The 134,646-nt window shown below is 57.8% G+C and overlaps 7 protein-coding genes and 1 long non-coding RNA gene across 21 annotated transcripts in view; 6 read left to right on the top strand and 2 right to left on the bottom strand.

Moving 5' to 3' along the window:
• NHSL2 (NHS like 2) overlaps positions 1–50,459 on the top strand; it is a 52,268-nt gene extending 1,809 nt beyond the window's left edge. Inside the window, exons 1-8 of one of the 4 annotated variants that reach the window (XM_026107800.2) lie at positions 13,830–14,011; positions 36,490–36,642; positions 38,404–38,540; positions 38,801–39,002; positions 40,526–40,657; positions 42,600–44,822; positions 44,971–45,103; positions 45,675–50,459. In XM_026107800.2, coding sequence (XP_025963585.2) covers positions 13,984–14,011; positions 36,490–36,642; positions 38,404–38,540; positions 38,801–39,002; positions 40,526–40,657; positions 42,600–44,822; positions 44,971–45,103; positions 45,675–45,987 — 3,321 coding nt within the window. In that variant the 5' untranslated portion in view covers positions 13,830–13,983 and the 3' untranslated portion in view covers positions 45,988–50,459. Of the gene's footprint in view, positions 1–13,829; positions 14,012–18,919; positions 19,038–28,500; positions 28,935–36,489; positions 36,643–38,403; positions 38,541–38,800; positions 39,003–40,525; positions 40,658–42,599; positions 44,823–44,970; positions 45,104–45,674 lie in introns of those variants that run through there. The other 3 variants (XM_064517996.1, XM_026107799.2, XM_064517995.1) reach the window with 3 other exon arrangements.
• Positions 50,460–50,989: 530 nt separating this feature from the next.
• Positions 50,990–52,466, top strand: PIN4 (peptidylprolyl cis/trans isomerase, NIMA-interacting 4). 2 transcript variants are annotated; one of them, XR_010390960.1, is made up of 5 exons: positions 50,990–51,136; positions 51,287–51,348; positions 51,494–51,613; positions 51,982–52,194; positions 52,289–52,466. XR_010390960.1 is itself a non-coding variant. In XM_026107804.2 (4 exons), the coding sequence occupies exons 1-4, from the start codon at positions 51,097–51,099 to the stop codon at positions 52,445–52,447; spliced, it is 381 nt and encodes a 126-aa protein (XP_025963589.1). In that variant the 5' UTR covers positions 51,002–51,096; the 3' UTR covers positions 52,448–52,466. The 2 variants fall into 2 exon arrangements, 1 of the variants encoding a protein (XP_025963589.1); XM_026107804.2 differs by lacking the exon at positions 51,982–52,194 and having other exon boundaries at positions 51,002–51,136.
• Positions 52,467–54,925: 2,459 nt separating this feature from the next.
• On the bottom strand, positions 54,926–59,739 carry ERCC6L (ERCC excision repair 6 like, spindle assembly checkpoint helicase). The gene is made up of 2 exons (XM_064517993.1): positions 59,604–59,739; positions 54,926–59,053 (listed from the first exon to the last, which is right to left on the bottom strand). The coding sequence occupies exons 1-2, from the start codon at positions 59,648–59,650 to the stop codon at positions 55,231–55,233; spliced, it is 3,870 nt and encodes a 1,289-aa protein (XP_064374063.1). The 5' UTR covers positions 59,651–59,739; the 3' UTR covers positions 54,926–55,230.
• A 1,168-nt stretch (positions 59,740–60,907) lies between these two features.
• On the top strand, positions 60,908–83,669 carry OCRL (OCRL inositol polyphosphate-5-phosphatase). 6 transcript variants are annotated; one of them, XM_064517988.1, is made up of 24 exons: positions 60,908–61,196; positions 61,933–62,012; positions 62,850–62,888; positions 63,601–63,708; positions 63,787–63,879; positions 64,290–64,410; positions 64,499–64,660; positions 65,242–65,343; positions 65,816–65,930; positions 67,796–67,912; positions 68,064–68,251; positions 69,764–69,875; positions 70,958–71,067; positions 72,057–72,192; positions 73,146–73,256; positions 73,391–73,474; positions 73,554–73,719; positions 73,947–74,182; positions 77,569–77,592; positions 79,836–79,955; positions 80,185–80,269; positions 80,815–80,942; positions 81,787–81,898; positions 82,016–83,669. In XM_064517988.1, exons 1-24 carry the CDS (start codon positions 61,000–61,002, stop codon positions 82,138–82,140), a joined length of 2,871 nt encoding a protein of 956 aa, XP_064374058.1. In that variant the 5' UTR covers positions 60,908–60,999; the 3' UTR covers positions 82,141–83,669. The 6 variants fall into 6 exon arrangements, with proteins under 6 accessions (XP_064374058.1, XP_064374057.1, XP_064374060.1 ...); XM_064517987.1 differs by having other exon boundaries at positions 63,598–63,708; XM_064517990.1 differs by lacking the exon at positions 62,850–62,888 and having other exon boundaries at positions 63,598–63,708.
• Positions 83,670–89,474: 5,805 nt separating this feature from the next.
• Positions 89,475–92,929, top strand: LOC135329527 (uncharacterized). The gene is made up of 2 exons (XR_010390959.1): positions 89,475–89,687; positions 92,608–92,929. It is a non-coding gene; the product is annotated as an uncharacterized LOC135329527 (long non-coding RNA).
• A 6,930-nt stretch (positions 92,930–99,859) lies between these two features.
• Positions 99,860–108,642, top strand: XPNPEP2 (X-prolyl aminopeptidase 2). 2 transcript variants are annotated; one of them, XM_026112914.2, is made up of 23 exons: positions 99,860–99,937; positions 100,117–100,148; positions 100,296–100,386; positions 102,091–102,164; positions 102,367–102,477; positions 102,549–102,630; positions 102,891–102,995; positions 103,159–103,245; positions 103,400–103,546; positions 103,675–103,776; positions 103,944–104,025; positions 104,423–104,618; positions 104,844–104,933; positions 105,029–105,138; positions 105,418–105,495; positions 105,626–105,697; positions 105,880–105,940; positions 106,097–106,166; positions 106,294–106,398; positions 106,682–106,741; positions 106,922–106,998; positions 107,797–107,895; positions 108,321–108,642. In XM_026112914.2, exons 3-23 carry the CDS (start codon positions 100,341–100,343, stop codon positions 108,525–108,527), a joined length of 2,061 nt encoding a protein of 686 aa, XP_025968699.2. In that variant the 5' UTR covers positions 99,860–99,937; positions 100,117–100,148; positions 100,296–100,340; the 3' UTR covers positions 108,528–108,642. The 2 variants fall into 2 exon arrangements, with proteins under 2 accessions (XP_025968699.2, XP_025968700.2); XM_026112915.2 differs by lacking the exons at positions 99,860–99,937; positions 100,117–100,148 and having other exon boundaries at positions 100,167–100,386; positions 102,567–102,630.
• Positions 108,643–109,323: 681 nt separating this feature from the next.
• SASH3 (SAM and SH3 domain containing 3) lies at positions 109,324–117,588 on the top strand. 3 transcript variants are annotated; one of them, XM_026112918.2, is made up of 8 exons: positions 109,324–109,478; positions 113,755–113,850; positions 114,113–114,262; positions 114,352–114,496; positions 114,577–114,743; positions 114,932–115,138; positions 115,617–115,767; positions 115,885–117,588. In XM_026112918.2, exons 1-8 carry the CDS (start codon positions 109,425–109,427, stop codon positions 116,067–116,069), a joined length of 1,155 nt encoding a protein of 384 aa, XP_025968703.2. In that variant the 5' UTR covers positions 109,324–109,424; the 3' UTR covers positions 116,070–117,588. The 3 variants fall into 3 exon arrangements, with proteins under 3 accessions (XP_025968703.2, XP_025968702.2, XP_025968706.2); XM_026112917.2 differs by having other exon boundaries at positions 109,326–109,478; positions 114,355–114,496; positions 115,882–117,588; XM_026112921.2 differs by having other exon boundaries at positions 109,326–109,478; positions 115,882–117,588.
• Positions 117,589–117,921: 333 nt separating this feature from the next.
• Positions 117,922–134,406, bottom strand: ZDHHC9 (zinc finger DHHC-type palmitoyltransferase 9). 2 transcript variants are annotated; one of them, XM_064517984.1, is made up of 10 exons: positions 134,307–134,406; positions 133,725–133,993; positions 124,685–124,845; positions 123,954–124,112; positions 122,838–122,975; positions 122,644–122,690; positions 122,242–122,346; positions 121,823–121,926; positions 121,116–121,284; positions 117,922–120,338 (listed from the first exon to the last, which is right to left on the bottom strand). In XM_064517984.1, the coding sequence occupies exons 2-10, from the start codon at positions 133,889–133,891 to the stop codon at positions 120,234–120,236; spliced, it is 1,155 nt and encodes a 384-aa protein (XP_064374054.1). In that variant the 5' UTR covers positions 133,892–133,993; positions 134,307–134,406; the 3' UTR covers positions 117,922–120,233. The 2 variants fall into 2 exon arrangements, with proteins under 2 accessions (XP_064374054.1, XP_064374055.1); XM_064517985.1 differs by lacking the exon at positions 134,307–134,406 and adding an exon at positions 131,829–131,940 and having other exon boundaries at positions 133,725–133,858.
• Between the last annotated feature and the right edge of the window lie 240 nt (positions 134,407–134,646).

Below are 134,646 nucleotides of genomic sequence, written 5' to 3'. Positions count from 1 at the left end.
GCAGTCCCAGTGCAGATGGTTTCCCAGACCTTGCAGTGATGTCACCGTCACCATACATGCTGGACCCGTGTCTCTTGGAGGAGGAGCCAACTGTGACGGTGACCAGATGGCCTCTCGCCATCCACGCGCGTCTGGCCGGCAGGTTGGGAACGTGTGCTGCGGACGCGGGAGCTTGGCGCCGCCGAGCCAGACGCTGCCGCTGGGGTTGCTGCAGGACTCTCAAGGTGGGACTGCCTGGGGTTCGGCAGCGACGGTGCTACCGACAACCCGGGCTGCAAGACGCTGCTCAGTCACGGCAGGGTAGCGAGTGAACGGATGGAGCCGCTGCTCTGGGCAGGTTTGTTTTGTAGCCCGTGGGTTGTGTTTTTATATGTCTGTCAGCAAGCCTTGTGCCTGGAGTTTCTCTTGGACCAACATCACCGTCTAATTTTAAGTGGTATGTGTAACTGAAGGGGCAAAGAGTCTTCCCATGCTGCAGCTCCTCATTAGAGCCGTGTGAATATGCATGTATGCAGATGTGCACAGAGGGCTCTCTGAGCTGGCAGTCCAGATGGGGGTTGGAGGTGCACGCTGATAAAAAAGCTTTGCTTTTTTCCTAAGAAAAAGGCTCAGGCTTCAAGAAGCAAGCAGCGCACAGCAGCTGGCATGCTTCCCCTTCTGCTCCCTGCTCCAGTGGTGCAGAGAGAAAGTTTATTTTTTGCATTTCTCCCCACTCCGACAGGGAAGCACAGCTAGTCCACACTCCTGCCTGTTCCTTTTCCATCTGACACTGCTGTTTTCTGCAGCCTGGCGGGGTGCGGGAGTGTCTGGGTTTTACTGAAGTCTTTATTTAAGGGAAGAACAAAATTCCAGTTGCTGTTTCTACTGCTATTTGTTTTTTTAAAAGCGCCAGCATTAGGCTGTCTCTGGGGGATCATTTCACATGTCTAGAGTATGGGAACTCTCTTTACAAGCCCACGGCGTCCTGTCATTGCAGGGAGATTAGGAGACAGCCCAAGGCTGCACTAGAATGTTTTGCACCGACTTGTGGCACCATAGTTGAGTCCCTTGAGTGAGGAGCAAATGCTTAAGAATATGCTGCTTGTTTTTTTCCCCATTTCCCTTTCTTGAAGAGGATCCAAAGGGAAAAATCATGTCTCTCCTCTCAAAGCAGAGTAAATAGAAAATGTCTTGTCCCCAAGGGACGCAGGAGAAGATCACCCTGGACTAAACATATCCCTGAGTAACCCACTCCCAGGCCTTACTCACCGGCAAGACAGAGGGCTGGGTTTCTAGCTCTGCATATTTATCACTCACATGCTCCCACTCACCCTGTGGGCCGTGTCTGAAAGGAAGGCTGCTCAGAGAGGTTTTTTGGGGAGCTCCTGTGCATGCCTTGAAGGGAGCAGGGGAACAGCTTGCTGTGCCCTGCCCAGCCTGCCCGCGTGGGGACACGTCCTTTCGGCAGGAGCACACGGAGCTGGCAGGATCTGGGCGCCGTATCACAGCCGTGCCTCGCCAGGAGGAGGTAGCCCTCCACCACATCGCGACTGAGTGGGTGCAATCTGTCCTCAGCGGCGCTGGGTTCAAAGGCGGTCCAGAGCAGCTCGGGCTGCAGCACCTGCTTGCTGAAATCTCCCCCCGGGCTGCTTTAGTCACATCCTCTGGCTCTTAGCTGACACCGTATGGTGGTAATTAGAGACTTCTTTGGGGTTTTGCAGCGAGTGGGAGTGCTCTAGACATTGCCAAACTCCAGCGAGGAAACCACAATCACTATGTGTGTGTGGGAAAAGGCAGGGCACTCAATCAGCCGTGCAACAGTTTCACAGCACAGCTCCCTCTTCCCGTATGTGGTTGGTTTTGCGTTCAGCTGTATCTGGTCTGCCCTTCCCGAGGACACGCTCTGTGGTCACTTCAGCTCCCTGGTTTCTGCCTCCTGAATTTTGTCACGATCCTTTTGCTGGCTTCATTTCTTTCTAGGCAGATTAAAGAGATCTTAAACTTCAGGAGGAGTCGGGCTCCTCACTGCACCTCCCGTGGCCTGCAAGGGACGTCTCCGGCTGGGGAGCATAGGTTACCATTGCACACCTGGATGTGTCCATGCCTTTCTTCCACCTAGGGAGTGCAGAGGCTCTGAGCTGGCAGGAACTGTCTAGTCTTCTGGATTAGGAGACAGAGATGATGGTATAGCTACAATGCTGCCAAATGAAGGAATCAGACTGCAAAAGGTCAAGGGAAATTTTAATCTGAACCAAAGGCTGAAGAGGCAGCATGGTTATTTCCACTGTGAGACGGCAGCCAAAGGCTGTTGGATTCCTCCGCTCTTATTCATGGGAAGTCTCGTGAGAGCAGGGAGGGTGCATGCACCTTTGCCCAGGGAGCCCAGAGCATCCTGTGCATGGGCAGCCTCTCAGCAGCTCCAGGATGTTGTCTCCATCAGCACGGTGGAAGTGAAGGCACCTGTGGGAGTGAGCCGCGGGGGTCACCCCCACTTGGGGCACACACATCTTGCAGGTGCCGGACCTCGTGCCAGCTGCCCACCCCTGCCCTGGCCGCCCTTAGCCCTGAAGGAGGAAGCTGTTTTGCAGCCCAGGAGAGCCCCAGGGTGTTCTGCCTTGCCATCCGCCCACGCTGATCCCCAAACAGCTGCAGTCCTGCTCAGGAGCAGAAATGCAGCCCCATGGGTGCCGGCTGGCTGACACAAACCAGAGCTCACGGCTCAGCCCTCTCCCCTCAGTACCCAGCCGTTCTAGAAACAAGTCCCAGCAAAGAACAGGATGGGCCCAGGAGCTGAGAGCTATTTAAACCATCCTCCCTGAAGAGCTGCGGAGAAGGTCCTCTGGAAGAAACCCTGGGCCGTGCTGGCAGGAGGAGCTGCTTACTGCTCTTGCCAAAATATGCAGTGTTCGCCGTCCCCTGACCTCCCAGCCTGGGTCTTGAAACAAACCACTGAGAACTGCAGAGCAGTTATCTGGGCTCAGCACAGAGCCCCACAAGCCTGGGGCTGCTGGGCCCACAGCTCCCTCTGCCCAGCTTTCACCTCACCGGATAGGTAGGGGTTGTCACAGACACTTCCCCCCAGATCTTGTTGCCAGTTTCTCTTTAGTTTAAAAAGAAAAAAAAAGCTTTTCTGGGGTGCTCTAGTGCTTTGAGCTTGCACAGCATCTTCTGCTGGGCAGGGGCCAGTGGGTCCTACCAGCCTGGAGTGATGTGGGATGAGCAGCCCCCATTAGCCCGGTGCCTTTGGGATGAGCCTCATCCAGCCACCTGCACTTGCTCTGTCTTCTTCTAAGGGAACGGTCTGTCCAGCACTGGCCAGGACAGGCTGTCTGTGGCTCTGAGCCTTGTGAGGAGCCATGTCTCAGCCTGGAGGCAGAGCATGTGTTGGAGATGGGGACTACAGCCACGGCTGGACTCACACAGCCCCAGAGGTGCACCCACGGGAACCTCCTCCCACCCGTGGGCCCTACCGAAGCCCTGAGGCTCCACATTGGGGTGCTGGGAGCTGGTTAGCTCAGCTCCACTACCCCTGGCCTGGAGGTCCTCTTTGTGGGGTCAGTGCCCGCCAAGGCAGAGTGGAGATGATGGGCACCTCTCAGCGCTCTTGTGATGCAGATAAACAGGGCCTGGGGAGAGGACATTCTGACCATCATGGGCAAGAACAGTTGGCCAGCAACCAGTGAAGATCTGGGTTCAGCTCCCATCTGCATCACAGACACTACTTGCCATTCACACGTGCAGAGAGCACAGTGCTTTATTCCCAGGCCAATCTGGACCTGCTGCAGCCACAAGCAGTTGCTGGGAAGGTGGTCTTGTTATAGGGCAGCAAGAGCTGCTCTGTTTCTCATTGATGGTCAGAGCACTTTATTGAAAGCGCCTGAATAAGGCCTGCTAACACACGTTCAGAGATCGGGGGCAGAGGTTTTGCCTTATTATCACTGAGATGCCAAAGCCGTTTTCAGAGGTCCCCACTCTGGGATCTCGGTGCAACTCAGCCCCACCACAACCCACCGCAGCCTCCTCTCAAAGGAGCTCCCAAAAACCTTCCAAACCTCCCGAAAGTGCCAAGATATTTTCTGTGCCTATTTTTGTTTTCAAACCAGTGATGATTTCAGCATTAGCAGGGAGAGCACAACTCCCCCCAAACATTGCATTGGCGCAAATGGGAGGAGGGGAGCTAACCAAGACTGGGATGGATGGGTTTTGCTGCCAGAAGAGTCGGAGCAGGGAACCACACCCTTGCTCTTAACAGGAACCGTCTGAAGGGAGTGGCTCAAAGAAAAAGCAGATAAATGAATAATGTGCGTCTCACATCCAGACTGGCTCCAGTTGGTAGCTGTCTTCCGTGGTGGGACAATACCTGCTTTCCAGGAAGGCACACTGCAGACAATGAGATGTTTAAAAGGAGACACCATCGCCACCTTACAGCAGCTTCCATGATTATGTTGAGGCTACTGCAAGGAAAGACCAGCCTCAGCAGGGCTCTGTAAACCTCTGTGATTTCAGCAGGGTGGAAGCAATCACCTCCGCTGTACTCCGGTCTTTCACGGGACAGGGCAGTGTTAGCCCTTCCCATGGATACACAGTCTGTGTGATTTTTGGCCCTGCTGCTCTAGGCTTTGGGTAGGAAACACTCTGGCTGCCTCTGAAGTTGGAGTCTTCAGGGTGTTTTCTCCAGTTCATGTCCTGAGATCTTTCTCCCTCCCCGCTGGAATTTTGCCATGGCTAGTATTCCTCTTCAGATGGACCCAAATGCTCCTGTTTCCTATAGAAAGTGCTTATGTGCTTTTAATTGAGAGCCACTCTGCAAACCAGAGAATTGATCTGGCTGACGGTCCTTCTCTGGGCGCCGGGCTGCAGAGCTGCAGTCCTCGCGTGCAGCACGTCCTGTGGTGCAGCACAGTCCTCAGGGCCCCCATCAGCCAGCGGGGGGGGGGGGGGGGGCACAGTGGCATGGGTGAAGGTGCCTGCCACTGTCCCCTGGAAGTCTTGCACATCCCTGGCATTTGTGTTTCCTCCTGCCCAGGACAGTGACCTGCAGTGTGAGATGAGAAGAGAGGCCTCATTTGGTACCAATATTGCTATTGCTATTGCTTTATCTTGAGAAACACCTACAGCATCAAATTGGCTGTGAATATGGCAGCAGTTACATTGCACAGACATGTAGATTAGCATCAGAAAAATGTGTCTCCAAAGAAGCTTGCATCGTCTTAAGCAGTTTAAAGTACATATTCATCTTCATGTGGAAACAGGATTTGGAGCTTACTTTTGCAACCCGTTTTCTAAGTCTGAAGATCATCTTAGCACTTAGAGAATTAAAGGGTTTGAGGGTGCACACAGGACTGTTCCTGTTCAAATAGTTTGTGCAGGTCGTCACTGCAGTGAGGAGGGGAAGTAGGTTCAGTTTGCTGGCTTGACTTCTGATGATGCCAAACGGGGCATCCTGGATGCAGAACAGCTTCACGCTCTTTCCCTCAGCCAGTTCCTTTTTAAAGTGCAGATAGCTGGTGGAGTTTGTGTTTTGGAGAGCAATAATCCTCTGTGCCAGGCTGTGGGCCTCTGTCCTGCTTTGAGACAATGCTCTCAGTAGCTTTTCAATGGTGCCAGGTGCTAGACCAAGCTGTCATGGGCATTGGATTGGGCATCAGGACAGGCTCCTTCCCCAGAAAGGTGGCAAGGCCCTGGGACAGGTCCCTGGAGAGGCTGAGGGCTCCATCCCTGGAGTCAGAAGAACAACAGCTCATTACCTGCAGGCCTTGCCTTGCTGTTTCACGAAAGGTTGTTTCCATCTCTCTGTGTGTGCAGCCCCTTGCTTGGCGGGGAAGTGCTGCCACCGAGGCCCAGGCAGTGACTTCTCCCAGAGGCCATTGGTGTTTGGGAAGATTCACAGGTTGGGGCCTTTCTAGTTTGCAGGACTAGACTCCACCCTACAAGGGAACTTCTGCCTTGCAAGCTCACCCTACATCATCTGCTTAACAAAACTTCAGAGCTGTGCCGTTTCAGACACAACTGGTGCAAAACTGATGCATTTGGAGAAAGCCACCACCAAAACCACTTGCTTTTAGCCAAAAGTCAGTGTTGTAATGGAAAGTGCATCTTGTCCTGCCACCCCACTGCCTCAGTCCAGGGCCGATTTTCCTCATCCATTGACTGGAAAGGCAGGGCCTTCCCCCTTGTGCCAGGAGAGAGGAGAGGGGACCAGCAGCCGGTCCTGCTCCCGTGGCAGGGTGGCTCAGGGTGGTGCTCTGGGAGGCATCTCCCCGTGGGGAGCCCAGGAAGTGGGACACTGCCAGGGCTGCCTCTGTGCTGCAAGATATACCAGGCTGGAGAAATGATGCCAGCAAGCGTGGCACAGCGCAGCTCACCTCCGTGTGGCTGAATGCTGTGGTATTTACTAACAAGCGTGCTATTTACTAGCTGACTTCCAGTGAGGAAGTACGGGGCAGGCTCAGGCACTCAGAGCCCTTCCCTTCCTGTCTCGCCACTCTTTGGTCCCAGGACCACCTCCAGGAGAGATATTAGCTATGCTGGAGGCTAAATGGCGCCACAGAGGATGATGGCAGGAGGGCTCGAGTGTTAGATCCTCCCCCCATGCTGGCCCCAGAGCATGTCACATCCTGCCCAGCAAAGTCAGGCTCTCACTCCTGAGGAACAGGGCTGCAATTTCACAGCTGAGCATGCAGAGCTAAGCCAGGGCTGCAGGGTCCCACCTCTCTGGTCTAAGGGACGGCTCAAGGGGTTGTTCCTTAGGTGTGCATTGTGGCCAGGTGGACCGAGCAAGGCGAGCGTGCCGAGCAAGGGGGACACATGCAACCCCGAGCTGATCTCTCCAGTCATCTTGAGCATGGGGCCGGAGATGCGCCGTGACCTGTGGCATTCAGGGTGCCCCAGAGCCCTTCTCCCACATCCCCAGCCCAGCCCATGGCCTCTGACCCCAGCTGCTAGTGAGTGGCCGTTTCGGGAGTGCTGGCAGCACCGAGTTGCCATGGCACCCAGGCTCTGGCACCGCGCTGCGGCTGGCAAAGCAAACAGGGAGCCCAGCTGGAAGCGCTCCAGCACCCGCGGGCGCCGCGGCCCGCGCCTTCCCAGCTCCGTGCCAGCCACCCGCTGAGCCCCGGGCCAGCAGCAGGCTCACCAGGGCACGGGTGCAGGTGGGAGCATGGGAAGGGAATGCTCACACCAGCTGCCAGCAAGGTGTCCCGTCCCCAGAGCTAGCAGCACGCCAGCAACCAGCAGTCCTAACCCACAGCACCACTTGTCTCAGCTACCCCCCTGCCCTTCACCCCAGCCCCTCTCTGGGCTCCCTGCAGTCCCCATAGCCCTGTTGATACCGCTGTGTCCCTTCCCCCACAGCTCCAGGGCCAAATGCAGAAGATGCCACCCTCTTCCTCCCATCCCAGGTGCTAGTCTCCCCAGCATCCTGGTTGGATGCCAGGGACTGTGGCTCGTGCATCCCCCTCACCCACTTCTCTGCGCCGCTCCTCCCCTGGGTGCCTGCAGTTTGCACTGAACGGCGCTAAGGAAACACAGCATGTGTCTGCAAGGGGCTCCAGCAGCAACATCCTCCCCCTCCACCACCCCCGGCCCTCCTGTCTCGCCTCCCCCGCATCTCCTCTTCACGCACAGAGCTGGGCTGGCTCGGCTGTGCCGCAAGCAGCAGGTGAACAGAGTTGCAGCTTGGAGCCAAGCGCCTTCCTCTGCCTCCTGAGCAGCACTGTGGACCCGCCGGTGGGATCCATGCACCGTGCCAGAGGTAATGCTGTGGGCACGGGGAGGATGGGGAGACGTGTTGCTTGAGGTACTGCCAGCCCTCTCTCTCCCTTGCTCTCAGAGTCCTGGGCTGCTGGGGTTCGCAGACAGCATGCTGGAGGACACTTGCCCTCCCAGCACCCTGTCTCTGCAGGCACCCGCCAAGCTTTTGCAGAGAAGGGGCCAACCAGCATCCTCTAGGCCTGGCTGGGCCAGCATGTGAAAGGCTCTTTCCAGCCTTTCCCAGGAGCTGGATATGAGATGCAGCCCACTCCTCACAGTGGGGTCCAGGGCACCCCAAGTTTTCTTGCTGGGGGTGATGCCCACCAGCCCCAGTCAGCCCGGGCACAAAGAGCAAGGCTGGCACATCCCACAGCCCAGCAGGGAAGAGTGGACAATGCCGTGAGCAGAAACAGACTGCTGGGCACATGAGGCTGCTGACTTCTAGCAGGGCAGCATCATCCTTGAGCTATAAAATCCCAACCCAGTGTTCCTGTTGTGGGCCCTCCCCATGGTTCGGCAGCTGGGGTCAGGCGCTGGCTGGTCTCCTGCATCTGTACAACTTGCATCAGGCGCATACAGCACCGGGGCATACTGTCCCCACAATGTGGGGAGTGGGCGAGACAAGGGAAGTGCTGGTGAGTCCTGGCTCCATGGGTAGAGTGGACAAGGATGCCTTTTCCAGCATCAGAGGTGTCTGTATATGACAGATTGATGGTTTAGAGTGGCTGTGTCCTACCAAAAAAGTGCCGAGTGTCTCCCACACTGTGCATGTCTTGCACGAGTCCCCAGAGGGGACAGCCTCCTGGAGGGCATTTCCCACCGTACCAGACCTGAGCTTTTTGCTCTGTGCTGCCTGACCGGTAGGTTTGCAGCCAAAAGGGCTGGGCTGCAAGGAACCAGCAGCCAAGGTGTTTCCTGGGCCGCCTAGGTCGGTGGTTTCCCTCTTGGGAAGGGAATCACCTGGTTGCCATCCACATGACCTTGCCTGTCCAGGGACAACGCCCTGGTGAGGTTGGGCCCTGCCCCATTTCTCCCCATACCTCCCACCCCAAGCAGATCGAGCTGTGTCAGTAGCTCTCACGCTGCAGCATTTTCCAAAGCGTTTCCCTCGGCAACACTGCCACCCGTGAGGGATGTGGCTATGCCTGGCACTACTCAGCATGGCACAAATGTGAGCAGTGCCTGAAAACTGCCAACTTCAGTGCACACCCTTGTTGCCTGATCCCACCAGCTCACTCCCAACAAGTGCCTGGGGTCCCACCAGGGATGTGGAGCAAAAGAGGGTGTTGCAGCTGTGGTCCCCTCTGGTGACTCACTGCCCCACTGTCTTCACCCAGCAACAGTCCTGCCTGTTCAACCCCTGGCACAGGGCTCCCTTCACTCTGTGGATTCGTACCCAGCTCCAAGCATGGCAAGGCCCATGGGGAGGTGGAGCATTCCCAGCTCCCGTGGCTCCATGCTCTCTGGGTAACTGGTGCCCACAACCATGCCCGCCTGACATACCCAGCACCACATGCCCACTGGCACAGGGCCGGGCAGCCCGCCTGGCCATGGCGGGTGCACAGAAGCCGTTCGTTGGCAGCACAAAGCCTGAATTTAGCAAGAGCTGGCACCGTGCTGAATGGCCGAGTATGTTCAGGGGGAGAATTGGCTCTTCTTCTCACGCGTGCGAGTCGGCTTCGCGTCCCTCCTCCTCAGTGGGCTGTGCCTGGCAGCGAGGACAGCACCCGCCAGGGGCACGGCTGCGTGGAGGAGCAGCACACCGGGTGATGGAGGCACGCTGGCCTCCAGCGACCCACTGGGCTTGCATCCTGCTTGGCCGAGACCAGCGAGGCAGAGATGCCTCTGTCGGGGGAGCAGGCAGGCGGTTCGGGCGCCAGCACGACCGGCAGTGCTGCGTGCACGTCTCTGGGTGAGTACCTGCCGGCACACTCGGGGGTACCGACCGCTGCAGGAGCCCTGAACCCCAGCATCTGCTGCAGACCCCAGCCTGGCACGTTGCGATAGCTGGTGGCTGTTTGCAGCACCGGGAGCATTAGCAGAGCTGCCCAGCAGCCAGGGAAAGCTGGTCATGGTGGGCAGCGCAGAGATGTCAGGAGTGGGGTTGTTAGCCCCCTAATCCAATCTAATGAATGTAGATGAAAGCCACTGGGGTGAGTGAGCTAATTCCCCCAGTTAACCGGGCAATGGTTTGTAGCAGCAGTTCTCTCTTCCCTGTGCCTCGAGCTGCCTGTGGCATCCGTGCTGAGCAGCACGGCTCCGTCAGGAGCAGGCCTCCTGCCTGGGTGTCCCCACGGGCGGGCGGGAGGGTGGGGATGGCTGTGAACGTGGCAAGGGCACCCTACACCCCTGGTTCAGCGCAAATGCCATTCGCACACACGCGCTCACATGCTTGTGTGTGCACACACATGTCTGAGCAAGTGTGCGTGTGCGTGTTGCAGAGGCGAGGAGGCCCCGGGGCTGGCTATGCCGTGGGTGCCGGGGTGGTCTGCCACCAGCACCTCCCGCCTGTTTCCCTCTGGGGGCTGCTCTCCTTCGCGCAGGCTCAGGGCAGGGGGCACCGCGGCCGGGTCGCGCCTGTCCCATTCTCTGCCATGGCCGTGAAATCCCATAGGAAATGTGTTGCTGCAGCTCACAGCAGGCACTGACCAGCCGTGTAGCCGTTGTGCTCGGAGCTGTTCATGGGGAGCAAGTGGAGCCTGCTGGAGAGAGGAGAGTGTCCAAAGGGGACTAAGGGGCCCACTTGGCTCCAACAGGGGCAAAGCACTGGGCCCCCAGGGGATGGGATGGAACAAGTTCTGGGGGGGCATTTGGCTATAGGGTCTCGCTCCGGGGCTGTATCCAGCCCAACAGGCCAGAGCAGAGCTGGGGAAGGGGGAGCCCCGGGGCTGCACGAAGCATGCCGGAGTGTGGCCGTCCCCCAGGCTCACCGCTGTGACCGGGGCTGTGCAGACAGCCACATCAGCTCTGCAGGCCAGGGGACAGCTGCTATCCATAGGGCAGGCTGCAAAGTGTGGGATTTTCACTGGGGTGCTCTGTGTCTGGTGTCTCCAGCACCCACTGGTATCTCCTCATGTGTCCGGGCTCACCTTGCTCTGTCGGAAGGGCCCTCATGAGGCCACATCCCTTCTGCTGCCAAGCTGAGGGAGCAGATCTCTCCCGTGGAGTTGGGGATCTGTGGGTCTGTTCCCCAAATAAGCTTTGACCAGTCTGTACCCATGGTGCAAGGCTGGGCTTCCCTGCAGCACCCTTGTGTGGCATGCAGAGGGGCTGCCCAGGGTCCTACTCTGCTGTCGCCCAGCGGCATTTCCCCCTCCTCATGTCTGTGGCCAGGGAGCCGGCAGCCTCCCAGGTGGTCCCGGCCGTCAGGCTGCGCGTGGGCTGCCGGGGCCACCTGCAAGGGGCTGCTTGTGCGGGACCAGCTCTGGTCCTACCTGTACCGGGAGACTGGCCAAAGCTGGGGGAGGCCTGGATGGCTGCCTCCCGAAAGGCCATCCCGGCGGTGGGACACAGCCAGCCTTGGGGAGGGAGGGCGAGGGGGGGCTGTGGGGCCAGCCCGGGCTGGCTGCAGAAGGCAAAACACTGCCAGCATGGTCTGCAAGCGCTGTGCGTGCCGTCCCCTCCCTCGCCAGCCGCGGCGGATGTGGCGAGCATGCTGGTACGCGGGGCCGCACGAGGCTCGCAGCAGCCTCGGGTGAGGGGTGAAGGCAAGTCAGTGTCAGGGTTTATAACTGTGGTGCCTCCTTTTTTGGTGACAACAGGCAGTGCAGAAGGGGCAGGCAGGGTGTGCGAGGTTAATAGTTGCTGGCCGCCGAGGCTCGGCCTGTCCCAGCGCAGGACACTGAGCGCAGGGGGGATTACACGCACGCAGCAGATGGGAGCAGCAATGGTTATAAGCATCTGCTCATTTATTAGACTTGTGACTCAGCTTTTCTAAAAGCAAGGGGACTTGTGGAAGGCAGAACAAGTCCTTCCTCTTTTGCAAATCGGTGCTGCCCTGCCACAGCTTGCTCTGTTCTGGGAGGCTGAGATGCTCCGACACAGCACAACCCATGCAAAGAGCAAAGCCCACTGAGCTGGAGTTTTGCCCCACTGGAGCTGAAAGGAAGCCAGATTTGGGCAGTAGCTGAACAAGACAGAAGGCCTCGAGAACTGACGGATACCTGAATAAGCCAGAGTAGAGGGAGGGTCTCTGGGCTTTTCCAGAGCAGCCAGGATGTTGCTAATGGGAAGGGACGGCATCTGGCCATAGGAAAGCATGTGTGGTGGTGGAGAGGGAGCTGGGTTTTGTCCCATAAAATTTTCCAGATCTGCTTTCACTGTCCAGCCTGGAAATGGCAGATCCTATGCATCCTCTGACACATATTTGAAACACACATGGTCGATCTGTACATGCACATCAGCTCAGACGCAGCAAGCTCAGTGCAGCATTTCAGACCCATCTGATTCATCTGCGCACGAACAGTTAATCTGTACGCGCAGCACATTTTGGCTGTGCCAGGCTTGCCACATGGTATCCCCAACTGCCTGCACACACAGCGTTTCTGACACATCAAGCTCATTTGGCACCTATTGATCCGCTCTTGCCCCATGTTTTGGGCACCGGACACTGCACGCATGCGTGCACAGACTGTCAGATGTGCCCAAATCACTGCCAGGGAGTGACTGGCCCATATGCCCAGGAGTTACTTGCCTGAGCTGGCAGATGGGCAGAAATTGCCTGAAGCGGCAGGAAAAGACTAACAGGGATTTTCTGCCGCAGAAGGCGGAAGGGTAAGTGGGAGCATGAAATAAGGCTAATGCGTACCTATACTGGCAGCCTGCACCTTGGAAAGATCACCAACAGAGGGGTCTGACTTTGCTCCCAGCCTGCCAGCACCAATGCCTTCCCCGCCGCAATCCGTGCTGGCTCTGCATGGACGCACGGCACTATGGACTTTGCAGCCCTTCTTTGCCTGGTTTCTTGGAGCCCCGGGGACAGGCTGTGGATACCTGCGTTGCGTGCATGGAAATTGCTTGTTTCCTGTTTACACGGGTGCTCAGCTCAAGGGCTCCCGGCTGCAGCACAGCTCAGCTCAAAGAAGCGGGGTGTGCGCAGGCGATGGGCTTGGGGGAAGGGATTTGCGCTGTTGAAAACTGCCCTGACAGCTTAGGGTTTCTGCTTGGCAGCAGGACAGGTAAAGCACAGGTAGGAAGAGGAGCAACTTCTCCAGCTCTCCCTGGAAAGCTTGATATGGATACGGCACCTTACTGTCCAGAGATGCCCCCAAAATTTAGAAAGCCCCAAAGAGTTTGGAAAGCCTTTGATACAGGCTTTGCCAGCACTATTTATTGCTCTGCTCCCCCAGGCCATCTCCAGCCCCTGGGGAAGGACCACAGTCAGGAGAAGTTCCCAGGTGGATCCAGGAGCTCTCGGGACACAGCAAGAGGCAGGTTGGTGGATCACGCTGGGCCATCTGGGTGACCACGGTGCAGGCACATGCTGAGACGAACTGTGCATCTGTGCTTTGGAAACTGTCTCCCCAAAGCCTCCTCTCAAAGCCCCCTCCCAGGAGCGTGTCTGAGCCCGGTGCTCTCAGTCCAGGCATGGGGAGCGCGGTGGGTCCCTGCTCTCCCACGGTCACACTGGCACTCAAGCCTGGGTGCTCCTTGCAGGCTGAAGTCCTGACCAAATCCCTTGCTCCAGCTGCCTGATCCTAGCTAATTAAAGGGACTGAGAGAGGGGAGGCTGGCTCTGCCCACGGCATATACTCAGCCAACAGTGCGCGAGCTGGCACGGCACAACCAGACCGTCTGCGCGCAGGCGGTGGCATAACAAGCATCTCTCCAGGGGCCCCACAGATTGGGCCCTTCGCTTCATCTCGGTGAGCTGCCCCCCACCAGCATCTGCCCCCGGGGATCCGCACCGTGGCGGTGCCATGCAGGGCAGGCTGGCAGGACACTCTGTCCTCCGCTCCGTCTCCATGGCTCCACCGTGGCATGCGTCCGTGCTGGAGAAATGTAGCTATATCTTTAAGAAGGGCCTGGGCTGGGGTGGGAGAATCATTTCCATGCAGCTTTTCTCCGAGCAAACCTGGATCGAGTTAGAGCGCAGAGCAGCGGAGTTCGCGCTGCGGCCGCTCCCCCACTCCCGGCCATGGGGAGTAGCCAGCTCGCCTTGTGCGAGGGTGCTGCAAGCTGCCAAGGGTGCCATGGGGGCCCTGGGGAGCCCGTGGGGTGCAGGGCAGCCTTCGCCCTCTGATACCAGGCTCCATGCGGGGAGAGGAAGAGGAAGAGCTGGGTATGTATAAGTTTTATCCTCCTCCCCCGCTTCGCTAGGCTTGCTGTCCTGCTTGGGAAGGGGGTTGGCAGCTGTGCAGGACCAGGGCAGGGAGCACGAGGAGCATGGCACCCTGCCATCGCTGACGGAGGGTGCCAGCGGCGGGGTGCTGGGGCTCGCCCAGGACCTCCTCTGTGTGACCAGGGGCTGTCCCAGCCGCCTACCTGAGTCTCTTCCGATCCCAGGGCTCATACCTGTGCGCGCACTGAGCTATGTGGATGATGGGACGCGGACGGGTGGATCCTCATCGCCTGCCGCTCGGAGGAGGCCACATGAGGGGTTACAGGGCAGGGACGTGCTGATGGGCAGGCGACAGCAGGCAGAGCCTTGTGGCTCTGCTGAGCCACCAGCCCCAACCTTGAGTGGGGCATGCAGCGCCCTCTGCTCCTTGGGCAGCTCTCAGCATTTATGCCCAGCCCTAGGGCTGGATGTGTCCCTCCTCTTCCTCCCCATCAGCTCTGGCTGGAGCAGGGAACATCTCTAGAGACCCCCATGTGGGAGGGAAGGTGCCCAGCATGCCCCTGCACTGCTGCCCACCTCCTGCCTGGTGCTCGATGGTTGCTCTGGGGAGACTCCCGGCAGTGCCGCGTGAGGGCTTTGTGGCTGCAGGCAGAGGTGTGGGGGCTGTTGTGCACCAAGTCCAGGGCACAGGCACTGGCCACGTGGGGGGCCTGGTTGTGGCACTTTCTTTCCCTCGGCAACTTGCCAGCACCATGCCCTGCACCCTGATGCGGTAAATGGCGTCACAGGTACCACGTCTCCCAGGATGGGCTCATAAATCACAGCCTAACTAGCAATGATTTTACGGCATGTGGCAGTAGTCTGGGTCAGCAGTGGAACGTGCTCCTGAGTGGAACGTGGCTTTCGGTGGCTTTAGGAACGTGGGCATGTGGGGTGCAGGCTGCCAGGGTGGTCAGGGCTGGGATGCACGCATCCCCTGGGTGGTCTGTGCAGGCCTGATGGCGGAGGCTTTGCATCTTGTGTGCCGGTGGCACTGTGGCCATCGAAGGACTCTGGTGCTGAGCTGACCGTGTGTTTTCCTTCTCCTGAGAGCCTGTGGGGTCCCAGAGCAGCGGTCTCTGCCAGCAGCTCAGCAGAGCCTGGAGGACAGAGCAGCGTGTCACAGATGTAAGCCAGCTGTGCACCACGATGCTGAGCGCTCAGGCTCAGGCACGTGAGCGCAGCACACTGACGCAGCCCCTTGCTGCTGTAGCTTCTGCAGGACACGCTCCCGCCCGGATGCACAACCTTGATGACTGGCTCCGGCAGGCTGCTCAGGGTATCGCGTGCTCGGTAGGATCCAACAACCAGACAACGAAAACCAGAACCACAGGCTCCTCCAGCCATGGGCAGGGCAAGCAGGGACTACGGAGAGCACTGCATTAGTGCCCCATGTAGCTCCTGGGATGCCGAGTGAGGAAATATGTGCTGTGCTGGAGGAATCCCGTGAATGCAGAACCCAGAGGGGACACGAGGTGGCACGGCAGTTTCAGCGGAGCCTTTCCGTAGGTGCAGGCGGATTCCCTGCCAGGGCTGGGCGAGCGGTGCAGAGGCAGCTCAGGATGTGCAGCAAGGCTGGGTGAGAGAGCGTGGCCTTCAGAGGGGCGAGCGGTGGGCTGCCAGAAGCGGGGCCCACAGCCCCTGGAGCCGTGCCGAGCCTGCCTGCAGGGCGCTGCAAGTGCAGCCATGCTTCCCTGCAGCCCAGGGACTTTTTGAGCTCTGCCGTACCCTTCCATCTTGGCTGGGACCCTGCCAGCGGTAGGGCCCCACCAAGCACCCGCTTGGCCTGCAGCATGGGTGCAGCAGGGGACCCTCTTGAGGCTCCCCTGGAGCCTGTGCCCAGCTCTCACACAGCCCTGGGAACTGGGAAGTCCGCGCAATGCAGCCCATTCCCCTGCAGGAGCGTGCGCCGAACATTGCGGCCCCAGTCCCGTTGTCCGAGCTCTTGGCTTGTGCCCCAAGCCATTGTTCTCCAATGAGCTCATTCGAGTTGCTATTTATTATTTTTTAACGTGGTTTCTTGGCCAGAAAATAATCAGCTTGTCCACTTAGCGAGTGTTTATGGCTTCTTCAAAGAAGCTGCGTTCTCCGCCAGCTGAGGGGCCTGCTTTGGAAGCGGAGAGCCGAGCGGTTCCCCCGCACCCAGGGACAGACAGAGCCAGCGCTGCACCCGCGCTCTCCCACTCCCCTGCCGGCAGCAGGGAAGCGGCAGCGCTGGTGCGCGGGGCCGAGAGCACCACACGCACATCGGGGTGTGCCGGGAGCGCGGCGCAGGGCCTCGCGGGCCCTTGTGCCACATCGCTGCATGCCCCTGCACTGCAGGTAGGAAGGCCCATCCAGGGAGCAGCTCTGCAGAGCCCGGGAAGCTTGTTTGGGCAGCACAGGATGCGCCAGGCGGGAAGCACCAGCAAGCCACACGTCCCCATGGAGGTCAGGGAGCAGGGAGGAGGCCACAGGGCCCAGGACTTCACCCCAAGAGACGATGTGTGAGCTAGGAGCGACCTGTTGCTCTGCTCCCCGGGATCAGGTGGGGAGAGATTGCCAGATCGCCAAATTGCAGCCCCAGCAAGCCCCAGCAGTGCTATTTGCAGACACGCTGCTGTGGTGATGCTGCAGCCTGGTTCAACGCCACATGCCTCATCTTGTTTGGGGGCTTGGGGGAACGGGAGAAAATATTTTCTAGGTCAGCATTTCTACAAATTATCCCGGGCTTGTCTTGATCACTTGTTTTCCTGGAGACTGTGAGAAGGCCAGAGCAAGGTGGGAGTTTGACTGCGCTGCCTGCAGTTCTCTGCCACCAGCTCGGGCACATCCCCATCCACGGGTGCTCCCCGCTCCGTACGGTCCCGCCGCGTGATGTTCACAAATTTGCACAGGAGATCGCTTGCAGGAGGAGCGCGCGCAGGCAGCATTTTATCCGGCCTTGTAGCTAGTTGCTTCTGTCAAGCAGCGGAGCAGTTTGAGCGAGAGCAGGGCTGCGGGCTGGGTGCTGCCCTGGCCCCCAGGTGCCGGGGGCCCTCCTGCACCCCTGGCCCAGCGCAGTGGGGCCAAGGCCGTGGGGCACGGAGCACCGGCACGCCAGCCGCAGGGAGCCGGGGGTGCGCACAGCTGGGGCCCACGCGCAGCTACAGCTGTCACACCCACCTGCTCCCACATCAGTCAGAGAAACGGTGGCTTGCGCCAAGTACTGATCCAATTTGTGGCTGTTTCCATAACAACCTCCCAGTGCTTTCTGGTCCTTTCTGTCACCACACAGATGCCGAGCTTTGGTGTGTAAGCGACGCGCAATACCTCCCTGCTTGGGACAGACCGGCTTGCATGAACAACCGAGAAGTCCCTCGTGCAGTTGGGTGGGTGCAAAGGGCTGGTCGCTTGGCCCTGGCTTGCTGGAGGCCAGCGTACATGCAGTTTGTGCAAGCCTCACCCCACACGGCAAAGCTTTTTCTTCATCGGAGGGATGGGATGCGTTTCAGGTTGGGGGAAGAGGAGCCCAAGGGCGATAGTTGATGCTGGCACACTGCCCTTTGCCACGGGGCATCCCCTCCCGCCGCTCAGCCCCGTGCTGCTCCGGCACTGCCTGTGATGACGGCCTTTCAGAGATGCTGCCCGCTGGGCCCTGCTGTGGCATTTGGGATGCCGGGACACAGGGCCCTGCAAATCCCTTTTCTCCTGCCATAGCCCTAGCCACATGTCCCATCGTCACTGCTGCCCAGAGCCTCCTTCTCCCGCAGGCCTAGCTCTCGCAACATGCGCGGCTCTCCCACGGGCTTTCTCCACAGGGCACCAGCCCCAAAAGCTCCCCCCAAACCCGCCTCACTCCTGCTGCATCGGCACGCAGCTCTAGCTCCTCTCGGGGCTGGCGGAGAGCCCCGGCCTGCGCAGCGCTGGCTGCCAAGGGATGCTTCAGCATGGTCTGGCCCACGGCCCCCAAGACGCATGACCGGATTCCCGGTCGCAATGACCGATTCGGGCACCTCTGCCGGGGTGCTCAGCCTCGGGGCAGCTCCAGCCCATGCCCAGAGGCCCAGAGGCAGGGGAGCTCAGCCCTGTCCCGCTGCCCCCATAGGGCAGGGAGCTGCTGGAGGCCCCCAGAGCAGTGCCTGGCACGTGAGGAAGCAAAGCTGGGGAGAGGACAGCACAGCCTGGCCCTCGGGGCTGGGTAGCCCTGCCTGCCCCAGAGGGAGCTCAGCACCGCAAGGTGCCCCCCATCCCCCCTCCCCCATTCCAGACATGTTACAGAAGCTGCCAAGCCCCCCTGGGGGTCTCCTGTACCCTCTAACCCTCGGAGTCCCCCATGCAGCCCTACTGCCCGAGGGCTCCCTGTACCCCCACCCCCAAAGCACAGACACCCCCCAAGGGCTGCACAGCCCCACTGCTGCCCGGTCCGATGTCCCCATCGGCGCCCTCCTGCAGCTTGCAACCCCCCCAGGGGCTGCTCAGCCCCCGCGGTCCCCCCTCCTCCCCCAGGCTCCCCCGAGCCCGGGAGCCCCGGCCCCGGCCCGGGGGCCGCCGCCGTCCGTCCCCCGCAGCGGCCGCCATTGGGCGCCCGCTCGGCGGCGCGGCGGCTCCGCCGGCACCGGCCGCCGGCGCTGGCTCCGAGGGGGCGGCCGGGCCCGCGCCCGCGATGCCGCGGGGGGGGCGCCGGCGCCGCGGGGTGGAGGCGCTCGGTGCGGCGCGGCCCGGTGCGGCTCGGCGCGGCCCGGTGCAGCGCTGCGCGGCTCGGCCCGGTGCGGCGCGGCTCGGCCCGGTGCGGCGCGGCGCGGCGCGGCTCGGCCCGCGGCGGGGCTCCTCCCCGCTCGGCGCGGCGGGGCGGCGCGGCGCGGCGCGGCGGGCCCGGCGGCGGGGGAGGCATGGAGCCGGCGGGGAGCGGCCCGGGGGCGGTGGCGCTCTGACCACCTGGGCCGGGCGAGCCGCCGCCGGAGGATGGGCAACGCGCAGCGGAAGGCGCCGCGCAGCCAGCGGCGGGGCAGGATGCGCTCAGCAACAGGTACCGGGGGACGGGACGGGGCGGGGCGGGACGGGACGGGCCCCGCTCCCCGCGCTGCCCCCACCGCGCCCGATCCCGCGCTGCGGTGCCCCCCGGGCGCGCAGGCTCCCTCTACCCGGTGCCCCCGCGCTGTCTGGGTCTCTTTGCCGGCCCCACGCCGTGGGGTGGGATGCACCTCGCTATAGCAGCGGGGATGCACCTCGCTATAGCAGCAGGGACGCACCCCGCTATAGGAGCGGGGATGGGGGAGGCTTGTCCTTTGCTGCAGCCCCCCAGCTACTTGGTCCCTTTGGTTCGCTTGGAGGACACAGGGAGAGGTCACCTCCAACGAAGGGCTTTGCCAAGGGCTGGCAGGGCCGAGCGGGGCTCCGTGGGGCTCGCTATGGGGGCCTATCCCTGCCGCCCCGCTCGCTGTCGGTGTGTGGAGTAGGTGTTGACTCGTGCCCCGGGCTGCGGGGAGCCAGCCTGGGTTGTGGGGAGGCCTGCGCTCGCCGGCCCCAGAGCTGCACCCTGCCCAGTCGGGGAACCCATGCTTAGCCTCCAACGCATGTAGCCCCCAGCACACGTAACCCCCTTCTGCCGCAGCTCGTGAGGGAGATGGGTGTCTCCGAGGGATATCGTATAGCTAAATGTCTAAGGAAAGCAGAAACCCTAACAAATCTGCAAGGGGCATTTGGAAAGAGCGTGGCAAGTGGAGGGCTAGCTTGGAGCTGGGAGCGGGCGACTGAGTGCACTCGTGCTCTGAAACAGCCAGGTGGAACAAGCAGGACCTGTCTGGTCACTCCCTTGTCCCCACCTGGGCTGGCCCAGGCAGTTCAGCAACCCTTTCCAGACACTTGGAAGTTCAGCTTTCCTCCCTGAGCCAGCCCCGTCCCTGGAAATGCCCAAAAACCCGGGGCACGCTTGGGTCTGGCATTTCCCTTGGCTCTCAGGCCTGTCTAGGGTCCGTTTCCCCTAGCACCCCAGAGCGCGACCCCTTCCACTCTGCCTGACTTCGCTCTTGGAGACACTGCCCTTTACCTGGCCAGTGGCTCAAGAACAGGGATGTGGCAGTGCGGGGAGCAGCAGGGAACCTGCCAGCTCTGGGAGGGACCTCCAGAAAATTGCTTAGGAGCTGCATTAAAATGTGGAGTGATTGTCATAGCCCAAGTGACTGTTATAGCTTAATAATTAGCGGGCAGAGGGGGTGGAAGTACAGATTGCCTCTGTATAATTTTGCAGCCGCTGTAGTAGCAATTGTCAGAAAGGGCTGAAAGAGAGCAAAGAAAGCTTTGAGTTGCATGGGGGCTCAGGAGGGACTCCCCTGCTCAACTGGTCATGAGGGATGAAGGACGTTGTGCTGCCAGAGGTAGTGTCCAGCACCCAGCAAGTCTCCCTCAGCCCCTGTCTTGCAGGGAGCAGGCCACGGATGGAGCCTGGATTGCAACCTGTGCGCCCTCGGACAGGGCTGGGGTGCCGCAGGGTGCTGGCCTGCTCCCTGCCCACATCTCCTGACCTTGCTGACAGTCGGAGCCGGTGCAGCTCCGAGGGGGAACTGGAGCTAATCGCACTTCTGCATCATCAAAGGGATTCTTAGGAGAGCAAGCTGCAAATCACATTCCCAGCGCTGCTGGGAAGGGCCCAAGGGGGGCTTGCAAGGACAGCCTTCGTGGGGAAAGCTGGCCCGTCTCTCTCCTCGGGCACAGAGCACACGAGCTTCCCACAGTCGCAGGAATCTCATGCAGATAGATCTTCCTCCCTCCCTGCCCACAACCCCAGTTCCTTGCTTTCGCCCAGGCTGACTGCAGAGCAGAGCAGAGCTGCTCCTGGCTCCTGGCAGGGCCTGCCAACAACAGCTCTGCTAAGTCGGGAGAAATGTGATTTGCCCATCTGGCACTGGAGATCTCTAAACTCGTCTCGCGCATGGAGCGAAGAACACTTTGATGCTCCCAGACCGTTTAGGTTTGAGGCTGTTGGGATGTAATAGCTCAGGCATTCCTGAGCAGCTAGATACAGGCTTCCTTGTGGAGAGGCGGCGGAGCGATCCAGACTGGAGCTTATCTGCTGAGAAGAGGTCACTGAAACTTGATAACCCCTTGGGCCTCACATCCCCCAGAGAAACAGCCCTGCGGTGGCTCCCCAGCAGAGTGGGACAACTGCAGGGCCGGGCAGCCAAACCGCTGCAGCCAGCCTTAGGTCTACTGGCTATGTGGAGGAGATGGCTTGGGGAGCAGGGGTAGTTCTTCGTAACTTGGAGGGTTTTGCCATCAGTGTGGGCACAACCGTAGCCGGGCTCCTGGGAGTGGAGGATGGGGTCCCTCATGGAGCAGAGAGAAGGGAGACCTGCAGCTTGCTGGTGGCCACTGAGGCCAGGAGGTCACTTGACTAGGCTTGGGCAGGATTGTTCTTCCGTACGAGCAGAGCCAAACTCACCTGAGCAACTCCTGATGCATGTAGGTTGGTTTTGGTTGCTCTAGCCAGAGCTGCTCCACGCTGCTCTGGTAGAGCCTGTCAGGGAGGTGCCTCCCTCTCGGCTCAATTCTCAGGCTGGAATTTACTGCCTGTTGTCACAGCCCCTGGCTGTCACTCACTGTCGGAGCTGAGAGCTCTGCAGGAACGTGGATGAGCCCAACAGCTTCTGGCAGCAGGTGTCTAGGTCCATGCATACCTCAGTGTGGAGGGCAACACACAGAGGGGCCTTTCTTTCAGCGTCATCCCCGTTACTTAAAATGCACCCTTCCTCATGTGACAGAGGGATGTTGCCGGGTTGTACTTGGACAAGACTGCATGAACTTGGGGCACTCTGACCTTAACTCCAGCCACTGGGCGAAATTGTGTCTTTGATACACGTCTAGCACAGCCTGTTAGACTGGGGCTCTTGCCTCCCTGCGCCTCCTCCTTGCTTGCCCAAAGAGACAAGCAAGATGCTGTTTTCCATAGGCTGCTCCTGAACCCAGGATACCTGTTTACAAGTGGTGGTTTTCAAAAGGGCTGGTCGGAGAAGGCATCGTTGTCACGGGCTGTTGCAATTGCTGTGGCGAATTAGCATGTCTCCGTGCCCAGTGATTTGGCTGGAAGGTATCTCTCAGGTTACTGTGTCTGTCCCTGGCTGTCACGATAATTATGGGACGGGGTCCTGGAGGAGACACCAGTTGTGTGGGTGGGGAGATTAACTGGTGGGTGACTCACGCAAACCTGCTTCAGGTCTCACAAACTGAGGTGGTTTGTGCTGCGAAGTTACATAGCAGACAGTGAAGTGGAAGGGTGGGTGGGTGCCGAGAGCCTGCACATCCTCTGCGGGGCTGGCCCGAGCCTGGGCACACAGGCTTGCTGGTTAAGGGAGCGCGGTCCCGAAGGCAATGCGGTGCAGTGGTGGAGCACCAGCACCTGGCAGCTGCACCTGTTCTCTCCATGGCTCCGTAGTTTTCGCATTTTGGTCTCAGGTGAGCTTGTTTCGGAAAAACATCCTCAATGAATGTCCCTTACCACCACCTCTTTGCGCTTACCCTGTAGATGCCCAGGAGTCATTCTGATACACATCAGATGGGGGCTGGTCCTGAGATGTGGGAGAGCAAGGGAATCCATTGCTGGGTCCTCCTTGGCCTTGGCTGGCCTGCTTTGGGACAGATCTCCTAATTCCCCAATCTGTGAGAAACATGTATAAGTGTTGTTAGTTGCCAGTGTGTGAGTGAAGTGGCTTCTCCCGGCGTTTGGCCATCCTTTGACCACCTCATCCATTGGGTCTGCTGTGTTGCTGGGTACCTGGGAGCCCTGGGAAGGGGATGGATAGCAGCAGTCCTGCTCTGCTCTGTGTTGTGCTAGCAAGCCACAAGGATGGTCTGGGAAGGTGATCTGCTGGGACAGAAGACACGTCTGGTGTCGAGGCAGGTCAGTGAGGGGTCTGCAGAGAAAAAGGGAGCTGAGTGTGGACGAGCTCCCTGGAGGTAAGCGCAGGCTGCCTTGCTGCACGTCCAGAAGCCCATTTCCCAATGTGACCTGAGCGCTTGGGGCTGCATTCCTGTCTCTGCTGGAATTCAGGCTCCCAAGGGCCTCATTCCTCTGGGAAAACCAGGCTTAGATTTAGAAATCACTGGAGCACTTTGAAAGTGCTCCCCGAGGATCCTTTGCTTGTGGCTTTTGGAAGGAACCAAAGCAAGAGGAAGCTTGGGGGGCTCTTGCATCCTCCAGTGCAAAAGTTGGGTGAATTCAGGAACTTTCCGTACTTGCTTTCTTTTTTTCCTTTTTTTAGCTAAAAAATGTTCAGGGTTTGGGGTGAGAAGGCAGCTCCACCCAGCTGGGAGGCTGCAGCAGGCTCTGGGGTCAGGTCACTAGGCATTTATTTCCAGACAAGGATTTAAAGGGCTGCTCCAGCCAGAGTGCGCGGGAACGGCCGTGCTGTGCTGGGGAGGTGGGGGGTGACAGCGGGGAGGAGCAGCGAGCCTGTGCCGGCATCTCTCCGAGTCCTGCGTGGCTTTCGGAAGCTGGCCGGGCCATTTGGTTGCTGTCCCAGGCACGGCTGGGGCATGCTGTGGCTCCATGGGGAGCTCTGCTCAGCCCGTCCTTGCACTGGGACCCCATCCCCATTTGGGGCACTGCGGCGAAGAAGTGTGGAGGGAGGCACGAGCCAAGCAGGGGTCCCCCACACACACACGCATTGCCGCCCCCCGGTCTCGGCCGATGCCGGCGGCATCGTCTGTGCTGCTGGCCGCCGAGCAGGCGGGGTGCGTGGCGGGAGAAGGGGCTGTGCGCAAAGGCGGCCCCCCGCACCCCCCCTCCCCCTGGGCCGGTGGCAGGGGAAGGAAGAGGGGACGGGGCCGTGACAATGGGCTGCGGGGAGCTGACTCAAACAGCCGGTTCCTGGTCATTTCCTTTCTCTCTGGGCTGGAGAAAGGGCTCGGAGGCGGGGAAGGCAGAGGAAGCTCACCCCCATCCGCGTGCTTTTGACGCAAGGGCCGGTGGGCGAGCGGAGCGCGCAGCGGCCCGGTGCAGCCATGGCCAAGGCCGAGTCGCTCCTGCTGGCGCGGCACCGCGGAGGTAAGGCAGGCAGCGGGCAGCCGGGGCAGGGGCCGGCAGCCGGGGCGCCCCTCCGCCAAGAGGTTGCAGGCTTGACCCGGGCCCAGGTTAGCCCCGTTCGGGGCTAACGCGCTGGGGCACGGGGACGCGGAGGCTGGCCTCTGCGGAGGGCTTGCAGGAGGCACCGGGTTGGTGCCGCGTGTCTCTCGTCCCGCCTGGCCCTAACTACCGTGATTTCCCTTCTCTTTTCCATCCTTGCTGCTGTTCCCCAGCCTGCTGGGGTGTCGTTGCCCTGCTGGTGGCCACAACAAAGGCGCAGAGCCCCGCAGCATGCGCCTGCCACCGACCGCTCCTGGGGCCCTGTCCGAACCGCGGTGGGACTGACCCTGCCCAGCCCCGCGGTGCTGCACCCTCCCGGCAGCTCCCGCAGCCCTCGTCCGGGTGCTGGTGCACCCGCTGCCCGGGGCAGCAGGGCGGGCAGCAACGGGCCGACGCTCACGCCGGAGCCGTGCGGGGACCGCGCTGCCCTCGCCGTCACTCCCGCGGCGGCCGAATTCACATCTCGGGCCCCTTTGTCCCAGTTTCTGGCCGCGCTCCTCGCGCAGGCGACTTCCTCGCATTGTCCCGGGGCCTGGAGAGCGTAAAGAGCAGCAGGGCACAGGGGAAACGGCGCTTTCCTGCGAGCTCCCAGGCCCAGCGAGGGGCTGCAGCTCCTCCAGCCATGAGCAGCCCGTGCCCCCGCAAGACGTGGCCGAGGGGCGAGCACAGCCCAGGAGGTCCACGTGTGACCGGACCACCCCAGGCGGGCTGGGGAGATAGCTCCAGGGAGAAGCTAGCAAACAGCTGAGCCGTTTGGGGAACTGGGGGATGGAGCGGGTGCTCGAGCCTTGTGGTCCGGGGTGCAGTCGCCCAGGCTGTGGGAGGCTTGGCCTGGGGGCTTGCCTCGCCGTGGGGGTCCGAGGAAACCACCGCAGGCTGCGCGCCGGCCTGAGGACGGGCGTTGTTGCAGCCTGGGATGCTCAGGAGCATCTCAAGTGGGGGGTTGCAGGAGGGTGCCCTCCTTGCAAGGACTGGCCGGCTGATGCTGGGAATGGCCAGGAGCATCCTTGGCGGTTGCTGCGCCAGGTTTCCTGAGGCTCCAGGGAAAAATTTCTGCCTTTCTTTACCGGGGAAGCATGCGAGCTACAGGACTGCAATAGGCTGGAGGAAGTCGCGTTATCTGCTGGAGAGGGCCAGGCTTGCGGAGAGCAGTGATGGGCTGGCAGAAGGGGAAGGCCTGGAGGGGTCTGATCCTGTGGGCTGCTTTTGGAGGATGCCTCGCGGCAGGTTGGTCGGAGATCTGCAGTCCCTTTGGGCTTCTCCTGGTGCACAGGAGAGCCGAGCGAGGTGAGGAGGTAGGAGGGCCCGCATCCGCGGCCACGTCCAGACTGGCCATGGCAGCGGCGAAGGTTGCCGCGCGCGGGGCCCTTCCTGCTCCGGCCGGGCGCTTGACAGAATGAGGCCACCTCCCCGCGGCTCTTGGACCTTCAGCAAGGAGCAGAGTGAGTTCATCCGATGGCGAGCTGCAGCAGCAGGCCGAGCCCCGCTGAGAGCCCGGCCGCGTCCGCAGGCAGTTCCCGGCCCCGCAGCGGGAGCGGAAGGCGCGCGGCGCCTCGTCCTGGTCCCGCGCACGCGGCGGGGCTCACGGGCCAAGTCCTGCCCGCGTGGCTGCCGCGTCTGTGCCCCCTCCCCCGGCACCGGCTGCCAAGATGCCCCGCGAAGGTCTCACTTTCGTGGCTCCGGAGCCAAACAGAGCGGGCTCAGGTTTTAACTGGTGGCGCTGCCTCCACGTCAGAGCAGCCCCAGCGCTGGGAATGACAGACGCTGCCGGCGGGGTGGGCAGGGGGGGTGGGTGTCCCCACCCACAGCCAGCCGCTCAGCCTCCCACCCTGCAGCCCGCGGGGCTTTTGTGCGCTGCAGCTGCGAGACTCCCACTCAAAAGCACAATTGCAGAAGCCCACGGCGCCCTGGCCCCGGGCACGGCGCCCGGCTCCCGCTCCCGGCCGGCTGGCTCTGAGGATGCCCCTGCTCCCCCATGCATCCTCCCCCCTTCCCAGGTGATGTTTGCTTGAGTCGTTTCCAAAAGCTCTCAGGAAAGGGATCCCACACCCAGGCGGATCGCCTTGCCCCGCCGCTCCGGAGGATTTTCCCACTATCCAGCCTCGGCTTTTCTGCTGTAGGTGGACCTGGTTCCTCGCCATCGCCCTGCTGCTCTCCTTTTTCTGACGACGTCCCAGGAGCCGGTTGCTGCACGCAGCTAAGCAGTCTCCCTCTCCCAGCCGAAGCAGCCCCGTCCCTTCAGCCGTCCATCATCACTCGCGGTTTTGCTGCTCCCCTCCCAGCTATTTTGGTTTCACTTACATACGTCTTGGAGCGTGGGGCCCAAAGCTGAGCTGCTCAGCCTGCCGGACCCGGCCAGGGCCGGGGCCAGGGCGATGCCAGCCCGGGCAGGACTTGGCTTGGCACCTCGCCCGGCTGCGGGAAGTTGGTGCTGGCCCCGTTTATGCGGAGCAATGCAGCACAGAGAGATATAGTCCGGCCAGCAGTGCCACAAGCACGCCTGACCCGGCCGGCTGTGTCCCCCTGGGGACCTCGCTGGGCCGGACTACCTCCCCGGGGAGGACCCAGGCGTCCTGGCCCCCGGCTAGCCCCAAGGTGGTCCGCTGGAGGTTGGGCGGGAGCCGGGTCCCGCGGGGCCGGGGCCCTCGCCGGCGGTCTGACTGACAGCAGCTCTTTCGCTGTCACCGTTTCAAACCTCGCCTGTCTCCACGCGAGTGACAGCGGGCTGGTTGCTGTGGCAACAGCTCCCCGAGCGGCAGAGCACCCCACCGCTCCCCACGGGCCCCGGGAAGCGGGTGCTGAGCTCACACGAGGCCCCCAGGTGCTGGGGACAGCTGCAGGATCACCGGTGTCTGGCTGCCGCCCCGTGGGGGGAGAGGTGGAGGCGATGCATCCCAGAATCACTTGGGATCTAGCTTTTTATTTGTTCAAGGATCTCCTCACAGGCAGGTCTGGCAGGTGGTCTGCCCTGTCTGGGTGACATGTTGTTAACTCTGAGCCCTACTGATGGACTGTGATGTTATTAGTTATTTTGCTGCTGGTGGTTTTAGCAACATCTCGCACAACCCAACTTTCTTCCCACGAGCTGAATGACCCTCCCAGCTGCCAAACCCACCCACCCTTGCCAACAGCTTCTACAATACCATTATCTCCTGTCAGTACAAAAATCAGCTGATTGCCTGTGAAACAGGGAGAATAAGAAGGGTGCCTAGCGCCTGTGGCACATTCAGTACAGCAGGGTGGTGTTAATCTTTAATGAATTAAAGATTTAATTTTAGTTTGAGGCTGCTGCAAAAAACTGACTTGCTGTGCAGCAGTGGTGCTGCGTGCCAGGATTTTGCCATCCCATCCACAGTGGAGTGGATACGGCCTGCGGGCTGACGTAGCCCTGCCCTCCCCTTCCCAGGGATGTTTATGGCTGCAACGATCCTGCCTCATTCAGGTCCAGCTCCGTTTTGCCTGTAAATACTTTTGCACAACAAGTGGCTTGAAATAACCCACTGCCCCTCTCTCCCGTCCCTCGTCCTCCGGGGTTTTGGGAAGTTGCCTTCAGAGCTGGCAGTGTGTCTCCGGGCTCTCAGTGCAGTTTGCAGCCGTGCAGTAGGCAGGGAGATGATGTAGGACTTGGTGTAGCTACTGGGTGAAGCATCAAGCTGGCGGTTGTAGGCCGAGGCCAGATAGATTCAGACTGCTTCGGAGTCTGCTCTTTAGCGGTGGAGATATTTGCCGTTACTTAACGGTATTAAAGTCCAGATCGGTTTGTTGGTGCCCGGGTTCAAGGAGCAGCAGGCAAGCGTCTGCTGGCCGGCGTCGCGCTGGAGTCGGGTTAGCTACTGCATCTCTCCGCCGCAGCACTGCACCGCCGGGCACCGGGGCAGGGCCGGCCCCTGCAGCGAAGCCGCCCCACGGAGGAGCCTCGCCTGCCCGCGTGGGGGGAGACGCGCTGCCTGCCGTAGGGCCGGCACCTCGGCTGTCCCAGGCGAGCAGAGCTCTCCTTTCCGTGGGTGTTGGGGTTGTCAGTGGAGGAGCTGCTTTTTATTTCAAGGTTCGGACCAGGGTCGGTGTGCGGTCCCGGAGGCTGGCCGCCGTGCCTGAGGCGGTTGTGCGCGCGGCGGATTCGTTTGCCGTCAGGCGTCTCGGCGGGGCCGCTGGACCGGCATGCCCGAGTTCAGCGGGAGGTGAGCTTGGGGCAGGAAGCGCTTTCTGCCGTGGCTGCCAACTCCTGCTGCTCGCTATTTTCTGTTCCTCTCCGCCAGTCCCAGACCGGTGTGCGCCTTGGCTCCGTACCACGGGCAGTGTCACCGGGCTGCCTGCACCGAGAGCAGAGGAGCGTCTGTGCCGTCAGCAGGCCGGGCGCTCGCTCGAAGCCGCCGGCGTCCGCTTTTGGCACTGCCGTGTGTTGGCTCCTCCCGGTGGAGTCTGGGCTGCTGTCGGGATCGGTCTCAGCCTCGAAGTTTGCAGTCCTCCTCCGCCGGCGCTGCAGAGCTCGCCGGTGCGTTAGGACGAGCCGCTGTCGCTGGGCTGCCGCTGCACCACTACCCGTTGCCATGGCTGCTCTGCTAATGGTGCATCGCCCGCTGCCGCCGTTACATCATTCTTGTGGTGCCACTGCATCGCCGGCGGGGAGCGGAGCGGCAGGACCTGCGCTGCTGTCGCTTCGTGCTTTCTCGGCGCGCGCTTGAGGAGGAAAAGTTTGGTGGGGAGCCTGAGCAGGAGACGTCTCGCGGTAACTTCACCCTGGGCGGCAGCAGCTCTCGATGGCTCTGTCGAATCTCTCTGTGTGGCTTCGGGATGCGTGGGCAGGAGGTAATGCTGGGACAGTTGCCGGTGCTGAGCGCGCGCGATTCTGGGGCGATGCTGAGGGCACAGGCAGATATGCCGGTCTGTGCTCTGCAGCTGGCGGTCCTGCAGGGATGCCCTGCTCCTGGGAGAGAACGGACTGTGGCTCGAGCAGCAGCTCTGCTCTGGGCCTGAGGTGGGAAGCAAACTCCCTGGTGACTTCAGACCTCATCCTTCTACCACCAAAAAGTGTAATCCCAAGCAGCCGTGCCGTCCCAAAACCAAACGCTTGCTCGTGCTGCGTAAGAGCCTGCAAGATATTAAATTGCTAGTGGCACCCCTTGATGACACCTGCTGTGGCTGATAGTTTGCAAACCCCATAACTTGTGTAAAGGGTTTGGTGCACGCTCCCTGGGGCTGAGCTGGAGAAAGCTGAGTTAGAGGGCAGTGTACCCCGTGCAGCTGTATGCCTGTCCTCATGTGTTTAGAGGTATTTCACGAGACTTTTATGCTGGTTCCCAGCATGAGTTTAAGGATGTAGCACCTAAACCGTGCTGAACGTGGCCTGTGAAGCAAGGGGAAGTTGCATGAAAGGGGCAGGAGGACGTGTGCTGGGACCCAAGGCTGCCCTGGAGCAGAGCCTGCGAGGGCAGGGCTGGTTATTGCTTTTTGGGCTGGCACCCAGCCAGAGTCGCTCGCCCAGCGACAGCTCCGTTAGCGCACTCGTTCCTCAGGGCAGGGTCGGAGGAGGGAAGCGGAAGGGCGCCTGGGCCAGCTCCGTGCAACCACTCATGCCTCAGTTTCCCCCCAGCTCAGGTTGGGAATGCAGGAGAGGGCGCAGGACAGAGCCAGGCATCTGACTGTGCTCTCCAGGCCTCCCATTGCCTCCCGGAGACGTTTGCTATGTTTGCCTCCCCGGGGCACTGCTTATTTTGAGCCCGTCACCGATAAGGGTGACAGCTTGGCCCGGAGGAAGGTCCTGGGCCTTGGAGGTCACTGCGAAGGGCAGCGGGCTCTGCCCTGTCTGCACCGCTCCTCCACCAGCCGCTGTTTCCCTCTGCCGGGCTGCCGTCGGGGCCCTCCTGCTGCCGCCTGGGGATCCTGGGTGCCACCGGACGCCTGGGCAGGGCTTCGCTGGAGAAGCGGCATGGCCCAGCGGGTAGGGTGCTGCTCTGGGCCCCTTCCCGAAGGCCGCGGGAGACACGATGGTGTCTTGTGCCTCCCCGGAGCTCCCTAGAGGGGACATAGCTGGGTTTTCTGCCTTGCGCCTCCACTTTTCATACTCGTCGTCATGTAGAAGTGATGCAGATGTGAGGCCCAGAGTGGCTCGTGGCCCATGGGACTTGGCTCGGACCACGAAGACACCCAGAGCTGGGTGGCCGCAGGAGACAGGCTGGGTGTGCAGCTCCACTTGGAGACCTCCTTGGCCCAAGGTGATCTAGCAGCTCCTCTTCCACGGAGACACTGGGAAAGGTTTCTCGGCATTCCCATGGCAACTGTGGGACTTGCACTAACATCCCAAACTTGCTCTTGGAACGAGCCCGCGCCTGACTGCTTGCAAAAATAGCCTGGCCCTCAGGACAGCATTATCAGCCCTCGAGGCTGGCTGGGGGCCAGGGCTGGGTCGCTGGCTCCTTGTGCCACGTTGCAGAGCCACTGCGGGTGCCGGCCCATGCGAGGCAGCCCTGCTCCGGCAAACGCTGCCGAGGGGACAGCCAGGGCTGTGCCAGGGGCCCAAAACGTGTCCAAGCACCTATTCCCAAGGAGCAAAAGCCAAAAGCGTAAGGGGGTTAAGCTCACCCTCTTGCCCACAGTTAAGAGAGCTGTGCAAGCCCAGGCACAGCCCCTCGTGCCATGGCTTACGGGCACCGGAGCTGGCTGAGGGATGCTCAGCTTGCTGTCTTCCCTTTGCTGACCCCTTCTCCCTCTCTCCTCCTGCCGCTTCTGCCGGGAAGGTGCAACCAGCCCAGCCGGTGCCTCCGAGACAGCATCTCTGCTGCGCGTGTCAGCTCGGGACAGCACCGTCTCACTTGTTTTTTTTCCAAATGAACACGCATCTGCCAAGCTTTCCATGGGCGGGAAGCCCTGCAGGAGCGGTTCTGTTTTCTGTAGGGCATGGATGCCCTCTCCCTGTCCACCCTCACGCTGCAATCGCCCCGGTTGCCCCAGCTTCAGGCGCTGGCTGGTCCGCGCGTGCCCCTGGGGCCATGGGGCGGGAGGGGTGCGGGGGGAGCACGGGCGGTGCCGCGGTCCGCGCGGCAGGGCCCGGCAGAGGGGTGGCGAGCGTAGCCGAGGTCGCGCTTCCCCTTTGCACAAGGGCGGCCCCGGGTTTCAGTGCTGCGGTTTGCTCACGTGGTCCGAGCCCCTAGGGCGGGTGCCGGGGACTGGCGAGGGCGCCGGGGCCGCCCAGAGCGAGCAGGGCTCCGGGCAGCACCCGGGGGTGCCAGGCAGCGGGGATGAAGGCCACCTAGGTAAGCTGCCTGGCTTTGTTATTGCTGCTCTGGGGAAGGCAGCTGAGTGATGCAGGAGGCCAGCGCTGGAGAGGGCTTTGGTGGAGGTGGAGGTGGCACAGGGCCTAGGGGGCTTGGGGCTTCTGGCATGGACACCTCACCCCACCTGGGGAGCTCACCGCCTCCGTCGGCAGCAGTGTGGGGGTCCCGGGCTGTGGTTTGGGAGTGTCTCCAGCTCACCGGCGGTCCGCGGGAGATGCTGCTGGGTCCGTGGGAGATGTTGCGGGCAGCTGTATGAGGGACAGCCCTGGGCCTGGGCAGACAACTGGAGCAGGGAACGAGCCGGCGTGCCCCGTGGGCAGGAGTATCATTGCCTGCTGACCGCGCCATGAGGCCGAAGGCTGGGTCTGCAGCGAGGCAGGTGGAGCGGCGCGGAGAGCCAGGGCACGGTGTGGGTTACTCGCCGTTCTCTGAGGCTCAGCTCTGGGGTCTGGCTGAGTTTTACTTCTCAAAGGTGCTGTCAGGAATGGAGGGGGCTGTGGGCAAGAGGGATGCAGTGGAGCAGAGTGACACCCTCCGACTTGCAGAAGAGAGTAGGTCTGGTGGCCAGAGCCCATGGGGGTGAATGTGTGCCCCAGGGTGGTCCCCGGCTCCCTCAAGGCCTTCACCCATCCATGCCCCCGCCTCGGCCCTGGCTGCCTTCCCGCAGCCACGTAGGCTCATGCTTTTGGGGAGGTGCCCGGGCCCTGCTCCGTGCACGTCCCACACTCCTGGCCCCGTTCTCCACCAGACAGTGACATTGCTGGGACAAGGCAGCGTGGCTCGAGCTGCTGCGTGCCTGGAAGTGGCTGTGAGCTGGGCTCATGCCAGCATGGCACTGCTGCTTCCCAAGCCTGAGCCCTCCAGCCCCGCAGGGCTCGCCATGCCTATTTTACCATGACCCAGACCGCATCATGTCTGAGGCCCCCCCACCAGCCCTCTGGCAGCGCTTTGCTCTTTGGAGTTGGGCGCTCTTATGCAAACCAAAGTTTTATGCTGCTGTCAAGGCAAAGCAGCTCTGCAGAAAGAAATTTCCCTGCACAGCCCCAGTGGAGCACTGGCCTCGGGGAACAGCTCGGCACAGCGGGCGAGCTGCAAGCCAGGCTGCAGGGAGCGAGAGCCCCATGTTAAAGGGTGCCCACTTGAGAGTAAAAGCAGGACATGGCACTTTCTTGTGCCATCCCTTTCTGCCTCCCCGCAAGAGGAGCCCACTGTCTGGGGGTCTCTGCCAGCACCCCCATCCTCTCCAGGCACCACTACATGGCAGGCATCAGACTAGGGGCAGGAGCAGCGAAAACCACATTCCTGCTTGAAAACTTGGCTCTGTGTTCACCCGGAGCGGGGCAAATTTCATCCCCCCTCTGCTCAGGTTGGGGCAGGACAGTGCATCACCAGCTCTGCCCCAGGAGCATCCGCAGCAGCTGCCCTGTAGCGGCCCCCGGGGATGCAGGCCCTCTGCACAGGGGCAAAGACTCAGCATGATCTGCACACACACACAGACACCTCTCGGTTGATATGGAAACAAGTCAAATTATTTAAAGAAAAAAAAAGTCTTGTGTTAAGTCACGTTGTTATGGTAACACAAATTATAAAAGTAACTAGGCTAGGGATGTGGCACGTTGCTTTTGGATGCTGGGCGTTGTGCAAACTCTGCCGCTGGGCTAACCCGGTGCGGAGGGGGAAGGGAGGGCAGGCAGCACGGTCAGGACGGCAGCGGGAGCAGCGCGGGCGATGCTCGGGACGCGGTGCTTGGCGGACCGGAGGAGCAGGGGGAGAGGTGGCCCCGGGGAGCTGGGCTGGCCGCACCAGGCTCCAACGGCAGGGAACCGGATGCGGGAAGAGGGGGGACACGGCAGCGGGGCTGGGAGGAAATCCGCCTGTTGGTGTCTCCTGCAAGTAACAGTGCAGGGGGGTGCTGGGAAGCCAGGACCTGTTATGTGTAGTTGTCCTCTACCAACCCGTCCAGCACAGGCAGAGCTTCCCGGGGGCTGTTCCGTGCACCAGGCACTGCTGCTTTCTTTGCCTCCTCTCGTGCTTCAGGTGGGGGCTGGCATTTACCAGCGCACCCCAGCCCGGAGGCAGCTGCATTTTATCCGCTGGCGCGCAGAAGTGCTCGCCAGGCTGGGGCACCCCGTAGCGCTGCGGGAAGGGGAGAGGGGAAGTCGGTGTCACGCAGGAAATAGGAGTGCCTGGTCTCTGCTGCGGCCGGGGCTGGGGACACGCGCGCAGCCCAGAAAGCCCGCCTGAATCCCTGGCACCACTGGAAAGCCTGCAGGAGGTCTCCAACCCCCCAGGTCCCTACGCTTGGCACTATGTCCCCCCTAAATGCATGTTAAACTTGGGAGATTTACCCCTTTGGCCAGAGGTGCCATAAAAGCTGCTCATCTCTTTGGAGTCAGACCTGCTGCCACAGCCCAGGAAGGGCGGCTGGGTGCAGATCCAATGCTGAGAGCTCTCCGTTCTGGAGGGGATGATGGCTGGGCTGTGTTAGCAACAAGCCAAGCACAGAGTCTGGAAGCGATGGGGGTCGGTCCCCAAATTGCTGTGCACTGGAGCTCCTAGGACTTTGCTTAGCAGTGAGCAAAAAAGGGGAGATGAGGCCCCAAACTCCAACCAGGGTGCAAACTGTGGCCAAGGTGGTCCTGATGCTGCTGGGTGACTGCAATTGATGTTGCAGCCACTTGTCACTTCTGTGGGCCCGGGGAAGACATGTGCGGTGTGATTTGACATGTGCCGGGGACCCTGGGCTGGTGTCAGCATTCGGCCTGACCTCAAACTTCCCCAGAGTTTGAGCGTGTTCAGCACCAAGGCTGGGCTGAGGCAGCCGATAACACTGACCACACACACACAACCTGGGCAAAACAGGGCTGCAGGCTGACGTCTGCCACGCTGGGAGAGGCCGGAGAGCCCGGGCCATGCCCCATCCTCGCCCCACAGCAGATGGACACAGGCTAATTAGTGTCACGGTCCTGGCAGCCAAGCCATGGGCCATGTTGTAAGACAGGCCGAAGGGGGGTCTGCCCCCAGTCCGTGAGCCACGGGGTGACACCAGGCCGGTGTCAAGCCCAGTGGTCCCTCCTGGCATGTGGCCCGCAGCCGGTGTGCTGCTGAGGACACTGCCCAGGGCCAAGAGCTCCCCTCCAGAGGAGCCACAAGCTTGTCAGTGCTTAGCAGCAGGAGGCATGTGGATGCTGCCCTTGAGCTGTAGACCCACAGCCAGGCGACGGGCAGCGGCACAGGACCTCACACAGCGCCCTGTGCCCAAGGCAACCGGAGCACAGTTTGGGCTCTCATGCCAGGCGCAGCTCTGTGTCGGCCATAGCCAAGGCGCCGAAGGCCTACCATGAGCAAGAGCCCAGTCCCAAGTTGTCAGCCGGGCTGCAAAACAGCCTGTCCCTCCTCTGCCTGCACCAGTTCCAGGGGCTGCAGATCCAAGGTTGGAGGAAGATCATCCCTACAACCTGACCATGGATGAGAAACGCCCTGGTCTTCCTCCCAGTGTCCACCAAACGGCTGTTTCAAAGCTCCCATGCAGGAGGCAGAGGCAGAACCAGCTTTGTTTTCTGCTCCCGGAGAGTGGGGGAGGCTCAGGGATGCTCCGATACACTAACCAGGCAGCGTGCGTTTGTGAGATGGTGCAGCACGGGCACCTCGGCGCCAGGTGCCCGCGAGGGCACTCCCTCTGGAAGGAAACCACTCTGAGTAGGAAATCCACCTCCTCTTTTGTGGAGCCTTTCTCTGGAGCGGAGGTGCTGGGGCTGCAGGGCTTCCCCCTGCAGAGCACCCTTTGTTTGCCGTAGCACAGCTCAGCTCCCAGCACACCCAGCTCCCTGCAGAGACCAAGTCCTTCCCCAGGGACTCTCCCCACTGGCAAACACCCGTATGAGTATTTCAGAGGGCCTGGGCCTGACCCAACCCCACAGAATTTTCTTTCCCATGAGACCTTTCTAATGCACCCACCTCTGGGGCACAGCATGTTAAGGAAAGGGAGTGGGAAGGTGGAGGAGGTGCAGGGAGGTACCCCACCGAGCTCAGCACTCTTCTGAGCCGGCGGTCAGGTCTGGGCTGTTCTGGCTGGCCGCTCATCACCCTGTGCCCAGGACTGATGCTCGGGGGAAAAAATGCTGGAAGAAGGTCACGCTCACAGCTGATGTGATTGCCCCTTCTCCAGCCCCTGGAGCTGCAAGACCCTGGAGCCCGTAGTGGGCGAGGGGCTGCAATCCATGTTGGCCATGCAGGCTGCGGGAGCAGGGCCTGCGTGCAGAGCTAGCTGTGCTGGGAAGGACATCATTCTTGCAGTGTGAGGACTGGGGGCCTCACGGCATTGCTCCCCAGGGGAATCTTCCCTGCTCCTGGGGAATAGTGCTCCACCCCACCCCACCCCCACCCCCACAGCAAGGCCCAAGCAGGAGAGGTCCTATGCGCTTTCCAGAGGGCTAACAGCAAAACATCTCCAATGAGGGGGGACACAGGGTGAACCGAGGGCAGGAAGCTGAAACAGTGTGGCAAAATGCCCCTTGTCCTTTTATGCCTTCATTTTAGCTTGCCAGGTCTGCTCTTCTGCAGCAAGGAGGTTGCTTCACTGCTGCAGAGTTGCTTCCTGCTCTTAACCCAAGAACAGCTGTGCAGTTACACAGGGTGATAGGGCTTTCTTCCTTCCCCAATTTCACCTCTCTCCCTTCCTGACCAGTTCTAGCAGCCCATGAGAAGGCCCAACGGCCAGCCAGGGCCCCAGAGAAGTGTGTCCAGGCCCCACTGGCAGTGTTGCTGGTGGGGTCCAGCCCTGCATGGCAGCATGGCCTGCAGAGGAAGCTTTGCCAAGCATGATGCAGGCAAGGCACATCTGAGTCCTTGTATTCCTGGACCTGAGCAAGCAACCAGGGCAGCTTCATGCCAAAGGTCCCTGTGCATGCAGAAGGCACCTCAGGGCCACAGCATGCCGTGGGCTGCCTGTCTGTTGTGATGAGACCTGTGTAGATCCTGCATCCCCAGGTGCCCGGCTTGAGGCAGTTCAGTGTAGGTCACCACCCCATAGCGATGCTTGTGGGAAACCCCCACTGCCTCCCTCTCATTCTGGTCTTTCCTCCCCACAGCCACCTCTAACCTAGACCTCGAGAGCAAGAAAGCTGCCCATGCCAAGCTGCCATGGCAGCAGCCGGTGAACGTGTTCCTGGCCTCCGGCCGCCCGCCAGGCATGGAGCAGCTGCACCAAGAGGCCCAGCTCAACCTCCAGAGCTTGCTGCAAGGTAGAGGGACTAGCGGTGGGCTGGGTTAGGGTGACAAGAACAGGCACAGCTCTGTCCCCTGCTCCTTGGCTCGCCAGCAGGAGCCAGGATACCTACTCGGTTCCTGTGGCAGACAAGGCTCCTACAAGGTTTGTGGCTAGCATGGTAACCCCAGTCTGCTCTTCTGCACAGCCCCACACAAGAATTGCCCAGGATATGCTACAGCCATGACTGTAGGAACCAGCAAGATCATGCTTTAAAAAATCACTGCTGGCAACATAGACCTCAGCACAGCCTGGGTAAATTGTTCTGGGGGAAAATTCTTCCTGTTCCACTGCAGGATCATCAGGCCTCCCCTTCCCATCACCAGCTCATCTGGTATCTATACATGTTAGGGTAATCTCCCCATATGCAGTTGTCCAAGCCACTCATCAGACTTTGCAAAGCCATAAAAGTCAGGCTCCCACATGCTCCTGGGTTGGTCCCAGCCCTTACACCTCTCTCACAGCTCTTTTTGGGACCTTCTGCACTTGCCAGTCTCCTTTCAGTCTCCCTTCACAGCACTCTGGCTGTGGCATCACTCCAGATGCACATCCATCATGGACACAGGAAGAGCCGATGCTCACGCCAGAGGTCCCTCTCTGTTCAGCAAGGCTTGGCTATGCTTTCCCATCACCAGGCTGTCCTGGGCACTCATTTACATGGCACCTCTGCGCACAGCCGACAGCCCAGCTATAAAGCTGAGGTCTAGGTAACCAAGAGATGCAGATCCATTTGCTCCAGCAACCCATCCTCTGATCTTGTTTTCTCCCAGTCACTACTAAAACATCAAAGCAACCAAGGCAAAGAACTGGCCCCTGGGGCCTCCTGGACACCCACCAGCCCCACGGCATTTCTGCCTGTGAGGACCTGGCAGTTGATTTGTTTAATCTAATCAGCATGGCTGTTGATTTTGTTTCCTTCCAATTTCTTAATCAAGATGTCACATGGTCTTAAATCAGATGCTTTACAGGCATCGATTAGATCAGCAGCCTGGCCTTTCTCCAAGTTGTAATCTCATTAAGCTAGTCTGATCAGACCTGGTTTCCATGAGGCCACAATGGCTGGCATTAATTAACTCAACAATTACAGGATGGGGAGACATTGAGTTCCCTCCTGGCCATCCCCGGTTGTATTTGCTTCCCCTTGAGTCCTGGCACTTTCCTAGGCAGCTTTTCTTGGACAAGCAGTGGGGGCTGGCAGGGTCCAAGCTGTGACTTGAGAGTCCCAGCCCTGGACTTCTTCCCCAGGGTTTGCTGGTGGCACGTGTGGGTTTCCATTCTCCACGTCCTGTTCCTCCTGTTCGTTGCCTAAGTCCACCTGCCTGTGGTGATGAGGGACCCAGACAGCCAGTCGGTGTCACACTGGTGTACCCATGAGCACAGCTAGCCCTGCAGCTGGCCCACGACTTCACACTGCATGTCCTGTGTCTTCTGCGGATCTACCAGTGAGCTCCACAGTGGGGCCAGAGCCAGCGGACCCCTGGCAAGCTGGATCTGCCATCATCCTATCCTGCAGACCTATGGCAGACATGGGCTGCGCTCCAGAGTGCCTTCTTGCTCCTCCCTGTCCACCTCTCTTCCCCTGCAAATGTGAGTGCACAAGATCCAGGCAGGATGGCCAGGGCCATTCATAGGCCCTCTTAGCACCCACCTTGTCCCTGGGGGCAAAGCTTTCACCCTGGAGCACGCAGAGGCTGCTCAACCCGCAGGTTAGAGCAACACCCTGCCATTTGTCTTGCAGAAGAGTATGAGGAGCAGTACACAGAGACCAGGGTCACCGGGCAGACCTTCCGCGCCGCCAGCCACCTGCCCCCAGACACCCCCTCTGAGCCGTCACCCCGGCCCCCACCTGCCAAGCGTCTCGAGTTTGTGCTTATGGTGAGTCCCTGGGTCCCCCACTTTGTCCCAGGACACTGGGCAGCCGCTGCGGGTCCCGGTGGGAGAGACGGGCCCCTCTGCCCATGCACATCTGCAAGGGTGGCAGGGCAGGGAGGTACCATTCCAGCATCACCCAGAGAGGAGGGGTTGGTCTGGTGAGCCAGGTAGCAGGGCCAAGAGTGGCCTTTTCTGTCCATCCCTCATCCCTCCTCCTTCCCCCAGGAGTGGCTTTAGTGGTTCAGATTCCTTTTTTCCCACAGCCCCCAAGCCGGCGAGCAAACGAAGATCAGACCACCACTACCACACTTGGTGTGAGGCCTCCCGAGGCCTCCCTGAGCCTCCCCACCACCCCGGACAAGCAGACAGCCTGGACCAGGGCCTTCCCCCTGCCCACCGTGGAGGAGAAGCAGTGGCACCAGTCCTGTTCCATCCAGACCAACATCGTCCCCATCAATGTCTCTGGTAGGGCAGCACCTACATGTTACGGTTGGAAAGAGATGCTAGAGGCAGCCCAGGCCAGGCAGCGACCCCATCATCTTGCTCTCAGCAGGTTGTAGAGCAGTGGGAAGATAGGCTGGAACTGCAAACCTGTGTCCTTGTAGGCTAGGACAGCACCCAGGGCAGGGGGGCAGCAGGGTCTTGCTCATGTGTGTCATTTCCAACCATCTCTTTTGCCATCTCCAACTTTGTGCTTCTGATCCACTGGTCACGCCACAGTCTGATCTTTCATTTCTGCCACGTTAACCAGCCGTCGTGGTCTGTTGTCACCTTGGCTCTCATTGTGCTCAGTACGACCTGCCTGTCTCACCTGTCCATCCATCCGTCCGTCCCTGCAGGGCTGCAACTCCCAAGCTCTAGATCTACCAGGTCCTTCCGGCCTCAAGCACTGCATTTTGTCCCACACACATGCTCTGCCCCGAGGCATCACTTCCATTATGCAAGGGCAAGGTGTGCTTCAAAGCCCTGTGGCCTGCAGCTGAGCAAAATACACCTCCTGAAGGCAGAAGATGTCTTTCTGCCTTTTTAGTTACTCCTCTCTGTGGTGGAGAGATTTTCGGGAATCAGGATGGTTCCTCTCCCAGTCCTGCAGCGATATAGGTCCAAGGGACCCTGCAGCACTCTGTGTCATTGGGGTGCTGGCATGGCTCAGCATCCCTGGCCCTCATCCTGTGACATTAGCAATGGAGCCCAGCCGTACAGAGTCCGGCCTTGCCTGCACAGATCAGAGTCTGTTGCACAGAGCCAGGGTGGTCTCTACGGTTTTCTGTATATCCCATCTCCATCAGCAGGCTTCTCCATGTTCCCGCCATCTGGCACTCCAGCCTCCCAGTGCATCACTCACCATGCCTCCATCTCCCCAGCAGCTCGCGTCTCATCGCTAACCACACTCCTTCCATCACCCTGCCCTCACCACCACCATGCCACCACGGGGGTCTCACCAGTAGAGGGGGTGGTTCCTGACTCCAGAGCACCACTAGCCCTGCTGGTCACACTGTAAGAGAGACACCATGCCAGCAGGGATGGGGTCTGGGGGGGCAGCCCAGGACCATGGCCCTTTGCAAGGCCTGGACGTGGGGCTATGGTGTGCTGAACTGCAACTCCTCAGTGCCAGAGGCAGAGCCCTCCAGACCTGCGTGCACATCCCTGGCCCTGTGCTAGCCTTCTGCGTGGCACTGCACCCATCGCTGGGGCTCTGGAGAGCCAGCACCCTAGAGCCAGCCTACGCTGGGCTTCTCTGAGGCAGGGGGGCTGGTCACAGAGAGGGGTGCCCAGTGCCACACTCCTGCCTGCACGCTTACAGCAGAAACCTGGGGCAGGGGACTCCCGTGAAGTGAGGTGGCCCTGTCCAGCCAGGACATGCCTCAAAGGCACTGGCTAGATGCAGCAACAGAGCTGGGCTCAGCCCCTGCCTGAGCAGCCCCTCTGCCCATGCCTGCATCGCCCTCCCGGCACTGCCGTGTACAGCATGTTTGTTTTGGCTACAGGGCAGCACTTTACTAGGCACGCGAGTGCTCGTCACTCCCTGTTTAACACAGAGACCGCGATGAACCCCAAGTCCACCCTGCGGCGTAGACGGACCATTATCGGATTCCCTAACCTGTCCCTGCGAGACCAAGGTGACAACAACAACCGCGCAGCTGCTTTCGTGCTCCGGGAGTGCCCAGGCTTGGCTGGTGCCTGCCAGAGCTGCCCTGACCATGGGCAGAGCCACCCTGGGGGGGCTGATGCCTAGCGTGGGTGCAGCCAGGCTCCCTGGGGACACCACACTGGGGCTGGCCCTTGGGGACATAAAGGCCACTGCACTAGCTCTGCTCCCTCCTGAGAAGAGGCTGCCTGGGGAGCCGAGGTCCCAGGTGCACTGGTGATGCTGGTCTGACCCTGGGGCTGGGGCACAGGAGTATGGACTCCCCGCTGGGGCCTGCATTTCCCCAGGCTGCTAATTACAGCACCAAGGGGCCACACAACCCTCCCCCTGCCCCCAAGCAGTGGGAGCACGGGGTTGTGTGTCCTGTGTGGAGGGAGGATGGACAGACCATGGGGATTTTGCCCACACAGGCGTGAGCAGAGCTGTTGCCAGGTTGTGAGTGCTCCCATTCCCAGCCCCAACAGCTCCTCTCTCAAACAATAGCATTTGCCAAGCAATTAGGCTGTAATTTGTAAGTTGTGTGAGATGATCCTGGGAAAAGGCAAAGATGGTGCAATGAGAGAGAGAGATTTCTATCTAAGGCAAAAATCTCCCACCTCTTGCTGGGAATTTTGCCTCTCCCCATGCAGCCTGCGCAGGGCCAACACTGCACTCACTCAGCACCCCAAGTCATGGTCCTGCACATTTATGGGGTGGGAAGGCCACTGAGATTTCTCCCAGTGGTCCCAAAGCAACGAGTCACCTGGATTCAGTGCTGGCAACTCCAGCCCAAGTCCTGGCCCCATGCTCACCTATCCCTGGCCTTGGACAGGCCCCTCATGCAGGGCACTGGAAGCATGAGGCACCAGCCCTGCCTCGGTCTTCGCCTGGAGCTGGCGAGGCTGCCCGTGCTGGTATGCTGAGGATGCTCTCATGGCTGAGGATGCTCACGTTGCCCCTGGCTGGCCCCAGAAGGCCACACTGCCATGGACCAATTTTGACCCCCTGTCCAAACAGCATCTGTCATGGCTTGGGGGCCCACCATGCCCTACAGGAGGGTGCAGGGAAACTGGAGCCAGGTTCTTCTCAGAGGTGCACTGGGACAGGACACAAGCTGGAACAAGGGAAACTCTCATGGGTAGAAGGAAGTTTTTCCCCATGCAGGTGGTCAGACACTGTGGTGGGCACCCAGAGAGGTTGTCATGGTTCCTTCCTTGGGGACAGTTGAACCTCAAGTGGACATGGCCTTGAACATCCTGATGTGGCCGCTTGTGGTCTGAGCGGGGGACCAGACCAGACTCCCCAGGTCCCTTCCCAGTTGAGATTTGGTAACACAGATGAGCTGCAGCCTGTGTGGGATCTGTGTGAGCCATCTCGTCCCTCTCTGACCCTACTGGTGGTGGCTTGCTCTGCTCTTTGTGGGCCCCATCCATGCTCCCACCTGCAGGACAGCACCAGGTCAGCACTTTGGTCCCCATGGGGCTGATGTCCCCATGCACAGAGATTTCCACCTCAGCTGCTAAATCATCCATGCAGTCCCTGGCATGTCCCAGACAACAATTCTCAGGCCTACTTCAAGGGTTAACAAAGGCCATGGACTGTCCCCATTTGCAATGTGGCTACTGCAATTTATGAGCTTTAAGAATATCTGATAAGAGGATGAGAACCCTTCCCTGCCAGTCAGCCTGGGCATGTTCCGCTCACTGCTGGAGATGCAGAGATCGGCCATGGACTCGAAATAGTCCTGGCCTCATGGCACCTGGGTCCTGCCAAGCCATGCGCGCAGGACTGTGCCATTGATCCGCTGTTGGAGAGCAGAGCAGGGAGATGCCCAGGGCGGCCCCAGTGCAGGCACTGCTCCCCAGCGCCATGCACACGTGGCAGCCCTGGCCTGTGCAGCTCTGGCTCACTGGAGCTTATGTCTGTCCCCGCAGGCAGCACCAACGGCCCCACGTTCAACACGCACGCGCCCATCGCAGAGTCCGTGTCCTGCAGCTTTGTGCCTGAGACTGCTAATGGGAGAAAGCCACCCCAAGAGATAAGCCCCTGCCAGCCACTTTCTGCCCCACTGAGGAAGACCTTCAGTGACCTTGGGGAGACACTGCAGGCACGGTGCTACCAGCCACCTGCCAAGATGGACAATGCAGCCATGACCTACACTGGCGCCTGCAATGGGCCACAGGGCTCCACCTTCTCCCCGCCATGGAGCGCCAGTTCCTTCAGCTACGCAAGTCCCCCCAGCCCCGCTGCAGTCCAGAGCAAGGGGCCTGCATGTGCTTCACCAGGCAGCTCCAGCGCGTCGCCCAACCTGGGCTCTCCCATGGACACCGACCGGGCAGCCTCTTTCTTCATCGCGAAGGAGGAGCACGTGGGAAGCAATGGGCCCAGCTCCTTCTCCTGTACAGTGCCTGAGTTCCCCCCAGCCACCACAGGCAGCCAGAGGTGTGAGGGCCGAGAAACCAGAGTGAATTTCTTGCCAGGAAGCAAAGAGGAGACAGAGACAGAGAGGGAGCCATCACGCCTGGAGGTGGACCGGGGAGCCTGCCGCTTTCGCGAGCGGTCACTGTCAGTGCCCACTGACTCGGGCTCCCTGTGCTCCATGGACATCACATATGCTGAGAACCGGAGGGGCAGCGCCAACTACACCTTGAACTACCCCAGTGCCAGCTCTGAGGGCAGCACAAGCACTGATAATGTCTCCATGGGGCTGGAACAAGACACTCAGCAGAGGCGACGCTCCAAAAGCATCTCCCTCAAGAAGGCAAAGAAGAAACCTTCACCACCTACACGCAGTGTCTCTCTGATTAAGGATGAGCAAGTCACCTCAGTAGGATCTGGCCCCGCACTGCCAAAGGATCAGAGACCCAAGAGCCTATGCATACTGCTAGACCCTCAGGGCCACCGGCTGGTGCACGCAGATCCACAAGGGAGCGCAGGCAGAGAGCCCAACGGTGTGGCCCTCTCCCATCAGTGGTATCTCACAGACTGGAAGACTGGAGATCCCTACCAGTCGCTTTCTGGCTCCAGCACAGCGACAGGGACCACAGTGATCGAGTGTGTCAAGGCTCGGGGCAGCTCTGAGTCCCTCACATCCCCCTCTATTTCCAGGGCCACAACACCCTCCCAACTCTCCACAGAGGTGGACCTCAAAACCTCTTCCCCGGGTAGGCGCACTGGACTGATGTCCCCATCTAGTGGGTACTCCAGCCAGTCAGAGACCCCAACGCCGACCATCCCCACATCAATGATCCTTGGGCACTCCCCACACCAGGTGCGTGTGAGGCCACTGGTCCCTGAGAGGAAGTCCTCACTGCCCCCCACATCCCCCATGGAGAGGAGCCCCAAGTCCAGGCTGTCCTTTGACCTGCCACTCACACCGCCCGCCCACCTTGACCTCTCGGGGCTGAAGATCTCCCTGAAGGGGAAGACGAAAGTCAGTCGGCACCACTCTGACTCCACCTTTGGCACCAAGCTGGCCCAGAAGACCAGCCCCATCCAGCCCATCATGCCCATGGTCACGCAGTCCGACCTGCAGTCCGTCCGCCTGCGCTCCATCAGCCGGTCAGAGCCAGAGGACAGTGCGGATGGCCCAGACCATGGCGAGGAGCCAGCACACGGCCCCTGCACTGTGCCTGAGAGAAAGATGAAACCACCTGTGGCAGAGAAGCCACCACTGGCCAAACGGCCCCCAAGCATCCTGCCCAAGCCCCTGGTCCTGCGGGAGGAGGGTCCCCTGTCCCCCACGTCCCCACCAAGCATCACTGCCAAGGAGAAGGACAGCTTCATGGTGCTGCGGAAAGGGGAGCTGAGGAGGAGTCCGGCAGAGCCCTTCTCGACCCCAGCCTTGGCAGGGCCACGGCGGCTCTCACAGGGCAGCCTGGAGGATGAGCCGCGGCCAGAGCGCAGTGGTGCCGTTGAGGGGGAGCGGAGGAAGTCGAAGGTGCCCCCGCCAGTGCCCAAGAAGCCCAGTGTGCTTTACCTGCCACTCACACCAGTCCCAGCTCAGCAGGGAGCCAGCACGGGGGACCAGGTACTGACCCCCAGCCCCATCATCACACTGGATGCCGACACCAGCTGCTGCGACCCAGATGCCGATGACCTGCCTCCCCCAGAGGCCCTGGGCACAGCGCAAGGTGGCGAGACCCCCTCCGAGCAAGGTGAGTGCCTCTCCACTCTCTACCTCCCTTCCCTGCACCCATGTCTTGTTTTACCCCAGGGACAACAGGCCCATGGAGGAGGTCCTCTTTGCATCACCCCATGCCCATGCAGGGCATTTCACAGCTGCCTTCTCCTCCCTGTGCACAGGCAGCTCAACAGAGGCCAGCGTGGAGGAGAAGAGCTTCGCAAGCGATAAGACGGCCGACTCCATTGCGGAGGAGGATGATGACGTGTTCGTGGCATCCCGCACGACAGAGGATCTATTCACCGTGATACACAGGTAGGGCCAGGGGCATCAGCAGCTCTGGCATGGTTGCCTCGGCAGTGGTTTGGTGTACGGTGAGGGGCATGGCCAGTCAAGCCAGATGTGCCCATCCATGGTCACACAGCTGGGTACAGCTCTCTGCCCATGCCTCAAATTTTCTGCACCAGGGTTGATGCTCAAGAACAAATTGAGGGTAATCCCCAGGGAGGTTGTTGTAGCCTCATGCACTTCCAATATGGAAGAGTTTCATTTCCTGAGTCTGCCAAGCGGGATCTGTAACCAGGCTCAGTCACCAGCCTGCAAACGGGGTCTGTTCAGCTATCAACTTTGGGGCAAATTGGACCTGTCTACCAGGACAGCACTTGAAGGTAGCTTAGTGCATTACCCAGCCACCAAATGGACTGGTTGTCCTGTTTCCCTGGCGGAGCAGGCACAGCCACAGCCACAGCTGGGCAGACACCATGCCCACCATCTTTTAGGTGCTCCCTCTCCCTGTGGCAGGATAGAGCTGTAGCAACTCATCCCATTTCTAAGAGGTGGCAGCTACTGCCCAGAACTGCTCCCAACACGTCTCTTTGGTGCTTAGGTCGAAGAGGAAGGTGCTTGGGTGGAAGGAACCCGGAGACACGTTTGGCACCCGGCCCAATTCCCACTCACCCGTAAAGACTTCAGGGTCTCCAACCAGTGAGTCGCCTGCATCAGTGGTCAGCACAGGGAAGTCCTCAAGCAGGAATGAAGACTTTAAGGCCCTGCTACAGAAGAAGAGCAGCAAAACCAGCCCTGGTACTCGGCCATCTGCAGCTGAACTGCTCAAGACCACAAACCCGCTGGCTCGGAGGGTCATAACAGAGTTTGCCCCTGAGCTAGATGGTGCAAATAGCCCCAAGAGCCAGCCCTAACCATGCACAGTCCCTTCTGGCTATAAAGGGCTTGAGATGGCTGCAGGGAGAGTACTGCTCCAGGTGGTAGCTTTGTGCACTCAGCTCTCTGCAGATGGGGTGTCTCAGGCTGCCCATGTGAGTCCGTGTGCCCTGCTGGGGTTTTTATTTTTCTTTTGCTTCTTCCTTGGTGAATCTTCTTTTGATGTTCTCCGAGGGGAGAGCAGCTGATGGAGAGGCAGTGTTTTGACCCGAGGACACCATGGCTCTGATGGAGATGGGATATGTCAAGGGGGCAAGAGGCGGGCATGGAGCACCACAAATGGGATCATTCTCTGCTGAACCAGCTCCCTGGACCCTTCCAGCATTTGCCTGGCACCTCCCCTTCCTGCTTCCTGGAAGCCAGAAACGGACTGCAGCCCAGGTGTATTTCAGCATCCACAGTGAAGCTAGCTTGAAACTGTTTGGTCACTTCGGCATGTGGTACTTTAAATGGCTTTTATAATGCACAGTGTTGATGATGTTTTATTCTCTTTCTTTTGACACTGTAACTTGAGTTTCCCAGGCAAAGATCCTAGGTTTGAGTTCAGCTGGATACATGGAGATTCACTTTGGGAAGACATACGGGGCCAGCTGGAAATGAGGTTGCTTTGGAAGAGCCACAAGCAGTTTTCACTCGTCATCCAAAGCATACTCTCCCACCACACTGGTGGACCAGGCGCCCGCAGCCAGTGCGGTGATCTCAGGCCAAAATCCAGTCAATTGAAAGCCCCTGACAATGCTGCATTTCAAAGAGCTCTTTGGCCCCAGCCCAAAAGCGACACCCAGGGATGCTAACGCCATCTCCCGGGGAGCCGTGCTCCATCTTCAGATGCCGTCTGCACAGAGCCCAGCTGAACTGAGCGCAGAGGTGGTCTGTGTGGAGGCACACGGCATTCCTGTGGGATCAGACCCTGCCAGAATGAGCTGGTCCCATAGGAGGCAGTTGATTTCAGTTAAATTAAAATATGAGGTGAGTTTTGGCCTTGCTGATGCGAGAAGGAAGGGGCAGCAACGGACCAGCGCTGCACTGAGGGAGTGAGGAGTTTCCTTCCCTGGCTCTGCCTGTTGCATGGGACTGAAGCACCACGGAAAAGCAGGGTGGACCTGCGTCTCCAGCAAACCTCTGCTGCTTCAGTTGCTGGAGGTCCTCAGTTCCTACTTAGCTGTTGGCCAAACCCAGCCAGGTCCATCTACCTAGATCTGACGTGATCCTGTCCATCTCCTGGTTTATTCCTGGGGTCCCTCCCTACCAACGCAGGCTGTTACCCACTGCCCTGTCTGTGTCCACCGGTGGTGGCAGCGGGGAGCTGCACAAGACTGAGCAGGACATGCATGCATGCGGAGTGCCCTGTTCCACTCACAAAGCGGTGGCTGTGTCCCGCTGGTGTCTGGAGGGTGCTGTTGGCAATGCCATCAACCCGCCAGCACACAGGTCCCCAAGCCAGCCAGACTGCACTTCCCTGAGTGTGCATGGAGCGGGGGCCTTCCCAACACCAGGAGACATTGGCAGTGTCAAGGTCTCCCTAGTGCCAGGAGACATGCACAGGGCCAGGCTCTTGCAAGATCAGGCCTCCGTGGCTCCCTGACAAATGTGGCCCCTTGCTGCCAGGCAGGCCCCCCAGCACCGCGTGTGCACTGCCACAGTGAGACAGGCAGATCAGAGCACCTGGGCTGACGGCCTCCAAGTTCCTAGCAGGAGAGGACAGGGCAGCATCATGCCAGCGATGTGATCAAAGCACTGCTGTCTACCGCACTCCGCATCCTGCTGGGACACTGCTGATTGCTGCCAGCCACCGCAGGAGTTGGTAGCATGGTGGGAATGGCCCTGGGGCCCTGCTGATCAGCCAGGCTGCTGGAGCTCAGCCTCCCCGCAGCAGCTGGAGCTGCAGTTTGGGGCCCCTCAGAGACACAGCAAGGCTGGGCTGGACCTGGCAAGGTGCCCCATATTAGGAGTGGCCAGGACACATTGCTGACGCGTGCAGCAGACCTCGTGCTGTGTGTTCGTGCATGCATGCAAACACATGTGTGTGTTTGTGTGTCTGTGAGCATGTGGGTGTTACAAGGAGGTGGGACGTGCCTTGGCAGGGGGATGCTGAGTAGCAGGCAGCAGGGTTTCTGAGGAACCTCCCCCACCAAGGCATGCCAAAGGGATGGTCTGAACATCTCCCTCTGCGATACCAGCCCATGCCCAGGTGCAAGAATGAGAGAACAAGCTGAGATTCCTCCTGCTCACCCTTCACCCTGAGCTCATTTCAGCAGCTTCTTCCAGGTGGGTACCCACACCCAGCTGGCACCATTGCAGTGCAATGGGTCCCACCGCACAGACTCGCTGGGGGGAGGAGCACCTGCACCATGGCACTTGGCAGGGCAGTGTCTGGCTGCTCTGTCCCATGGCTTCAACTCCACGATGAGGCTTTTTATGTTTGAGGTCCCCCATGGGACTGTCTCTGTGGTGACTCTCCCATCCTCTTAGCCCAGACACCCTTCGTGCCCCTGCAGACCTTAGATGGGCACATGGCTGCAGCAGCTCCAGCTGCATTCAGACACAGGGGCCTGGCTGCAGAAGGAGAAGGGGAGTTTTTAGGAGATAATGACAGAACTTGGCCTAAAACTGAGGGCTAACACCTAGTGCTATGATGGGAGCCCCAGCTCTCAGCAATGTGGGTGCAAGGTCCACAGTGCAGGGAATGAATCGTCCCCTCGTGAGGGATACAGGTGGCAGAGCCAGCCAGCTCCAGGATGGCATCTCAGGCCCTGCCTGGGACCTAAGGCCGTGGAGAGCCTTCCTCCCTCCAGAGCAGCGTTTTGCTCCAAGGTGGCATCTCGTGGGAGGAAGACAGGGCTGAAGAGCATGAGGCAGTGTGAAGGAGAGAACCAGCATGGTCTAGTAATGCCAGTCACCTTCTCTGAGGAACAAGCACGGCTGCAAGCTCATAGCAAGAGAGAAATGGCCAGACAGTGACTACCGGAGAAACAAGGTGTTCAAAAAAATTAGACTATTTCTTTATATATTTCTGTAAGCTCCAGTGTGCTCCAAACCTCCTGTGCCTGGGGAACAGTGAGGCAGCCAGGCCCAGGGTCCCTCCTCCAGGAGCCACAGGGAAAGGGGTGCCTGTCACACAGGATCCTATAGCACAAGGAGGGCCCAGCACTGGAACGGGAGGTGAAGGACAGGACCGCAGCATCCCAGGTCCTGCGTGAGGACTCGTGCTGTTGCTTGGCTGGTGTGGAGGCACTGCAGCACCACGATAGTGATCCCTTGGAAGGGCCAGGGCTGGTTTGGTGCCCACAAGAGGGTCTCTACCCCTCTCAGGAGCTCTGCACATAGATTGTGCCCACATGCCTGCTGTCCTCCTGCTGGTCTGGGCCCCACAGGGAGCAAACACCTCTTGAGGAGCATCCCCTCCCCAGGACTGTGCTGGATTTTACCCTCAAAGAGGCTCAGTTCTCCCTGTCGTCTTTTTTTTTTTCCCTTCCCATTACTTGCACACTGCTCCCCTCCCTCTCGTGGGGTTGCATAATTAAGCCTGTAATTAAGATCCAGGCTGAGAAACTCAGGAAAAAAAAGCTCATACAAATTTCTGTGCTTCATCTGTTTCGGATACTCTGGTGCCCACCCCCCAGCCCTCCTCCTGCTCCTCCCGGGCCCTGCTGCACGAGGCTCTGTGCTGGCATGTGGGGCAGCGAGGGAGCAGTGGGGCATGCCGCACGGCCTTGCCTGTCCTGGCACAGCCTGAGGAGCTGCTGCGGCCGGAGAGGTACTCGCAGGGGAGAAGGAAGCTCTGGGAACAAGTACATTTTGCACATGACTGCTCAGGAAAGCGATAGCGGTGGAGGAGCATGGGCACTGAAGCGTAACCAGCCAGCGGACGGGACTCTGCAAAGCGGGCTGGGGAGAGGAACATCAGTATAAAAAACCTGTTGGCGAAACCAGTCACCTCATATCTAATAAGAAAAGCCTCAAAACCCTAGGCTGTCCCGGCATGAAATCCTGGCTGCTTAGCCAGGATTTGGCCACCTAACAGGAGTCCTGCATCCTCTGTTTCCTCGGTCCTGAGGAAGCAGCTCTTCCCCGCGGAGCTGGCAAGCTCCGGGATGAGAACCGAGCTCTGGCTGTTTGTTTCCTCATCTCCCCACCTAAATGAATGTAGAAACTTTTTTTTTTCCTGCCAGCTGTTTCGTTGCAGCAAAACAAGCTTGCAGCGCCTCGGGGAGCCGTGCCGCAGCCACCAGTACTGTGTCCCCAGGTGCTGCGGGCCAGGCGGGACACGGAGACCTGCTGCTGCTGCTGCTGCTGGCGAGTCCTGCCCGGAGGTCAGCGACCGGCCGAGCCCCAGCCCCGCTCCCAGTCGCAGCCCCGCACGGTGGCAGGGGCTGGGGCGAGCCACGGTTTATTCTCCTGAATGTTGTACTTTTTAATCTCGCAAGCTTGGTAAACTGCTCCCTGCTGACGGCTGGCTGCGTGTGCTGGTTCTTGCGTGGGGGCGGCCGGCGCGTGGGTGAAGCAAGGGGCACCAGGGGAAGTGGGGGGCAGCTCCGGGGTTGCGGGGCGCAGCCCCGACGCCTTGGGGAAGGGCCCGCAGCAGCCCCATTCACCAGAGGTTCCCGCAGCATCCACTGCACGCCTGCCTGCCCCGGGGCACTGGCTGGGCCACCGCAGCGTGCTGGGGACAAGCTGTGGCATGGGTGCCGGGGACAGGCCTGAGGTGCTGGGGTCAGGCACAGTGGGGTGCCGGGGACAGGCCTGAGGTGCTGGGGACAGGCACAGCGGGGTGCTGGGGGCGAGGCTGGAGTGCTGGGGGCAGGCCTGAGACACTGGGGACTGGTGTGGGGTGGGTGCTGGGGACACAACTGGGGTGCCAGGGCCAGCCTGGGTCAGTGCCAGGGCAGCCCGGGGCGCTGTGTGGGTGCTGCACCAAGGCCCCCCCAGCAGCACGGGCTGGCGGCCGCGGTTCCGGTGGGAGGCCGCGCGGCCCCGCTCCGGCGCAGCGCAGACAGCCCAGGGCCTCCCTCCGGCGCGGCGCGGACAGCCTGGGGCCTCCCACGGGCGCGGCGCGCTCCGGTGACGGCGGCGGCTGAGGCGGCAGGATGCCTCCGAAAGGGAAAGGCGGCGGCAAGGGGGGCAAGGGTGAGCGGGGCCCGGGGCGCGGCGGGGGCGCTGGGGCTGCCGGGGGGACACCAGTCCCGGCGGTGGCGGCGGCCCCGGGGCCGGGACGGCAGTAGCAGCAGGGAGACGGGTGCCGCCGGCGCCGCCCGCCTCACAGCGCTGCGTTCACAGGTGGCGATGGCGGCGGCGAGGGCAAGGCCCAGGGCCCGAAGGGCGGCGGCAGCGCCGTGAAGGTGAGGCCTGGCCGGGGCGGCGGGGAGGTGCTGCAGCGGGCCCTGCGCTGCGGCTTGGGTTCGTGCTGCTGCGGCGGCCCGGCCGCGGATGCACCTGCCGAGCAGGGGGCCCGGCGCCGTTTTGTGCTTTACTTGTGTCCTCTAGGTTCGACACATCCTGTGCGAAAAGCACGGCAAAGCCATGGAGGCCATGGAGAAGCTGAAGTCCGGAGTGCGCTTCAGCGAAGTAGCCACACAGTACAGCGAGGATAAAGCCAGACAAGGGGTGTGTGCTGCTCTCTTTCACATCTGTCCCATATTCTGATAAGCAATCATTAAGCGTTTCCGTAAGAACAGTTATCCTACAGTGTAGCTTTGCATCTACTCATTGGCAGCTCCCCCCCCCAGTCCAGTTATTGATGGAAACAGCTCTCAAGCCCTGAGGCTGCCCTGCTCTCAGCACCTGCTTCAAGGCCCACTACCCAGCCCTACACTTCTTTTTCAAGCTAAGGCTGGGGCACCAGCAGCAGGCTCTGGGCATGCAGGATTGAGTTCTGCTTTGGGATGGCAAAGGAGGGACATTGTGTTTGGGGCGAGGAATTTGTTACAACAGAGAACAGTAGAAGCAAGATGAACACTGTTTCCTTCATACAGGCAGTGACAAGAGAGCAGAAAGGCACGGCTGAAGCATACAAGCCCCACAGCAGCAGGAAAGCACTTGTTAAGGGCAGGGTGCTGGCCTGCCTTGGTTCTAGCCAGCCATCACTTGCTGAGAGGCACCACTGAGAGTTCATCCCTGTGCTGTCCTCCCATTTATGAAGTGGTACACCCTGCAGAGACTGAGACTTCCAAACACTGGCTGGAAAGGTCTCCTGTCTCATGAACACATCACCTTCCTGCTGATGAGACACCTTTTGCAGTGAAATTCTGAAAGCTTAACCCTGTTGATTCCTTCTTCCAGGGAGACTTGGGCTGGATGACCAGAGGTTCCATGGTGGGACCTTTCCAGGACGCAGCATTTGCCTTGCCTGTGAGCAGCATGGACAAGCCAGTATATACAGACCCTCCTGTCAAAACAAAGTTTGGGTACCACATTATCATGGTGGAAGGCAGGAAATAAAATATGCATGACCCTTAAATTGTTGACTGCTTGAATTCTGAGAGCTTCCCAGACACTTCCACCTTGCAGCAGAATGGTCATAACCAGCATGTTTTGAAACAGCTAATCTGCTCTGCCATTCTGGCAGGAGGCACAGATTAGAGCCAACAGAGAACAAGGCCATACAGAGAGGTAGAGGACTCCTTGAAAAGGTCAGGCAATAGTTTTCAGCAGTTGAAGTCTTTGTCTTGCTGTCTAGCTCTTGCTGTTCCTGTTGTAAAGATTGATGAGTTGTTCAGCTGAAAAAGAAACTCAGGCTTTTATGTACAAATGCAAATCTTCTGCTGAGAGAAAGAACTCCTCCCTAGAGCACATATCTTCATCTCATCCTCACTAGTGGGAACATGAACAGCTCTCAAACTACCATTCCTGCCCCAGTGCTCTGGAGGTAACCACAGGCTTATCTTGGGAAGACTCCCTTTGGTAAAATTTAGATAATGCCACAGCTAGAACTACTGGTCCCTGCCTTGGGGGGACCCATTGGTGTGCACAGGGTATCAGTTACTAAGTAGAGGTGTGGGATGAATAACCCAAGGCTGGAGGCACCATGACTGTGATCATCACTGGGAGAGGATAGGAGGGTAGATTGGGGAAAGGTGGAAGAGAAGAGGAGGCATGTCTGTTACTGCCTAGAATATAACCTAAATCAAAAGCCACATCTTATCCACTCATAGCTTGGGCAAGAAACTGTGACTTAGGGTTGAATGAGAGGAAAGCTAGAGAAAAAAATCTAATGGGTTGCTTGTTGCCTCCTGCATTCCCCCTCCTGTTAGGCAGGCAGTAATAGCACAGCCTGCTCAGATTTAGACTCTTCTGTCTGGTAAAGCTGGCAAAAAGGATAGCATGTCTCAGTCACATCAGTCAGCCTAGTATGTCTCTTGCCTCTTGGATCTTCGCAATAGATATTTCAGTGCATTGATCCCTTTCCTGCTGAAAGGTGGTTCTCAAACCAGACATAGCTACTGGCAAACTTTGGCTTTGTTTGTAGGTGAACATCCTGCTGTATTGGAGAGAGTTTTGTTCCCATCTCTGAGCCCTTAAATAGAACAAAGTCTTTTCCAAGATTAAATACAAGAAAGTAGTGAGACTGAAACAAGGGCAGGTCTTTTACTCCTCCCCCACTTATTGGGGTGTTTGTTTTGTTTGAAGAACTGCACACTTCCAGAGGGCAACAGCTGTTTGTAAAGCTCTGTTTTTATTGGTATTTTGTTACAAAAGGCAGACAGGCCGTTCATGAGAGCAGCTGTGGCCTCATTTAAGGGATGCTCTATTAATAAACTACTTGTTTACAGGCCACAAAGGCTTTGTTCTACTTATTAGTAGAAGCGTATCAGTGCATCTCCCCATTTTCTCCTGTTCTGACAGGATCATTTGTATTTGGAATGTCTTCTAGTACAGAAGATTTAAATTCAGACCAGTTTCCTTCTCCAGACACTGGAAAAAAGTCAGGAAGGTGTGAAAGTCCCATGCTACACTAATATCTAGCAAGTTTGCCTTCTGTATTAAACATATGTGGCATGAGGAGGCATTAAAATTCTTTTGCTGTCACAAGGAAAGAATATGCTAAAGTTGGTTACAGTTGCGAGTTTCCCCAGCCAAGTTAACCTCATCATAAAAAGTATATATGTCAGAGGGGCAAATTAAACAAGCAGACAGATATAACGGATACTAGGAGTGCTGCTAAGAGCCAGAACAAGGTTCTGCCTATTTTAAACTTGCAGTCCTAAACTAGCAACCCACTTCCTAGTTCCACTGAGCCTGCGGTACCTGGGACAATATTTACCTACTACAGCTAGACTACATGTAGGAGGAACATTGGAGAACTTCCTTGCCAGAGAAAAAGCAGCCCAAAACTGTAAAAACAACATTTTCCCCCCTCCTGTCACCTCAACAGGCAAGAACAGGCTTCACCTGTACTCCCCAGGGGGTAGGAGGGGTACAAGGTCAGATTCTAGACTCCTTTGAAGTCCTTTGCTCCTCCAGCAATACAAAAAGGTTCAAGATGTTCTTGCATCTTGCATCTGTCAAGGCCCAATTGCTATTCCAGTCATTCTGCAGCCCCTCCCACAACTATGTAATACATCTACAACAACCACAGTCTAGCAGGGACTTGAGCAAAAGGGTTTCTGCAATGCCACATTTAGCATTAGACCTGGCACGAGGCAGATGGTGTGCTGGCCTCCATTGCTTGGAGGATTTATAGCAGCAAACTTTTTGCAGCATGCAAAAATGTTACCTGCCTAAACAAGCTGCTATGAAAGTGCATTCTCAGACCAACTTAAATCCAGGATGCAGTGGCTCTGGGAAGAACTACAGCAGCCTAAATTCAGACTGCATTAAGCTGCTATGGAGCCCATACCTGAACACTCATCAAGAGAGCACAGTAACAGAACCCGAAAGGCAGAAACACAAAGCCAAAGCTGCAAGCTTGGAGAAGGATTGAGGCATAGAAGAAACATTTTATTAAGCAAACAGGAACATGAAATGTTTTTGTCTTAGTGAACTGAATCCATAGTGAAGCCCCTTTCTCATCACTTAAAACCTAACAACAGACTGCTTGATCCTCAGACTGCTTCCTTACAGAGGCATGAATGCTGGACTCGGTCAGTCGCCATGACTGCAAGTTTCACAACATGAAAGAAGAAATTCCTGTGGCAGCTATCGGTCCCAAGCTAGTATAAACCTGTGATATAATTTAGACCAACATTTTATGAGAAAAGTGAGACTGCAAAGGCATACATATTTCATTTCTGGGCTAGCTGTCTATACAAGTTTAAGGTCATAAGCATAACTTCAGGATTTCCATTTTTTATGTCAAGAGCTTGCAGAAAACAGTTCAACGCCTCCTGTAGTTTTCCCTCATCCTTCAGTTTCTTCCCACAGTCTATTAAGGTATCATAATTATCTAAGGCAGGAGAGGAACTCTGGCCAGTGTCTTTCTGGGAGACACTTTCCTGGGTGAAGTAGTCTATCTGCTCACCAGACTGAAGTTCAGCATCACCAGTGGATTCCTCCTGAGATGACTCCGTCTCATCTGCTTCAGACTGTTCAGACTGCGTGCAATCTAGATGGAAGGATTCTCCAACTGTGTCAAGTGTTTCTCCAGCAGGTTCTTCTTCAGGTTCAGCAGATTCCCCACTACACTCTTCAGCTTCTTCTTCTACAAGGTCTTCTTGCTCCTCAGTATTTTCTTCATCATCAGTGGTTCCTTCATCAGTGGTTCCCATGATTTCTCCAATATCCTCAACCTGGTCCACCACCATGTTGATTATAGATCTTCTGGAAGCTGTAGACCTGTTCCCACTGTTAGTTACCTGGGGAGAAAAGATGGCTTTTGCTATACTTCTGTCACATTTAGGAGTGGATGCACTGATTCCTTCCAAAAATTGATGTAGAGGGCTGTTCAATGGAGATGACCTTTTATCAAACTTGTTTTCCTTCAAGATCACAATGGAATGGTTTTCATCCTCACTGTCTGAAGCGATTCTTTGTATGCACTTCTTCCTAGTAAAAGCAAAGACGCTACTGCTTTCCTCTGATGCTTCATTCCCTTGCAGCGAGTTATTCAGATCATCTTCAGCTGTGTGACAGGAGTTTCCAGAGTTATCATTCTCACATACCCAACTTTTCATTGGAGATTTACAATCACTTTCTGCTTGTAGTTGAAACTCCTCTGCCTTTTCTGGATTCTCCAGTGATCTTTCCCCATTTGAGACATCTTGCCATCCATCTTCAGACTCTTCCAAGACAAGATTGAAGTCCACTTGATCCTGGAGAGAAGACACAGACATAGCCTCCAAACTGGCTTCCAGCACATGAGAGTTCTGGATCCCAGCAGGGACTTCCGGCATAACATTTGATAATCTCAGCAGTGTGGCAGCCAAAGGTGGCTCAGGAATGTCATTCTCATCTGTCCCCAAGGCAGAAAGTGGTTCAGGTACCCGATCCGACAGTTCTGCAGTGTTAGGATAGTCAGCCATACCAGATTCATCACAGGAGTGCTGAGATTGTTCAGATAGACCATTCCCTGCCTCAGTCAAGCTATTTGAATTTACAGGAGTACGGGAATACTGTTTGTGTTCAAGACTCATACTCTCCCTGTCAAGTGGATGAAGTCCAGGGGATAATGGTATAATGCTGGATTCAAGATCTTGCTCATATTCTTGTATACTGGAGGGTTTCACTACCTCAGCACTAGTATCCATACTGGACACATCTTGTGCCAATTTCTCTTCACCTACATCATCAATAGTCAGACTTGTCATTTTAGAGCTGACATTAACAATCTGAACTTCCTCATCCTCTGTAAGATCTATGGCTTCATCATTTTCAAGTTTAGCAACTACTGGTGGCGAAACAGATTGATAGATGTTGTTCAGTCCTGGAGATTTCTTCTTTGGCTGGGAAGCCAGGTCTGGTGCTCCTGGCCATGTCCCCTCAGAAGCATTTCTGATTCTCTCCATTCTCTGGTCTCTAAGCTGAGACTCTAACTGAACTAGCTCATGGGCTTTCTGTACCCTTTGTTGAATATACTGATGGGCCTCTTCACTCTCAGCCTGCTCCTCGTGAGTTATTTCCCTTGTATATATTAAGTCATGATCAGAAATGCCAAACATTTCCAGAGAGTGCAAATAAGCAATATGTTCATCCAGCTGCACATCAGTCTTTCGTTGGGTGGCATGCAGAGACTGCAGCTGGATCTGAGTTGCAGATGTTCGAGTATCTTCTAATGTGAAAAGCTCCCTTAGTTCCTGTTTGGAAAAATACCTAAATGGGTTCTTTTTGTCACCAGTAGTCTGCCTTATTAAGGAATCCTTGAATACTTGTCGCCTATATATTTTCTCTTCCACAGTACCACAGGTGATCAGTCTGTAAATTACTACATTCTCTTTTTGCCCAATCCTATAAGCTCTGTCCACAGCCTGGGCATCTGTCGCTGGATTCCAGCTGGGATCGAAGATCACCACTCGGCTAGCAGCTGTTAAGGTTATACCAACACCACCAACTTGCGTGGTGAGCAAGAAGACAGAGTAGTCTTTGTCATTCTGAAATGCACTAATGCGCTTCTCCCGTTCCGTTAAGTGTGTTACTGTTCCGTCAATACGCAGGATCTTAAATCGTCTGCGAGACAAGACATGCTCTATGATATCTAGCATCTTCCTCGACTGCGAGAATACCAGTGTTCTGTGTCCCTCATCTCGCAGCCTTTCTAGAAGTCCTACAAGGAACAGCATTTTCCCAGACTCCTGAATCAAAGCCTCTTCAGGTAGATGATCAATTTTGTTAGCTCCTGGAAGGAAACCTGTTTCACTCTTGTAATCCTCCTCAGAGTATTCGTGTCCTTCTAAGCCCAGCTGGATACATGCTCTTGCAGACAGAAGCCTGGGGTGGTCACACAGCTTCTTCAAGACAGTCAGCTCCGCCAAAGGTGATCGGGTTGTCATCAGCACTTCTTTCAGATGATCCAGAGAGAGAAAGTTCCTGTAGATCTCCTCTTGTATTGGTGCTAAATACACCCACACAACAAAGTCATTTTTCCTAGTAAGAGATGGCATAACAGGAGCGCTGTTCTCACTTGGATCCTCAGGAAGAGGAGCATCCGGTTTGTCAGCATTACAATTTTCTTTTATATCTTCTTTAGTCCTTCTGAGGAAATATGGCTTTATAATGGTCATTAGATTCTCAGATATCTTAAGTCCCAGCGCTTTTTCTCCTATAGTTGCATCCTTCTCCCTTGCCCTCGTAATAGGATTCTCATATTCCATTTTAAATGTTTTGGCTGTTCCTAGGAGAGAACCCTGGCATGCAAAGTCAAACAAGGACCACATTTCGCGCAGGTTGTTTTGCACAGGGGTGCCCGTGAGGAGGAGGCGATGCTTTGCAGGGATGGCATACACACACTTTGTCGTTTTGTTTGACGGGCACTTGATTTTATGCGCTTCATCGAGAATGATGTAGTCCCAGACAAACTCCTCTTCACGGCTGCTGGCAAGCTGCTTCCAGTTGTTAATGAGCATCTGGTAGCTCGTGACAACGATGCCACTCCTTCTCTGGACCCTCTCCAGGTTCCTGGTGCGCTCCATCTTCCTGGTGCCGTGGAACTCCTTGACGCGCAGGCCCGGGGTCCAGCGAGCAAACTCTGCCAGCCAGCTGCTGACCAGCGTGGTGGGCATGATGAGCAGCACGTGCCGGACAAGGTCGGCATCAAACATGCCCGAGAGGAAGGCGATGATCTGGATGGTCTTGCCCAGGCCCATGTCATCAGCCAGGATGCCGCCGGGCCTGCCCTCCCGGTGCAGGCGGTACAGGAAGGCGACGCCTTCCCGCTGGTGCTGGAAGAGCTTCCCGTGCATCTCCCCGTAGAGCAGCAGGCCGCTGCCGCACACGTCCACGAAGCCTTCCTCCTCCTCCGCCTCGGCCGCCGCCGCCTCGGCCAGCGCCGCCTCCACCCGCCGCATGCGGCCGCTCAGCTTCTCGCTGGGGCGGATCGCGGCCGCCAGCCGGAACAGGCGCAGCGCCTCCTCCAGGTCCCCCCCGCCCGCCGCCGCCTTCGCCTCGCTCACCAGCCTGCGGGGCGGCAGGGGCACCGCACCGTGAGCACCGCGGCACCCGCCGCTGCTCCCGCGGGGCCCGGCCCGGCCCCGGCCCCCGCCCCTCCCCTCCCCCACCGCCGCCCCCAGGCCCGGCCCGGCCCGACCCAGCCCAGCCCCCGCCCCTCCACCGCCCCCGGGCCCCGCCCGGCCCCCGCCCCTCCTCCTCCTCCTCCTCCACCACCGCCGCCCCCGGGCCCGGGCCCTGCCCCTCCGCCGCCCCCGGCCCTGGGCCCGGGCCCCGCCCCTGCCCCTCCGCCGCCCCCGGGCCCAGCCCGGCCCCCGCCCCTCCTCCTCCTCCTCCACCGCCGCCCCCGGGCCCGGGCCCTGCCCCTCCGCCGCCCCCGGCCCTGGGCCCGGGCCCCGCCCCTGCCCCTCCGCCGCCGCCACCCCCGGGCCCGGCCCCGGCCCCTGCCCCTGCCTCTCCGCTGCCGCCACCCCCGGGCCCGGCCCCGCAGGAGCCGGCTCCCGCCCCGCCTCTCCGCCGCCCCCCCCAGGGGGCCCGGCCCCGCCGCCCCCGCCCTCACCCGCGGTACCGCTCCGCCAAGGCCGGGTCCAGCCCCGCGTCCGCCATGGCGCGCGCGCCCCGCCGCTGCCGCTGCTGCGCTTGAAAGCCCGCGCTCGCCTCTACGCATGCAAATAGAGGGCCGTGCGCCAATCAGCGCCTGGGGGCGGGGCTGCGGCTGCCGAGCCCCGCCGCCACCACGTAGGTCCGGGGGCGGGGCCTGGGACAGGGACAGGGACAGGGACTAGGACTGGGACTGGGAGAGGGACTGGGACTGGGACAGGGACTGGGGCTGAGAATGGGAGAGGGACTGGGACTGGGACTGAGACTGGGACAGGGACTGGGGCTGAGACTGGGAGAGGGACTGGGACAGGGACTGGGACAGGGACAGGGACTGGGACAGGGACAGGGACTGGGACAGGGACTGGGACTGGGGCTGGGGCTGGGACAGGGACTGGGAGAGGGACTGGGGCTGGGACTGGGAGAGGGGCTGGGGCTGGGACTGGGAGAGGGGCTGGGGCTGGGACAGGGACAGGGACTGAGACTGGAACAGGGACTGGGACAGGGACTGGGGTTGGGTCTGGGACAGGGACAGGGACTAGGACAGGGACTGGGACTGGGACTGGGGCTGGGACAGGGACTGGGACAGGGACTGGGAGAGGGGCTGGGGCTGGGACAGGGACAGGGACTGAGACTGAAACAGGGACTGGGACAGGGACTGGGGTTGGGGCTGGGACAGGGACAGGGACTGGGACAGGGACTGGGACTGGGGCTGGGGCTGGGACAGGGACTGGGACTGGGACTGGGACTGGGGCTGGGGCTGGGACAGGGACTGGGACAGGGACTGGGGTTGGGGCTGGGACAGGGACTGGGACTGGGACTGGGACTGGGACTGGGGCTGGGGCTGGGACAGGGACTGGGACTGGGACTGGGGTTGGGGCTGGGACAGGGACTGGGACTGGGACTGGGGCTGGGACAGAGACTGGGAGAGGGACTGGGACTGGGACAGGGACTGGGAGAGGGACTGGGACTGGGACAGGGGCTGGGGCTGGGACAGGGACAGGGACTGCGGCTGGGGCTGGGGCTGCGCCGGGTCAGTTCTCCCCCCGCGGGCAGCGCAGAGCTCCCAGGGCGAGGCCCGGCCGCGCGCGGCTCCGCCGCCTCCCGCTTCCCGGCCCTCCCGCCCTGCCCCCCTCCCGGCGGGGACCGGGCAGCGGCGCTTCCCGCGCGCGTCGCCTGGGCAACGGGACTAGCGCTGCGCGCGGCCCCCCGCGCTGCCCCCCTCGTGCGCGGCGCCGTGCGGCGCGGTCCGCCCGCCTGCAGGGAGCGCTGGCTCTGCCGGCGGGCGCCACTCTGCGCTGCCGTCGCGCCCGGCGCCGAGTCGCCGGGAGACCGAGGGCGCCGCGGGCCTGGCCGCCATGGAGCCGCCGCCCGCCGGGGCCTGGAGCCTCGCCGCAGCCGCCGGGACCGGGCCGCGGGAAGGGCCCGGGCCGGGCCGGGCGCCCGGGCCGGGCCGCGGGGTGGCGGCGGCGCAGAGCGTGGCCGGCGAGGAGCTGCGCGGCGGGCGGCGGGCTCCGTGCGTGCTGAGCCTGGCCCAGCGGCACGGCCGCCACGAGTGAGTACCGCGCCGGGGCCGGGCGGCGGCTCCGCTTTGGGAAAGGGGCCGAAAGAGCGCGGGTCCCTGGCGGCCTTTCTGGCAGCAGGGCCGGTGCCCGGCCGTGCCGCTGCCTCCGGGCGGGTCGCTCTGCCTGGGGGCCGGTTCCCCAGCGCTGCTCCCTCCGGGGCCTTGGGCGGGGGAAGCCCGTGTCTCCGCGCCCTTTCCGGAGCCCCTCAGCTGTCCAGGCCTTTACTGAGCTTGTCTCAGCCCTGGGGAGGGGGGGGGGGGGGAGGTTGTGCCGCTTCGGTATGCCAGAGGGCTTAAAGCTGGGGAGCCTGTGTGTTCAGAGAAGCCCTAGGAACAGAATAGACTCTCTTCTGCTGGAGTTCTCTCTCCTGCCTTGGGGAAGGTGATCTTCAGGCGGGAAGAGGAGAAGTCCTGTTTTCTAGCTGTCAGTTCCCGCTCTGTGCCCCTGCTCCTCCGAGGAGCTAGAGCTGCTGCCACCCTAGAGCTGAACCTGCCCTGTAGCAGTGAAAGTTGAAAAGTGCTTGTTTTCCCACCACATACTCATTTGTTTTCACCCACATCCTGTACAGGTCTGAGCTTTCCTCTCTTTTTCTATTCCAGTAGCATAACACTAATAATCATGCATTACATTTCTCCATAAATACAGCTCTCATTATAATATTAACATTTCTCCATGTACAAACAGGGGGTTACTCTGGTTTTTCACAGGCCTTCTTTCTGTCTCCAGGATAATTATCCATTCACAAGAGAACGAATACGCTGATCCGGATTACATTCCCATCAACAGCCGCTTTAAATGTGTACAAGGTACTGACTCTGTTACAGTGGGCTCTCTCACCCTGTTGTGGCAGAAGTCCACTGCTGTTTATCAGCAAGAATGGCGTGAGGTCGGTGTGGTGCTTCTAGACCTGCCTCTTGAGCATCCGTGTAGATTGAATGCTTCCTTGTGGTACTGAAACTAAAGAGTTTTTGGACTCCTGCTTCTTCCAGGTCTGAGTGGGGAGTCTTTCCATCTCAGCATACACCTGCGATAAACTTGGCTAGTTCAGATGAGCGGTGGGCTTGGCTGGCTCAGTGTAGTAGGCATCACACAGAGCCAGTGCCTTCAGCGCTTGTCTGTAGTGATTGAATGGCTGCTGATAGCTGTCTGTCTTCTCCGTAATGACAAGAGTTGGGAGAAATAAAAGCACCTTTTTTTGGATAAGTTTATGCCCTCTGTATAATTCAGCATAGTTCTGCCCCTAATTTTTGCTGTGTAGACAAGCCATGAAGATCATTGGTAGGATCATATGGGAAGAAACTTTTGTTCGCCTATACCTGGGGACTTTAGAGTACAGAAATGTCAGGTTGGTGCTTTTCAGAGGAACTACACTTATGTGGAACAAAGCTTCCGGAGTACAAGAACTCTGAATGGTAGGAATCTCCCCTGTGATGCTTTGATTGTGGAGAATGTCTGTCTAGGCTGTCCAGATATGACTGTTCTCTCTGCTGGAGCCATTATTAGTGTAGAGAGGTAAATTAAAGCTGTTCGTTCCTTTGTCGGGACTCTTCTGCGGCTAGAAGCAGGCAGCATGCTTTTACTGAGTACTGAATGGCCACAGCATTCAGTGTAAACTCTCTTGATCCTGTTTTTCTCTCTTCCAGAGGCAGAAGAGACTCTACTGATTGATATAGCTACAAACAGTAAGTTGTATAACCAAGACAGTCATGTGGCTGAAGCTTTCAGCAAACACGTTGCATGTTGGTCACAGGTGTATGCTTTTTCCTCTTTTGCCTGCTATCTCATACTCTTCTTCCATGCTCTGCATTTGTCTTTTGGTTAGGTATGGAGTGTATTTTCTGTAATGCCGTGGTCTGGCTCTTTTATGCTTCCTAGTAGGCATTCAGTTGTCATGACAAACATGGTCTAAATGCCTGCATGGAGGAATTGTCGTTTGGTTAAACTTTAACTTCTTAAGTATTTCCCCAGGGTCCTGCCCAGCCTTCCTCAACCTTTCTCATTTCCCTTCCATCTGTTTGCCTTGAACTTGAGCCTAGTTTACTGTCTGCCTTTTTAGATGGGTATTTGGCCGTACTCTGTCTAGGCACTGCTTCAGTCTCTCCTTTAGAGAAATTTTTCTCACCAGCTTTAGAGCTCTTCTCTGCCTGGCAGCAGGGGGAGAGAAGTGTTCTTAAAACCAGGAAAATATGGCTGGTGGTCCTCCAAATGTGGCAGACTCTCAAGAGCACAGGGAGACTAGCTTAGATGCAAATTTGCATAGGAAAACATAGGTGGATGTTCGCTTCCATTGAGGAGCTCAAAGGATACCTAGTAAGCCTGGTCATTGGGAGGGGATAATATCTGTGAACGAGACTTGACTGTGTCTCTACGTGTCTGTTTTTATGCCTGAAGCAGGCTGCAAGATCCGGATACAAGGTGACAAGACAGCTGAACGGCTCTTTGAAATCCCTGATGAGGAGCGTTGCTTGGGCTTTCTTTCAGAAATACAGAGCATACAGGAAGGTAACCAGACCTATAGTTGTGTTTGTTAAATCCTCAGATCACGAGCAGTTTCTGATAGGCCTGTTCTTTTTTTTCCAGCCCACTTGAAAGCTTCTCTTCCTGAAAATAAGGACCCAGCTAGCTGGCATCAGGTGAAGAACCTCGCAGGCCTACCACAGGCCTCTGTTTCAGGTATTGAAGTGATTGTCACCTTTGTATGCTCTGTGGTCAGTAATGGGGTCCTCGGTGGCAGGGAGTTGTGGTTGACGCTGCGCTCAGCAGTCTGGCTAGTACTTCTTCTCCGTTTCCTGACCCCACCTTATCCTGCAGAAAACAAAACATCCTGGTCCTTGGGCTTTGTTGCCCTGGACTGTCTCTTATTGAGTGCTGTCTTCTGTCTAATGCCTTGGTTTGCATATGTTAAGCTCTGTTCTGCTTTGGCCTGTGGTTAATACCCGTTTCTCTCATTCTGTGTCACCAGAGATGGTATATCGCTATTACCATTTGCTCTTTCACTTTCCATGGAATTATATTACTTCGTTCTTGTTTTGAGCTGTTTTAAATTGTGTTTGAGGGTGTTGTGCTTGGCTTCTTCGTTATAGGAGCTCTGGGGTTTGAGGATGACTTCAACACTATAAGCCTGGAGAAGAAAAGAAACGTGCAAAACCACCAAATGGGATCTCGCCGGGAACCTCCACCTCCTCCTGTGCCTCAAAGTAGGCAGTAAGTAGCCTGGTGTATCTGTTCCCTTTTCTTCTCCTCTTCTTAGACAGCAGGACCAGTTTTAGTTCTGCTCTTGCTTCCTTCCTAGATTGCACCGAGAGAAAGAGAGTACATCAAGGGACCAGCCAAAAGTAACCAACACTATGCGCAAAATATTTTTGCCCAGCACCCAGTCAGGACAAAGAGAAGGTCTCATCAAACACGTGCTTGCCAGGAGAGAGAAGGAGTATGTTAACCTTCAGAACTTCAGGTCAGAGTTGCTTCCAGAGCTGTGATTCAGGAACAGTGTGCTGCATAGATGGACAAAGCTTTTTTATCTCTTCTGTGAGCTCATATCTAGTCCAGGTTTAAAATCTGACTGCTACTGAGGGGTGGTCAGCTTGGATGGCTAAGCAGGGGTCCGTGCACATTCAAAGTGAAAAGATGTCTACAGTGCAGCTTCTCCTTTTGCATCGTTGCCCCTATGTTTGTCAGATCTCTGGACCCTCAAGTAAGACTGAAGCAGCTGGGCAGAAAGAGGATAAAGGCAGCTTTGGCTACTATGCTGTCTTAGTGTCGCCATACATGAATTTTAAGAGCCAGAAGTTATTTGCTGTCCCCAGTGAAATGTCTTCTGTTTTTCAGCATTCAGTAAAATCCCTCAGATTAGCATCACTGAAAATGAGCGAAACCTAGGAGTATTTTCAGTTAACCCCTAGTTTGCCTGCTGCACTGACAGTTCACACGTTGCATCTGCTCCCAGCCTGGATGCTGCTGTATTTGCACTGGAGGGACTGAGCTGATGCAGTATTTATTTTGCTTTCTGACAGTTCAGCTGCTTCTGTGTTGCAGATTTTTTGTGGGGACATGGAATGTGAACGGGCAGTCTCCAGACTGCAGCTTGGAGTCCTGGCTTGTGTGTGACATGGAGCCTCCAGACTTCTATTGCGTCGGGTGAGGAGTGATGACCTCATATTTACTTACAGTACTTGGCTTCTTGTTGCTCTTGCTTGGGCACTGGTGGATTGTATTTATTTTAAGTTCCTGTCTTGCTCTCAAAGGTTCCACAGAGCGGAGCTATGCCTCGGAAGAGCAGTCTTAGGGAAAATAGTCATTTGGATGAGGCAGAACCTCAGATTAAACAGGAGGCTGGTATGACATAACAAAGCAGATTTTCCTTGAGGCATCCCCTGAGCCTTTTGGTTGTCCTCAGACTAAAAGGAATACCTCTCAGGGAGATGCTTTCTAGAGTGTCTTTCAGTAAGGTCTCTAAGGCACTGTGGTGAAATTCTGATGCTTTATTTAGCAAGTGGGAATGAGTTTTTCTTCCAAAAAGAGATACTCGTAGAGTTTCACATTGGACCCTCTTGTAAAAAGAGGCTGATTTGTAGGAGAGATGGGATGTGCTAAGTTGGCTTGGTTTTAGGTTCCAGGAACTGGACCTCAGCACAGAGGCGTTTTTCTACTTTGACTCTGCAAAGGAGCAGGAATGGCTGGCTGCTGTGGAGAAGTCCTTGCACCCTCAGGCTAAGTATAAGAAAGTGAGTCCTATTCAGTTATGTGGGATTGTTGTCACAGAGCTAGCCCAATTGTAAAGAAAACAGAAATGGGCTTCCTCTTTCTTCACCTAACCTGAAGAGCAGAGAACAGAGGAATCAAGGGTGTGTACCTGGCATGTGTGTACCTGTGTATCGTATACACTGGAATAAATCTAGAGAGTCTATTTCCGTCTCACAATCACAGGGGAATACTTTACTTTGAAGTAAAAGTTTATAAAGACAGAGATCAGAATAACTCTACAGTAAAAGAGGCGGGTGTGAGGAACGTAATGTGCTCAATAAAATCTCGGTAGTGGGTTCAAATTCTGTGTTACTCTTGCACCTTCGTACTATAGAAACAAGATGTGTCTTGAGCTGTAAATTAAATGAATAGCTTTTCTGTAAAGGAATGGAAGAATTTGTCTCAAGAGCAATCTTCCAGAGGAGGCTACCTTGGGACAGAGTTATTTCAGTTGTGATAGCTGGACTTTATTCTGGCTGATTTGGGGTAAACAGTTGGTTTTCTGCTCTGCTGTAGCGAATTTGCCTTTTTGCTGTAGGTAGCAGCCCTAAGTACGTTAACCAGTTTCCCCTTCTTCCTTAGCCTGTGCTTTCTGTCACACGCCTGTGCTTGCTTTGTGTTGAGTTCAGTGGCACGTGATACAGATGATCAAAAGGAGGAACAGAACACCTTGCTGGACTAAGATTCAAAAAGAGGAAGCTAGGGGTCCTGACCTGAAGTGAAGAGAGGCTGATCTTCCTGTGCCTTTGCTTTACTGGATTTTTTCAGGCAAATTTTTCTCACCCTGTAAAAAAGAGAGAGCACAGTAAGGCTGCAGGCAGGGGGAAGTGACCAAAACTGTAGATAAGACTCCTGGTTGCATGCAAATTTCAGTCCTGCAGAGTATACTGAATGCTCTGGCTCTTCCAGTATAGTGCTGTGGGGATGGTTTAGGCTTCTTCCTTCACTGCACAGGCTTAATCCCAATGCATTTTAATATTTTTACACTTCCAAAGTGAGCCAGTAGAATGTGTGCTCAAGCTGATTAGGCCTTCTACTTGGCTTTGGAGGTGGGGACCCCAGCCTTGGTTTTGAAGGAAGCTCATGGACAGAAGTGCAGTGGCATAGCATGTGTCAGAGAATCAGTGGCAGACCTGAGATCCATGGTGGAACAATGTATATTGGCACTGTGTTAACATATGTTGGTTGAGGCCTGCGGAGTAACCTCATTTCCAGAAAGAGATGCTTTCCATTAGAGAATAAATGTTTTCCGAAAAGCAGACAGTTCATATAACATGGGGATGCTGCCTTTTGATACCCTGTATGTCAGGCATGTTTGATCTCAGGAAAAATGTCCTTTTCTGGCCATTTCTCTCTGATGCATCCCACTGGTTTTGCCGTAGCTCTGAGTAAGCAAAGATGAGCACCTACTCTCAGCTGAATCCACAGCCCTCAGTGACAGTTATAACCGGAAGCCTTCTGTAACATGTGTAACTAGCCTGCTCAACTTCTGGTCGTTTTGCTGATTAGAGTAGTACTTAGTATAAAAGGCTGCGACTTAAGGAACAGACTCCGCATATTCGTTACCTCACAAGAGAGCATTGTCTGTAGAGAAACACCAAAGAGTTGGGGATTAACTGAGCTCGGCACCACTAATGGCCAGCTGCTGTTGGAGGATGATAGATTGTCTTCCAAAAACTAGCTTTGGGAAAGGAGGTCCTTTGGGTAGTGTTGCAAGCAGGATTGAGTACAAAACACGATGGGGGACTGGGAGGCTCAGAGAAGCAGAGCATCAGGTGGAACAGGCAAATCAGAAGTGCATTTCCACTGCTTCTCTGGGAGTTCAAGGTATGTTTTATTTTTGCAGGTGCAAATGGTCCGTCTAGTTGGGATGATGCTGCTTGTATTTGCTAAGAAGGATCAACTGAGTAATATCAGAGATGTCATGATAGAGTCTGTGGGCACTGGAATCATAGGAAAGATGGTGAGTCACCTAGGCCAATTTGTTGCTCCAGTGTATCCATGTGAGAAATGGCACAGTCTGATTTTGTTCATGTTTCTGTTCCATCCCCCTACTCTCCCTGGTGCCTCTTGTGTGTTCTTGTCTAACAACTGTCGACACCTGCTCTTCCCAGGGTAACAAGGGTGGTGTGGCTGTGAGGTTTGTGTTCCACAACACGACGTTCTGCATTGTCAATTCCCACTTAGCGGCTCATGTGGAGGACTTCGAGCGGCGAAATCAGGATTATAAGGATATCTGTGCTCGGATGACTTTCATAACCCCTGATGACAGTCTACCTCAGCTCAACATCATGAAACATGAGTAAGTTTCCCTTGCTGTTTTCCATTCCTGAAGCCTAAGAAAATGGCAGCAGCAGGAGCCTTAGCGCAGATAAATTTTCTGGCTTAATTAACAATATAACTAAAAATGCCAAGGTCTCTTGTATGCTAGAGCTCCCGCAGTCAAATTAGTGGGTCACCTTCTTGTTGTGGTGACTTCTGCGACCTGTCTCTAGCAGCCCTATTCTCAAGTGTTGTATATAATACTTTTATTTCAGCAGGCACCGTTCAAGAGTCGGTGACTGAATGTTACAGGGTTTGAAGAAACTGGGACGGGGGTTGTGATGTGAAATGAAGTATGAACAGTGGAAGGAAAGGAAAAGCAGGACAGGGAGAAGCTCTGTGTGGAGTGCTTTTGTGGCTTTTCTGAGCAATGAGTGCTTACGATTGCAATTTCAGTTTCTTCTTAAGTAAACCAGATGATATGCAGGCAACACTGGATTTTTCTGGAGTGACAGTGCTGTTGCATAATTCAAATAAAGTCAAAAAGTGTGCAACAAAGTATGTAAATTAATCATTTGTATATAAGTTTATGAAAACTTAATACTCTACTTAATGTTTGGACTATTGAAAACTGAAAATGTAGAATGGATTAATACAGGAAAACCTTCAAACATTAGCTTATACTTGATAATTCACTAATGGAAATTTTGAGGGTTGACTGTAAACAGGAAGAGCTTCGATACTAAAAAGGGATTTAGATTTTAATCCTTGAATGAAACCTTTATGGAGTAAAGAGAGAGCGTACCACCAGTGTTAGTTCTTTAGCTGCTGACAGAGAGAGAGCAGTAGGTCTGTTTGAAAGTCCAGAGATGAACAGAGTAAGAGCCAGTGCTGATGACTGCAGAGATGAGGCTGATGGAAAAGATAGCACAATAATATTCTGCAGATCATAACCTCCAAGGGAGCTTAACTGTGCGTTTGCCAATTTTAGACTGGTCAGTCTTTGCTAGGTAGATGTTAAAGTAGTGGCCTAATATGATTACAAAAAAGATGGTGGAAAACAAACTGCTAAAACCATAGTACCATATGAGGTGTGAATGCACAGATAGATACACATAAGCCAGCGCAGCTGGTTAATGAGCAGGAATGGGTTCTGTCGTTGCCTTCCTTTGTACAAAAGAAAAGCTTGCACACTAGATGGGCTTCTTGTAGCCTGAGAAATTGTGAAGCCAAATGACATAGGCTGGTTTCATTTCAACAAAGAGTGGTGATGTTTTCGAGGCTTTTTTTCAGACTAAGTCAAACTCAAGCATCTCATTAAACTGAGTCTTCAATCCCATGTGAGATTCCAAAGGAGATGGAATTAGTATTTTCGTTATCTGCCACCACTAGAAATCTTTACTGTCAGAGTCAGTCTTCCAAGTCCGCTGTTGTTCCATGTGTCTCAACGTTAATCACCAGCAGGCAGCTGTTCTCCTCTCTCCCTTCTTTCCTGTGTAGCTTATGATACTAACTACTGGCTCTTCTCTTCCCTGTTTGTCTTTGTTTTCAGTGTTGTCATCTGGTTAGGAGACTTGAACTACAGGCTTTGTCTCCCTGATGCCAGTGAGGTGAAAAGTCTGATCAGTAAGAATGAGCTTCAGAAATTGTTGACATATGACCAGGTCAGTGAACTCCACCTGTTTGCTCAATGCTTGGGTGATCATCTTGGCTTGGCTATTATCGCAGACACCCTGTGATAATAGACTCTAGACAGAACACAGGGTGTCTTGGTGTCATGGGTTTTCTACTATAGATATCAGCCCGCTAAACCAAAATAGACTGTATTTGATATTGGGATTAACTGAATTACTCAGAAAATTACTGTACAAGCTTCTCTGTCTCTCACTGGAAGATTTCTCTCTTACATGCAAACTATAAGCTGGAATATTTGAGTTTGTAACAGTGATAAAAGCTTCCATAGTCAATGTCCTGGAAAAGGTATTGATTTGGAGACTGGCGCTTGTAGTCAAGGCTCTCTGCTCAGCTACTCTGACCTAAATTCTGTGCTGGAGTCTGCACTGCTCAGCGTTTCTCTCTAGCACCCTGGAAACTGAGACAGCACCAGCTGTGCCTTTAAAATGAAGGATTGTATCCATGAAATATGAACAAAAATAATATAATATCATCTCTGACACACAGTTTAATGATAAATCTGATTGATTCTGTTCTATAGTTCATTTTTAGTGTGTTGCAGAACTCCATGCAGAAAACAACTGCAGTTTAGATTTTTGCAAGAAGAAACTAGGAAATTTTGCAGAAGAGCAGGAGAAAAGGAAGATAGTGTCAGGTTGTCAGCCAAGCACACTCTGGGGGCTTTTGCTAAAATGATTGGCAGTGAAATATTAATGATGGTGATACTTAAGCCTGAAAACTAATGAAGGGATTTAACACTTAAGTGGAGTGAGTAATATTTCCCTTAACTATTGTTTTTGCTGTCTGAGTGCTCTGTCAAACAGTGCTGTCGACTTGTATTCAGTCTGTTTAGAAAAAATTCCATGGATGTGCTGAATTTCTATCTTTGTTAAAGGTGTAGTATATGAGGTATCGTTTTGAGGATGAGGGGTAGAATCTATGGTGATTTCTGTAATCGTGGGATGCAAATACTCTGTCTATAACTACTTTCCAGAACTGTGCAGTGTGGGGTTCTGTTGGTTGGTTTTTTTCCTCTTCTCCCCTCTAAGAAACGTTGTTTTCCTGCCTCTAGTTGAATATTCAGCGTACTCATAAGAAAGCATTTGCTGATTTCACCGAGGGAGAGATTAAATTCATCCCTACATATAAATATGACTCTAAAACAGATCGCTGGGATTCCAGGTAAATCTGCTGCTCGTGGACAAGTTTACCTGTGACCTAAAAAGCATTTTCTCACAGAGCTTGATTTCCCGCTTCCTAGAGCTAGAAATACTTCTCAGTTTTACAGTGATGGCTGGAGTAGATGGGCAGGTTTGTAATCCTTTATTACCTGTACTTTCTGCAATAAGCAGAGACTGTATATGTTGGCCAGGCACATGACTTGAAACCTCAGTTGTTGCTGATTCCAATGCGTGAAAGAGGGTAAAGAATGAACTCATAGGAGACCTGCACTGGGAGGATTTCTTACTGCTGCTAGAGACAGAGGAACAGTATAAAAGGAATCGAAAGGACAGAAATGCAATCTCTGAGTCATACTGTCCCCTGACTGGCACACTAGCAGGGCTGGCTACCTTGCGATAGCAGCAGTGATTCCTACTTGCTCTGTGTCTCTCCAAGACATTTCTGCTTCTGCTGCAGAAGCTTGCTCTGAATGGAGAACCTCCCAAGGAAGAGTTTCAAACAAACCATATAGCAGTCAGGTTTTAGTCTGCCCGTGTTTATGAATCAGCCCAGTACTTAAACTGGAGAAGGATAACCCAAGATTCAGACTTCGTAACGTGGTGGTAATAGCTGAGTAGACTTTCCGCAGTGGAAACAATGGGCAATGGATCAAGCTGTAGCGTGCGGTAAAGTCTGGCAGCAAAAGCAACAAGTGCAGCTTGGGTCACAGTACACATGGGCTCAGGCTATGGGAACAGTCCTATCTGAGATCATTTTTGTTTCCTGATGCTGCAAGGGGCAGGAGTTTAACTGCTGTATAGGGAAATGGGAAGAAAGCAGAAGAAAGGACATAGTATTCAAGTTAAGGGAAGTGACAGGAATTCATCCCATCACTGCTGATGCAGCCGTTGGTGGTGGGGTTGGGGGAAGTTGCCTGGCTGTGAGGAGTAACAACTTGGATGGTTTATTAAGAGTGTTGGATTCCCGTGGTAACCTGTGTTTCTTTGCAGTGGAAAGTGTCGTGTGCCAGCATGGTGTGATCGAATCCTCTGGAGAGGAGGGAACATAAATCAGCTCCGGTATCGCAGTCATATGGACCTGAAGACTAGTGATCACAAGCCAGTCAGCGCGCTTTTCCGCATTGGGGTAACTTCCTTTATGTGCTAGAGCAGGATCATGGCATGATTGTTCATTCCTTTAAGATGATGGTATAGTCAAGAGACTTGTGTGAATGCTGTTACAGAAGGATAAAGTAAATAAAAATAAGGAGTGTCTGTTTGGCAGGTGTGCTGCTATTTGGCAGCCTTGCTGTCCTCAGCTCAGCAAACAGCTCAGCATCTGTGGTCTTCATGTGCAATGCAGCTTAGCTGTGCAGTGCTGAGACAGTGTTATGCCACATTAATGCAGGTGATTGCTGGAGTTTATCCCAGCAAGTGTGGTCCTGTAGTCAGTAGAAGGACAATCCAATAGACTGCTTTAATGGTGCTGCTTAGCTTCCAGATAGAACCCATGATATCTGCCACGAGAGTGAGTTCTGGAGAAGTTTGCAGGTTTCTGCTGTGTTCCCCAGTGAGGCACAGTAAACAGTTGTGCCTGCTGTGATAATGTTGCCTCTGATGTGTTAAGAGAGAGAGGGTTGCTGGTTCACATCTGAATTTGTTTGGTGGTGAATGGCTGGCAGCAGATTTGCGGTTCCTAGCTTGCTGAGTAGAGATATCTACTGTCCATGTCCATTTTTGCTAGCTCCTGCTCTCTGAGCAGCTCAGGTCTCCTAAAGGAGAATCTTTCTCCTCTTTCCCTGAAGAATCTTGAGTAATGCTGCAAGATGCCAATGCTGTCACCCCCAGTAATTTCATAGTTGTGGGTTTTTCTGTGATCCTCTTGTCCAGAAAGACCCCAGTAACATCTTTACAGGTGAAATTTGCTTAAAGTTGCCTGTGTAGCTTTGAAGACCACCTGTGCAAATTCTTGTAACCTCTAAGGTGCACACAAGAAGTGCTTGGAGAAATCTTTCACTTCTCACGCAGTAAACTCATGACCAAGAGTGCCTATGATGCTGGTCAGAAACTTTTCTGACTGTTTTTTCTGACCTTCCACAGGTAAAGGTTGTGGATGAGCAGAGATACCGGAAAGTGTTTGAAGACATAGTTCGTATGATGGACAGAATGGAGAATGATTTCCTTCCTTCGCTGGAGCTAAGCAGGAGAGAAGTGAGGATGAAAGCTGAAACATTGTCCCCTTCCCAAACACGGCAGCTTTAGAAGTGCTAGATCGACCTTTAAAGACTTTGATTTGCTAAACTGAGTTGTAGGAAATTAAACTTCATTCATTTTCTTTTCACCAGGAATTGGATTACAAGCAGCATCTTGGCTCCTTGGCAGATCTTCTGTTAGGAGTTCAGAATTGTGCAGGCGCCTCCCAGTCACAGGTTGCCACTGCAGAGTCTGGATGGCTATCTGTGTCCCTTCGTGGGTACTAATGAGATTTATTTCTTCTTTGCTCTGCAGTTTGAATTTGAAAATGTGAAGTTCCGGCAGCTGCAGAAGCAGAAGTTCCAGATCACCAATAACGGGCAGGTCACCTGTCATTTCTCCTTCATCCCAAAGCTCAATGATAGCCAGTACTGTAAGCCATGGCTTCGGGCCGAGCCTTGTGAAGGTTACTTGGAGCCGAGTGAGTTGAGTTTTATTGCTGTCTCTAGACTGTGCTGGTGTAGACTGCCACCCCATCTCCATTCAGTCCTTCCCCTCTTTCCTGTGTCTCACCTCTCCTGCCATCACCCTTGTCTCTCTGTTCGTCTTCTTGCTCAGTTTTGAGGCCTTTGTCCCTGTAGCATGTTTGTCCATGTCATTCCTTGTGGAGAGTCTCCGTGTGTTCTTGAGAGCTTCTGCCTGTTTCAGATGAGAGCGTGGACATTTCCCTGGACGTGTACGTCAGTAAGGACTCAGTGACCCTTCTGAACTCAGGCGAGGATAAAATTGAGGATATTCTTGTCCTTCATCTGGACCGAGGGAAGGACTATTTTCTCACCATCAGTGGGAGCTACCTGCCCAGCTGCTTTGGCACCTCTCTGGAGGCTCTGTGCCGAATGAGACGACCAATCCGAGAAGTTCCAGTCACTAAGCTCATTGACCTGGTAAGTAGTAGTATTTCTGGAGTGCAGACTGATGTGAATGAGCATGCTGGGTTCAACCTGGGGGTCTGTTAATGGGGAAGAGAGCAAATTCCCTACTGCCTACTCCTAAAACCAGGAGTAATGCCTTCTGCTTGGGTCAGCTGTGCTGACTCTTAGCTGACTTGCTTCTTCCAGAGCTTCATGTGGTGTTTCATGATTCCCCCCTCCCATGGCTTTCTGCCTCTACTTTCCTCTGTATCTCTTTGAGTAAGTTCCAGATATTATGCTCTGCACTGATGTTTCATAAGAAGTACGATTGAAATGCTCTCTTCTGAGATGCCTAGGTTCTCCTGCAATGGTGAGGGCTCCAATCCCCTTTTCTATCTGGGCACTTGTGGCATTTGCATTGCTTGGGGGAAGGAACAAACAGAAGCACAAGGACTTGTGGAAAGAATTTGACAATGTTAAATGTATTGATTAATACGAACGACCAATACTGCAGCCACTCTGGCCAGTCCCCGTCACACTGACCACGGTGAGCAAGTTCTTCAATGCAGGGATAACATCTCCTCTCTGCAAGCTTCATCAGGCCCTAGCATCAATCTCTATCCTTCTGCAACCATTTGTATGAATATGTGGTGGTGCAATCATGTCCCAGTCATCTCTTGTCCTTTTGGTTCCTCATAGTTGGTATTGGGATTAAACCTCATTTTTTATCTCAGTTCTTGTTTTCAGCCTGCATTTGTTTTTCTTCTATGATTTTCTTTCCTGGCCTTGCTTCACTGAGGTTTACAAGTTCCTGAGTTTGTCTACCCATTTTTCTTCAGGCAAGAAAGACATTTCTTTTTCTTTCAACTAAAAGATTAACTCAGTCTGACTTTTTTCTTTTAGTTTATCTGGTACCTTTCCTCTCTTATGCTTGTGGTCTCACCCTCTGTGCATTTTTTTCATCCAGTAGGGAGCTGTTGTTTCACAACCGTGGATTTGACGGCTTCCACTCCCACTTGCTTTTAAACCCTGTTCTTTTCCCCTCAGCACGCCTCACTCTTCCAGCTTCCACCTTTGGTAGTAGGTGGCAACTGTTCTTGCAGGCCCAACTTGTAAAAAGACCATTTTTGTCCTAGAAATTTTATTATGTAATCACAAGATGAGGCTAAACAGAATCCAGGTGGCAAGATAGTCTTTGCTTCCTCAATTCAAACAATTAATCTAGGCCTCAAGCTCCTCATACTTTTCAAGATCCTAGTCAAAATCATTATTCTTGTGTGAGAAGTGTGTTCAGCTTGGTCTGGAGCATTTCATCAGTCTTGGCAGCTTCTGCTCTTGCTTTCTCCTGCTCAGTGCTACACACTGACTTCTCTCTTGATGGAAAAGAACTTGGGCCTAGACTCTTAGCTTCTGCTTTGAGAACACGCTATTAGTTTTCTGTCTGACTAATTGTACTTTGAGATCTCTTCTGCTTCCTTTACCTCTAGATTTGCCTCTGCTGTTACTCATTGAGGCATGTAGGAGGACAGGAAGCAAAACAATCTGAGAAGAGCAAAACATAAAGGCGCTATGTGCCAAAATGCACAGCGAAGAAGCAATCTCTTGTGTTAGGTCTTGACTGCAGTACTTCAGTCAGGACATGTTAAGCAAGCTCAAGGACTTCGATATACAACTGTGCAACGCAAATTTTAGTAGTTTAGATTATAAAGCTACTGTCATGCTAAAGCTATTTTATGTCTCTTGTTTTTGACCGTAGCTGCGAGTTGAGAAATTCTTAGAGACAGGAAAAGCTGAGCACTTTCTGCAGGGAAAGTTGGTGGACTGTGCGGCCCAGAAGCGCTTTCATCCAACTACATGCCCTTAGCAGTTGTTTGGGCTGTGTATGAGGAAGAAAACATGCTTGTGTATTAAGAGCCATTCCCTCTCCTGCATTTATATAGTGGCAGGGCTTATTCTTTGCATCAAGGACTTTTCTCAGCCTGAGTGGACTGTGCAGGTTACCTTCAGCAGAGGGAGATCTAGAGAAGGCAAGAGGGCAGTAAGGACCTGAGAGCCAGCTTGGTGCAGGATAGCAAAGTGTAGGTGGGAGCTGATCTTGAAATGCTTCTCTTAGTCCTCCTGGGAGAAGCTGCTGATGCTCGAGCATTTTTCCTTTAGGATTTCAGTATTTGTGTTTCATCCTATTTTTTTCTTGGGATCCCACTGTGGACTTGAAAAAGCCCGCTGAAAAATCTTTGATAGGAGTAGGTTAGTCTCCCACAGCTAATAGTGTTGAGCGCTACAGAAGGAGAGGTGAACAGCAGGGCAAGCAGTCAGGTGGAAGCAAGACAGTTGAGATGACTCATCCAGTTACGAAACAAGCCTCTCTTCTGTGCAGTGTGGCTCTGTGGTGTCTCCAAACCTGTGACTGTAGTCCCTCCCCCTGTGTCTTGGAAGAAGATCCTGCACTATCTCATGTCTGGAGCAAGCTGCTCTCTCTGAGAGGCGGGTCTGTTGGGGCTGTGCTAACATGTAGCAAGCCTGTCCGTGCGGGCAGCCTCCAGAGGAGCCGGGGACTGCAGGAGGTGTGGGGGCGCCCAGGGCACTGCTCCCTGCCTCATGTGCCCCTAGCTGCTGCATACTCCTAGCTGCTGCAGCTACGTTTCCAGCTCATTCCTTGAACAGGTTTCTGTTGCTCCCGCATGGAAAAGTTTGTCCACCAAAACTCAAATTTGGGCAACCTGCTTCTGCTTCTACCTTTGGACTCCACTGAACGTAGCCTCCTAAGCTGCCAGCCCACACTGCACTGGTAAATGGATGCTGCGTTTCAGTATTGGCTGAGAGATCAGACACGCAGCCTAGAGGGGGCTTTGGCATGCTCCTCGTTGCAGAGTGTTAATGCTATTAGGTTGAGACAGGCAAGCAGCATGGGGTTTTGAGCACAGCCACTCATTTCCCTGACTGTACACAAAGCTGCTTAGGGGGCCTGTCAGCAACACAGCTGCCACACGCTCGGAAATACAGCTTTAGCCTGAGATAAAACATTTACCAGGCCTGATCACAAGGGAAGATGGTTGCAGTACTACAGGGCTGTTTGTTTCTGATCGGGAAGATTCAAGAGTGGGGACGACTTCCTGCCAAATGTGTCTCATCTGCCTGTGGCCTGAATGTTTACTAGCTAGTAAACGGTGCTGCTGCAAGGCCACTGGTAGGATTTTGTACAAATTCTGACAGTTATGCATCATGTGAACAGGATTTCTGCTAATTGGCAGCCAAATCTCCTGCTGCAGGTTTAGCTTTGGCCATGTCAGCAAAACACGCAAAGGAACTGGCATTCAGTGGGCTCCCACAATGCAAATTAGGTTTCTGCTTAATCTTACATCACATTCTCTCTGTTAATGATACTTTTTCTTCTTCTCTCTTTCCCACTCTGCTCTCAGGGAGAAGACAGCTTCTTAGAAAAGGTAACACAAGTGACTCCTGGGGAAGTCTGTTTCTTGCTTGTGTTTGTGAAGGATGAGAGCTTTTGCCTTGTTTTCTGCTGGACAGGGAAGGGGAGGTGGGTCCAGAAGGGAGTGCTTGCTCCAGCAAAGCCTCTCACTGCAGCTGAAGGCCCAGAATAGATGAGAAAATGTAGAAGCACAAAATGACCCTGTAGCCAAGGTGGGACCAGCCCAACTGAGCTGCTTAAAGCTCACCTAATTTGCTTTAGGCAAAAAATACTCTGTACTGATCCAGGCATGACAGATAAATCTTTCCAGAAAAAATTGGCAACCTTTGGCATATCTGAATTAGCTCTAACCATGCATGTAAAACGGGGTTCACCACAGCAGCCTTTTCAAACATGTGGGGAGAGGACTGAGTTAGAAAACTGAAGTCTTTTGCTGTTTCCATCTTGGTGTGTCCTCATGGAGGCATCTGGAGGCCTCATGTAGGAGGCAGTTTGTCTGCTTCCTCAAGCAGCAAAGCTCAGGCTGCCTAAGCAGGATCACTGCTTTGCTTTGCACTTGTGCTCTGCATCAGAGGCTAAATGAGTCCAACCTGTGCTTGAAAGAGCAGGTGAGAGAGATTCTGTTTTGTACGTAGCAGTGTTGCTCCTGCTCTCTTCCTGTGCCAGTTGGTAACCAGTGTGAGTGATTTTGTGCGAATGTCCCAGGCTAGATGACTTCTCTCTCTCCAGGCTGTGAGTACAGTGACAGAGTAAAATAGGAGAGGAAATGGATGCCCTCCTCTCCAAGAGGTATTGGACTCAGGTATTGAACCAGACAAAGTCCTCAGACTCTTTCCTGATCGTGGAGAAGGGAAGAGTTTGGTGCCCGTCTCCTGGGAACACCCTTTTGCAGAACATCTCCCTTCCTGAGCAGCGGGAGAGATGAGACCTGCCTTCTCTTCTCGCACAGGGCAGGAGAGGGCGCTCGGTGCCCAGCCAACGCAAAAGGATAGCTGAAAGCTCTGTGTCTTCATTGCCGCCCGAGGAGCTGGGGAGGCTCCTGCCTTGGGGCAGCTTTCACTGAGGGTCCATAGCTCTTGCCTTTCCCCTTTTGGAGGAGAGCTGTAATGCACTCGCTTCTGCCTAACGTGCTGCTCTCCATCCTTCCATGTGTGCTCGGATGGGTGAGGCAGATGTGCAGCCATGACCCAATGTCTGCTAGCTAGGTAAAATTTAGTGGTACGTGGAGGCAAATTTGTGCTGTGCTGTGGAGCTAGCGTGGCTGCTGCTCCTTTTGGGAGGGACTGCTGTGCTGATCTGAGGTGTCTCTAGCTGCGCTGGGGGAAGCCAGAGCCAGCCCACGCTGGCTGTTGGTGGCTATGTGCTACAGAGGGGCAGAGATCACAGTTGTAACGTAAGCTGACAACAGAAATTAAGTGCTTTGCATTTGGCTTGTGGCGCTCCTCTCTGCTGCTGTCCTTGGGTTGTGTTCCTGCTTGCGGCACTCTCTTCTTGGTAGCTCTGCTGAATGTGCTTCTGGAGACCTGTGTGTGACTTTCTTCTTGGAAGCACATGGAAACATGAATGACTAAAATAAGGATGAACTGAGACAAGAAAACGTTGATCTTGTTAAAGACTGGTGAAGTGTAGATGGAGATTCCTAAGCAGTTGAGCTAATCAGCTGCCTCGTATGAGTAAGCAGGAAAATATGACAATGGGCTGTGGGTAGTCTCTATTCAGCAGAGACATCTCCTTAAAAAAAAAAATCAGTGAAGAAACTTTAGAAAACTGAACTGAATTTAGTGTTCTGAGAACAGATCATCAGAGTACACAGAAATCAGTAAATGAATGTCCTTGACTCTACATCCAGATGAGATCAGCTAGATGAGCAGGGAACTGCAGTTGGATTTAACCTAAAATGTGGAAGCTGAAGCAATTGGGAGACTTGAGAATGTATGATCCTCTAGAGCATCAGCTGCAGGGTGGAAGCTGTGATGTGAACAGGCCCTCTTGGATTGCAAGAGACCCATCCTGTGGGACCCAGTATATCTGAGGGGGAAGCTCTCCTGAGGCTTTGCCGAAACTGTTTGCTGTGGTTCTGTGGGGCAATAGGAAGAAGTGGAGCTGGCACCAGGGGTGGGATGACTCCGTGCTGTAAAAGCAGGTAGTGGCCAGATGAGTCCTGTGTCCCGCTGTGTCCATCTCTAGGCATGCTTTACAAGACTATTGCAAAGGGACAGAGGTTTTCCTGAAACTTTGTGTGCTCTTTGCCACCAGGAGAAATCGGTTCTGCAGATAGGCTCCCCGGACAGTGAGGATGCAAGTGAGATGCCACTGCCGGTGCCAAAGGAGATCTGGCTCTTGGTGGACCACTTGTTCAAGAATGCCTGCCACCAGGTGAGGGAGAGGGCCTTTGCCTGTGCAGTGAAGCTCTTGAGGGCTCGGTGACCTGGGAGACTGTACCTGATTCATCAGTAGCATCTGGAGATCAACCCCAGTTCGGTATTTATAAGGCAGGGCTTTTCCCCTATGCTTGAGATACTGTTTGGGGGTACCAGCTTTCTCTCAGCATCTGTGGGGAAGGCGAATTTGTCTGTTCCTGTGCTAACTCCACTGTCTTTGGCAGGAGGACCTGTTCCAGACTCCAGGGATGCAGGAGGAACTGCAGCAGATCATTGACTGCCTGGACACCAGTATCCCTGAGACAATCCGTATCCTTGCTGAACCTGGCTTACCCTCCTCTTGGACCTGAACTTTCCCAGGAGCCCACTAACTCCCTTGCAGCAGAACTGGTCTGTGACTTTGTTTTGGCAGGGTCCCCGCTGGAGGCCTGGCTCCCCTCTGGCTCCCCACAGATAATGTCTCTTGAAGCTGAAAGCATGCTGGCTAAACAGCCACAGAGCCAGAATTTTGGAAGCTGGAGGCTGCTGTGAGGCTGTACCAAGTACTAGAGAATGGGCACTGGGGCAGCATGATCAACTTAGTGAAGCAGAGCAGCTCTGTGGGGCTGGGGGTATTGTGGAGGGACTGGTGGGCAAAGGCAGTGCTGGGTGGGTGTAACAGCATTTTTCCTGGGTAGGAGAGAGCAGAGGAGGGTGACTCTGGTGTCAGAGAGTAGTTTGGCAGGTACAGAGCTCAGCGCAGTCCTGCAAGGAAGAAGCAGAGGCCAAGCCAATGAGTAGGTGAGGCAGGGAGCAGACGGGGAGAGGAAGGGGATCCAGCTGCTCAGCATGCCCCTTTACTCCCCACGACCCAGCGGGCAGTAACCACTCTGTGGCTGAAGCACTCCTCATCTTCCTGGAGGCTCTGCCGGAGCCAGTGATCTGCTACGAGCTGTATCAGCGATGCCTCGACTGTTCGCAAGACAGCCGGCTCTGCCGACAGGTGCAGTGCTGCCTCCATCCTCACGTCCCCTCGGTGCAGGTTCTGGGCAGCTTTTCCATCTGCCTGCTCCTGTGAGCTCTGGCTTGGTCGGACTTGCTGGACCTTGCTCCCTGCCCATGGGCTGGCAGGTGGCTTTGAGAGCAGGCGCTCTGAGGCCCTTCATGGTGGGCAGGATGGTGCGCATGCTCTGGCAGTGCTCTTCTGCCCTGGAGTTGGCTTAGGTGTCTCCTGAGGCACTGCAGCGCTTCCCAGCAGCCCCAGGAGAGCCAGTGGCTTCCAAAGAGATTCCAGACGTGCCCTGTGTCACCCTGAGCAAGCAGGGGCGAGCAACCCCAGGGGAGCGGAAGAGCCTCCACCAGTCTCGAGGGCTTAAGCACCTATTAAGAGCTGCAGTTGCTGTGCTTGCACTAAGGACTACAACTGAGCAGAGCAGCTCTTAAAAATAGCTGGTAGGGCAAAGAACGAGACCAAGCAAGTGTCCTCGGGCAGAAGAAGAAGTCAGGTGTGTTTTCAGTGCTAGCCTGGGGAAACCTCTCATCCTGGTCCTTGTGCTGTTGCTGTGCAGCCAGGGAGGTGAGAATTGAGATATTGCTGGAAGACAGGGGCAAAGAGCACTGGTTTCTTCCTGGCTGTTCTTCCAAGTGGCGTTAGCAGGAGCCGAAGCTTGTGCATGCCATCGTCCCTCGGCTACAGCCAGAGGCTTGTTGCTTTCACTCTGGGCTTGTGACTTGCATTTGTGGCCACACAGTGGCCCAGAGGCAGTAGTAGGGGGAAGGTTGCCCACCTCGAGACTGGACCGCTGCAGCTGGAGTGATGGGTGCTTCCCATTCCTGTTTCTCTGCAGGTGATTTCTCAGCTGCCTCGTTGCCATCGCAGCGTGTTTCGGTACCTAATGTCATTTCTCCGGGAGCTCCTCAAATACTCAGAAGACAACAATGTCAGTGCCAACATGATTGGTAAGTGTGTAGCCTGCATGCTCCCCTCCTGCTGCTGTCCCTGAAATGTAACCTCTTCCCAGAGCCCTTCAAGGTCTCCATTCCTGTCTGATAACAGAATCTTGCCTCCCTGTGCAGCCACCCTGTTCACCAGCCTCCTCCTGCGGCCTCCACCCAATCTGATGGCAAAACAGACTCAGCAAGACCGCCAGCGTGCAATCAGCTTCCTCGTCGGCTTCTTGCTCGCAGGGGATGAGGAGTGACCCCTGCATCTGTGCCAAAGCTGGGGCCCTGCACTGTAGGCCCTGTGCTGAGGCCAGGCCTCTGACGGTTCCCGAAGGTTGGAAGGCTCTAGGCTACTCCAAGTGCCGTGTTTACAGTCGGAAAGGAAGCGTTCTCCTCTCCTTCCCGCTGCTGTACCCTACACTGCAGAGGACCTGCACGCTCATTGCACTGCCATCCAAGTCAGGAGCCTTCTGCTTTCTCCCTAGGCTCTAGGTGGCCCTGCTGGTGCCCAAGCACTGTGCCGGCAGCGTGGCCTTCCCTTAGCGGTGTCACCAGTTCCCTTTAGCTGTGCTTCTCTCTCCTTTCCTCCCCCAAGTCCCTGGAGTCATTGCTAGGAAGGGTAGAGACTGCAGGTGCTTTTGGAGGGCTGTGGCAGAGCTGGTGGGTGCTCAGCCTGCACGCTGTGTCCTTGCGTGGGTGAGGCATGCCTACTGGTGCATACTGATGTTACTGGTCAGCACCCTGCACTCTGTCCTAGGCTAGCATTGGTCATATGTCACCCTCTGCCTTGAAGCCGACCAGGCTCACTCTGTTACCCCATCACTGTGCTATGAAGGCAGGACAACGGCTGTACCAGGAGGGTTATCTGGAGGTTTGACATCTTCCCTCCCCTCCAGCAGTGCGTTATCCTCCTCCCTTGGTTTTGGTTTGTAAGGCTCTGGCACCCAGGCTTTCTCCCCCTCCGGCTTTCTGGCACTAGCATGTGGGCCTTGCTCTCCTCTCCCTTCCCTTGTGCCCTGGCTTTGCTCTGGGACATCTGGTTTTGTGGCTGGCTGTTGGAGGACCTTGGTTCAGGCAGAGCTTCTCTAGGGCTGTCCCTGTGTGCTGGCACTGGGTAGGGTGCACAGAACAGGATGCAGCTTGTGTCCCTCACAGCCCTGTTTGATGAGCCTCAGGGGTAGGACCTGGTCTGGGTCACCAGGGTGGTGGTGGGTGCTGTCTTTCTCCTCCTCCCTGAGGTGCTGCAAGGAGCAGGTGAGGGGAAATGAGCCATGAATCCACCTCAGGGCTGAGGGATAGGCTGGTGGTCATGTGGGGGGGGCTGATGGGCTGGGGTGGTTGTAGTGCTGGGGTCAGGCAGAGCTTGGTGGGGGGCACCCCTTGGGGCTGGGCACTGATGGATGCAAGGAGGAAGGCTTGTCCTTACCAAAACACTAAGCAGAGACCTGCCAACTTGGGCCACAAGCCCAGACAGGGACCCCCCCCCCACCTTGGGACCTCTGGTGTGGGCTGTGATGGGAGCTGCACGGCCTCAGCCAAAGGGAGTCCACTGCGAGAGGCGAGGTGAGTTGGGGCTTGCGTCCAGGAGAAGCTGGCTTCCTTGCTGGCTCCCACGCTCAGCCTGAGCCCTGTGGGGTCGGGCCGTATCCTGTGCTGCTCTGTGTTCCCTGTGCCCTGGCTGAGCTGCCAGAGGCTCCTGTACCTTGTGCTCTTCTTTTTTTTATTTTTAAACTACATAATTTATTGGGAATCTGTTTGTTCCAAATAAACCTCCATTGTGCAATGAGTAGGTTGCCTGGGCTGGGGGTGACCTCACTGCCTGCGTTGAGCCTGCCCTGCCTCCCGCGTTCGCTCTGCAGCACACTAGGGGTGGCTGCTCCTGGAGCTGCAGCCCCACCGTCTCCTCCCAGCCCACGGATCCAGGCCTCTCCTGGGCACCTTCAGAGCCTGCCCCAGGGGTGCAGGTGGAGGTGTGGTGCCAGGGTGCTGAGCATCCCCTGAGCACCAGCAGCCAGAGGGTCAGCTGGCCTTAGCCTGGCATCTTCTGCTTTGCCCTGGAGTGGTGCAGCATCAACCCTGTAGTCAGTCATTGCCTCCCTCCCTCTCATCTTCCAGCCCTGATGCCACGTGCTGGTGCTTTCCTCCATCACCGTGCTGGAGCGTCATCCCTTGCAGCTTTGCCAAAGCCAGTTGGACAACACGGTCAGGCGTCCTCCCTTGCCATACCAAGGCAGCACTGCCTGCCACCTCCAGCCCCCCTTGGAGTCACCAGATGATGTGCAGGGCCTGGGGCCCCTGCCCAGGGCCAGGCTATCGCCTTTCCTGGGGAACAGCTTCAATGTTGGATGTGCCCAGCTGTGGGATCTGCCTTGCCATCCCCAAAGAGTGAGAGCAAAGGGCTCAGGTCTTCACCCACCAGCACAGGGCAGAAAGCTCAGCCATCCCGCGGGGATGCCCGTGCCACAGCATGGCACAGGGCTCTCAGCACGGCCAGGCGGCGATGGCCGCGGTCCCTTCCAGCCACGCTCACTCAGCAGCTGGAGCAGCGGTGGAGAAAGCAGGGCACATCCTGCCTCAGGAAACGGTTGCTGGTGTCATCTCCATCTGCTTCCTGCCGTCTCCTTGAGAGCAGGGCTGTGCCTGGGCAGCTGTGCTTGGCTGTGTCACGGACCGGACCGGCGCAAGGTGCCGGCATTGTTCCCGTGGCCACTGCATTCCTGGCACTGCCGGCGGAAATGCCGGAGAGGGCGCGAAGTCTTGCCGCTCTCCAGGGATGGGCCGAGGAATGGACCTGCACCGGGCTTGGCCAACGACACAGGTCGTTGGGGGACCAAGGCAGCTCTTGGCACACCACTGTGACCCACACGTGAAGGTGAGGCCTTGTACATGCCGTACAGCCTGCCGGGGATGCCAGGAGAGCCTGACGCGGCTTGGGGTTCACCATGCTGGAGATAACGGGGTGGGGGGGACTGGTGCGGCCCTGTAGCAGCAGTGGGATGCAGCCAGCAGTTCCCAAGGAAGTCCTCCCCTCAAGGAAGTCCTCCCTGCCAAGGAGGGGAGGACTCCAGCCATGGCTCAGCCTGTCCCCACCACCTCTCCCAGCACGCCGAGCAGCTTTGCTTCTCCGCTCAGCGAGGTCTCAGCAGTGAGCCCCATCCTGGCTGGGCTCTGCAAGGCACCCACAGGCATGCCCAGGGTGGCACTGAGGCGTGTGCGTGGCATGGAGAAGCTGCTTGCACCCGCCCCAGCCATCAGACCCTGGGTGCTGGAAGCTAGCAGCCCTCCCGCTTTACCCACCTAGCAGCACTTGCAGCAGCCTGTGGAAGCACCAGCAATGCTGCTTCCACGTCGCTTCTCCCATGCCGGCACGCGCCTGCCCCTGCCTGCTCTGCCCGTGCCCGTCCCCAGCACTGCTGGGGCTCCCTGCCGTGGGGAAGGCTCTCCTTTGCCGCAGGCAGCGCGTGAGGGGCACAAGGGAGCTCAGGCATGGCACGCCAGGAGCTCGGAGGAGCCCGGCAGCCTCCCACCTGCCTGCGGGCAGCCGGCCAGGCCAGGAAAAGCCAGAGATTCCTTAGGCTTTCCCAGCCCAGGAGCCTTTTCCTCCGGCACTAGCTGGCTACAACCCAACCGGGGGTCCTCCCTGGCCTCCTTCTTCCAGGCTAGCATGGGAGGGCTGGGGTCAGGGCCCAGCTGTGCATCTGCTGGCCGCAGACCAAAGTCACCCCTGCCATCGTGCCCAGCGAGGCCGAGCCGGGCCGCGGGGCATCGCTCGCTGGTCTGGCACCCGGCGCGTCAGCATCTTCTCCAGAGCAGGCCAGAAGCTCCCAGGGCAGCCGTGATGCAGCCCAGCACGTTGCCCCCAGGCAGGCTGGCTCCCCCCGGCGTCAGCTCTGGGGGGGCTGTGGGCACGGTGCAGCCCTGGCCACCTGCAACGAGTGGGGCAGAGGGGCTGGGGGGGGCCAAACCTTGGGTGCTTTGGAGGTAGGGGAGCTGGTGGCAGCAGCAGGGCAGGGTGGGGAGGGAAGAAAAGCATCCTGCCGTTGCTGCCACAGCCCTGAGCCAGGGCAGCCCACGAGCCCGGCGCTTGCCTGGGAGCTTGTTCCAGCCAGGGCTGCCGCGGCTGGGGTGCTGCATCCTGCCCCCATCACAGCCCCCCAGCAAAACCGAGCCCTGGGAGCAGCATGGCAGTCTGAGAGGTGATGTGTCTCCTTCCCCCCCCCCCCCCCCCCGCCCCCAGCAGCTGCCAGCCAGGATCACCCCAGTCCTCCGTGCACCCATCCCAGTCCCTCCCACAGGGCTGGGAGCCGCGTGCTCCCGGCGGCCCGGCTCAGCAGCAGGAGCACGCTGGCGTGCGGCCTGGGTGCACGGCCCTCCCCGGTGCTGCGGATGAGCTAATCCAGGCCAGCTGGGCCCAGCCCCACTTCCCCCCCCCCCCGGCCAGCCCCTGCAGCTGGGGCCTTTCCGCTCCACCAAGGCCCCGTTAACCCCCTCCCCGCCAGCCCCCCCATCCCCGCGGGGACCAGTCCGGAAGGGATGAGGAGGGGATGCCGGAGCGGGACAGAGCAGCAAGGCGCTCGTCCCCGCCAGCCCGGGGAGCCAAGGCGGCCCCCACGGCGCAGCTCCCAGCCCCACGGTGCAGAGCCATGGCCGGGTGCTGGGCTCGTCACCACGGCAGCTCAGGGACAGCAGGAGCACCCGCGCCCCGGCCTCGATTTAGAAACTGCCTTACGCACGTGCCGAGCCACGACTCAAGGGATGCGCAGCGGGGCCGAAAAATAATAACAACTTATTGCCGTCGTAACTCTTTATTATAAAGGTATATTTACACCAAACAAATCTTTACAGACACGAGAGACGCAGTGACCAGCAGGGACCGGCGCCGTTCAGAGCAAGGCAGCCCCTTGGGTCCAAGTTAGTGTTTTATACAAAGACTCCTGGCAGCCGTGTGAACCCCACCCCCCACCCCCGGCGTGGCAGCCGGCTCCGCTGCTGCCCCACAGCGGGGCCCAGACCCCCACATAACGCCCCAGCCCCGAGATGGGCATCCCCTCTGCAGACCCGCGCCGAGGCACCGGGCGGCCTCTGATTGCACCCAGGGCAGGGGTGCGCAGGGGTGGCCGGAGCCGGGGAGGGAGGGCAGGCTCAGACACGGTGCAGGATTAGCACCACGACAATAAATAGAACCCCCCGGGACGGGGCTCGTGCCAGGGATGGGGCAGGATGGGCAAGGGCGCTCACAGCCCCCCCGGCGGAGAGCTCCTCCACCCAACGAAGTGCCTGGTGCAAAGGTGCCCGCAGCTCCCGCCATCTCTCAGCATCGCTCCTGCCCCCTCCGAGAGACAGGGGCCAGAGGCCCCGGTGACGGGCTGCATCGGGGACGCCCTCTCACCCAGCCCCTGGGACAGCCCCAAGAGGCAGCGAGGGGAGGTGCCGAGGCGGCTGCAGCGCCAGACAGCCGTAGGACGCGGTGCCACCGGGGACAGTGAGACGGAGGAGGTGACATGAGGCGAGGGCTCGCAGGCGGGGCCCAGCACTCGAAGACAAGCGGGCCGGGCTATGAAGCAGAGAAGATGACAGGGACGTGTCCCCTAAGGGGTGGTGGAAACCCTGAAACAGAAGCAAAAGCAGGTATCAATGGGTGCCCTCCCAGCACCATCGCTAGCATCCCCGCATCCCACCCGGGTGCCCCCCCCAGCCCTGTGCCACGGGCAGCCAGGCCCCGCACCGCCCAGCCGTGCCCTCACCTGCGTCAGAAGGGCATGGGCCCCTTGTGGGAGAGCCGGGGCCGGGGCCGGCGGTACCTCCGCCAGCCGCCCACCCGCTGGCCGGCCCCGCGCCGGGCGCCCCGTGGCTGCACCAAGTTCCGGATGAGGCCCTCCTCTGGATCCTTCCCATCCAGCGCCTGAGCCAGCGGCCCTGGGGACGGCAAGAAGAGCATTAGCCAGGGGGGCGGCGTTGGCGGGTGTCCCCGCTCCTCCTGCGGGATGGGGCCTCCGCGGGGCTCGCGTCCCTCCGCCCTACAGCCCCTCGCCTCCGGCGCTCGGGGGCCGGGACCCAGCTCCGCAGGGCTCCCGGTTCAGCCGCGGCCACAGGCTGCCCTGGCTGGAGGCAGGCAGCGCCCTTGGCAGCACAGCCCATTTCCTGAATTACCCCCAGCAGGAGCCATTCGCCTGCCGAGTGCTTCCTGAGCCGAGCCAGCCAGGCCACCTGCACGGACACCGCACGGAGCACGGCCACCTTGCGCAGCCGCTGCCAGCGGCCGCTCCGGAGGGCACGGAGCAGCCCGTGCCTCGGGCTCCGGAGCCCGGCTGCCTCCCGGCACCCACCCCAAACCTGCCGGGCTCCCTGCAGATCCCCAGCTTCCTCTTCACCCCCAGCGAGGGGCACAGGCCAAAGCGGACACGTCACACCTCTGCTCTTCAGCTCCTCTTCTACCCCGGGCAGCACCCATCTCCCTGCATCCTGCAGCCCCCCACGCCACAGCAGCTCACGAGTTGCGTGCTCCAGCGCCAGCACGCAGGTCCCAGCGCTACTTGTCCTGCAGCCAGCACCCAGGTCCCAGCGGCCTGCCCAGCCCACCGAGCTGGGATGCTCCAGCAACCCCAGAGGATGGGCAGCCCAGCCCTGCAGGGGGGCCATGCTCTCGCTGGCTCCCAGCCGGCAGGGCAGCACAGGAGGCCTCAGTGGTTGCACAGTGATGCCAGCTGTGCCCCCTCCCCATCCCAGAGCATCTCTGCCCCACTCAGACTCCAACCCAGGGAGAAGGCTGAACTCCCCCTATACCCTGTACTGGTGGTAGGGCCCCCATAGCCCCATCTCCAGCTGCCACAGCCCTGGCTGTGCCCCACACCGGGCTGTCACCCAAGGTGGTTGCACCAGGCGAGCCATTCCCCAGCTCCCCAGGGCAGAGATGGCTCTCCAGCCTTCCCCGGGCTTTTACTTCGCTCTGCTGTCCGGATGGACAGGGTGAGGTTTGTTACCACCATGAAAAGCGCTTTGTCCATGCCAGGCAGAGGGGGCAGGAAGAGCAGCGATTCCCTGTCAACACGGGCACCATCGCAGAGGTGCCGGGCGACCCCGAGTGCCGCGAGGCCAATGTGACGCCGAGCCCCGTTTGCGGCCCCTCTTCCCCGAGACCCAGCTTGGTCCCTGCCGGTCCCCCAGCGCAGCCTGAGCCGGGCACCTCCGCGGTGTCACCTGCACACTAGTGCCAAAATCCCGCCGGGTCCTGCCCCATGGCAGGTCGCGGGGCCCCGGGCTGCAGCGGGCACCGGGTGCGCAGGGCACCGGGGGCTCGCAGCAGGCACCGGCCGCTCCAGCCCCGCACGGCCCCGGCCCGGCCCCCCGCCCCCGCCCGCACTCACCCGCGGAGCCGGCGGCCAGGGCGAGCCAGAGCAGGAGCAGCGCCAGCAGCCAGCGCCGCGCAGCCATGGTCCGCCGGGGCGCGGCGGCGGCGGCGGTGGCGGTGGCGGCCCCGCTGCGGGCCGCCGCATTTGTAGGCGGCGAGAGCCTGGCCCGGCCCCGCCGCCCGCCCGGTCATGTGGGCGCCGGCCCGGGGGGGCTCGGCCGCCCGCCCCGCTCCGCCCCGCTCCGCCCCGGCACTGCGCCAGCCCGGTGCCCCGGCATCCCCCCGCCCCCAGCCCGGCCTGGCACCCCAGGCCCCCCCTGCCCGAGGGTGCCGGGTGCCCCTGCCGGGCGGCCCCCAGGACCGCGCGGTCCCCTCGGCCGGGCCCCGGGCCGCAGCGCCGCCGCCGCGGGGCGAGGGGCGGGGAGCGCGGGGCCGCTCGCCCGGCCGGGCAGCGCGGTACGGCCGGGAGCGCGGCGGCGTGGCGGGCGCCGCGGCACGCGCGGGGCGGCGGCGGGAGGGGGGGCGCGGGGGCCGCCGGGCGCCCCGACGCCGCGCTCCCGGCAGCCGCGAGCCCCGAGGGAGCGCGCAGGGGCCGGGGGGCCCGAGCGGCAGCCCGGCAGCGAGCCCGCGGCCCTGGCCCGGCTCTGCCGCGAGCTCCGTCCCGTCTGCAGCGGGGCGGCGCGGCGGTGTGGGGGCGGCAGGGCTGGGGGGCTGGGGGGGGGCAGCCAGGGTGTGTGTGGGGCGGTGTGTGGGGAGGTATGGATGGGGGTTTTGGGGGGGGCAGCCAGGGTGTGTGTGGGGCGGTGTGTGGGGAGGTATGGATGGGGGGGGCTGTGTGGGAGCAGCCAGGGTGTGGGGCCCCTGCGTGTGGGGCAGTGTGGGTGTGTGGGGGGCTGTGTGGAGGGCAGTATGGATGGGAGGGCTCTGTGGGGGGCAGCCAGGGTGTGGGGAGCCTGCATGTGGGGCAGTGCGGGTGTGTGGGGGGCTGCGCGTGGCACAGTCAGGGTATGTCGGGCTGTGTGGAGGGCACTATGGATGGAGGGGGCTGGGCGGGGGGCGGGGGGGCAGCCAGGGTGTGTGTAGGGCTGTGGGGGGGGCAGTATGGATGGGGGGCTCTGTGGGGGGCAGCGAGCGTGTGAGGAACCTGCATGTGGGGCAGCATGGGGGCGGGGGGCTGCACGTGGCACAGTCAGGGTATGTGGGGCTGTTTGTGGGGTCTATGTGAGGGGCAGTAGGGGTGGGGGGATCTGTGTGGGGGCAGTTGGGGTGGGGGGGTTATGGGGGCGCAGTGTGGGGGGCAGTTGGGGTATGGGACTATGTTGGTAGTAGGGGTGGGGGGCTATGTTTGGGGCAGTATGGGTGGGGGGGCTGCATGTGGCACAGGGTGTGGAGGGCAGTATGTGGGGGATCTGTGTGGGGCAGTCGGTGTGTGTGGGGCTGTGGGGGGGCAGTGTGGTGGGCAGCGTGTGGGGCAGTCAGCTTGTGGGACTATGTTGGGGGCAGTGGGGGTGGGGGGCTGTGGGGGGGGCAGTCGGGGTGTATGTGGGGCTGCACATGGGGCAGTTGGGGTGTGGGGGGGCAGTAGGGGTGTGTGAGGGGTAGTCAAGGTGTGGGGGGCAGTATGTGAGGGGATGCATGTGGGGCAGTCGGGGTGTGGGGGGCTGTGGGGGGCAGTATGTGGGGAGTCTGTGTGTGGGGCACTCAGGTCGTGTGGGGGGTCTGGGTGGGGGGCAGCCACGGTGTATGTGGGGCTACGTGTGGGGGGCAGTAGGGGTGTGGGGGGCTGTATGTGGGGCAGTATGGATGTAGGGGGTGTCTGTGGGGGGCAGTCAGGGTGTGGGACTATGTTGGGGGCAGTAGGGGTATGTGAGACTACATGTGGCACAGTGTGGGGGGGCAGTACGGGTGGGGGGGCATTTGGGGTGGGGGCAGTGGGGGTGGGGGGTCTAGGCACATGTTTGGGGAAGTAGGGGTGGGGGGGCTACATGTGGGGCAGTTGGGGTGTGGGGGTTGGGGGGGCAGTACAGGTGGGGGGCTGCATGTGGCAAAGTCAGGGTGTGGGGGGCTGTGTGGGGGGCAGCATGTGGGGGGGAGTGGGGCAGCAGTATGGGTGTGTGGGGCATTCGGGGTGGGGGGCTGTGTGGGGGGCAGTATGGTTGCGGGGGGGCTGCGTGTGTCACAGTATGTGAGGCTGTGTGGGGGGCAGTATGTGGGGGGGTCTGCGGGGGGGCAGTCGGGATGGGAGGGTCTGTGTGTGGCAGTGTGGGGGGCAGTCGGGGTGTGGGACTATGTTGGGGGCAGTAAGGGTGGGGGGGCTGTGGGGGGGCAGCAAGGCTGTGTGTGAAGCTGCATGTGACAGTATGTGGGGGGGTAGGGAGGCAGTATGGGAGTGGGGGGCATCTGGGGTGGGGGGCTAGGCACACACATGTTTGGGGCACTAGGGGTGGGGGGCTGCATGTGGGGCAGTCGAGGTGTGGGGAGCTGCATGTGACGAAGTCAGAGTGTGTGGGGCTGTGGGGGGGGCAGCATGTGGGGGGAGCAGTATGGGTGTGTGGGGTATTCGGGGTGGGGGGGCTGTGGGGGGGCAGTACGGGTGCGTGTGGGGGCTGTGGGGGGGGCAGTGGGGGTGGGGGATCTGTATTTGGGGTGTGGGGGGTCTGTGTGTGGCAGTGTGTGGGGCAGTCGGGGTGTAGGACTATGCTGGGGGCAGTAGGGGTGGGGGGCTGCGTGGGGGGCAGTCAGGGTGTGTGAGGGGCTGCACGAGGGGCAGTTGGGGTGTGTGAGGGGCAGTCGGGGTGGGGGGGCAGTACATGTGGGGGGGGCTGCAAGGTGTGGCGCAAGGTGTGGGGGGTGAGTGGGGGGCAGTAAGGGTGAGTGGGGCTGTAGGGGGGCAGTTGGGGTGTAGGGAGCCGGGGGGGGGCAGTATGGGTGTGGGGGGCCGTCGGGTCCCTCTGGCGGGGCTCTGCCCAGAGCCGAGCCCTCCTGCCCCACAGCACGGCCTGTGGCAGCAGCTCGCCAGGCCGCAGGGCACCGGAACGGGCCCCGCGCCGGCGCTGGCAGCCCGTAGCCGCGCGCCGGCCGCGTGCGAGCGCCCGCCGAGGCCGCCCCCGCGCGCCCGCCCTCAGCGCAGCCCAGCTCCGGCGGGAACCGCCCGCCGCCGGCGACGTCGAGCCGCGCGCCGCGGCCGGCCCCGCTTGCTCCGGTGCCTTTCACAGCGTGCCGAGGGGCCGCGGCCCGCTCGCGCCGGCGCGGGGGGCTTCTCCCCGCGTTCCCTCGGCGCCGCTTCCGCATTCCTGCGGCCCGGGCCCTCGCTGCCGCTTGCATCCTGTTTGCCGGAGCGCCTCGCCCGGGCCTGAGTCACCGATGGCTTCTGCAGGTGGCGGAAGGCTAACAATAGCCCACAAAGGGAGGATGTCTCCCCTCCGCGCGCCCCCCGACGCCTCCCCGACGGGTCTTCGAGGAAACTGCCAGCGGCGGAGCGGGGCCCCGCCGGACGCGCGCCTTCCGATGAGTTTTGTCCTGTTTACGCTTGTTTGTTTGGAGCGGGGACGGGGGCGGCAGGGCCCGGGCCACCGGCGAGGGCTCAGCGGGTGCTGAGCTGCCACCCTGGCGGCAGGCCTGCAGGGAGGGGGGAGGAAGCCTCGTTAGCACATGTCACTAATTACCAGGATGGAAGTAAAGCTCAGCCTGCCTGTTGCCATGGCGATTGCATTTCACATCATTGAGAAACTTTTGTTGCCGGAACGATTGCAGGCGGCTTTGGGGTGCGTGTGTGCGTGTGTACGTGTGTGCGCACGCGTGCATGTGTGCATGTGCACAGTCCTCCTGGGCTCTGCCCATCCCCACTGCTCTGGGCTGCTGGGAGCAGGGGATCCCCGCCACCGCCCCGTCCCTCGGCTCACCCGGCCGCACACCGAGCGAGCGAGGGTTGGCGCTGGCTGAAGAGCGGGCCGCATGTTCCCACCTGGGGTGCTGGCAGCCCGAGGTCCTTCGTGACACGAATGTGTCAGGTCTCAGCTCGCCCAGAGGCATGTGAGAGGTCGGGGATGGGGAGCAGCGGGAGGAGGGATGTGGGACCAGCAGGCGTTCCTGCACCTCGGCCCCATGCTCTGGAAGGGCTGTGGCAGGACCAGCCCTGCGGGAGCCAGCCATGAGCCGAGGTTTGATCTGCCGCCCCACAACCGGCAGGAGCGGGGTGTCCCCCCGAAGCGTGGTTGGGAGAGCGTTGTCGCTGGCGTGGTGTGTGGGGGGGGGGACATCCCCTTGCGTCTGTCACCCACAGGGTGGGTCAGGGACCTGGGGGGTAGCGGGGCGAAGGGTCCAGGTGGCTGCACGGCGAGGTCGTGGTGCCACCTCGTGGTGAGCGGGAGCCCAGTGACGCAGCCGGGCTGTCACCGCACAGGCATGCTGCCCGGCCACCTCCAGTCCTGGGCCCAGGCTGCTCCCCAGCCCCAGGGCAGGATGAGGCCGGCCCCACACCGCGGTAGGGCTGCTCCCAGGCCCCACAAGTGCCTGCAAGGAGCGCAGCACAGGGAGCCCTGCATCCCAGCGTGTCTCGTATGCTGCAACGTGGGCACGGACTGGCAACCACGTGCCTGGTACCCTGGAGCCAACTGGTTGGGGTCATGGCAGCGAGCACCATATCTGGAGCTCCTGAGACATTTCCATGGCAATGGAGCGCTCACTTTCGCTCTCCGTCCCTCAGGGCCTTGCACGGAGCTGAGACGTGAAATCCCAGCATCAGTGGCCCAACGCTGAAACCAGCATTCGCAGGGCGAGTGGAGCTCTGGAGCGGGGACAACAGCGAGGAAGAGGCACGTGGCAGTGTGGGAAGGGGCCAGCGTGGCCGGGGAGAAGAGAGCGCTATCCCACATATCCCTTACTGTATTTCTGTGCAGGTGACACAAACCACAGGGACTGTCACCCTGTTTGGTTCAGTGCCTTGCTTTCCCAGGGCTGAAGCCCCGAGATGAGGGAGGTGGGTTTGGCGGGGGAAGGGTGCTTAGGAGACAGTGAAAAAAAGTGGCACGCTTGACCCAGGGCAGGCAGCTGCCAGGGCCCAGAATGAGGGTGGCCGGTTTTCAGCGTGCATGGGGACGTCCCCGCAGCGAGGGAGACAAGGGTTTTCTCTCTCAGCTTCTGCCCGCAGCTGGCAGATGTGGCGGCGGGGCACAGGCGTGTGGCTGCACCCACGGGGGTGGGACGGCAGGGAGATGGGCAGCCCCACCTCAGTGCTTTCCCAGGAAAGCTCCCCTCACCTGCTGGACGCCGGCTCTTCTCTGAGCCACACAAGATGGGGCTCCATCTCCCAAATCCCTTCGACGGCAGGGAAGGGTTTGCAGATGTTTCTTCTTGGCCTGCAGCAGGAACATCACCCTGCCAAGCGCCCGACTGCCAAAGGGGGCATTTTCCCTCGTGCTCCAGCTCTTCACACTGCCTCTCACTTGGGCAGACCATGCTGTACGTGCACCTTGGCTGGGCACCAACTCCTCCAGCACCCACCAGAGCCCACCAGCCCAGGCGACCCCGAGGGGGGCGGAGGTCAGCCAGCAAGTGCCAGGCTCACAGTTGTGCCAGGTTCATGGTTGCTACGGCTCCTTGGACCTGTGGGGCTCTCAGCACCACAGAGCGGGGCCGGGAGACAAGGCCAGGGTGGCCATGGTGCTGAGCCATGCGTGTCTTGGTGTTTGGCAGGCGCCGTAGTGGCCATTCCCATGCTTGGCCTCCACTCAGCAGGCTCGTGCTCGTGCTCGCTGTCCTGGCGCCGCAAGCTTCTCCACCCCGAGGAACAAGACCAGTTGCCCCACAGCCCAACATCTGGAGAGGCAGGCTGTGCTATTTCCATTAGCGTTGTCATCTGCACATCAAAGCCAACAGCTGGCGGGGCTGTTTGGCAGGGATGGATGTGCTGGCTGCCCCAGGCCGATAGAGGCCAGCATGGGAGCTGCTGCCAAGAACACCATTCCCAACGCCCGGCTCAAAGCCACCCTCGGGATGTGGAGCTGGCTGCTGGGATTTCAGGGTCAGCTCCCTTCGGGCAGGGAGATGGGAGGGAAAGGGGCAAGTTGGCCGGTACACATCAGCAAATGCCCCGAGGTACATGCCATTTCCATTAAGAACCTCGAAGGATACTGCAGAAGTGCTGCCACATTAAATGGATTAAAAACTGGCTGTCTGACAGGTCATAAAATGCTATTGCAAACGGGAAGAATCTCCAAGCAGCTCCACTTCTCCCACCCCTGGCCCAACTATTCAACATCACGCCTGTGCCCGGGGGAGGAAGCGGAGAGCTCGTGTGAGATGTGCTGGAGCACGCCAGACCCTGCTGCAGGGACCTGCGGTGGTTGGGAGAGAAGCCTGGTGCTAGAGGTGGCCCCAAGGGAGGTGTCTAGACGGGCAGAAGGTTTGCAGGATGGAGGGAAGGGGGCACCAAAGGGATGGCAGGCTGCAGCAGGGCTGGACCCAGCCTCCCACGGAGCCAGGAGAGTCCAGGAGCCAGCCTGGCTCCTCACCCAAGAAGATAAATTTTCTTGGCTCTGTAGAGGGTTTTGTATCCTCTTGGCTACAGAAGGATCTGAACCTGGGCATCCCCCACCTGCTACAGTGGTGCGGCCCTTGGCTATTGTATATGCATCTATTTGTTTGTAGAGCACTTGTTTATTTACTGTAGGACCTACTGGACCCCCTACTGCTTATACCAGCATAGTGGCTGAGCTACTGGGACTAAGCCTCCAGGTGACACACGCTCTGTGCAGATCCAAGCACCCAGCTTCCTGCCTGCACATCTGGCTCCCAAGCTCCCCATCTTCTCAGTGTCCATGAATGTCCATGTCCTGCCAGGCAGCTCTGCACAGGGCTCTCAAAAAGGGTCCCATTGCCGTGCAACATGTCAGAAGGCTCCTTCCTCCATGCCCACTTGTCCCGTTCTCCAGTGCTCCCAGGAAAGCTGTCTCCAGGAAAGAACTGCCCTCCTTGGGTTCAAGGTTTTTCACTGTCAGCCTCTCTCCGCCTTTTGGATCTGCCTTGCAAGTCATCCAGCACGGGAGCATGCAGAAGGTTTTGCTGCGATGGCACCAAGGTCATCCCACCATTCACCCAGCGCCCGGCAACTGCTGTCAGCCTGCCTCCCTTCCCTGTCCCACATCTCACTCGGTGGTACCTGTAGTTTGTTCTCCTCCAGACCTGTGTTTGTGGTGTGCGTATCTGGCTGCACACCAAGAGCAAGCCCTGGGAAGCACCAGTGGTCGGATGGCTGTGATGGGCAGGTTGTGAAGGTGACGCTGTACTGTGTCCATCTGGCAGTGCAGCCAGCCCGCGAGACATCCCGCACCCCCCTTTGAAAGCTGTCAAAAGCTGCGAGCAGCTTTCCAGTGGGGAGTCCTCTATGCCCACCTGCCTGAACATGGGTGGGCTGGCGCTGTACTCTTTACACAAAGGTCCATGTCTCATCCTGCCACAGGCAGTTCTGCCATCTAGAAGGCCATGGAGACCATGCCAAAGACAGGCCAGCCTGTCCTTCAGCCAAGCTTTCTCTTTAATAATGACAGAGAAGTCATTAATTCTGTTAGAGGAAACGTGTGCAATAAAAGTGCCTGGGCTTGGGATCAAGGCTCTTTTTTACTAATATTGGCTATTTATCAACGTAAAGGGTGCAGCAGTCCTGAGTTCATGGCCCCTTGGCTTGACAGGTCGAAAGGCAGATCCCAGAGAGCTCCATCCTGTGGAAACCACATCTGGCATGGTCCTTGGACGTGGCTGTTGGTCCCTGAGCCATGCGATTGGTATGTGCATATGGTGAGGCACCACTGCCTGCACTGAAAAGCTCAGTCTGTTAGCCAACAAGATGCTCCCGGCCTTCAATATGCTATCACCAAACATGCCTCTGATCTCAGAAGGCCGCTTGATGCTAAAATATTGCCATTGTCCCCTTTACCAGCTTTTCAAACCCTGACACACTAATGCACTCTGAATTGATTACTACTATTACTCCATTAGCAAAACTGTGTGCTCTCACTAGTGTTGAAGTTATTATGCACTTGCATTCAAGCCCTTATGGATATTTGTGCTACCCAGCTACTCTTACCCAGATGTTAGAGTTAGCTTGAAAAGTTCAGCTAGGTCTCTGCAAAGCCCAGTCCCTTTTCCGTATAATGGCAATGGCTAAAAGCCTGAATGCAAACACTGTTTGGAGACCATCGTGAGGTACCATGCCTGCCTGCAGGCTGTCAGGCTCTTGCAGCGAGCAGTCTTGCTGTACGCTGGCAGACACCCAGCACAGTGCGGCTGTGCAGCTCCCAGCTAGCCGTGAGACATGGCTGATGAGCACTCTGCTGACCACATGCTCATCACACGCACAACAAGCACATCGCCTAGCTCTGTGTGCCATCACTGTCCAGAAACGGGTGTCTGCACGTCTCATCCTGCTGTGTATTCCTCTGTGAACCGTCTCTGGCTCTGTCCCTACTCCTGCTCTGCACTGGGACACTGGCTCGCTGCATACCTGGCTGCACGACAGTCACCCCAAAAAGTGTCGTGGGGCCTCATTAAGTCTCCCGAGGCTCTTGTCCTTCTTCCTGGCCTATCACAAATTCCTCCTTCTTCCTAAGACATGACAAGCTGTAGAGTCTTGGTGTTACAGCAAGAAGCTGCTCCAGGCTCCCTGCTCAGGCACGGTGAGAAAGGTTCTCCCGGGTTCTTGTGGGCTGGAAGGCTTTGGCATACAGCATGCTGCGTCTGTGTGCACTGAGCACAGACCTCCTCTTGCTTTGCTTTCCGTCTCACCCAGCCCTGCTGCAATTTTGCAGGCTGTCCCTATTGCAACTGCACAGCCAGGTGTAAAGCACACGGGCTGTGAAACTGTGAGTGTGGCAGAAGTGCACTGATGGGGCTGTTCCTGCCCATCACCAACTCTCCTCTCCTGGCACATTGGTCCTGCGAGATGGGAGCCACCAGGGCCCCGACATACAGCCAGATGACTTGGGGTTATTGCAATTCCCAGCTACTGGGGCCCTGTAAATGCTGTTTATAACAGAAGATCCCTGCTAGGTTTGGCAGCACCACAGCCCACAAGCCAGGGCTGTGATTAGCACAACTGGGTGGGCTGGAGGATGAGAAGATGTGAAAGAAGACATCCACCAGCTCAGCTCACATTTACGCATCACGTCGCAAGCGCTGCTCGGAGATGAAAGAGCAAAGCCAACAACATGCATGGAGGGTCCCATATTGCAGACACAGAGCCAGTGCCCTGGCGTCAGGGTGGGTGGCAGCGGCAGGAGGGCAGAGACAGAGGTTCCCACCTGTCTGCCACTGGCAGCTCTGCCCCAGTGCCATCACACTGGTCCCTGAGCCAGCCTTTGCTCCTTTCCTAGCCCTGCTTTGGCTTTAGGCTGCACAAAGGTGTTTTCATGGAGGGGGCAGAGCTAGTTGCAGGTCCATCACTGAGAATGGACGGTTTCTTCCCACACGCGTTGCTTTGCACTGGCACGTGACCTTGCCAAAGGGCTGCACAGATTTCAGCACAGACCAGCCAGGCCTGAACACAAAGGTACGGAGATGAGACAGGTCTGGGAACGGGGTTGTGCCAAGACTGATGCAACACTCTTTGCAGGTCAGCTTTTCCCTCGAGCAGCATTTTTCGTATCAGGACTGCTGGTATGAAATTGCCAACCTATTTACTACAGTCGCAGTGGAAGAATCGCCAAGCAAAAAAATTCAGGGGCCCATCTCCACCTGCCAGCGATGCCCAGGGACCATGAAGTCATGTGTAAACAGGACTGTCCCTGCTGACAGCGAGCTCCCAGTGCTGCACACGCTGTTAGTGACCTACAGGAGGGAAGGGCAATTTATCTTCCGGTGCCGGCTTTAATATTTAGCAATTGCTATTGATTAGGGTCAGCAAAGCTGCTCAGGGCAGCAGCGGGCCTCCCGGCACGCCTGCGGGCTTGGCTGCTCTCAGCGGGGCCACGCGCCCGGGGAGCCAGCTGGCGAGGTGGCCGTGCCTGGGCGTTGGTGCCTGTGTGGCCGGGCCGGTTAGCTGGCAGACGGCAGCCCTGCGGGAAGAGCTGTGCTCCTGCCAGCCCTGTGACTCAGCCTGCCCCAAAGAAACTGTTTTTCGCCCTGCAGGAGTGGTGTGTGTGGCTGCGTGCAGGCTGGAGACATCTCGGTAGGCAGCCAGCGTCCATGTCCCTATGGCCCCGGCAAGCCTGAGCTGCAAGATATCTCAGGAAGGATTCAGGAGAGCTTGGCTCCGTCTGGCCATACATGACCCACGTGGGGCAGGCAGTGATCTCCCAGAGAGCCCTGCTGCTGCCCCGTGCCACCACCCTGTCTGGACCTCCTCTGCCCAAGCAGTAGGACCTCCAAATGCCGCTTGGAAAGCCCTGAGGACTGAGGCAGAGCCTCAGGCCCAGCACCAGTGCTGCCTCCTTCACTGACTGTCTCTTGGGTGGAAACACACCTTGCTTATTGGCCCTCATCTCGTTGTCATGCCTGGCAGCCCAGCATGCTGGGCAGGAGCCAGGAATCTCCCAGAGCTCCACATCAGGGAAGTCAGCTGGTACAGGTCCTTCCGTCCTGCTCCACGCTGCCCCAGCGCCCTGCTGCTGCAGGGTGCCAAGGGAGTGATGGACAGACCTGAGGGCACAGGAGCACCCCGCACCCTCACCTCTGGCATCTGCAAGCCCCAACATCAGCCCTCTGCAGCTCCGGTGAGAGGGGGTGAGAAGTTCCTGAGGGGACGCAGGGGAGCAGAGCATGGTGCAGCCCCTTCTGCCCTAATTTTAACTCCAGGTGGTGGAACCATGCCAGGTCAAACTGGCACAGTCCCACCTGTGCTCCAGAAGGATCTTTGGACTCTGTGCTGACTTTGCTGTTTACTTTTATCTAGTGGCAGGATCTGCTTTCAAGGAGAAGCGCTCAGTGAGTAGGACAACAACCTCCCTAATCTGCTATGAGCTGTGGCTCTCCCATCCAGCACCCCTCCGCCCCCAGGGCAAAGGCACAGGAGGAGGGACCTGTCACCAAAGGCACTGGTGGCACATTCCCTCTGCTCTCTGTCCTGGCCAGGGAGGCTCGGGGCAGCCAGAGAGACCCAGGGTGGCTGCAGGAGCCATGCACACCTCTCAGTGGATCGTAGCCTGGGTGCTCCTGCTCCAAGGTAAGCCAGAGACACCTTGTGCGGAGGGGCTGGGCTGAGGGTATAGTCCGTCCCACAGCCCAGACAGAGCGCTTGCCGGGGAGGTGTCGTGTCCGGGGATTGGGGACCAGGTTGTCTCAGCACTGGGGATGTGGGAGTGTTTCAGGTCGAGTCGAAATCACAGCTTTTTGCATGCCTAAGGGAGTGCAGCAAGGGTGGGCTTTCCCTTAGGGAGCAAGGTTTGTGCTGTGGCTGTCCCCATCCCTGCTGTCCTAGGGCAGGGGGTTCCGCTCTTGGAGGGGGGCTAATCCTGCCTGCCTGGCCTAAGGTGGCCACATGCTTGAGGGACAAGCTCTGGAGAGGTGATGTGTAAGAAGCAGCTCTCAGAGGGCATGGAGATTTCAGGTGTCCAAGGCCATGCTATGCCAATGGTGACAGATTTCCCCATTGCCCCGCGGACCTGAGACTGGTGCTATTGTCCTGAGAGGGAGAACAACGTGCCCCAGGACACAAGACATTCAGCAGCAGGTCCTCAGACAGGAGAGCTCCACTGGGGGGAGGGCTGGGCAAGACGAAGGCAGGTGCTGGAGGCTGGTCAGGTCCTGCCACCCAGTATGGCACCTGCCACACACTTGGGTGACAGAGCATCACTGTCCAAGCCTCAACACTGCTGTGGTGGGTCCTCACCACGTGCCCCCCATCCTATCCGGGCAGTGCCAGACTCCGGCCCGCCCAGCCCAAACCACCCTGCCCTCTCGGGGGGGCAGACGCAGTGCCCAGTGCCTGCAAACAGGAGCACGCAGCCCGGTGTACGTCTGGGGTCCACAGCCCCCCTGGTGACGGCTGCAGGATGCATGGCCAGGAGCAGAGAGCTTGGGGCCCTTGCAGATGGTGGCTGACCCACTGCCAGACTCCAGCATCCCAGGACCTGACCCCCCCCCCCCCCCATCCCGGGTCACCTTTCCAAGATGTGGTGCTCCCACAACACCTGTTTCCAATTAGCTCCACTGGAGCAGCCCCCGGCTCCTCTCCCAGCGGTCTCCCAGCCCCAACACTGCCTGCCCGGCTGACAGGCTCCGGGCAGATGTGATCTCTCCTTTGTAGCATGGTTGTAGTGCGCTGGCAGCAGTCTCCCAGCAGACCCCAGCGATGACAGAGAGTTTGGGGAAACATGGAGCCCAACACATCCAATTAGGGCAGCTTTGGGGAGAGGCCAGGTCCTGCGAGGGGACGGCCCCGACCCCCACTCTTCGGCCCCAATACCGGCGATGCTCTGCTGACTCTCAGCGGCCCCTACCCTGTCCCCATCGCAGCAGTGCAGGGCTGGCTCCCGGGCTGGTGCAAAGCAGCAGGGCAGCGATTGCCGGGTGCTGCGGGGATGGGCTGTGCTTCGCAGCAGTCGCGCTGTGCCCATGGGGCTGGCAGGCCCCCACAGCGCCGGGGCTCGTGGGCATGTGGCCGTGTGCTGCTCTCGGTGCCCACCCGCCGCCTGCCAGGAGCTTGCTTCCACTTGATCCAGTGACATTGTTGGTTTTCCCCCACAACACCCAAGGATAGAAACATGATTTTTCGTAAAATAAATAAAAGCCGTACTCAGTCTGTATTTGGGGCTGGGGATCAGGGCCACCAGCTGCCCCAGCGCTGGCTAAGCGGCTAAGCTGGAGCAGGAGACCAGCAGGGCCAGGGGCTGCGGCCTGAGGCTCTGGGGTCTCCTCTCGCCCCCAGGCTGCACCGCGGGACGGCTGCAGCGGGACACCTCTCCCAGGCCCGACATCAGGGACTGCTCCACGAGCCCGCCGGTGAGCCCAGCCCTCGCTGCCGGTCTGCTGCTCCCAGCATCGCTTGTCTGACTGGCAGCCCCACAGCTGCCCCAGGGCCACCCCAGCATGCCCGCTGCTTCCCCGCGGCCCTCATGGGAGGGTGGCAGGCCACAGCTGTGTCCGTGGTGGGGACAAGCTGCCGGCCGGGCCCCCTTCAGCACGTGTCTCCCTGTGCCACCAGTACCTGCCCCCCACGGCCACTGAGACGACGGCGCGGCTTGCGGCTCTGCGGGGCGCCATGCAGGCCCACGGCATCGACGCCTACATCGTGCCTGCCACGGACGCCCACATGGTAAGGCAGCACCCTCCCTGCACCCGGGGGTGCTGGCTCTGCAGCGGTTGCCCTGCAGCTGCCTCTCACAGCTCTGTCCTCGTCTCCAGAGCGAGTACATAGCGGAGCGGGATTCCCGCCTGGGCTGGGTGACCGGCTTCACCGGCTCTGCAGGTGAGACCATCCTCACCACCAGCTCCCTCTCCCACCCCGCTCCCTGCTCCGGGTGGCCCAGTGCCCAGCCTCAGGATGGCCGAGAGCTGGGGGTCTCCATCCTCGGGATCCTCAAGGCTGGATGCAGCCACAGCAGTGCTCCTGCACCGTGCAGGAGGTCGAGCTGGGGACCAGACCTGGGCTGTCCCAGCTCACCCACAGGTGCCCAGGCAGCCTGGCAAGGGGGAGAAGTGATGCCTGAACCCCCTGTCCCGTCTCAGGCACAGCTGTGGTGACACTGGACAAGGCTGCCTTGTGGACCGACAGCCGCTACTGGACCCAGGCAGAGCGCCAGATGGACTGCAACTGGGAGCTGCAGAGGACAAGTCAGTGCAGGGCAAGCTGGGGAGCTGGCTGTGTCTCATCACCACTGCCACTCCCCCCATGGCCCCAGCCTCGTCTGGGCCAGCACAGGTCGGGACACGGCTGGTCCGGTGGGCCCAGGCCAGCCCCTTGGGCCCCACAGTGCCACTCGGCTCTCTCTTGCAGCCCGGATTGAGTCCATCGGGCTGTGGATCCTTGAGGCAGTTCCTGTGGGGGGGAATGTCAGCGTGGACCCCTTCCTCTTCTCCATTGGTAAGGTCACCCACTGCATGACACCCTCGCTGCCCTCAGCCTGCAGCACCCGCTGGTCCAGCACCCTCCCACCAGGCAGCAGTGAACAGTCCCTGGGTGGTGGTGAGGTGATCTTTGCTGGGTGCTTCTAACCGCTGGCTGCTCCCCACCTCAGACACCTGGAGCAGCTACAGCGAGGCTCTCCACGGCTCCGGTAGGACCCTGCTTGCCATCGAGACCAACCTCGTGGACGAAGTGTGGGGTGACCAGAGACCCCCTGCAGCCTCCAGCAGTATCTACAGTCTCTCGACAGAATTCACAGGTACAGCCACAGTCTTCTCCAGGGTCCCTGGGTGGGTGTTTGCTGTCACTTGGCACCCACGGCAGCCCCCAGCCCAAGGGGGCCTCAGTGGACCCCAAGGCTGAGCCATCCTCTCACCCTGCTCCCAGGGAGCAGCTGGCAGGAGAAGGTGGCCGGGATCCGGCAGCAGATGGAGCAGCATGTCCAGAGCCCCACAGCCGTGCTGCTGTCGGGGCTGGAGGAGACAGCCTGTGAGCAGCCAGCGCAGCCACCTCCGCCGCGGGTCGCGAGCCGCCACGCTGCCTGTGGGCCCTGCCCTGCACGCTGGTCGGTGCCGGAGGGGTCCTGGGTCTGCCCCGAGCCCTGGGGGCACTGGGGCAGCCAGCGAGCACAGGCTCTGACATCTAGTTCTTGGCAGGGCTCTTTAACCTCCGTGGAGATGACATCCCCTACAACCCCGTCTTCTACTCCTACACGCTGCTGACCAGCTCTGACATAAGGTGGGCAGCATCTCCCCACAGGTACATGGTGTAGCTGGTGGCTTGGCCCATACCCCTCTTCCCTTCTGGGGCCGGCACTCATGGGACCCTCACATAAGATGCACTCCTGCACCCAGCTGCCCCCTTCCCCAGAGCCCACCATGTCCTGTGGCACCCAGCCCCATTCTGTCCCCCCTCCGAGTCCCACATCTTGTCCAGGTCCAACCTCATCCCTCCCACCTCAGCCTGGAGTCCAGCCCAGTTCCCAGCCTTGCGTCCACTCTGCAGTCCCTCACCTGGTCCCCAGCGCCCTCCTCTCCACCGATGCACCACGCACAGCCTGCACTTGGGAGCCGGGCCGAAGGAGCCAGGCCAGCCCCATGGCTGTGCCTGCCCCAGCCACACCTCCTGTCCTCAGACTGTTTGTGGATGAAACACGCCTGACAGCGGAGGCACGGCAGTCCCTGCAGGCAGACTGCCCCGGGTCCCTGTGTGTGGAGCTGCTGGAGTACGACCAGGTACGTGCCCACGTCCACGACTACGCCCAGGGCAACGTCACCATCTGGATCGGCACCGAGTACACCACTTACGGCCTCTATAGCGTCATCCCCCAGGTAAGGCACAGCCAGACACACCACATGCCAGAGACCTGCCCGAGCCAGAGGGCCCAGAAAGGCCTGGGCCACGGAACCTCGCTGCTGCAGACATGGGTTGTGCCCAGGCTCAAAGCCGGCCCATGCCATAGGGCTGTGGGGGCACAGGCTGTGCTGCAGCAGTCCCCAGGGTGGATGGGGTGGATGGCTGTGCCCAGTCATGCCATCTCCAGGGTGCCTTTGCAGGAGAAGCTCCTGGAGGACAGCTATTCCCCGGTGATGACTGCCAAGGCTGTGAAAAATGCCAAGGAGCAGGAGTTACTACGGGCCGCACATGTAAGGGCTTTCCCCATCCTCTCAGGCAGGAGCAGAAGGGAGGGCACCTCTGGGGTGCCAGCTCACTGCCTCTGATGCTACTGGGCTGCCTGCAGGTGCGGGATGCTGTGGCTGTCATCCAGTACCTGCTGTGGCTGGAGAAGATGGTCCCCCAAGGGCTGGTGGATGAGTTCTCAGGGGCACGCCAAGTGGACGCGCTCCGCTGGTCAGTACCGCCGGCTGCTGGCTTCCGCCTCGGTATGCCATGCCTGGGGACCCGGGGCTCCTCAGTGCGCTTTGCCTGGACAGGTGCCCTCGGTGCACCGTACCTGGGGCAACGTTGGTCCTCCCCTGTGTGCCCTGCCTGCTGGAGGGGCCTGGAAGCCTGCATGTGACAAAGATGTTCCCTGGCTGCTCAGCACCCCCTGTCCCCAGGGCCAGGACACCAGGCCCTTTCTGGAGGGCCTGGCTGTGCCCACACATCTCCTTCCCTGCTGCCTTCCAGGGCCCAGGAGCACAGCCGTGGGCCCAGCTTTGAGTCCATCTCAGCCAGCGGCCTCAATGCAGCGCTTGCCCACTACAGGTATGGCTCAGCCCCATCTGCCCGGCAGGGCTGGGGCACCAGGGCTGGCAGTGGTGGCACGGGAGAGGGTGGACAGGGGCTGTGAGCGGGCTCTGGGGTCTCCCTTGCAGTGACCCTCCTTCCCTCCCAGCCCGTCCAACGTGAGCAGCCGGAAGCTGTCTGTCGATGAGATGTACCTTTCGGACACCGGAGGGCAATACCTGTGCGTAGTGCTTTCCCCCATCCTACTCTGACTCCCCTCGGACAGCACTGCCCCCCATCCCACGGTGCCCCTGGCAGGGCGGGCAGCGGGGTGGCAGCAGGCTGTGCCCAGCTCTGTGGGTGATGGGGCTGCCAGAGCCAACGCTGCGGCTGCGTCACCCCCATTCACTCCCCTTTCCTCAGGGACGGCACGACAGACATCACGCGGACCATGCACTGGGGTGTGCCGACCCCGTTCCAGAAGGTATCGGCCCTTCTCATGCTGCCCGGGCATCGCTCTGCAGCGCCCAGCGCTGAGGTCCTGGCCATGGGGCTGCAGGATGCCACCGGGGCTAGGGCTGGACACAGAAGGAGGGTGTCTGGGGGCTGCCACGCTAAGTCACTCGCACGTCCCTCGTAGGAAGCCTACACTCGTGTGCTGATGGGCAACATTGACCTGTCCCGCCTCATCTTCCCCACCAACACGGCAGGTGGGTGCTGGGCCTGGAATGGGGCGGTCTGGGGTGGCCCAGGCCTGCATGAATGGTGTGAAGAGCAGGGCAGGCGGGTGCCCTCACCAGCTCGGTCAGTCCCCATCCCGCACTGTTGTTCCTTCAGGGAGAACAGTGGAGACCTTCGCCCGTCAGGCACTCTGGAAAGTCGGACTCAACTACGGCCACGGGACCGGCCATGGCATCGGAAACTTCCTATCAGTCCACGAGTGTAGGTGCTGCTGGGGTGTGCAGGGCCCTCCAGGTGCAGCATCAGGAACATGGCCCGGAGGGGAGGGACAGAGATGGTGGTGGGTCATGCAGAGCCTGTCGGACCCCAGCTAAGTCCCTCTTGCTGCAGATGAACAGCCCCCAGGTTACAGGGCGCTGGGTGGTGCAGTTATTTCCAGGGATGCTGCACCTGCAGCAGCTGTGCCCAGGCATGACCCTTCCCGGCATGGCCCCTTGGTGCATGCTGTCCCCAGGAGCCGTAACCCACCAGGCTTCTTCCACAGGGCCCGTGGGCTTCCAGTCCAGCAACATAGCGCTGACGAAGGGCATGTTCACATCCATCGGTACGTACACCTGCACAGGTCCTGCCCACACCTTGGGCTCTTGGGGACAGCCCTGGACAGACCAGGCAAGGACGAGGGGGCCTTGGCTTGCTGCTCCATTCTGGGGCCAGTCTGGGCCTCTCTGGGGCTGGGTGGTCTGCTGAAGCTCAGGACTTGCTGAGCACCTTTCCCGTCCCCCAGAGCCCGGATATTACCAGGATGGTGAGTTTGGAATCCGCATCGAGGACATTGCCCTTGTGGTCGAGGCGCAGACTGAGGTAACAGGTTCCTCCTCTCAGCAATGCCCAAGGAGCCTGGGGCTGCCTCTTGCCCCAGCACTCCTTCCTGGGGGAGCTCGGACGTGAGACGGGCTGCAAGGCGGGGGCATCTGCAGAGCCTGGCGTCCTGGACGGGCAGGGAGCTGGAGGGCAGGCTGCCCTGCCCCAAGCCGTGGGCAACGCGGGGAGCCTCTGGCCCTCGGTGCCAAGGTCCTCCCAGCGCAGGGGGCTCCCAGAGCAGCTGTGGTCCAGGGCCCTGAGGGACAAGGGCGCCTCCATGTCCCATTGTGGCTGCGGGGCCTGGCATGAGCAGGGACAGGGACCAGGTCCCCCTCCTTCCTCAGGGGCTCCTCAGGGGCCCAGAGGAGGGTTGGGTGGTGCTCAGAGAGGGGCAAGGAGGCACGTGCTGAGGACAGCAGTGAGCACAAGGCTGGGCAGGGAGCAGGCCTGCAGTGCTATGGCACCTGGCCAGAGCGGCAGGATGTCAGTGTGGCATGGTGCTGGGGTGGCATAGTGCTGAGAAGGCATGGTGCTGAGGTGGCACGGTGCTGGGGTAGCATGTGGTCGGGGACGCACAGTCCCACAGTGACACAGTGCCAGGGGACGCAGTGTGGAAGGCTGGGCTCAGTTCCTCCTCAGGCTCCCAGGCCTGAGATGAGGGCTGTTGGCCAGCCACACCACAGCAGCCCCACAGTCCCCAGCTGGGGCCCTAGGCCCCTCTCTCGGTGCCGGTTTGGGGACGAGGGGCCTCTCCCAGGGCAGGTCTGGGGCACACACCTCACAGCCTCTCCCCGGCAGCACCAGACTGGGGATGAGCCATTTCTGACCTTTGAGATTGTGTCCCTGGTGCCCTACGACCGAAACCTCATCGACGTCAGCCTCCTGTCACAAGAGCAGGTACCGGGTGCTCAGGGCAAGTGAATGGGGTGGGCACATGGGGCCGGGCTGGGCAGACAGAGTGGGCAAGTGGGGCCAGCGGATGGAGCCAGGTTAGGCGGGGGGCATGAGAACGGGGCTGGGGCAGGTGGACATGGTGGGCAAACAGGACCATGGTGGGCAAACAGCCAGGTAGGTGAATGAGGCTGGGGCCAGCACAGGATGGATGGATGCAGTGGGGCCTGTAGATTGGGCTGGGGCAGGGCTGGGATGGGTGCCTGGGTGGGGGATGAGGCCAGGGTGGGCTGACAGAGTGGGCGAATGGAGATGGACCACCCCAGGGCACACAACAGCCCCCGTGGCTGGGGCAGTTAGGGCTGGAGTGGTTCGACGGGGCGGGCAGCCAGGGCTGCCTTCCCGCAGCACCACTCAGCAGCTGGTTGCAGATCCAGTACCTGAACACCTACTACGAGACCATCCGGGAGCGCGTGGGGCCGGAGCTGCAGAGCCAGCAGCTGGAGGAGGAGTACCGCTGGCTGCAGAGGAACACGGAGCCCTTCCTGCAGAGCAGCGCCGGCACCGCTGCCGCCGCCCTGGGCACGCTGGCCATCACCTCCCTCGTCTCGGCACTGCTCACCAAGCTGCAGGCCTGACCCCGCGCCCAGGCAGCCCCACCACACACCTCCTTGCTGGGTCAACTTCTTCTCCCCATCATGTACTTCCTTTTTTTTCTTCTTCTTGCACGCAATTAAACTTGACTAATGCCGGCGGGTGTGAGCACGTCAGCATGATGCGCTGCAGCAGCCCTGTGCACCACCGCCCTCTCTGTGGCACGGGGGGCTGGGGTGGTGCACACCCGCGGCCCCAGACCCATGGGCCCACACTACCTGCCTTGTCCTGAGCAGAGACGAAGCACATTGGGAGTAGATTTAAGTCCCTGACCAAAGACGGGGGAACCTGAGTAAATGGTGCAGGGGAGTCACCCAGAGTGGGGCAGCCTCCTCGAGACCTTGCAGATGCTGGAGGGCTGGGTGCTGCTGTGCACATTACCCTCCATGCTTGCTCCCCAGCCATGGCCCAGGGAAGACCTGGGGACATGCAGAGACTCCCACGGATGCAGAGGACATCAAGACACAGGCATCCTACAGCAGCGGGCAGGGAGAGCCTGGGCACAGCGTGCTGCCGAGGAGGACAAGTCTGGTGGGCACAAAGAGGGGACATGGCGGACAGGACGGGGCCTTGCATGGGGCAGATGGTTCCTGTAGCAGCATCGCTGAGGGACCCTCCTTGCACCTTGTGCTCTGTGGTGCCAGGGCGCAAGATGGAGGGGGCCGAGGGGCCCTGAGCAGGGAGGGAGCTTCGAGGAGGGTTTCCTTCCTCCTGCCCCAGCCGGCGCAGCCAGGCAGCCTCCCTGGGGCCGAGCTGCTGCAAGCACCTCTCATGTGACCGCCGGCTTCCTGTGCGCTTCCTGGCGCCTGGGCCAGCGCACTCGTACGTGCCGTGCCAGGCGCTGCCCCCAGCACTCTGCCAGCGCCCCGGGCCCCAGCACCATGCTGCGCCGCAAGCCCTCCAACGCCAGCGACAAGGAGCCGGGCCACAGGAAGGTAAGCGCCAGTGGGACCCTTGGCACCCCCGGGTGTCCCTGTGTGCCCGGCACCCACCGAGCGCCGGGCTGCCCACCCCTCCGCCAGCAGGACCCCGGGGCTGGGAGAGCTGGAGGACGTGGCCAGTACGTCCGAGCAACTCGGACGCCCATGCGGCAGAGCCTTCTGCGTCCCCGGGGGGCCGGCACGGTCAGCCCCTGCCGCCGTGGGCCACTGCAGCCTTGCCGGAGCTCAGTCCCGGGCAGCAAGCGCCCTGTCCCCCGGCTGTCCCGCATCCTGTTCCAGCCCTGGCTTGTGGTACCCGGGGGGATGCGTGGCACAGCCCCGGCAGCCCTGCCTGCGCCCGGCCCCGGGGACAGAGCACCTGGGGTGCTGCAGGCAGCATAGATGGCCGCAGCCACGGCGCACACAGGGCGCGCAGCCCCCAGGGCTGGTGCGGGTGCCGGCCGGGGAGGCTGCGGGGCTCGGTGCGGGGCCGGCCCCCCCTCCCCACGCGTCGCCCGAGGTGTGGGTGGCCGCTTCCTGCCGGGGGGCGGGGAGGCTGGCTGCTGCGGGGCCGCGGCGTGCGCGGGCGGGCTGCCGGGCGCGCAGTTCCCAGCCGGGCCCTCGCAGCGCTTGCAGCAAGGTGTTTGCGGTCGAGGCAGCGCGAGGCTGCAGCCCCGTCACGTGTGGAAGCCACTTCCTCCGGCAGCGCCCGCCGGCAGCGCTCCGCCGAGCGCCGCGAGCAGCCGCCGGGGCCCCCGCCAGCCCCGCCGCCCCGGGGGCTGCCTGCGCGCAGAGGGCCGCCGGCCACCCCGCCGGCCACGCCGGCCTGCAGCGCCTGCCTGCCCCCGGCGCCGCGGGCGCCCCGAGTTTTCCCGGCTCCCGTCTGGCAGCCGAAACGCTTCCCTCGGGCTTGAGCTCAGCCCGGCTTGCGCCCTGCAGGAAAGGCGGGTGAAGTGACTGCTGGGTGCAGCCCCGCAGGGACAGGCACGGAAGCTCCAAGTTCCCCGCTGGCTCAGCGGTGGTTGCTCAGAGCTGCCGACAACAGCAGTGCGTCCAGCCCCTTGCACAAGAAGCCGCCTTGGCCCACACCAGGCGCCGGTGCCCAGTTTTGGCAGTGGAGAGCTGCGAAGGGAAGCGGAGGCTCGGGGCTGTGCAGACGCCTGTGCAGGGCCCCGTCCTGGCCTGCGCCGGGCAGAAGTCCCTGCAGAGGCGCCCGTCCTCTGGGCTCGCACCCTTGCAGCGAAGTTCCCCAGCCACCTGGGGAAATCTGGAAGAAACATCCCCATGTTCATGGCGGCCTGGAGAGCCCCAGCCCAGGGTGGCAGAGCCTGGCCGGGCATCCCCTCCCCTCGCCCGGCCGCACCCTCCACTCTCACTTCCCCCTTGCTCCCGTGTGGGGCTCGCAGCAGCGCTTGCCAGCAGGGCCTGGCAGCCCTGGGCCCCACACCCAGCCCCCCCACTGCCCCCGCCCCCGTGGGTCTGCCGGCTGTGTGGCCACACACCGCCGCGGTCCCCAAACCCTCCCGATTTGCGTCGTGCTGTGCGTTAAACAGCTGCTCTTGCAACATCAGCTCCTTCTAGCCACAGGCAGATCTCCTTGCAAATTTTCTACGAGCTCGGCCACGGGGGTGGCCCGGCAGAACGTCTCAGCCGTGGACGGGTGCTGGATAAGCACGCGATGAGAAACCCTGGGCATCCCCTGCCTGAGCGCTCCCCGGCGCGCTTGGGTGGCTGCCTGCAGGCTCACGCAGACATCACTGTGTTTGTGTAACCTGTCCAGGCACAGAAGCAGTGGGAGGCTGATGTGGGTCAGGAGGAGCCCGCCAAGGTGGTTGCGCGCTCGCTCTTAGATGTGGGCAGAGGAGACCAGGCGCGAGAGGCAGTGAGGCCGGGTGGGAGACTGGCTGATGCCTTGGAAGATGTCGCAGATGCAGCGCTGATGGCCCGGTGCTGTGTGCGTTCAACGGAAGGATGAGAAACCAAACCACAACGCGAAGATGTTTTGTCTCGAGGGGGCTGATGGAGGCGGGAAGGGTTCAAACTGCTCGGGTCTGGTGGGCTCGGGAGCCTTGGCGCGCGAGCAGAGGCCCTACCAACATCTCTAACCAAGCACGCGAAGACCAAAGATGTTCCTGCTGAGTGAAGCCAGGCCAGGGATAAAGCCAGGTTTCTCCCACCCAAGCCAGCGCTCGCCAAAGAAATTACAAAGATAAATAGTAAAAGATGCTTGGTCAAGCCAGCAAAAAGGAGAACAAGGACAAGAAGCCATGGGGCCATGTCCAAGGAGGGCCAGCCATTGCAGAGGGCCGGGAAGGGCCTCGCTCACCTCCCACTCAAGCAGGAGCCCATGGAGGAGGGGTAGAGCAACTTGCGAAAGGAAATTGCTGCATTTGTGGTAAAAGCAAAACCGAGCGACTCTGTGTATGCTCTGAGAGCACAGGGGAGCCAGGTGCCGAGCACGCCCAGCCCCAGCCACACGAACCTGCTCCCACGGCAGGGCTGGGGCCCAGCACCGAGGAACCCGGCATAAGCTGGAGAGCAAAAAGCAGCAGCCCCAGCCAACGCAGCGATGCTCTGGCAACCGCATTGAGACCGCGCAGCAAGCACGCACCCAAGAGTTTGGTACGCGTTAAGGAAAGCAAGCCGAGACAAGGCAAACGTGCACCGTGCAGGGTCCCCAGGCCGTCCGGCTGCCTCCAAAGGTGTTCCTGGTGCGGGGAAGCCCTTCCCTCAGCCAAGCTCCATGTGAGAAAGCCCAAGTTACCCTGAGCACACGGAAACAGGAGAAGAGCCAAGAAGGCCACTAAGCAGCAGGCGGGCAGCCAAGCAATGGGACGACTGGAACAGGCGGTCATGAAGTCCCAAGGATTGCACCAGGACTGAGATTTGAAACTTTCTTCAGTGGCTTTGCCACAAAATTAGAAGCAAATTTGCTGAGATGCCAGCATGGGAGGCACCATCCAGGCTGAGAGATGAGGATCGCAGGCAGAAAACATGGATAAGGTCATCAGCTCCAGGCCTGGAGCTGAAACACAAGGGGAGCAGTGGGTCCTTCTCGCTCACGCTACGCCCACACAGCATCTTACATGCTCTCAGCAGCCAAAAGCATCCTTAGCTGGATGGGAGGACCAACCCATGGCACACCCGTCACAGCAGCAGGACCCTCCACATGCCAGCGCCTTCCCTTGGGGTGGCCCACGAGGCCCCCCTGCATCACCAGGAGCAACAGGACAGTCCCACCCCACTTCCAGCTCTTGTTCCCGAAATCCCTGGCTGAGCGAGGGGTCTCAGCAGGGGCGAGTCAGCATAGCCAGCCTGCGTTTGGGTGCTGAGCAGAGCAGCTGCACATTGGAGCCCCGGGATTTCTCTGGCAAATGCCCAGCACACGTGTCGCAACAGCAGTGTGTCAGCACAGCATTGCACCCCGGCTGCCCCCTGACCAGCAGTGCCAGTCTCCATGCTGAAGCATCCACAGCGGGTGCCAGAGCAGGGACTGCCACAAAAACTCCAAAATTAGAGATGATTTGGGAACTGCAAAATGCACTTCTCACCCAGCAGTGCCTTGCGAGGAGCAGCAGCTCCCAGCATTAAGCCTGTTTGCCTGGCAGATGCTTTCGGCTTTGGATGGTGCTTGATCTGAGGGACCTGACGGCCACAGCAGCCAGCAGAGTTTGCGATGGGCTTTCTCCCAGCCTAGGGAAGCACAGGATAGGGGTGTTGTTGGGGGGGAATCAATCCCCTGCCATGCCTGGAGTCCACAGAGCCTGACTCTGGGGCCTCAGGACCTTCTGCGGGCTCCACACCTGAGCAATGCTCCGTGAGAGACATCAGAGGAACTGGCAGAGCCCCAGGGGAGCATCCCGATACGAGGCAGGAGAGGTGGTTAACGTGGCCCTGCAGGCACAGGCGGCAGCATGCAAGCAGCCCGCCTCTCCCGCTGCAGTGAGCAGCTGGGGCAGCACCGAGCAGTGCTGTGCTGCACAGCCCCTGCCCGTACACGGGGAGTGACATTGGGTCTCTGCGTCACCCTGGGTCTCTGCATCCCCCTGGGCTCCTGGGGCATGGCCAGGCCCTGCGGTGCTCACAACATGCTGTGGATCTTTGGCGTTGGCACGATGCAGAGACCAGGGAGGATGCGCCAGCCAAAACCTCTTTGGATGCTGCCATTGCCCCCATAGCTGTTTTGGCTTGTTGAAGTGCCCAGCGCCAGGGCAGGTGGTGGGAGCCGGGGCAGGCATGAACCATGCACAGCACTGTGGAGAAGCCCTCACACCTCTTTGCCTCCTCCCAGCTCTCCCTCCAGCGCTCCAGCAGCTTCAAGGACTATGCCAAGGCCAAAGTCAGCTCCCCCGTGGTGACCGACAAGGAGTTCAACCTGGATGAGAACGTGAGTGCTGGTCCCCATGCGCAGCAGCCCCAACTCCCCTTCCTGGGCCCTGCTGCATCCCACTCTCATGGGGCATCGTGATCCTATGGAGATCCCATTCCAGTGCAAATCCCCCACCCATGGAGCCCCCCAGTCACTGTTCACCTGAGCAACTGGTCCCTCAGGTGCTGCACTGGGAGCCCACTGGTCTCAGAGGGCTCCCACTGCAGCTCAGGCCATGGGTGACTGAGGGTCTGGCTCTGCTCTCCATCCCCCCTCCCAGATCCCTGAGGATGAGGCCAGCAGCGCCGGCCCCGATGATGCCGCACGGAGCAGCGGGATGAAGCTGGGCAAGAAGTGGCGAGCCGTCATCTCCCGCACCATGAACAGGAAGATGGGCAGGATGGCTGTGAAAGCGCTGGCCGAGGGGAAGGTGAGCCAGGTGCCTGGGCAGCCGGGAGAGCGGGGTGGCAGCCCCTGCTCACACAAACCCTGCCCCAGCACTAACCCTGCTCCCGCCAGCAGGGAGACGTGGAGGAGGAGGGGTCCCCGTCCCCCCTGTCCCCAGCCAGCAGCATAGAGGAGCCAAGCCACGACAAGGTGCCCCTCTCCTACCTGGAGATGGAGGAGGATGGGCACCCATCCATTGGCCGCCAGCTGTCCAGCGGTGAGTGCAGCCCCTAGCAGGACCCCGGCCCTTTGCCCCAGGGCCAGGCCAGCCCTGATGGCCCACTCTCCCCTCTGCAGGCAGCGAAGTGTCCAGCCCCAGCCCCAGCCCCAGCCCTGCAGGCAACCGTGACAGCCTGCGGCTGGAGGAGAGCAGCCCAGCCTACACCGGCCCCTTCTGCGGCAGGGCCCGCGTCCACACGGACTTCACGCCCAGCCCCTACGACAAGGACTCGCTGAAGCTGCGGGTGAGCAACCCCACGACCAGCCCAGGGATGGGGCAAGCCGGGGCAGAGGGTGAGGGATGGGGCTCGCAGCTGGTGCCAGCCAGCCAGCTGTGGGAAGAAGTGTGGCTGGAGACCCCTCCAAGGGTGCCAGGCATGGTGGTAGCTCTCCCAGCCATCCCCAAGCCCTCACGCCCATCTCTTTGGCACAGAAAGGGGACATCATCGGCATCATTGAGAAGCCACCTGTGGGCACCTGGACCGGGCTGCTCAACAACAAGGTGGGCTCCTTCAAGTTCATCTATGTGGATGTCATCCCTGAGGAGACAGCCCCTGTCCGCAAGAGCCGGAGCCACAGCAAGAGCAAGCGGCTCAAGCCCAAGACCCTCCACGAGCTGCTGGAGCGCATCAACCTGCAGGTGAGGTCCAGCGTAGGTCAGGGCTCCTGTGGGGGCACAGGGGCATGTGGGCACAAGGCTGCCTGGTTGGCAGAGGCTCCCAAGGCAGCAACAGGACTGTGCGGCCAGCCACGGGCATACGGGCAGCAGGAGAGAAGGGGAAGCAGGGAAAGGATGCGATCACAAGGAGGAGAGCAAAGCAGCGCAAGAGGGAGACAGGGAACCTCTGTTCTGCTTCCCCGCACCCCCTCACCCATCCCGTTATGCCCTGTCCCTCTGGGCCACTCCACCTTATGCCCAAGTACTGCTGCACAGGGACCCGCAGGGCTCTTGCAGCCAGGGCTCTCCCGTGGCTCAGGACCAGCGCTCACTGCAGAGCAAGCCGAGGCGGGAGCCTGGGTTATGGGTGAGCACCAACAGCCAAGCAGGGGGAGCCCGCAGAGCCGCGCTGCGCTCAGCTCGCCTCCCCGCCACAAAGCACGCTGCCCTCTTGCCCCAGGAGCACACCTCCACCTTACTCCTAAACGGCTACCAGACCCTGGAGGACTTCAAGGAGCTGCGGGAGACCCACCTCAATGAGCTGAACATCACAGACCCCCAGCACCGTGCCAAGCTGCTCACAGCTGCTGAGCTGCTCCTGGATTACGACAGTAAGAGATGGGCCAGGGAGGCTGGGGGAGAAGCCCCACATCAGCCCACCCAGCAGCCCTGACTCTCCCTGAGCAGGGATCTGCTGCCCACTAACTTTGGCTTGTCTCTCCCAGCAGCGAGCGAGACAGAGGAAGGAGGCAGCTCTGAAGCCCAGCCTTCCCCCATGGACCCCAAAGGGGACATTCCCCGGGACTCAGGCTGCTTTGAAGGATCAGAAACACTGGACAGCAGCCGGGATGAGACAGAGCTGACGGGCCCCGAGGGGCAGCTGCAGGCTCTCTCCCTGACAGAGTCCTCCTGAGCCCTCCCTGCCTTCCCAGACTGCCCGCTCCTGGGCCTGCCCCACTGAAGGGGAGAGCCCACAGCCGCTTTCTGCTCAGGCTCTGGCCTGGCAGCAGGACCGGACTGGAGGCAACTGCTTCCCACAGCCCATGGGAGCCTTGCAGGAGAGCCCCAGTGACAGGTCCCCCGTCGCCCGGAGCTGTCACTCCCGAGAGCGGTGCAGCATCCAGCTCGCAGCCCCAGATGCGGCTCCCAGCCCCACTCCGTGGGCAGGCACTGCGAGGCTGCCGCGAGTTCAACCTTCAGACCCCGGAGGCCGCATGGTCGCTGACCGAGGGTATTTTATGCCCTGCTGCCTTGTCCCTGCTGCCCTGCACTGTCTCATAAAACAGGCGCTCCAAGCACTCCGGCGAGTCCAACAGAGACCCCAGGCAAAGCCTCAGGCTTGCCAGCCAGGGCTGTATTGCCTCTTAGGGCTTTATCCCTAAAAAAATAACCTGGTTTTGCCCACAGTTTAAGAGCTCTCCCAGGCTGAGCAAACACGAGCACGCAGGACCCAGCAAAGGCAGGGAGGTCCACAGCAGGCACCGACAGAGCAGCACCCAGCACCAAGCGGAAAGCATGCAAAAGAGCAGAGGCGCAGCAGTCCCACTGAGCCAGGTACGCGCAGCCAGAGAGGGGAGCTGTGCTGCCTCCCTCCAGCATCCTCCTCACAGCTGAAGCTCAAGCAAAGCAGACAGGGAGGGCAGGGAAAGGTTTCCTGGAAAGCTTGGTCAAGCGGGGTGGCGGGGTGAGGTTCAGCCATGCCCTGACAGCAGCCCAGCAAGCTCCCGCCTGCTTCAGTGGCCCCAGAGCACCCCAAGGCAAGCTGGAGAGAAGAAATACCATGGGCCAAGCCAGCGCAGGACTCCCTCAGCTCCAGCTCCCTCAGCTTTGGGCAAGCAGAGTCCCCAGCACCCAGGCCAAACACCTCAGCCCCAAAGGCTCGCAGCCACCACCCAACAGCACTTCTGGAGGAACCACGGAGGTAAGACGCCAGAGCTGAGCCGGCACCAACTGCTCCACTGCTCCCAGGATTGCTGCCCCAGCGGTGGATGGTTCAGAAGCAGGGTAAGGTTGTCAGCCCCACAGCTTCTGCAACATCACAGCACAGCTACCAGGGCAGCTCCTTCCAGAGGGGCTGGATCCCCCACCTACACCCTAGCTGGGGCACCAGGGCCCTGCAAAGCCTCCCTGCTGAGGAACATGAGCCAGGCAGTAGCCAAAGCACAGGCCAGGTTAGAGAGGCTCCCCCTTCTTCAGGGCAGGATTGGGCACTCGGCCCATAGCAAATAAATAAGCTAATCCCCGTTTTGAGGTACCACGGCACCCACAGGTCTGCCCAGGGGTTACTTTGCCAAGGCCAGGCCCATTCAGGCCAGGCTCTCACTGCTGCAGCTGCACATCTTCAGCTCCTGCTCTGCAGCATCCACACGTGGGCACTGAACTTGTTCTTTTGCGCTCGACTCCAATAAAGCGTGCTAATACTTCTTGCTCTAGCCTTTGGTCTCCTCTTACCTGCACCAAGGGCTTGGGGAAAGGGCTGGGGAGCCTTGCACTGAGGCTGCAGTCAATTCAAAGTCTCCCAGGACCCCCCGATGGGCTCCGTCACTGCTCGGTGCAGGCCGCAGAGCCTTCTCACCACCACCCCCTTCCTTTCAGCCACCGCGAGGGACCAGCGGGACTCAGAAAACACAGAGGCTGCCTTGGCCACACCACGGAAGCGTAAGACACGGGCTGAAGAGCTGCCGGGGAAAGGCAGCAGCCTGGTTTTTCTGTTTGTTTGTTTGTTTTTGAGGGGGGGGCACACACAGACAGACAGAGGCAGAGGCTACAGCTCAGCCATTTTTTCAAACCAATTAAGTTTCCTTCATTGTTTCAAAAAAAAAAAAAAAGGCCCCAAAACAAAACAACAACAAAAAAACCCCAACCGCCCCCCCCCCCCAAACTTCCTTCACGGAGAACCTGAACAGAGCAGACAGGAACCACAGGTGCAGGCAGCATCCGCAACTGCCCCAGCAGGCAGCACTCGACACATTGCGTTAGAAAATAGATTAGTAAAACTGAAAAATACACTTTTTCGCAACAAGTTTGAGATTTGGTCAGTAGCGTGTTGGGGCAGATGTGAGAGGCCGGGGGAGGAGGGGGGGCTCCCACCCCAGAGCCCAGCACAGAGGGGCACACGCCGGGGCAGGGCACAGCACCCCAGGGCGAGCGGCGAGAGCCGGTGCTAGCCCCGGGACCCCAAACCCGGCTTGTGCCCTGCCAGGAGGGACGGGACGGGTCTGCCCATCTGGCTGAAGGGCGGCAATGGCTGCAAAGTGGAGCAGTTTTGGCCCTGCTCGAGGTGGGACAGGAGCAGCTCCTCCCCAGGTAAAAGCCTGGGGGGGAGCAGCTCAGGCCAGAAGCAGGGCCAAGCCAGGTGGGGATTAGCTGGCCAGCCCCAGGGCAGCAGCTCTGCCCTCTCACCAAAGAGGCAAGTCCTCAGCACTCCTGTAGGCAGGACAGGGAGGGAGGGCAGCACCAGTCGCCACATTAACACCATTTCACCCACTGCCCAGCAAGGCGCAGGTCAACACTGCAAGGAGCTAGGGAAGAGGAGTGAGGAACACAGGGCTCCGGAGGGACCAGCTGCTCCTCCTCTTTCAAGACAGCAGGTGGAGGACAAAGTGATTTAAAGTGTGAGGCCAGGGAGGGAGGAACAACTCCTTCAAAGTCTCCTGGGACGGAGAGGGAAGCGTCACAGAGAAACAAGCAGGACTGCCCTGACAGGGCCCTCCTGTGACAGCCGCTGTCTGTCACCCACTCCCTTCATGTCTGCAGGGACACAGAAGCACTGGCCCCACGAGGCAGGGAATGGAGAATGCCAGTGCAAAAAATGGTCTTTCTTCCACCTCCAACCGTTGCGGGGAAGCGCTTTGCCTCTCAGACACAAAGCCAGCCCAGTCCAGCCACCAGAGGCATCAACAGGCCCAAGACTGGGAACGCTGCAATGGAGGGGGTCCCCTGCCACAGGGCAGAGGTTCCCCACCATTGCTCGGCCCCAGCATCTCCTTTCTCTCTTGGGGTGGTGCAGATGGTTGACATTGAACGGCTAGTCCCATAAGAGCCAGCAGGACCTAGAGAGGATTCAAGACCCTGAAAGCCAGTCATGGATGGCTGAGAAATGGCTGGAGAGAGGAGGGGAGGTAGGAATCAGGGCCGAGCTTCTACAGAGTAAAGGGTGATTGGTGTGCCACAGCCTTGCAGGAAAGGGGGAAGGAGCATCTGTGCTCGGAGCGGGTGCCCGGAAACAAATTCTGCTCCAGCCCTGGTGAGAGAGCCAGGGACGCAGGCAGACCCTCTCCTTCTGCTCAACACAGCCCTCGCACAACGGTCCTGCGACGGGCACGGGGTGGAGTCAAGCAGCAGGAAGGCGGGCTGCCCCCCTCCTTCCCCTGAGCCCCCAGTTACACACAAGCCCCAGAGAAAAGATGGGAGGGAGGGCCCACGCCATGACTGCTCTCGCACCTGCTAAGTCACATTAAAAGAGGGAGTATGGGAAGGAAGCTACTTTAAAAAGTGTTGTCAGCAGAACACCTTCCCAGTCGTTTTGGCCCTTTCGGCACCAAAATGTCTCCTGACAACCCCTGCCACGTTAACCAATAAAACAATGCCACAAATTAGAGGAAGGAGGGAGGAGGGGAGAGAGGACGTTACTGCCATAATTGCTTTCCCCTTCCCATCAGGATTCCTCAGCAGCAGGGAGCAGGCCAACCCTGCTGTCACTTCTGAGCTGCTCGGCCACAAGTCATCTGGTCAGAGAGTTGGGGCCAGACGGAGGGACAGACCAGGCCACCGAGCTGGCTTTTAGCACTGAGGACAACCTGCAGAGCAAGAGGTCCTGCCTCGACCTGCAGGGAGACCAGCTTCAGTGGTGGTGAGCGCCTCTTAATGATCAACACGGGCTACTCACACTTATTATCCTTTGACATCATGCAGGGCCAGTGCCAGCCCGCACTGCCTGCAAATCGAGGTGAATAACGACTAAAGCAAAATGGCCATGAGGAATCGCTTGCCTGCCATCCAGCCCATCTCCTCCTCTCCTCAATCACTTCCAGCTTTGATTAGACAAAACAAGAAAGTTCTCCCTTTCAAACAGAGGCTAGTGCTCTGCTTGCCCAGTGTCCTGGGATGGGATCGGGAGCTCCCCAGCCGGCGGCTGCTTCTCCTCTGGCATCTCAGTATTGCTCAGGGATGGCACAGGGACCTGGAGAGAAAAGAGAGTAGAGACTCACATGAGTATGCCCCAACACAGAGCATCTGTTTGTCCACACAGACACTTGGCCCAGCTGCCCTGCAGCCACTGCCTCCAGCCTCAGCAGGCAGAGGTCCAAGCTGTGCTCAGGGAAAGAAGAACATGGGTCGAGCCAACAGGCAAAACAGCAGCTTCATAAAGATGTGGAGCATGGGCAGCTATAGGACCGTTCCAGCCAGTTGTCTGGACTGTTTCCACTACAGAAATAGACAGCTCCTGCTCAAGCAGGGGAAGGCCGAGTTCCCTTCTCAACATGCTCACAGAATAGTGTAGGTGGAAAGGGCCCTCTGGAAGGCTGTCGTCCAACCATGTCCTCAAAGGAGGGCTGCTTTCAAAGCTAGAGCAGGCTGCTCAGGACCGTGAATCTCCAATGAAGATTCCCCAATCTGTCAGGGTCTGTCCCAGCGAGACCCCTTCGGCTTGCACTCAGTGCCAGAGTAAGACACCTGCAATCTCCCATCCCTCCTCAACTCCTTTGCTCTTGACCTCCAAGGGCACCAGTTCATTCCCTTTGAGGTTGGCCTAGGGATAGGAACCAAGAGGAGCTCAAGCACCCTCCCAGCCAGTTCCAGAGGGATGCTTGTTTCCAGGGCCAGACCACAACAAGTCTCCTTGCCAGCAGCATCTCAGCAAGGCCCCAAATGTCACTTTGTTCCTGTCATGTCATGTTCTCAGCTTTCTCCGAGTAGACCTGTCCCACTCACACCCCACATAGAGGAAATCACTCACGGCACTCTGATGAGGAAGGCTGCCGTCGTTCTGCTGAGCACTGCTCTCCTCTGGCTGCCCACAGGGGCCCTGAGCAGCGGTGGGCTCCTGAGCACCAGGCCCCCGCGTGCACGTCTCCTCCTGAGCCGTGCTTTCCTCTTGCTGCAAGATGCCCCGTCTGTCTAAGACACTGCAAGAACAGTATCACACAGTCAGACCAGTGCCTCACCCAAAGCCAACTTCTCCTAGCAGGACAAGTGCTGGCAGAAGACAAATGTTAAGGGAAGCTGTTCTCCCACCCAGGACAGGCTGTGCACAGCCTAAACCTGGTCTGTAGCACCTAAGTTTCTCCTGTGAAAACCAAACACCCCAGAGAGCAGCCCAGTTCGGAGACCGGGTGTCCCACCAAAATGAGCCACCTAGGAACAATCTCTTCTCCCTACTCTACCCCAAGGAAGGGAAGTTGCTGCTCCAACTGCTTCCCAAGCACATGGGGTTAGGGAGCACATTGCAAGCTTGAGTGACTGGACACATGCAAGGAAGGCAACAGAAGATCTTCCTCCACAGGGCTGTGCGTGAGCTGGCTGGCTGTGCCCCAACTAGCCTCCAAATGCCCTCAACACACAGAGCTGGCAAAAGGGAGCCAGGTCTTTTACCCAAAAAAAAGGAGAGCTCCTCAGAGTCCTGCTCTGGAGGAAGAAGAGCTGGCCTGCCCTTTCAGAGCTTACCTGGGGGGCAGAGGCCCACACAGAACCTCACAGCAGTTCTTCACTATGTTGCCATGGCTGTAGGGATTCTGCACGCGGTTCTTCCCAGTCCATGACCCCTTAATCTGCAACGTACACGACACAAGCTCAGAGCTGCAGAACAAGCCACCCCTATCACCAGGTGAGTTCAAGAGCCCTTGTGCCTTGCTCACACACAAGCAAAGAAGGGCAGGGCTGCTTGCCTCAGCAAAAGTCTGCCCTGCATGGGCAGGGACAACTCCGCTGCTTCTCTAAGCCACTGCTCCACTGAGAGCTGCCCTCTGCCCACAGAGCCCTGCCTCAGCGTGAGCAGAACATGTCAGCAGGTTGGACGCAGCTGTGACACACGGAGGAACTGAAGGGAAATGGAGACGGCTCAGGGGAACAGAAAGACTACTTACGTCTTCATTGGTTGTCTGGTTCAGCGCCACCAGGAAGGTGTGGAACCCAGTTAACCCCACCACTGACCACAGGGTGAAGAAACAAATGAGCACCTCCAGGACAGTGAGAACACAGTTAAGGACTGGGAACAGCCTGGGATTACACCCACTCCCACCCTAGCTGTATCCCTACACCCAGGCACACTAGCCTACTTCTCTTATCCTTTGCCCAGACATTGCTTTCTGCTTCACCCATCCCCCAAAAGCCACAAAACTGTTCCTTGCTTTGTAAACAAAGGAGAAAATGCCCTGAAAGACTCCCTAGGGAAGCCTGGGCATGAAGTCTCCAATTCCTCCATAACATAGCTCACACTTCCCCAGGCGTTGGAGAAGCCAACTCTCCTGCGCTGTGGAAGGATATGTCCCTGGGGTTTCCTTCAACGTGTTCAGGAACCCAATCTTCAGAGATTCTGATGAAACAAAAGAAAGAGGCATTTGGTCTCTGGGACATCACGCTGAACCCAGTTCCCTTTCCCACTCCATCACCTTCTGGGTCTGCAACATCCTCCCTCACCCTTAACCAGCCCAGCCAACCACCTCTCTGCAGCTAGACTCACTCAGTGCCACGTAGACTATGTTGAAGGTGAAGATGTAGATGGTGAGGAGTGAGAGCGAGAGGATGAAGAGGTAGAAATAGCGGTAGTTCCTCTTCCCCACGCAGTTGCCCACCCAGGGACAGTGATGGTCGAAGCGCTCTGTGAAAGCAAAAATGAGATCAGTGCTGCTCTGGTGTGGTCCTGCCTACAAGCATATTCCTGCACCCCAGACTCAAAAGTTTACAAAGCTGAGAAGAACTCCCTGGGCCATCAAGTCCAACCCTCTGCCAACTGAGAGCCCCCTACCAGAAGTAAAAGGAGAGGCCAGGTAAGAGAGCACAAAACTGTTTTACTGATGAGTGAGTTTACACATTATGATAAAATCTAAGAGGTCGGCCCCATGCACGTCTTCTCTCACAGAAGCCTGATGTATAATGACTTTAGCTAGAGCAGCATATAGGTTAGATGAAGGGCTAGGGTTTCAGAAGTTCTTATCTAACCCACGTGCTGCTTTAGTCCTCCAGAATTATTAGAGGAGGGCTCAACAAGCTGCACAAACACTCAAAGGGATGGTAACCTGCATAGGAAGACAGGGATCAAAAAGAATAGGATTTCTTCCTTAAGAACGGATGCTGGATATGGACTAATGAGGATACACAAAAGGGCTATGAGAACTTCTGCTATGCAGTAGGAGAAACACAAAAGGGGCACTCAGTGAAACAGCAAAATCGCCAAGTGATCGGCTCCCAGTTGAAGCAAGGAGCTGTTTTCACACAACACGCAGCTCTCCAGTGAAACCCTCTAGCCAGCAATTCAGTGAAGTTCAGAAATAGATTGTGCATTTATATAAATGTTAGACTTATATTAGACTAATTATTGTCAAAGCAGTACTGGCAAAGATGAACCATCTGGCTTGAGGTTCTGCGCAAATCTCCAGCTCCTTGGGCTTAAGATGAAGCAGTTTGTCCTCATCTGTCCAGCCAACACTGTCCCGCGCTTCCCTCCATTGCTGCTGGAAGTGGGCACAGTGTGAGACTAGATATGGAGTGAGACCAGGTCCAGATCTTCACCCGTTCTGTTCCAGACGCTCTCATGTAACGCACAGACGATGGAGCAGGCATGGCCTCTTCTACTCACCCACACAGTTGTCGCAGATGCTGCAGTGAGAGGCACGGGGCGGACGGAAGATCTTACATGTGTAACAATACTTCAGCTTCACTATCTGGTTGTTGATCTGGAAGTTTTTAATCCGTGGGGGTGGGCGCTGACCCTGTGGCACAGTCCCATTGGTGGCCTCTGAGAGCAAAAACCAAGCAGGCATCAGACTTGCTGCTATGACACAACAGGCCCAGAAAAGCTCTCCTCCCTCACTCTACCAGCAGGATCAGAGCCTGCTGGGTCTAGAGCCAGCAGCTGCAGTTCTCCCTGCACATTCCAGAGCCAACCTGGGAGTTCGGAGCCAGGCAAAGAGATGCCAGACCTTTGCCAAGTGAACAGACAAGGAGAAAAATCATTGCTTGGACATGCATGTGCCAAACTCTCTCTCTACCTGAAATATCAAGTGACTCACAACAAGCTTCCTGCACCCCTTTCTGAGAGCAAACTGGTGTGTTTGTCTATACACAGCTACAAGAGAAAAAACAGTTTGTGAGAAGGCCCCAGTTTGGGGAAGCGAAGCAGGTACACCACACCATCCTTTTGAGACAAGCAGAATTAGCCGGCAGTTGGCAAGATTTGAGACAATCCCCATTTCTGGGGGGCCAGCAGGGAAGAAAGGCTCTGCACCGGATCCAGCCCATAGGTACACCAGAAACACACAGGCTAGTACAGCTATCACCAGTGTAACTGGCTCTAGCCTCAGCACTCACCAATCTCCATTTCGATGAAGGCTGCTTCGTCAGGCAGGGCTCTCGGGATCACCCCAGGATCGCTGAAGCTTGTTCGCAGAAGCGTGGCCATGGCGAATAAGAAGAGAACTGCTGCAAACACGGGGATGGCTGGAGACAGTTGGACTGCCAGGTATCGACACCTGCAGAGAAATGCCAGGAGGTGATGAAGCACACCAAAGTGAGGCCCATATGAGCCAGGGCCTTAAAATCTGGCATCAGAGCCCAGACTTCTGCATCCCCGTTATAGCTAGAGAGACTGTTCAGCACTTCCTTCCGACCCCAGCCACCACAGAGTAACATCCCTGGGGCAGCTGTAACAACCACGATCAGAAGTACTACGTTTTTAATCAGCTAGACTACAGTATACAGCTCAGCATTTAATTTTGTTTCCAGCTCCATTTTATTCAGGGCGATGTGTGACAAACAAACATGCAACCCGCCGGCTCAAAGGCCAGGCTCGCAGGAGCGTGCCTAGAGGACACGCTGCAGGTAGCTGCCAACAGACCCAGCTTCTAGGAGAAGTGCCCAGGGCTTTGTCTGCGAGACCACCACCGGAGCCAAAAGGCATGGAACAGCACAGGAGAAGTGGGGACCTCTGATTTTTCCCTAAAAAGACAGCTTCCGCTGCCACGTGATTACTTTCCAAGGATTAACCGCATCCTGTGCTCTCGCTAAAAGATTCACTTAGAAGTGCAGTGTTCTCGCACAACAGAACATCTGGCCTCCTTTACTTTTCTGAAGCAAGGGACTTGAAGGCTCCAAATAAAGCAGAAAGGGTCTTTCCATGCCTGCCCCAAGATAACATCAGCTTAAGAAAGGAAAAGAAAAAGCAAGCTTCATAAGATGTAACCAGGAAACAGATGAGTAAAGGCCTTAATCCCATACACGCGTAATACCTACCTAGACCCTCCAGGCTCACCCCTACCTTGCACTGCCCACTCTAGAAGGGTAATCTCCACAAACATCATGAGGAGTCTTCAACCAGAAAACCAACACTAAGATCAGGGCACTTATTTAGTCACAGCAACACAAGACACCAGTACGGACAAGGCTTTTCCAGCAGAAAGCATGGCTTGAGCAAATTAACTTAGCTCAACAACACTAACAGTTTGTTTGCTTTTAAATACAGAGAGGCCTAAAAAGAAATCTATGTTGCTAATCCCCTTGATTGAGACAGTGCAAAGGGAGGAAGGAGAGTAATCTTATTATGCCTCACATCACTTCTAGACCCCCCCCCCCATAAGTGCACCTTTTAGGCACTGCAGGACAGGCCATACAGAAGGCCTATACAAAAGTCATGCTTTAGAGTGGCATTGGGCAGAACAAATAGATTTTTAATCTGGTTCCTTCAGAAAACACTGTTTACATTGGGAAAAGTTCCTACAAGCTTAATGGAAATTCAACCCAAACCCTAACATCTGGGTGAAATTTCATCTTTCCCTGCAAGCCTTGCATCTTCAGCTTCCTGCCACTGAAGCTGGGTACCCAGATGTTGGAGTGATACCTGACCTTGCAGAGATGGATCCAACCCAGACTCCTGTTCCCACCCACCGGCACCCAGTTGCTCTCCAAGAAAGTTTAAGGCTATTTTGGTAAAAGGCTTGGAATTATCCTCTCCAGTGGATTTGTCATCCTCATCAAGGGAATTTTTATGCCATTTGTAGGATTCATTGTTCAATTTTGGATGGTCTTCTTATCCGTATCTTCTCTGAATGCTATGAAGTTTTTAGCTCCAACAGGCTCTTTTGCAGAGACAAAATTCTGCAAACTCATCATTCACTGCAGGAAGGCTCATCAGATCTTAATTTGCCATTGCTTGATTTCAGTGACTGTCTGCTTTGTGCAATGAGGTTCAGAAACCAAACACACACACTCTGAGCCAAGAGCTACACTGCCGTATACTTTGGCCACAGCTGCAAAAAGAAGTGTCCACAGTGCTGCACAGAGCCTCTCCTCCAAACCAGTATGGTTAATTTTAGACACTACAAACTCTGTAATTACTTAACACAACACAGCCTTTAAAGTTGTCCACGTGCAAAGCACTCACGGCATTTGAAAAGCTACACTGAGCAGTCAAAGGGCTGGACTTACTGTCTTAAAACAGCCTAAGATAACTTTGGCTTCCCTTTGCAAGGACAAAGTCTAGAAAGAGAGCTGCACGTCTGTCACCAATTAAACAGCAACTCAGATCTGTTGTTGGGAAGGAATATAGGTTTATTCTCGTAAAAGCTGGACACTAAGTCTGCCTCAAAGGCCTGGAACTTGCCCCCTTGCCCAGCTGACATGACAGCTTTTATGCACTGTTGCAACAGCAAGGACATATTATGGACTTAAAAAATGGATGCATGCTGTTAAAATGGTGTTAAAGTTGAGCCGAAATTGTGCCAGAGCTTCTAGACTCAGATATATACTAACATCTTCATAAGTTTCTTAACTGTACTGTGGACAAAGAGATTTATTACCTGCAAGCACATGATCTGTGCTGGGTGTACTCTTCCAGGCACAGATCCGAAAGCTTTACAGAACAGCACTCAGGAATAAGCAGGATTAGTCCTTGCAGCGACCTGTGTGTTCCCTGCTCAGTCTGCTCACAAGCACAAGCGTGGGATGTGACTCATGCGCTGCTGACCATTTCCTACGAATCTCTCGGTAAGAAAACCTGCCCTCTGGGGACGCAGCAAGTCCTACTGCCGCTGAGGTACAGTAGGAGTAGCCTCAAGATTAATGGTACCACATTGCAAAGTAGAATGGGAAGAAGCTCGCAATTTTTAGAGATGGCAGATCTGCACACTACCATCCTTTCCTCCACAGCAGGAAAAACAGCACTGTCCAGCCTGTATTTAGGCCCTTCCTTTTTGCTCCAAGCGTGGTACGAGTACGGGACAGATTAGGTCCCCAGTGCAGAAGGAAAGAGTAGCCAACCCAGACAGATTGCAAGTCTGTCCGGAGTTGCGTAGGTGGGAGGACAGGGACAAAACCCCCGAAGACAACAGACGCCTGTCATCCTATCCGATGGTGAAAAGATATCTAGAAACTCGCAGCCTGAAGTATTAATGTTAATCAACTCCTTGAACAGCCATTCACTGGAGCGCGTGAGATCTCTCTTCAGCTGCGCCATTATTCGCTTGTCATTGTCTCTCCGGGACAGAGCAACCATCCAGGCGCTGTGCCGGATACTCGAACCCCGTAACTCAAACGCGCCCTGGCACAGCAGGGGCTGAGCAGATGCCTTCTGCTTTCTCAGGTGACAGCGCTAATAGCATCGCTGTATCACCCTGCCCTGCTACAGTCCGGAGGCAAGGTCAAAGATTTTAGAGCTAGACAAACCACCCGCAACACCGAAACTGCCGGAGCTGCATCCCGAGACTCGACGCTTAGCCCACCGCATGCCTCCCACCCCTCCTTGCACCAGAAACAAGCACCGACATGACAGAGCCAGTTTTTAAAAAGGTATCTTTCCGAAAACACGCCCAGTGCACGCTCCACAGCAAAGAAAGCCAAGCACCTTTCAGAACGGCCAAGCAACAGATCACGCCACCACGGGAGGTTTTGATGTGGCACTTACTAGCCCAGAGAGTATTTGTTCTAAGCCTAGTCTACAGCACAATTAGGCTCAGTAATTCATTTACATCAGTAAGTGACAGGCATTTTAAAGATCTTTTGTTTGGGAAAACTAAGAGTCAACAGAGACCTACTGTTGGGATGTAAGGATGGATATGTGCTCCCCAGCCCCCACCCCTTGACACATCTACGTTCTTGAGCGTCTTGTCATCTAATATTGGATAGCACGGCGTTATTGCAACATATCACAGAAGGGGTGGTTTGAGAAAAGCTCACACAAAGAAATCATTAGAACAGAGAGGAAAAAAAGATTGGAGAGAAAAAAAAAAAGCAGCAAGAAGCAACAGATGGGAGGATGCTATGAGTTTATGGAGCAATGATTGATTATTTTGAGAATGTTTCAGAAGGTTCATTGCAACCGGCACATTAAGCAAAGTTCCAGAGGAAGGGAAAAACAAACATGCCAGTCCCAATGAGAGTGGACTTAAGCCACGTTCGTCAGGCAACACATCTCATGATCAGGTCCCTGCAGAGTTTGGTGCAAGATCTGTGCTATGATTCACTTAAATGTCATTTGCAAATCATCTATTTACTTTCTTAAACTAATGTGCAACCAAACTGTGTACTTGTCATGAACGATAACAAAGCAAAGCAGTATCTTTACAAAATGTTCGACCCTCATTAGAAAGGACCTGCAGAGCACTTACAGTCATCTGCATCTCCCAGATTTGGGAAGATTTCCAGCAGTTAATGTACTTACTGTAAGCATGGAAACTGGTCTTCTAAAAATCTGGGCAACTGGTGCACTGTAATGCTACCGCTTGGGGTCATTTACCAGGCAGCGTTCAGGCAGAGCAGGAGCTGTCTAGAGAAGCTGTCTGCATCTATCAACAGTGATGCAGAAAATGCTTGCTAGAGACTCAGTTCAAGTGCAGTTTCCCAGCCAGCTCACTCCAGGCATTCCCAACCTAACCAATACAGCAACTGATTTTACACGGAAGACAAAAGTTACACGGAAGTTATTGTTCTTTTCCCAGCTGTACTCAAATCTCTGCACAAATAGGGATGTGGTACTTTGAGATCTGCGTAGGAAACGGTGCTGTTGCAGAGGACATGCACACTACAGGGGTGCTTCCATCAGTGGGGCTTTCCTGGCTGAAGTCCTTAAGATACATGCGCCAGGCAATGAAGAACGCTCTCCAGTTCTTGTTTCAGACAGACAAGCTGACATTAAAAAGGTGATGAGACTTCAGCACTTGCAGGTAGAGGTTGGTGAGAAAAAGGAAGCAAAGTTTTTATTTTGAAAAGGATGCCACATACCAGACAAATGGTACACGATTCAAAAAAATGGGAGCAGCTACTCTCAAAGAGAAGCCCATTCTCACGAGCCAAATAAACTGAACTCTGGAGGCAGAATTTACCCCTACCAGAGAAAGTAAAAATATTAAAAAGCAATTATTAATTTTGCATAAATTTTGACAGTGCTTGACACAAACCTAATTGGATATGAAAGATATCTTCAGAAGCACATATTATCAATGCAAAACCCTGGAGACGTGGGTTTTGGAAAAGAGGGGGAAAAAAAAACAAGAAAACCCAGAAAAGTAAGACATATGAAGTGTCAACATAAGTAGTTCCACTCACCAGAAAACAAAGCAATTTTAATCTCTAATAGCTAAGAAGGCAGAAAGAATAGAGAGATAAACGCACTTGGTTATTGGAAAAGCAAACAGCAGTCATTTCTGGAGCCTGGCATTGCAGGCACTGCCTTGCCTATATCATTTACAAATGTTGAGTGTTTAATTTTATGTTGAAAAGCTCAAGACAAAAAAAGAAATCCATTTCTCTAGGTTCTGGAGAGCTGAAAGCCTTTGACTTAAGGAGAGCCAGTACTGCCACACTGGTAAACTGCAAAGATAAAGTGTCCAGAAGTCGAAGAGAGGCTGTTACCTCCCATCACCCTAATTCCAAAAACTATCTCACAAGTGTTTGACTTCTGCTTCTCTTCATGCTCGGATACTAGAAGCATAGTTAGATAACTAAGTGTCCTCACACAAGAGCTTACATATCCAGTAAGTGTCTAAAAATAATGCAAACAGGATATTAAACATAATTTTATGCGACACATCATGGTCGTAGAGTAGATCTGATTAAATATAGGTCTCAGATACTGCAGGGACCATTCTCAGCCTTGATACAGTGGAAGGTGCTTTCTGTTACCTCTGTGGTAACAGAGGTGCCCTTGGACAGAGGACTCCAGTCACTGCAGATCACTCCCTCAGAAGTCGGCACAACTATATGGCCCTCTGCTTTATCTGAAAGGGAGGAGCCGGAACTTCAGGTAGAATATTGATAACTGGAATCAGTCCTCCAGGTCTCGTTCTTTCCCAGATGAAAGCATGAATGCAATTCCAGGTCACGGCTCTACGGGCTAGAGAATAAAAACATAAAAATTCCCGCATGCAGGGCTGAGTTGGCTTCAGACCATTTCACTGGAGATGCAGCAGATCAGCCAATGGCATCGGACCTCCTTGAAAAAAATTACCACCAGCAGCAGCCAAAAGAGAGACGCTGTCATTTCGCGGCTGGGGAGGACTCTTTCAGCGAGGAAGGCTGCTTATCTCGTGACGTACGATGCCAGTCACCATCGGTTCGGCAGCAACAATGTTTGTAACCGGAGCCAAGCCACAGCAGCCTGGAGGGCAAGCATCAAACCAGCACTGGCTCAGATTGTGTAACAAGACATTTTCTGACTCCAGGCATCCCCAACTCTTGTTTAGACAAGGTGTGACTGCGCAAGTGATTCAGCTGAATGAAACAAGCATTCAAAACACTGGCATCCCTGCAGTTAGCGTACAGGAATTAAAAAGACTCCTCCACCCACCTCATTCTGTCTCTCTCCAAAACCGAACTCTTAACAACTGGAATCCTTCCTCTGAAGGACTAACTTTAAGCAGGAAACTGAATTTCCACACAAACACCAAAGCATCTGCCAAAAGCAGAAAAGAATGGATAACAGACTTGGCAAAAGATAAAAAAAATCAGACCGAGACTGTTCTGCAAACCACTCAAATGCACATTGAAGACATAAAAGGTAAATGGGGCTCTCGAAGTCATGTTGATTGGCCTCTCAGTTTGGTCGGTGAAATAGAGACATTTTGGTGTGATTATGGTTGGAAAGGTAACACTTCATTCTTATCCCTGCCGCAAAATTCCCAAATTCAAAAATTCCAAACAATATCAAAACAAAACCATCTCTTTCAAACAGAAAACATTCAGTCATTTTGCTCTGAAGGCATCAAAATGAGTGTTTTAGATTTTCCAAACTTTTCCCATTCTCCCCAGTCAAAACCATTCAGCAACGTCAACTCAAATCCACAAATGATTCTGCTTCCAGCAGAACGTCACCGTGGCAGGCAGCTGTCACAAAGATGACCCTCCAGCTTTACTCAGGAGGCAAGTGCTGGACGTCTCCCCGCGAGCAAGAACACGAGCAATTGCTCCCAAGGCCTCTCACAGCAGAGGAAAGGGGTGGCATCTCTAAGAATTTCCAGTCACATACCTGCTACGCTTACAGCCAAACTAATCCATCACGCTGCCAGCTCTACCGACACAGCCTAGGACAGGAAACGCAAGCGTGGTTTGTTCTGCCTCACGCATAGCCACGACAGGGCCTGCAAAGGGCAGATGGTAAGGGTAAAAACAGCAGAAAGGACCATTGCTTTACTCTCATGCTGAGGACGAGCTCCACAGGGAGCAAGAGCAATTATCCCTTGCAGTGAATGTTTCTGGAGCGGTCACACTTATTAATTCTTCCTGCAAGGCAGGAAGTCTTAGCCCTGTTTTTCAGGTGGGAGGGAAAAAAACAGTGGTGACATTTCTTACCTAAGAACCCAGACTGAGTCAGGGATCACTTTGGCTTTTATAAGTGGTTGGGTTTCCCATGTTTTATCATAGTTGTATGACACCTGTCTCCAAAGCCACACAGCAACTAAGCAGAAAAACCAGTCTCGTACCTGACCAAGGCCTGATGTTAGTCATTTCCTCACCTCTGCTTGGCAAGTGTGCCAATGTGGCAAGTCTCTACAGACTGTTCCAGAAAGACCTTTCCAAGGCTGTCAGCAGTACCCCCCAACAAAAGGGGCTAGGGAGGGCAATGCTGAACCAGAGGAAGTCAGGACAAGTTCCCTGGTCTGGGGAAGCTGTCTAAGAGGCCAGCACCTGGGCAGAGCAGCAGAGATAGTCCTGTTTTTCCAAATGCTTCATGTATCTGAAGGAATAACCAGGGCTTACCTAACAAGCAGTTTCCTCCTTGTTTATACTGCCTAGATTGCTTTCCTGGCTTAAAGCTGCATGCACAGCCTTTGTGTTACTCAACACTATTCAGGATCATCACCTCCCTAAGAACAACACAAACATGCTGACGGAGGCAGAGGAAGGAAAGTTTCACAATTACTTAAACTGATCCAAGCGCATCCTCAGGCTCAAAGGGGCAACCCTGCCCCCTCCCCATACCTCACCCCAGTGTTACTACTAGCAGCCAAACACATGCTAATTTGTATTTATTTTTTAGCAGGACTGGTTTCCAGCCAGATCAGTTACCTAACCCAGCTCACTCAAGAGGCAGGCTCACACGGCTGGGCATGGAGGAGCCAGAGGGGAGGGGGAAGGTCCTACTCTTTCAGCAGCAGCAAAGATTTTGGCTGCAGCTCCCCAGGTTGCAGAGCTAATCTAAAAATGGGACAGATCCTCTCCAAACTCCAAGGCTTAAGCTCAAGGGAGGGTCAGCTACAACTCAGCACTCTGCTACAGCTAGTGACCAAGCAGCTGCAGGGTAGGTTGGATCAGAGCTAGACCCCCCACACAAGGAAGCTCATTGCTTTTTTGTTGTGTTAATTCTGCAGCTGAATTACCTCCCCGATCTGACTGACCTGACAGTTGCGCACACCCTGTTGCCAGGGCGAGCAAACAGGCAGGAATGCAGGCCGTGCCCCGGCAGACCAGGCTTACACTGACCTAAGTTGTAGCAGGGATGCGGTCGCGTCCCCTCCGAGCACAGACAAGGAGCGTTCATCTCAATTACCGCCACCTCCAGCTACGCTCCGCACACGGGGCTGCGAGCCCCAATCCCCAGTGCGACAAGCCAACATGGAAACACAGCCCACAGCAGTGAAGAACCAGGGTCATGCCAGGGGCCGATAAGCCTCAGGAGCCGGTGAGGGGGAAAAGCTCCAGAAGGGCCGACCCTCTCCCAAAATCTCAAGGTTCGATCTGTTCGGCGTCGAGAAGCAGGACCCACCACAGACAGCCACGCTAAGCCACGTTCCTCCCCTCCCGCACCCAAATCCACCGAGCAAACCGCAAACCCCGGCCAAAGCCCCTTCCTTGGCCTCAGGCTACAGCTGGCCCTCGGGGCCTGGCAGCTCCTTCCAAGCAGGGCCGGGCCGCGCGGACTCACTCAAAGGCAAAGAAGAGGGCGCAGGTGCCGAGGATGAGGAAGAGCGTCAGGTAGAAGATGCCCTTCTGGCGGGCCATCATGATGCGGCCATCGCAGCAGAAGGTGTTCCTGCCCGGCAGCTTCTCCCATTTCCGAACCACCTTCTTCCTCGCCACCATCACCGACATGGCTGGGCCGTCACAGGGGCCGCGGCGGCCGCCACACGTCCAGGCGCTGCTGCTCCGCCGCCCGCGCCCCCGGCATCCTCGGGGGCGCAGCTCGGCGCGGCGCTGCGGGGAGGGAAGGCGAGAGCAGGTCAGCAGCGGGGCCGGGGGCCGCGGCAGGCCCCGCCGCCGCGCAGGGCGGCCGCCGCCGTGTCAGCCCCGCCGAGCCCCGGGAGGGGGGTCGCCATGGAAACCCCGCGGGACCGGGCGGCGGGGACGGGGGGGGCGCAGGGGCGCGGCCACGGCGGGCCCCAAAGCCGGGGCCCCGAGAGCCGCGGCGGGAAAGGGGCAGGGCAGGGCGGGGCGGGGCGGCCGCCGCCCCACAGCCGCCCCGGGGTGCGGGGGCGGGCGGGCCGGAGGGGGGCCGGGCGCCGCTCACCCCTCGGCCGGTGTCGGCGGTGCCTCGGCGGGCCGGGCGGGCCGCTCACTCCCTCGGCGCTGCGGGAGGGGCCGCCACGCCCCGCGCCGCTGCCGGGGGCGGGGCCTCGGCCAGCCATTGGTCCCGGCCCGCTCGAGGCTCCGCCCCGCCGCGCCGCTCTGCGCCTTCCCATTGGGCACGTTCGGAGTCACTCCGCGCCGCCCCCCCCGCCAGCCCCGGCACGGACAAGGGGAGGCCGGCGCGGGGGCGGGGCCGCCCCGTGCCGGCACGTGGCCGGGGGCGGGGCCTGCGCCGCCGCGGGCGGGGGCCGAGGGCAGGGGGCAGGGCCGGGGGCAGGGGG

This window comes from Dromaius novaehollandiae, chromosome 11 (assembly GCF_036370855.1).
Source record: "Dromaius novaehollandiae isolate bDroNov1 chromosome 11, bDroNov1.hap1, whole genome shotgun sequence".
NCBI classification, from domain to species: domain Eukaryota; kingdom Metazoa; phylum Chordata; class Aves; order Casuariiformes; family Dromaiidae; genus Dromaius; species Dromaius novaehollandiae.
Note: the sequence above shows the minus strand (reverse complement) of the source record. Positions and strands in the feature narration are given on the sequence as shown.

Coding starts and splice junctions, on each gene's coding strand:
- PIN4 (XM_026107804.2), top strand. CDS start 51,097: ATGCCTCCGAAAGGGAAAGGCGGCGGCAAGGGGGGCAAGG. Junction 51,137..51,286: donor CGGCGGCAAGGGGGGCAAGG/GTGAGCGGGGCC, acceptor CTGCGTTCACAG/GTGGCGATGGCGGCGGCGAG. Junction 51,614..52,288: donor AGGATAAAGCCAGACAAGGG/GTGTGTGCTGCT, acceptor TCCTTCTTCCAG/GGAGACTTGGGCTGGATGAC.
- ERCC6L (XM_064517993.1), bottom strand. CDS start 59,650: ATGGCGGACGCGGGGCTGGACCCGGCCTTGGCGGAGCGGTACCGCGG. Junction 59,054..59,603: donor TTGGCGGAGCGGTACCGCGG/GTGAGGGCGGGG, acceptor GCCGCCCCGCAG/GCTGGTGAGCGAGGCGAAGG.
- OCRL (XM_064517987.1), top strand. CDS start 61,000: ATGGAGCCGCCGCCCGCCGGGGCCTGGAGCCTCGCCGCAGCCGCCGGG. Junction 62,013..62,849: donor CCGCTTTAAATGTGTACAAG/GTACTGACTCTG, acceptor TCTCTCTTCCAG/AGGCAGAAGAGACTCTACTG. Junction 80,270..80,814: donor CAGTATCCCTGAGACAATCC/GTATCCTTGCTG, acceptor CCCACGACCCAG/CGGGCAGTAACCACTCTGTG.
- XPNPEP2 (XM_026112914.2), top strand. CDS start 100,341: ATGCACACCTCTCAGTGGATCGTAGCCTGGGTGCTCCTGCTCCAAG. Junction 105,496..105,625: donor GCAGCGCTTGCCCACTACAG/GTATGGCTCAGC, acceptor CTTCCCTCCCAG/CCCGTCCAACGTGAGCAGCC. Junction 106,999..107,796: donor TGGTCGAGGCGCAGACTGAG/GTAACAGGTTCC, acceptor TCTCCCCGGCAG/CACCAGACTGGGGATGAGCC.
- SASH3 (XM_026112921.2), top strand. CDS start 109,425: ATGCTGCGCCGCAAGCCCTCCAACGCCAGCGACAAGGAGCCGGGCCAC. Junction 109,479..113,754: donor AGGAGCCGGGCCACAGGAAG/GTAAGCGCCAGT, acceptor GCCTCCTCCCAG/CTCTCCCTCCAGCGCTCCAG. Junction 114,744..114,931: donor AGGACTCGCTGAAGCTGCGG/GTGAGCAACCCC, acceptor TCTTTGGCACAG/AAAGGGGACATCATCGGCAT.
- ZDHHC9 (XM_064517984.1), bottom strand. CDS start 133,891: ATGTCGGTGATGGTGGCGAGGAAGAAGGTGGTTCGGAAATGGGAGAAG. Junction 124,113..124,684: donor CTTCATCGAAATGGAGATTG/GTGAGTGCTGAG, acceptor TTTTGCTCTCAG/AGGCCACCAATGGGACTGTG. Junction 121,927..122,241: donor ACCAGACAACCAATGAAGAC/GTAAGTAGTCTT, acceptor TGTACGTTGCAG/ATTAAGGGGTCATGGACTGG.